The sequence below is a fragment of the Pteronotus mesoamericanus genome, unplaced genomic scaffold, assembly GCF_021234165.1.
Source record: "Pteronotus mesoamericanus isolate MK-2021 breed Mesoamerican mustached bat unplaced genomic scaffold, CSHL_Meso_final contig_347, whole genome shotgun sequence".
NCBI lineage: Eukaryota > Metazoa > Chordata > Mammalia > Chiroptera > Mormoopidae > Pteronotus > Pteronotus mesoamericanus.
In genome coordinates this window covers 10,309,491-10,431,213 of record NW_026555137.1, presented here as the reverse complement: position 1 = coordinate 10,431,213, position 121,723 = coordinate 10,309,491, and the positions used below count along the sequence as shown (strand labels likewise).

The following is a 121,723-nucleotide window of genomic DNA, read 5'->3' as shown; positions in this document are numbered from 1 at the left end:
GTTGACTTAAATAAACCCTGCTAGATGATGAACAAATGCAGACAAGGACCGTGTCTCCTTTGCCCTTATTTACCTCTACTGCTCTGTGGGCACAAAAAGCAGGGCACGGCCCACAGCTGGAAGGAGCTCAAAATCTAATAGAGCTGCACAGAGCCAACTACAACTTTGACACGAGCAACAAGAGAGGAGTGCAGATGTCATGGAGGCATCTAGCACGAGGCTTCTGACATCATGTATATTCAACAGACATATTTTTCCACTAAACTGAATCAGATGACAAGCTGGTTGGAAGCTTTGGTCTTACATTCCCACTTTCAAGCTGTGCTGGTGTTACGCAAGTAGCTTCACATCTCCATGTCCTGCAGGTGTGGAACGGCTCTGACGTGAAAACCAGGGCGCAGCAAATGCAGAAGCCACGTTTCCATCAGGGAGAGGGGCAAGGGGCATGGGGAGGGTCTCTAACTACAGAAGTGGTACTTTCGGGCAGTGCTTGGGTTAGGGAGGCAGAGTAAGGGGGCGCAGCCTCCTGCTTGTGCTCCTCACTTGTCTTAATGTCATCTTCCCACAAACGCTGGCTTCTGCGGAAATTAAGTGACTTACCTACTATTAACACCATTAAACTGGCACTGTAAACAGATTGCAAATAATGAGCCTTTGCTAGAAACATCCCTTTAGTTCTGGGCCCTGGTCCCTTCCACACCTGGAGATGTAGCCCCTATTTTCACAATGCTGTTAAAAGGCAGCTGTCCTGTCAGAGGAAGTCGTCTTCCTCAGAAACTGCTGAGCTTGCGGGGAGCTCGTGGTGCCTGCTGGAGGCCTGCAACGTCCACCGTCTCCAACTGCCGGCCTAAGGCCCAGCGTTGCAGTTTGGCCCTTTATTTTCCCAAAATATTGGTAGTAGGTGCTTCAATAGACAGGACTGGCATTATTAACAACATGAGAACTCTGCGATGCCATATTTTTTTCCTATTTGCTAATTCAGACAGGAAACCCGAGAGCCTAGGCTTTTCCATCGGATGTGAAACGCCATCCCGGGCTTCCGCGTGCTGGGAGCGGGTGCACCATTCTTAATAATGATGTCAGGCATCCTGGGGAAAGGCTGAGGCTATTAAGTTTAGCCCCACAACTAATGAGCCTGTAACTCCCAAGATTAATGTGGATCTAATTTTATGGAGTCTGAATATTAGCGCCGTGATCTCCTTTCCTCCCAGGTCCCTACTCCAGGATGCCTCTCCCCACTCTGCCCACTGCCCTCTGCTCTCCTGTCTCCTATCCCTCGGTGCCCCCCCAAGCACTTCAGTTTTTCAAAGCTGTGCCACTTAATTGTTCCATTTTCCTCAGTTCACATAAAGGATGTCTGAAACCATTATAAAGATCAGAGTGTCTGTACACACACATACAGAGCATCTGCACACATATTGTACATGCACAGAGTGCACATGCATGAACATACAGTGTCTGTACACATACATGCACAGTGTACACATGCATGCACACACCACAGTGTCTGCACACATTGTACATGTACATGTGTAGTGTACACATGTGTGCACACATGCACAGTGTCTGCACACATTGTGCATGCACACCTGCAGAGTGTACACTGCATGCACACAGCACTGTACACACATGCACACATGTTTACACAGAGTAAACATATGAATGTGCACATGCAGAGTGCACACATGTTGCGCATGTACACATGCAGTGTGCACATATGTGCGCACAGTGTACACATACATGCACAAAGTGTACACATGCATGCACTTGCAGAATTTCTGTACACATACACACACACACACACACACTTGGAATGAAAGAAGCTCTTTCACATTTGAACAAGAAGTTCTCGGAACTTCATCTGAGCACCAGATGTCATATGATGGGCCCACCAGACAATGGCAGCAAACGCCTGTGCTCTGTGAAAGCCGTTTGTCAACAGCGGCTATTAATAGTCCACGCTGACTGCCTCCTGGACACCAGACCCCGGCTGGCACTTGCCTGGCCCCAGCTCCTGTCGCTCTCACTCGGCAGTGGCGCGCAATCACCCGCACTGTGCCAGTGAGGAAACGGACTCAGGGGGGCCAGCCGCTTACCTGAGGCCACACGGTACACAGCAGGGTTTGTATCCAGATCCAACTCTAACACCTCAGCTCTAAGCACCCTTGCTGTGCCCCAGAGGTGGAGACCGAGGGACGCTGGCTTCCTGGCTAGAGACAGGGGGAACCCGGCAGCTCAGCCTCTGAGGGCAAAGATGGGTGTTTCACAGCTCAGTGTCCGGGGTCCATAAAACATAAGCTCTCCAGCTGGGGCCACACCAACCTTTGCGTCTTGGCATGCAGGGCGAGGAGTGGATGCCCAGGCACTTGGCCTGATTCATTCATGGTCTCTCTTGACTCTTTGAAATGGGCCTCCAAGAACCCCACCTCCCCTGTGACTCCAAGCTCCTCGAAGAAACCAATGGTAAGGCTCAGAGGTACAGGGAAGATGGGTGACTTTGCCAAAAACACACAGCTAGTACCTGGAAGGGCAGGATTCAAACCCAGACAATCTGACCACAGAGCTGGCTTCCAAACCCCACACTTCACTTTAAAGGGCTTGAACTAACTGCCCAGAGTGGTGCTGATCATACATGACTTCACAGTCCAGCAGAAACAGTGGCTGGGAGAGAGGAGAGCGTTGACAAAGGAGATGACCCTTCGACCACACCTGGACGAGCAGGTAGGGTTTAGGGAAGCAGGAGGGTGCAGGCTGCCAGCGTGCATGTCATTTCCCTGATCACTGAACAGATCTGTTTGGCTACAAGTTAACCCAGGAATGAAATGATCGTAAAAGGTCGGTTTGCGGGCCTTGAATGCCAACCTGAACTAAATCCAAGAGAAGTCCAGGTCTCCCTTTTCCAGTTGGCCTCCCACATCATGTTCCCGTGCACATCACTTTCGGGACAGAGCTGTTTCTGCAGCAAGATTCCTATAGATCTTACAGGGAAGTGTAATGCACACATGAAGCCCCGCAGTCCCACCAGGCATCCAGACCCAGCTGTCACAAGCATGTAGGGCCTGCCACCTGGGAGGAGAGGGCCAGGGCCAGAGGTAAGGAAGGGGGGCCTCTGGGGCAGCATGTGCCCCATGCTCCCCGGTGAGCTAGAGGGCAGTTGCAGAGAGAGGGCAGGACATCACAGGCTGAAAAGCCCAAAGCAACCAATAATCCAAAAATCTTTTACAAGGTCATGTGGTGGCATTGGGGTAATAGAGTCATTTATTCAGCAAACATTTACTCATGATGTACCACATGCCAAGTATTGTATTAGGATTGAAAAGCAAACATTCTAATATACTGGTAATGCTCAAACCTCCCAGCCAAACAAGCCCCCGCTTGGGAGGAGCTGGGCAGCCCTCCCCCCGCCAGGAGTCCCTTGCTGGGGTCGGGGCAGGTGTGTGTGTGTGCGCGCGCGCACGTGCACACGCGGGCGCGCACGCGTTTCCCAGGTTTAAAATTATTTCTCCTCCCAAAAACTTGAATTTGGAACAGAAATACCACTTTAACCTACAGCTTGGGCATCAGAAACAAAAGTGTCCAAATGTCGACAAACGATCCACGCCGAAAGCAGCCCAGGCCAAACTCTCCAAGAGTCAGCCTCCGGAAGAGATCGCAGCCTGCAGCTCGCCCAGGACAAAAGCACTTCCGCCTGCGCGCAGGCAAGCACGCCGCTTATGTTTCACTGAGCCCCACACACTCTATCTCACCTGCGGAGACTAACCCGTTATTTCGATTCAGAATGTAGAGGCATAATAATGATGATGTGTTATACCTTCAGGTGCCCTTGAATGGGACGTGGGCATGGACGTGCTGGGAACTCAGTGGCCTCTGGTGGCAGAGCCTGTGGAGAGCCAAGTCCTGAGCCTCGGCCCCTTAGAACCATTCCATTGCCGTAACTTCCAGGCAAAGGTGAGGCAAAAGCACATCCCAAACCTAGAAAAGGAAGTTTTGACAGGCGCATTTGGGGGTTTTCTGAGCAGCAGTAATTGTGCTTACTTAGCCACTTTCATCTCCAGAGCTCAGGTCTTTAATCAGTTCTCTCAGAGATCTGGAAAGTTGATCCCCTGTAAAATGGCTCAAAAAAAGTGGGTCAGGGAGAAACCAGTGGCTTGGCTCAAGGCTTAAATGCTACATCAGCCTCGGAATTGAGAACAGAAGTTTCTAGGGCCGGCCTTTACTCTCGCATTAGGTCCGATAGCCAGGGAAGCCTGCCACCAAAATCCAAGGTCTTTTTTTAACTCCTAGAATCAGCACCATCAAGTTGGAGCTAAGAAACAAGGAAGTATTGCGAGAGAGCTGCCAGCAAGATGAAACAAGTGCAAAGATCTAGTTAATTACTCAGGACATGTTGGCAGACAGCTCTGCTTGTCAAATTCCTCATTGTCTGAATGGTTATTTACATCTGAATTAATTTACACTGTGGGAATTTTAAATACTATTTTTTTTTTTAAAGTAGCAGCAAAGATCCTATCAGAAACTGTGCTGTTTCCGAAAAATTCCTCTCCTTCATCTCTGATTCAGTCACAGACACAGGAGAGCCTGACACAGGGCCATGGCGCGTGTGCCTGGAGAGATCCCGGCTGGGCACCCTCTCACTCAGACGTCACAACCAGCGCCGCCGCCACCCCAGCCCCTCGGGGCCCTGGGCCCGCTCCCCGGCCTCGTGCTCTGTGACGTGCGGGTCCAGGATAAAGGCCCTGGGAAACTCTGAAGCCTTCAGCTCTTGAAAACAAATGTGTGGAGGTGATCAGAAGGTACAAACTTCAAGTTGTAAGATACATAAGTTCTAGGGATTTACTGTGCAGCATGGTGACTGGCGATAACAACGCTGTGTTGTATACTTAAAAGTCGCTGGGGGGAGGGGTAAATCTTGAAAGTTCTCATCACAAGGAAAAAAAATTGTAACTATATGAGCTGGGTGATGTTATTGTGGTAACCATGTTGCAATATATACATATATCCAATCACTTTGTTCTATACCTTGGACTAATATAATAATGTTCTATGAAATTACATCTCAATAAAACTGGAAAAATAATGTTTAAAAACTTGAAAGATACTGAGTAAAAATAAAAGGAAACATGATTTACGCAAATTGGATTTTTTCATTCATTCAACAAATATTTAATGAGAACATACTATGTGTCATGATTGTCCCATCAGGTCTTGGGGACACAGATACTTGAAGATGTATGACATCGCCCTACCCATAAGGAGTTCACAGTCACTGGAAGAAACAAACAGAAAACGGTAAATGTTTAGGGGTTGAGTGGAATTGAGGTTGACATTTATATACTGAAACTCAAATAGGCAAAAAGTATAAAAATATTTTCTATAACTATTCTTATCTTATGCTTAATCCCCAATGACAACACACATACACAAATTTTCCAATACAAAAACTTGGACTCTTCTACATTAGAACCATTTCTTTCAGGTGAATATTCACTCACTTTCCAAGTTCAAATTCGCTTTCCAGAGGAGCTGGGACCACGCACCCACTGGCTGCTTGGGATGGGTTGGGGCACGGGGGGAACCTGGTACTGGTGGCATCCAGCATGGACCTGTGACCCACACGCTGTCCCCAGCCTCTCTGGAGGAATCCTGGTCTCATCTGGATGCTGATGTCCTCCCTCAGTAGTGAGGGACTCTACTCAACTCACTACTCAGGATGCTCTCAAAACGGTCAGGCCAAATCCAGACTTTCTCTCAGAGACTCACGGCCTCCCAGGGAAGCAGTACCTGCCCTAAAGTTTCCAGGGCCCCCAGGTCATCTGGGTATTACTAGATCCCCTTCAGAGGTTTCAGGTTCAGATCCCACAAAGAGAACTGGATCGTCCACATGTAAACTTCCCTCTCCGCCTGAAAGGAAAATTCTGCTTTTCCACTTACATTATGCGCAATACCCTGAATCCCGTTGGCTCTTCTGATCACCAAGTGCTCGGGGGAGGGAGAGTGGGGGGAGTGGTGGGGATGTCCACGCATCAAGCCGTTCCGTGGCACCAGCTGGGTACCCTAAATTTGACTCAGTTTGGACACTATCTACCCAGAGAGAGTGTCAGATCCAGCAGCAGTCCCCTACTTCAGACTCCAGTCACAAGTCCAGGTTGTTACCTGTGCTTCTGATCAGCTGACTATATAAAACTCGGGGGGTCCCTTTGATTAATTTGCTAGAGGAGCTCACAGAACTCAGGAAACCAGTTTCCTAGATGACTCACTAGATGACCGGTTTGTTATAAAGGATAATAAGGGAAGCAATGAACAGCCAGATGAAGAGCCACACAGGGCGCGCTTCTGTCCCCAGGGAGTTAGGGGTGTACCGCCCTCCTAGAACAGAGATGCGCTCCGGTCCACCAACCTGGAAGCCCTGCCAACCTCATTCTTTTGGATTTTTCTGGAGGCTTCATCATATAGGCATGATTGATGACATCATTGGCCGTTGATGGCTCAACTCAATCTCCAGCTCCTCTCCCATCACCAGAGGTAGGGAAGGGGGCATTGAAAATTCCAATGCACTAATCATGATGGGTTCCCCTGGCAACCAGCCCTCATCCTGAAGTTACCTAGGGACTTCCAAAAGTCACCTCATTAACCTAAACTCAAGTGTGGTTGAAAAGGGCTTGTTATGAACAACAAGACACCACTTCACCTTTATGGCTTAAAAGCTATTTCAGGAACTAAGGATGAAGGAAAAAAAGATGCTCCTACTGCTCTTATTGCTCAGGAAATGCCAAGGGTTTGGGGAGCTGTGAGCCAGGAACCGTGGACAGAGACCAAATGTGTATGTTCCTTATTATAAATCACAATATCACGTCACCCATTTCTCTGCCCTCCCTAGCCACTGATTCAGTGTGTGACAACTGGAAACTGGGGACTTCTAGGAATGGAAGAGCTGCACTTTTTTTTTTTTTTTTGCAATTTTGCCAGTATACTACCCGGTACATCTACTGTGTGGGCTACAGATGCACATATGTGGTCCCCTGAAGGGACTGTGTCTTTATCTGCCACATCAGCATCATGCCTGGCATATGGCACATGCTCATTATGTGTGTGTTGAATGACTGTGGGGGTCTGGAAGGCTTCATGACAGAGGTGACATTGAGTCAGGCCTCGAAAAACAAGTGAGTAGGATTTCAACTGAAGAAAATAGGCAAGAAAGGCATTATAAGCAAAGGACAAAAGAACAAATGCATGCCCCTGCCTGGTGGCTCAGCTGATTGGAGCATCATCCTGTACACCAAAAGACTGTGGGTTTGATTCCCTGTCACGGCACATACCTAGGTTGTGGTGTCGATCCCCAGTTGGGTCACGTACAGGAAGGAGGCAACCAATCGATGTTTCTCTCTCATGTCAATGTTTCTCTGTCTCCACAACCTCATCTCTCTAAAAAAAAAAAAAAAAAAAAAATCAGTAAACATATCCTTAGGTGAGGATTAAAACAAAACAAACAAAAGTAACAGAGGCATGGAGGCATGAAAGAGAGGAGAGGAAGCAGCAAGGTAAGCTGTGGCAAATTCTAAAGGGCTTGAGTGATAGGCCAGAGACTTGGGATTTTGATGAGAAGGAAGTGGAAAGAGGTGATTCACGCTGAAAACAGTATTGTTCGCACAAATTAACACTTCCTTGGTCTGTATCAGATCAGGGGGTGAGCCAGCCTGGCCGGGGGTCTCTTTTGAGACTGATGCCAGCAGATAGAGCTGTGTGGTTCCCATTCCTAAACATGCCCCTTGGTCCCAGCCTCATAGACGTCGTGCAGGGCCAGCCCAGATTGACATTTCTCAAGCCCCCATGTTCTTACCTTACACTAAGGCTAAGGAAACACCCAGTCAGTCAACTAGGCCACAAACCAGGAACATTCCAAAGAAAGAAATGTCATTACTAAGACATGCTCCCCCCTTCTTCCCCCCCCCCCAAAAATGGTCACTGCAAATCAGAAAGCTGAATCATGTAACAAAAAAAAAAAAAAAATCAAATGTAAGTGGGTCTGTTCATTAGATTCAGATTTTGTAATCCTGATGACTGCAATGTGAATATTTTTATCAGCTTTTGTTCCATGACAAAAAGAATCAGCTTCCCGAAAAGGAAGGGTCTGCATCAGCATTTTGTCTCGGCCATTTAATGAAACATTGTCTGTTCTGGCATAAAGGGTTTGTGATAGAACCAGTTACATTTTTCTTCCTAATCCCCAAAGACTTAGATCCAGTTTGTTCAAGATCAGGAAGTACCTTGCTATCGTCAATATCACCAGGCACAGGGCTCGCTCTCACTGAGTTTCCCACTGTTCTAAGGGTGTTCAAGGACAAACTAGATGTGCGGGGTTTACAGGGATCCAGCGCCTCTGTGCAATAGAAACTTGAAGATTTTTATCTAATGCTCTTGCCCTGTTTATTATAGCTCTCTTTTAAACGACAGAAATGAGGACACAAATGGAGCTGAAGATCATAATAAAATAGCTTTCAGAACGTTAATAATGATTTAAAAATTGTTCACTAAGATCTCTATTTTTTTTTTAAGATTTTATTTATTTTTAGAGGGAAGGGAAGAAGAGAGAAAAGGAAACATCACTGTGTGGCTGCCTCTCATGCGCCCCCTACTGGGGACCCAGCCCACAACCCAAGCATGTGCCCTGACTGGGAATCAAACCAGAGGCCCTTTGGTTCACAGGCGTGCGCTCAATCCACTGAGCCACACCAGCCACGGCATGTCCACTAAGACCTTAAAGAACGGTGGAGCCTGTGGGGTCACCTCCCAGGAGAGGGCTCTGAGTGAGGAGAAGGCAGCCGCGAGTGAGCTGGGGAGCCCAGCGCGCGCTCACCCAGAGGGTGCGTGGATAGGGGGCATGGTCTGGGGCAGCACAGGCGTTGGCACAGGGAGTGTCCAAAGGCCACATCGGTGCCTCCTTACTCTTCCCGAGTCTTTTCAAACTGCACCCTTCTCTTGCATTTCCATTTCCACTGCCCTGAATTGAAGTTGCCCAGCAGGAGAAGTCGGCTGTTGCAATCACCTCCATTTCAGGGTTTGGAACCAGGGAAGGCAACAAAATGGTTGAAGGGATTTTCCGAATAGGAATCTCCTGTCTCCTGGGCTGCACACCAGACCTCCTGTCTCAGGATCTCCGATGGTGGGGGTCCCACCCAGGCAGTTTAAAAGGCTCCCCAGGTGATTCCAAAGGGCATCTCTGAGTAGAGGTCACTAAACCAAACAACCCGGTCTCTCAATTCGCCTCCACCACGCCAGAGCCTCCCCCGCTTAACCTCCCTAAAGCATCTATCTCTTTGATGATACCAAAATCGTCAACAATTCCCAATAATGTGCAGGACAGCTGGTCGTTGGCTCTCGCCCACGGATCCCCGCGTACAGTTCAGACTGAGCCCTCACTCTCCTGTAGCTCAGCCACACCGGCCCACGGGCTGGCTGGCTGGCATTTCCACCCCGGGGCTGGGACTCATGCCATCCCCTCCTCTGGCACGTACCCACCCACCCCCAAGCCATCACCCCCTACTCCCTAAGAGATACCCCCGTGCTCCGAGACTCACCTCAAATTCAGCCCCCAGAAAGCCTCCTGTGGCTGCTCACGACTCTGTCCATGGCCAGAAAGTGTATCTCTGTCCTCAGAATTCTAACAGCACTCTGCGTGTACCGAGGGGAGGTAAGTACATGACCCAATGGAGGGGGGAATGTCTAAAAGCAGAGACTCGAGTGACCCAGAGCAATTTCTTTAAAATTTAATGTTTTTTTAAAAATGCATGTGTGGGAGTTTTGAATTGTCCACCATCTCTTTATGGAGACCGCCGATCCCCCAAGAAGATGTGCCATGTTTATTGCTGCCCCAGCTCATACTGAGCACCCCAGTGATGCATCAGTTGAAGTGATACGGCCGAGCAACACAAAGAGACTCAATAAAGATGTTTGAAATAATGAAGAGATATATGAAAGAATGAGGTCAAATTTTCCTCTCCTCCATTGTTAAGAGTGGCATAGGCACAGGGCCATTTCCCAACTGCCAAGCCAAGAGACCCGGCCACCTTGGTATTCAGAGAAACAGGGGCCCTGCTTGGCAGGATCACCCTCCAGAGACGTCCTCTAGAACACCTGCTGGCTCCTGAGCATGTGATTTGGGGTCCCCTACCTGGACCTCAACAGGCTTCTCAAAATATGCCTTCCAAACACACACTCCCCCTGTCCAAGAGGAATCGGGTAGATGGAGCTCCTTCTACTGCCTGACTTGTTTATGTAAGAAGGAAATTCAGCAGTGATTCATCCACATATTTGCACTGCAGATATTTCAGTGTCCATCAGCACTATCGTAGAGTAAAAACTAGCTGGTTGTTATATCCAGGTGAAAAAAGTATTATGTTTTGTTCTTTTCTAATTTTATGTAACAGGCTGTTGCAACCAAACCCTACAAGAGAAAGCCTGGCCATGCCTGTCTCTACCTGTATTTAAAAGGCAAATACAAAAGTTTGCCTCTAAAACTTTATGTCAATACACCAAAACCCTCCAAGGCCTGGCCATCTAAGGCTGTCACTCTAAAGACCAATTAAAAGAAATAATAAGCCCAGGAATGGCTGGCACGGGCACCAAGAGAGGGAATAAAGGAAACCCCAGCCCCTTAGCATATTTTAAAGCAGAAAAGCCAGACGGTGTATTAGCTTCAGGAATGGAAATTCACAGATCACCCAGAATTCCTGAATTCTCCCATGTCCCCTCTGCCCGATTACTGAGGCCAGTCTTCCTTCCTATGTGGTGCTCACCCGCCCCGTCATCTGCACTGATAAACGTTTAATGCTCCTGCCGGCACAGCCAGCCTGGTTCCAGAGATGTCAAGGGGCGCCCAGGACAGGCAGCTGCCACCGCCTCCGCTCCAGGCTTCCCAGGGCCCTTCTTCCACTGTAGTTTGGATATGAACAGCCCGTCCCTTAAATTCTAGGTTTATGAGTGACTCAAATGTCATCCCTAAAGACACGTAGCAAAGCAAATGAGCTGACTATGACATAAACAGATCATCTTCCAAGACAAGAAAAATGATGCCTGTCACCTATAAAAAGCCAACCAGTCAATAACAAAATTATGGGCTCATAAAAAGGACAATTCATTTTTCCCCATGATGCAAACCAGAGCAGTGTTTTCAAAAGAGCAGTACAATTTACTTCTCTTACCTCTTCATGTGAGGGGGTAATCATCATGCTTTGGGCTTTGCATAGTCTCAAGAGCAATAAGTATTTTGTTATGGGTCTGATTATTATTTGCACCAGTTAATTAGTCAAAATATATACTCAGATTAACTAGCAGATAGCAGAGACCTGTGAAATTTGGACACAAAAGCAACAGGCTTTTGTATAAGGGGTAGAAGAAACTAAGAAAACTGGAGCAATCTTTCCAGTCTTTTCCCTGTGAAGATGCCTTTTTTATTTCAAGAAATTTTAGGGCCGGGGTTAAAGATGGCAGAATAAACACAACTGTCAGCCTCTGCTCCCTCAAAAAAACAAAAAACAAACCACAAAAATGGGAAAGAGTCTCGAGGGAAGACTGCCTGCCTGGGGTCAAAGATCAGGAGAAAGATGGCAGCACAACCGTGGGAGCTGGGAAGTGGGCGCATGAGCAACGACGAGTTAGAAGACCACGGGAGGCTGGAGACTGACCCCTGTCCAGGCACCTTTGAGAACAGAGATGAAGTGGGGGCTGAACATGAGGAGCACCTGAAAGTCTGCGTCAGGTGCAGTTAGACTCCACCTCCTTTCTCCCCGTAGTGCCACTGGGCGGAAGACCAAAGGCTCCCTCTGCAGAAGGGGTAGAGAAGCAGGACGCCAGGCACCGCTGAGGCTAGGGATGGCGTATTGAAGATAAGGGGGGGGACGGGCTGAAGGTTCACAGGCTGAGTTCCGAGGCACCTCCACACCCCCACCCCCTTATGCCTACTTCCGCCTCAGTTCCTAGGTGCCATGGGCCAGACTTTTACCCCTGAGGAGCCTGGAGGACTCTGCCCTGCCTAGAGCCCAGGCAGTATGTAAAATTTATGAAGAATTCCTACACATCTCTAAGAAAAAGACATAGATTCCCACAGAAAAACGTTGGCCAAAGACTTGAACTGGCCCATCACAAAAGAAGAAATATAAATCGCTTCATATGCTCAGCTTCATTTGCCATCAGGGAAAAACAAAATTAAGACCACAATGGAATACTATTTCACACCTACCAGACTGGTAAAAGTTGAAAGGTGCGACAAAGTGAAGTGCTGGCTGTGATGCAGAACACTCAGAACACTGACGTGCTGCCGGGGGCAGGGAGGGGGGCGTGTAATTGGCACAGGCACTTGGGAAGCCGTTTGGAATGACCTGGTTGGGGCGAGGCGCATACACCCCGTGACCCGGCAGCCCCACAGCTAGCACTATCCCCTAGAATTCCTGAAGTGGGGCACCGGGGACGCACGCAGGAGCCATTAGAGAAATGGAAGCAACCTGAATGTCCACCCGTATTAGAGCAAATAGACACACTGCAGTGTAGTTCTACAATCTAACCCAGTACAATAGAGAAAAGGGACCAATTACAGGGACACAGAGCAACATGGATGGACGTCACCGGCAAACGGAGTGAAAAATGCAAGTTGCAGAAAATACATACTGTGTGAGTCCATTTCTGTAAACTCCAGAAAATGCACAAAACTACCCAATAAATTGTTTTGAGATATAACGAAGAGAAAAAAAAAATTTGAAAAGAAAGCAAATGATAAACAAAATTTTGGAGAATGGCTGTATCTGAGGAAGGCAGAGGATGGGCTATCAAAGGTAAAGCTGAACGCAGGTGTTCACTATTATAATTCTGTACACGTCATTTTACGAATATCCTTTTGCAGCTATTCAATATTTAATCAAAACAATGAAAGGAGATGACGCGTGAGTAAACAATGCAGCACAGTGCAGAGAACATGCTAGGTGTCCGTTCTCCTAATTCTTGTTTCACTATAAATATTTTAGAACACGTTTGAGCGAAACTAAACAGTGGCTTTCTCGCAACACACTTGTTGGTAGACTGAGGAATGCCGCAGGCCCAGGTCCCAAGGCTGCTCAAAGTCAAGAACTAACACGCCTCCCCCGCTTCCGGTTCCAAACCTTCCGCCACCCCACCCCTCATCCCCTGTGCCGACTTTATTAAAAATAAACATATAACGGGTTTTGCCCTTCTGCCCACACTGATTCCATTTTTTTAACTAGGAAATGTCTTTGGTGAAACCACTGTGAGTTACGCCACAGCCCGATGGTGGGAGAGCAGAAAGTGAGGCCCAGCGGCCGCCCGCGGCGGCGCACAACGCACTCGTCCAGCCTCGGTGCCCTGCATTGCTGTCCAGTCTCTCAGGCAGGAAAGGCGTGAAGATGAGGGCTTGCTCCATGCCTGCCTTGGATTATCTTCTGGCCCAAAGGTTATAAATCTCTAAATGAACTTGAAAACATCTGTCGCACAAAAGGGCCCCAAACCACAGAGAGCTGCAGGGGATGTTGACATTTCAGCAATGAAGGCCCTGAGGTGGGTGTCCTCTCTGCAGCTCTGCTTTGTCTTTCCACAGCCATCATGCAGTCTGGGGGGAAACAAACACACATGCAGGGTTTTATTATTTCATCCAAACAGCCTCAGAGAAGTGGCAAGCAGGTAGGCTATAGAGAGGAACAATGGAAATTTCTGAGTTAATTAAAATGAAGAGGAGAAAAACCAGGCCAGGCAAGGGCTATGTTTTCACTCGTGGCTGGAGAGGGAGGGGCAAATGACGGACAGGAGAAGAAGAAGGGAGCTGGCCAGACCTCAGCACCGTCCAGACAGCAGTGACCACCGAGAGGGTTCGTTTCTTCGCTCCATGCTTGAGCACCTACTGTATGCCAGGCTCTGGGCTGGGGAAAATCAACACAGTCCCTGCCTCGTGGAGAATACCACTTAGTAAGGGAAAGAAAGAAGCAAACGGGGGTGATAAGTGGTGTGATCAAATAAGCAGGGGCTGCCACACAGCCCCAGGCCTCAGGGCTCAGAAAAGCCTTTCAAGGGGGAGCAGCTACCTCTCCGACTCCAAAGAGGAGGCAGAGTTAGCCTGACACAGTGGGGTGTTGGGAGAAGGGGGCAGGAAGCCCCAGGTTGGAGAGCAGCAGGAACGGAGGCTCAGGGAGCAAGCGCAGCGTTCAGGGGAAGGCGGCTGGATGGGAAGGCCTAGAGCAAAGAATGCAAGCAGGCAGCGCAGGGTCACGCTCCCGTGCATTAAGCCCACTCATCAAACCCAGGAAGTGCTCGGCTTCAGCTCTAAGAGCAGAGCCTCATGATTCATACACCATGCCTATATTTTCCACCTTGCTTGCAGATATGAGGCAGGCGAGGAGGTATGGCTGTGACATGGCAGTGACTCACAGTGCACAGTTGGACAATAGAAACTGAAACCACAATTACAAGACTTGCTTAAAAGGCCTGCAGGAAAAAAACATGGGCACTGGCTTCTGTGCACTGACATACACACAATCGGGTCTACTGCTCCTAAAACACTCCCCTTAGACGTGAAGAGGAACCTCCAAGCATTGCAGAGTCGTTTGGGGGAATGGTTACCAGCGTTATAGCCTGCCCTGTTGTAATTGAGAAAACCTCTGATGAGTTAGACCAACTGGACTTTTCAGTTCCAAATCTGCTGGCACGCAGCCATAGGGGCATTTGTAACGTCAGACTTAAGAGGACCCGGAAGGGTGCACGATGTGTGCCCACCACTGGTCTAGCCCTAAATCACCCACCCTCCCCACCCGGCACCGCAGCTGCTGCAGGCTCTCTGAGCCAGAGACCTGTCAGGAGCCAACTGAGCCATATCCATCCAGGTAGTGTCCTGTGTTTTTTTTCCAGCTATAATTATTCCTCCTGTAGGCAGAGGCATCCTGGTGTGCTTCCCACCGAGGTGCATGGACCAGGCAGCAGGTGGAGTGCAGTGAGGCGTGCAGTGGTGGCTCTGCAGCTGGTGCTTAGAAGGACGGGCCTGAGGCACATGCATCCGCCCCCACCCCATTAACTCCAGACTTCCCAGAGCAAACCAACTCGTAAAATCTCCTTTTGATTCTATTCAGCAGCTCTGGTCACATGGGTCCATTTCGTCACTTCCTACCCTCTTCCAAAGAGCCCTTGATGTTCATTTTGGCCTGATCTCACAAGGAGGATAAAACAACGGGGTTGTCAAGGATGGGTTGAGAGTGGGAAGCAGAGGAAGTTTATACTATGATGTGTTCTGAGGTCTCTACGAGCCCTAGTTACAGCCTTCTGTCCGGGGCCAGTCCTGATCGAAATAATAATGGGTTATTTTCCTAAAGATAATTAATGTTATGGTTAAAGCTAAATCGTTCTCTTTTGTTGTCACCTTAGAATACCAGAGATGTGTTCCAAACTAATAATGACTTTGGGCCACCAGTGCCTTGCATGTAGCAGGCATTTATAAACCTTTTGGATGCTAGGTTATGGACAATGATTACCAGAGTCTGTGTGTATAGAAAAAGAAGTATCAAGCTAGAAAAGATGTAGAAGCACAGGCAACGTACTGCCCCATATACAGCACCCCACACGCTGGGACTTCTCAAGGGAGCCTGCTCTCTGAAATCAGACGTAAACAGGACTCACATCCCCCCAGCCCATTCCATGTGGGAACATACTTCTCTCTGGGATCCCACCTGGCAATCCCTCTGGGAAAAACCTATTCATCCTATAGGTTTTGTTTGAGATTCCATCCTTTCTGTGGGAAGACGTCATCCAGAAGTAGAGACTCAGGGAGACCAGATGGCTGGTAAGCAAGAGGCTATTCTCAATTCAAGGCCAACAGGAAAGCTGAAAGCCAGAGCCCAAATTTAGTTTGAAACCTGGTACCCAAGAGTATAAAGTTAGAAACTCCCTTGAACCATCTGGCTCTTTTAAATAAATACCTGTCCAATCCTAGAATGGAAAGAAACCTTAAGATCTATTTCCCTTTCCAGACACAACATCTATGCCGTCAGTAGTGCCTAGCAGCCACGGGATGCCTCACATGGGCTAGCTGGCTGAGCCCAGGTTAATGGCTGCATACTCTACGGATGTTAAAGTTCTTTGGAATATTTCTGATTCCACGTCTCTTTCGCTCTTCTTTTCCCTCCACCAAATTCTCTTTTAATTACCCTACCTGTGGCTAGAACGAACATATGAACACACACACACACACACACACACACACACACACACACAGAGTATGTATCCCTATCTAAAATGGTTCAGTGTATCATTGTCCTTCTGCCAACGCGCCCGTCATGGTCTACCCTTCTTGCTGACAAACATCTCTTCACTTTTTATCATCTCTCTCCTTTGACAGTGACACAATTTAACTATAACCCCTAAAAATCAACATTTCACCCGCTCTGTGAAGTCGCCATCCCTAAGTATTATGAAATATGCTGTCACCCAGACAGATCAACACATCACTCACCCCCCCCCCATTTCCAACCATCACGTGGCCCCCACACACAGGCTTCCCATGTGCTAACCGTACCTGGAGCTTTTCCCTTGACTAGAGATGGCCTGACCTGACCAATTTCTTCAGTTGAATCTTCTGCCCTTGGGAACAGAAGTGAAGGTGATAGTCTGGAGTGGGGTAGTGGTGGCAGTTAAACCCACAGGAAAGGAGGGAGACACAGGACCCCCCTTAATTTTTTCCCTTTTCTCTCCTATCCAAAAGCCTGCTAAAGATTAAATGGGATGATGTGCAAATACCTTCGGTAAACTTAACGCTCAATACAATGTAACTCAACAGAGCTCTGAATTTGTCACAAATGAAGTATTTCATTAGCACAGAACCAGTGTTAGCCACAGTTCCCTCAGATGAGCCCCACCTCCGTGCCACAAGGTTTGGACTCAATCCTAGAGCCACCTTCAGCCCCACCCCCCCAGCCCTCCACATTGCCAGGCACATTCTTCCTTCAGAAAGTCCTTCAGTCTGTTCTCCTTTTGCCCTGTGTCACCTTGACACTGAAGTATGACTCTCTTACTCTAGGATCTACCCACTCGATGCCAGTTCAGTTTGGGTCCTCCAAAAAGCAGGTGCCAAGACAGGATTTGACATGCCAGATGTTGACTGAGGGGCGGGGAATGCCTGTGAAGGCTAAAGAGGGAGGCGGCCGGGGAAGTCTGGGCAGGGAGAGCCTTGGACCACAAAGCAGGTCGGACACCTGTGGGAGGTGGAAGGAAGGCTGGGCAGGAGGAGCCTCAGACCACAGTGCACTGCTGAGAAAGCCCCAGCTGACAGGTGGGAGATGCCCAAGCAAACGTCTGCCCTGCGTGAGTCCCACATGGGGCAGCAGTGGTCCGGCTCTAGAACTCACGCCATGCTCTGTCACTGACTGGGGACAGCCCAGGGGAGGCGTGGCTGCACATGAATATCAGAGTAATGGTGTACACATGAGGAAGAAACTAAAACTTGACTTCCTCTCACACCAAAATCGGTTCCAGGTGGGCTGTAGAACTAAACATGAAAGACAAAATATATGAAAGACCAAAAAGTATAAAAGACAAAAACTTAAAACAAACAAAAAGCAGCTTTTAGGAAATCATACAGGAGAATGCATTTATGATCAAGCAAGAAAATCTGCAAAACTTAAAGGAAAAGAGGGATTTGTTGGAATAATTATAATGAAGAACTTCCATTTATCAAAATAAAAAACTTTGTTTTGACAAGTAGAAGAGAATAAAAATACAAACCAGAGTGAGAGAACATAGCTTTAACACATATAACCAGTAAGGGGGCTCATAACCAGACTATATGAAAAACTACTAAAAGTCAATTAAAAATAAAACAACAGAGAACCCAGTAGGAAAAAAAGCTTGAACAGGAGTTCCACAAAAGAGGACATCCAAATGGCCAATCAGCTTATGAAAAGGTGCTCAATGTCATTATATCACGGGAGAAAACCCATTAGAGCCACAATGAAATAGCACTAAACACCCGAATGGGTAAAATTAAACAGTTAGATAACACCAAGCCCTGGAAAGAATGTGGAGCAACAGGAGTCCCGTGTGTTACTGAAGGATGTGCAAACGGTTCAATCATTTGGAAAACTGTTTCCAGTATCAACTACCATGCTCACCCAGTGACTCAGCAATTCTACTCCTATGTATGGAAGCACCTGGAAGGGGCATTACATAATACATAATACACACAGCAAAAGACATGCACGGGAATGTTCACAGCAGCATTATTAGTATGAAGCAAATGCCCACCAAGAGTCAAGTGGGTGAATCAATCGTGGTATATTCATCCCACGGCATTGCCGTAGTGAAAGTTAATGCACCAAAACTACAACCTGACAATATGGATGAATTTCACAAATACAATGCTGAGTGGAATATACTCTAGGATTATATATGTAGTTCAAAACCAGGGGAAATTAAAATTCAGTGTTGAGAGATCCATATTTAAGCAATTAAGAAAAAAAAAAAAGCAAAGATGTGTTAACCATGGAAGCCAGAACAGCGGCTACCTTTAGGGAGCGGGAGGGTATATAATTAGGGAGGTGGGAGCAGGGGCGTAGCAATGCCAGCAACGGTCTATTTTTGACCAGAGTATTGGCTTTATAATAATTTGAAAAGCTTACTATCATTTTTATGCTTTTTTCTTCATTGTATCATATTTCACAACTTTTTTCAAAAATAGCTTTTTAACTTAAAAAAAGGAAGAAGAGAGGGCCCCTGTAGACAGACCTGGGACCTGCGCCTGAGAGCTTACACTTAATTGCCTGATGGGGAATGTTCAGAAACCCTAGAGAAATGTTGGAAAGAGAAGACCAATCACAAGTTAATTTCATAATATGATAAGCATTTTAATCTTTTTTTAAAAAACAAAAGAAGTAGAAAACAGAAGGTTCTATTCATAGACACGTCCTTTGCAGCAAAACTGTTTCCCTGGCACCCCAAATGCAGAGTCCAGCTGCCCCTATCTCTGCCTCCCTAGCTAAGGGCTCCCCTCTCTTCACCTGGCCGGCAGTTTGAACTGCAAGGAGAGATGGCACCGTGGCTCACATTAGCAACTGATGATGGATGGCTAATTTTCCCAAGGTACTTTTGGTGCCACCTTGCAAAGGGTGCTTTCAGTACTCTGGTAATTAATGGGTAAGCTGGCAGGCACTTTTTCACTCAGAGACATTTATTTCTTAATTAAAACGACATGCAAATGTTAACATTTATTAATTATTTCACTGGCTCACAGCAGTATAATTAACTGACTTTAAAAGCTGAAAATGATACCGCCACCTTTCAGAAGCGGCAGCACTGGGTCTACACGAAGGGGAAGCAGGAAAACTTCCTCCTTCAAAGACGCTGTTCCTTCAGTGTCCTCCCCACATCCCACCCCCGGGGCTGCTCACAGAGGGGGCTGCACTCGTCCCTCCCGACCCTCGCTCCCCAGAGAGGGAGGGGTGGCAGGAGGCTACTGGGTGGGAGGGAAAACCTTTTATGGCATGTTTACAATTGCCAGCACACAGTGATAAAAAGGAAGTTCATTGCTGTTTTTCAGTTGTCTACACAGATGCACCGTCTTACTGCCTGCTGGCACTGAAGGGACCGATGGAAAGGGCTAGCTGACACCGACTGGCCAGGTCATTCCACCTCCCTGGTCACCTGGTGCCTCTTCTCTCACTGATGCTGTGAGCCAGACATGGGCCAGGCCTACATTTATTACCTGGCTTCTCTTTGCTCCCTGAATCTTACAGTGAGCCCTGAAGATAACACTTTGGGTTCCAAAAACTCAATTTCAACTCCAACCCTGTATTATACTTTCCTGGAAATGCTAGAACATTTCCTTTTCCCTGGTGAACAGTTAGTTCCTCAGGTAAATGACAACAGGCCACTTTGGGAAGGGCTGAGAGGACCGTTACCACATGCCCTTGCCAAGGTGTTGCAGGGTCCTCCTAGGGCAGAGACCATGGAAACCCGGCTTCTTTTTCAGTCAGTTTTGAGTGTGAAAACCAGCTCGTATCTGGGAATTAGGCAAAAGATTGACCTTTTAAATTGGGACGGGGGCCATGGGCCTCCTGACCACCCATCCTCAATCGCCACAACTATGTACACGGGGCTGCCTCCACGGCTCCCATCTCTCTCGCCCCGAGAGGTGCCGTGTCCTGTTAACTATCTGCATGGGCCAGAGGGTCTGGTTCCCACGGCCCTCACTCTAACCTTGCCTCTCGTCACAGTCATAATGCTCCATCTTGCTCTGACAAATAAGTGCCACCTCCCAGCCTCCATTATTGTGGGAGCCTGCCTTCACCATTTCTGTAAGAGAGCTCAGCTCTGTGACAGCACCTCCCAGTGGGAGCCCTGGCCCGTGACGGAGAGTCACAGCTGAGCTTCTCAGTGATGCAGGCCTCCTCTCATGCTACGTTATTACTTCGGTAAACACTTCTCAGACCTGCCCACCAAATATAGGCATCGGTGAGTTTTCCAGCTCTAGACAGATTTCCACTGCAGCATGCCCACTCCTCTGAGCCCTTTGATCCCTTCTTCCACTGCTTGCCACAGCATTTCTGACATGTCTCCTTCAGCTAACTTCAACCATAAGCTTCTTCCAAGCTTCTGAGGACCATTCTAGCAGCGTATCAGCACTGTATCCCAGGATCCTTGCCAAGACATTAAGTCCTGTACCACGACAATGTAGTCCCACGTTGATAAACTTCCGTCACCAACTTTATGTCCTCCCTTGATCGAGAGCCCTGGGAAGCCTTCCCCATATATACTCCCAGCGCCTGCCAGCAAACCCTCTTGCAGCTCCTTTAGGGTGGCAGCCCCTAGTACCTCTCCAGCCAGGTCACATCATAACTCGTTTACTGGCCTGGAGGCATCATCCTGAAATAAAAGGAAGTAACCCCTGCCTCTCCATCATCCTTTGATGGAGAGGCAGGGGTTACTCCTGTGGGCGCAGAGGTGCAGAGCAATCTAGACATCCCAGATTTTCTCCGCGCAGATGCCCCCATTGCGTGTCTCCGGATTTCACTCTGCCCCGCTCTCAGCCCTGACCTTGGAGTAGCAGACTTGACAAAACTGAGAATTCAGCCTCCTCAGGGACACTGCTACTCTTATAATTAAGATCTGAGCCTGATCCCCAGATTTATTCTGCCATCTGGCTGTAGCTCTCACACTCAGCCTTTAAGTGGTGATTAATCCACGTAGCCTTCGTTGTCATTCTTCAATGCCCTGAGAGCTGCCGCCTACAGCCCTCCAATCCCATCCTGCCGTTTCCGCCTCCGTTGGCAAACGCCTGACATATGCCCCCGGCCAGTGCATTCATTTCCACTGGTATGCTCCAGGTTACCCAGGGAGAATTTCGAGAACTGCATCCCTACAAGCGTGCCAGGGGCAAGCCATGCGCCCCGCCACCAGTGACGGGGGTCTCGACGCCAGTCTGATGGAGGGTGATCAGTATAGGTTTTCAATACAGGTCCAGTGAATGGATGGTTCATAGAGTACATGGCTATTTGGATGGACAAATGGATGGATGGATGGAGGGATGGATGGATGGACGGACGGACGGATGGACAGGTGGGACTTCAACTAAATCCCACTTGGTTAGCTTGAGAAATAGCTGGAAACCACTGTCATTTCCTAACCAAGGATTTCCTTTAATAAGAGCACTACACAATCAACAAGGACAGAAGAAGCAATTTTGTAGGGATGTCTGAATTTTCAGTAATTAAAATAAATCAGTGAAATCATAGTTGAAATGGACAATCATTAACCAAATATATGATGAGAACCAAACACTGAACAAAATTCTAATAAACTTCGGTGGGAGTCCACGTTCGGTCAGAGAAGCCAGAGGAGGCCCGCTTTCCGGGCCGGGGTCTCCCTGCCCCTCCCTCTGGGCACCTGGACTCAGGTCCCTTTCAGCACTGCCTCCCTTAGGACATTTATGGTACAGTTACCAGGCAGACGCCAGGGAAGAGAAGGGAAAGGGAGCGTTTCTACACATCGGACACCTCTGGCATTGTCTTTGGGGTACTCCAGGATTACAGGGCCCTCTGTGTTCTCCCCCAGCCATCTGTCAAGTTGCCAGAGGAGCTGGGATATCTCCAGCTGTTAGGAAATCTTGCAGTTCTGGAGGTCGATACCCTTTTGTTCCTTTAGCCTGCAGCCTGGAGACAACCTGGAAGGTATGGGCGCAGGTGGGCCGTTGACCACCCATCCATCTTACGGCTGTCAGTTACTACTCCCAACGAAGTGGCAGTGTCTGTTTCTGGCTTATGAATGTCACAGACTTTGTGGCTAAAAACGTGTGCTTCCTCCAGACTCCTGCTGTGTCCCGGGTAAGCCTGCCCCATCACCACTGGGAAGGGAGTGGAAAGCAGCAGGAAGGGAGAAGCCATCTTTTTTTCCCCCAATTCTAGTGGCGGCAGCTGTGAGGAAAGCAGTCTTGGAGGCGGCGGCAGCAGCGGTGGGAGCGGGCGGGGGCTCCCGGGTCCCGACTCTGTCTGGCGGCCACTCCCAGCAGCACTGCAGCCGTGGGCCCTGGCGATGCCACGCCATCTGCGCATCCAGCTCTAGTGGTGGAGTGGCTCTAAAGCGACCCAGCTTTGAGGAACTTGATCCCCTTTTTGCTCCTCCACTGCTCCAAGACCTTTGTTACCAATTTCCTGTGGTTAATTCCCTCTGCTGAACAACCCTAGAGTGTTTTTTTGTTTCCCGACTAAACTAATAGGGGCTCAGCTCCTAAAATAGCCCCAGGAAACTGACTCAAAGGCCAAAAGTGGATTGGTTATCTGAGATGACCGCACTGGGATGCAGGGTTACCGCCTCACTGCTGTGGGGAATGGGATACTGGGAGTCCAGGGCATGCAGTGGCAAATGGTCACTTAAATGATCACTGCTGGCTGCCTGGGATGAAGTGCTTACAAAAGGCAAAGCTTGAGCAGACCAAAGGGACTCTGTCAATGACCACGATGATGGGGGTGATGACTAGAAAGGTTCTGTTCAGGATGGCTGCTTCTGCACACCTGGGGAGTTCACAGGAAAAAGCAAACACACAAACAAACTCAGGACTTTAACATCTCAGTAGATGTCAAAGTTAGAGAACCGCAAAGCTTCTGTAACAGTATAAAAGAACCGCTTGTCCCTTATAGCCACAGGGCCAATCTAGCTAAAAAGTCAGTTCTCACATTTGATCCTGTTGGTTGCAGAATTATCATGAACAGACTTAGTGGGTTTCTCATGTGACTTTCTTGTCTCCAGTCAATCGGCCAATCAAGTGACTGCTCTAGGTCTTGGGTATAAAGGTGAACAAGACCAAGAGCACTTCCACCCTCAGAGAAGTCCCTGCGGAGATGTGCAAGCAGATGGGACAGCAAGTGCCAGGCACTGACTATGTGCTTGGCTAGGAAGGGTGAGGCCATATCTATGGGGGCCCAGAACACTTGGCAGAAAAGTTCCAACCTGCAAAGAACAGAGGAAGCCACAGAAGTTTTCCTGGCTGGAGAAAGGCGACGAGTCTAAAGAGCGGCAGCAACTTGGCCTGCAGGTGATAGTGATGGAAAGTGAGAGGTAGATACAATTTTTTAAATAAGGAGACAGCAGTTTACTCTATGGGAAACAAAAAAGAAATAAATCCTAATAATATTTATAAAATTCAAGTTGCTAATGAGAAGAAACAGTAAGTCTCAAAGCTACAAATGACCAAGTTATGAACAACCCGTGAACAAGAAGTGTCAGGAGCACATGATGGTTGTCCTTTCTCTGCTTGCTCCTGGGGACGTAGCTGCCTTTTGGGGGGCCGCAGCATGGCTGTTACTGGCAGGGAAACTCTCAAACCTAATGAATAGCTTTTTCTTCTTTAAGGGGAAATCAGGCACTTTTGCTAACTCAGCTCAATTTTACCCATGTGACAAACTTATTTTTCATACGCGCATACACACTTCTCCCTCTTTCCTCTCATGTAACTTTTGCTCACTTACCCTGGCAAAATGTCCCTCCCTTTTGTCCCATTTTCCTTCTATTTGGGAGCCAAAGAAAAATGACCCTAATTTGAATGATAGGCTTAAAGTAGCGCCAGTGGTACATCCATATGAGGGAAAAGGAAGGTTCTACATTTGGAAATGAGATTTAATATCATAAAGAACCAATAGCATCAAATTAGAAAGCTTGGGAAAGAGCCCAAATTTCCCTTCAGACTCTCCACTACAGTACCAATCTATATTTTCATCTTCCTTTAATTAAATCTATTTTCCACAGGCATTATCATTTAGCAAAAATGAAAACCTTTCTTGATCAATTTCAGGATTAGAGATTGAATTACTTACATAAATGCTAATATTACAATGGAAATGTTTTTTTTACTAATTTTTCTTGCAAAGATACAATGTGACATCAATATTATGAGTTTAATGGCTTTAGTGGGCAGCCTGGATACCTTGTTGCATTTATAATGGCATTTTTTTAAATCAGAAAATGCATTATATCTCTAAACAAACAGCCTTTCACGCAGATTTCTGGGAATCTAGTTCTCGAAAGTTGAACACTGCTTAATTCAATAAAAGATTCTAATGAGAACTATGAAGTTATATAATTATTTTAAGTATTGTAATGCAAAACTTCAACATGCATGTTTAATGCATATGACTTCCTTTCCTCGCTATTTAATTGGTTTTGGTAAGCAGCCAGTTCTTTATTTGTTGTTCTTCAACTGTCATTATGAATTCTGCTGGCTCACAGAGGGACAAAAAGATGAGCTGAAGTTATGAGTTATGTATGGCACATGAGTTTTCTAAATATATTTATTAATATGCCCTAAATTATCCTCAAAAGCTGGGTGTCTCTCTCAATTTAGAGCATCTTCTCACTTGGCTTAGCACCACGATCTCACTTTTATTGTTCATATAGAGAGATGCAGCTGCATTTATTTACATTTTTTAAATGAATGAAATGCTTAACTTCTTGACATATTGGAGAGTCTAAAAATGTCCCATTTCAAGTCATCCTCACAACCACATCCGCATGGGTGGCGATTGAATTAGCCCCGTTTTGTAGCGACGTTGATTTTCAAGAGAAATGTTTGAGTGGAAATGAAGGGTTTTTAGAAAGCCTTATTACTGGGTGAAACAGAAGAAACTATTTCGGTTGCATTTCAAGTTTCCCACTGAAATGTCAAGTCAAGGCCACGAGACAAAACCCCTGGAGCCGGACGGAATGACGGTGCAGCCGCCCTTCCTTTTCAGACCTCCCGCCGGCCGCCTCCCAGTAACCAGAGTCCCATCTTTTGAGCTTCTGACTGTGGTGAAGGAAGCTCAGGGGTCTGAAGCCAGCCCCTCAATTATCCATATTGTATGGTTTGAATAGCATTCACTCACTCACATTTATCGAGAACCCATTATGTGCAAAGCTCTGCGTGATGGAGCCAAGGGATACGGAAGTGAATAAAATGCTGTGGCTGCCCTTGAGAAGCTCACGATCTGGAGGGAAGGCAGTTAGTGATCATATAAAGCAAAGTGACAAGATGTAACATAGTAGAGGAGTAAGCAAAATACTGTGGGAAGGTGAAGCAGGGGATCATTCATTCCAATGAGGCGGCCCGGGAAAGCAACGCGGAGAGGCGTATTTGAACGGAAATGAGGAAGATTTCATTGCAGACAGTACCAGTAATAACACAGGGGCCTGAAGTGCAAGTTCAGGGAAGGCTGAGGTGTGCAGTGTGACAAGCAGGAGCACAAACGCAGGCACAGTGGGTGATAAAGCCAGGATAGGCTAGGGCTAAATCTGGAGGATCTTGAAGCCACAACCAGGATTTGAACCAAATACCTTGGGCGAGAAGAAGCCACTGAAGACTTTGAGGGGGTAAAACTAACTGACCTGTGTTATAGGAAGACAACTCATGTGACAATGAAGAAAATGGCCTAGAAATATGTCAAAGCTATTGAAATAATTCAGAGGAGCATTAGTAAGTAGAGCAGAACCAAGGCATTGGAATGGGAAGGACGTTCAAAGGGAGAGACAGTGGGGGACTAGGCACTTGATTATTCGGATGCCAAAAGAATCTGGAGTCTAGAAAGAATGGAGAGCAAACAATGGAAGATGACAGGCTTCCAGCCAAAGTGACAACAAGGGTAGAAGCCCCTAGAGCCATGACAAGTAAATACAGTCAGAGAAGCAGTATGGTGTTGAATGAAATGTGATCAGTCTTAGCTAATGCTGAGAAATGCATGCAAAGATATCCAGGAGACCATAGGAAACCTGCGTTCCCCACTAGAAATTCAGCCATGGATATAGGTAAGACCTCTCTGAAAGGGAATCCGAGCAAGAGGAGAAAAGATAGGAAGACGAAACTTGGAGGGAAGCTACATTTGAAAAATAAGTAGAGACAGAACAAGAAAGAATCAGAGAGAAGAACTAGAGGAATGTTCTGCTTGGGAGCTCAAGAAAGGACGCATAGGGAGGTTTGGGATTCGAGCACCTTGAGGCTGCTACTTGTTGTCGCTATGGCCACACCACGTGAATTAAACAGGGTCTCTCCTTAGGAAAGGGACTGTGGTCCCTGGCTCCCCCACCCCGCCCCCAACGCATGTGCTCATAAGAGACTTAGAAGCATCTCCTCTTGTCCACATACTGATACTGAAAACGGCCACATTCATGAGACTCTTGTGAGGTGAATTAAACAGGGAACAAATCCAGGAGTTTGGCAAAGATGAAGTTGTGCGGCCTTTTTCCTCTCCACTAATGTGTCTGATTTCTGCTCTTAGGTCTGCCCTACTTTCATAACCTGGTCCTCTACCTTTAGTTGAGGAAGTAGAGCCCCTTTTGTTTATTGTTGGGGAACTGACAATGAGTGCCATACACCAGCCATCAGGTCAGCTGAAATTGTTTGGCACTTCCCCATCCCCCCAGCTGGAGGGCTGGTATTGTATTAACAATTGTGACATACTTAATGTGTACCCTGGATAGTGCTTGATGGCTAACGAGCACTTTTCCACGATGGACTCATTTGCTTTTCACCCAGCCCTGTAAGAAGATACTATTGTGCTCCCCTTGATTCTCACACTCAGAACTTCCTTGCAATGATTCCTCTCTTGGGACTCAGTCCAGATCATTTTCTCAGGTCTTCCTCTTGCTCGCTGTCCCCAATAACTGGAACCCACCTCGCATCCTTTTCCTCAGCACATGAGTCTTACTGCATCCCTAGCCAGTATTGTCCTTTTGGCGGTCTTTGCCTCTGCTCTAACAAGACCACTTCTGTCCTATGTGGGAAAGACCTAGGAGGCTCAGGTGGAAGGCGCTGTCTCTGGTGCTGATGGATCATCACGGAGGCTATATTTAGACTCTGTCATTGTGGGAAATGACAGCACATTCATGATGGTCTTGCCACTGGCTTTTTCCGTGTTTGCTTTCCTGCTACTTTCAAAGACTTTAACTCAAGAAAAATAATCTCTGTTTTGATACCACAGACTTGCTACTTGGGTGTTCCAAGCTGGCAAATGCTATTTTTAAATCATTTTTTAAAATAGAATCAAGGAACAAAAATCTGGTGACATCTTTAGAAAGATTAAAGATCTAAAATTCTTAAATCTGAAACTAGAAACTATAATTCTCCGGTGCTTGGCCTTATCCAATCAATTCAGCACTTACGTTAATGAGCTTTACCATGCCTAGTAAAGCACCATCGAAACTCCTCCATCTGGCATTTAAGGCCTCAGTTATCTCACTGAACCATGTGTACACCTTATATCCAACACATATATTTCATTTTATTTATTCATTCAACAAATAATAACTAATCATCTATTATTTTCTTAGTAGGTGCTATGGGTTGAACTGTGCTCCCCAAAATATGTTGAAGTTCCAATTGCACCAGTACCTGTAAGGTACCTGGTACCTGTGAATGTGATTGGGAAATAGGACCTTGGCAGATGGTTAAGACGAGCTCATACTGGATTAGGGTGGACTGCAAACCAACATGACTGGTGTCATTTTAAGAGGAGAAGGGACGTGGAGACAGACACAATAAGGACAACACCTGTGATTAAAAGAGGTAAAGATTGGAGGAATGCAACTGCACAGTGAGGAAAGCCCAGGATGGCTGGCAATGCCGAATGCTAAGAGAAAGGCATAGGACAGACTCCCCTCTGGAGCCTCCAGAAAGAGCATGGTCCTGTTGAAACCTTGACTCTGAAGTCCTAGCCCCCAGACTGTGAGAGAATAAATTCCTGTTGTTTTGCACCATGCAGTTTGCGGTAATTTGTTACAGCAGCCACGGGAAACTGCAGGTGAGCCTCTCGGTTTAGCCAGATCGGCCCCGGAGCCCTTTCTAATGCTCTCACCTCTACCCCAGCTCTGGGACTTTGCCAGAACATTTCCCTCTATTTGGAATGTCCTCTTTTCTCCTCTCCACCTCTACAAGGCAATGAAGTCTAACCTTTTCTCAAACAATTCAGGCGCTCAGCAATGCCAGCACACAGTAGGTGCTCAGTAGGGCCAAGCAGGCTCCCCTCTGGATATTCAGGTAAACTTTGGCCGAAAAAGTCTTGGTTTCCATGCCTACATCAGGATGTAGGAATGTAGGATTACATCTGTAACCTCTCCCTGTGCCCATCACACCTGGTAGGACAGGAAGGTAGAGTCCATTGTCAGAAAGAAGCTTTACTTTTAGCAGATTAGGCATAACTAGAGTTAAAGGGGTCTTTATTTTCCCCATGGAGTCCACCCAGGGAACTCCTCGGATGGGCCTTGGAAACTCACCTTCCCTCCCTGCCTCCTTATCTCCTCTGCCCCATGGTCCCCTCTATCCTGTCCCTCCAAACCTCCACCCCCGCAGAGTACGAGCTTCGCCTTGGAGGAGCAGCTCATCGAGGTTCTGCGTGAATCTGGAGGAGGCGCTAGGTCCTTCTGATCAATTGGAGTGGCACCTCTCCAAGACATTGCTTTCTCCTTGCCAGTATTGACCACTTGATAGCACTCTTGCCTCACATCAAAATCCCTGGCCTCATAAGACGGAATAAAATAATTGTGCATCCATCCACCACACATACCTGAATTCATTCCTTTTGCCACACTTTCTTTTGCATACATACTTTCGTGCAAATATGCTAATAAATAAATACACCAGCAGTTTGACATGGATGGATATATCGAAGTGGAAAGACTCAGTTTCTTTGTGCCAATAAGTGACTGGATCCCTGTGCAACACAAGCAAAGGAAGAACAAAGCTGAGCAGCTGCGCTGAACTAAAACAAGCTGGTGACCCATATTCATGAGGCCATGTGATGACTCAGACTCACCCAGCCCTCCCGTTTCAGGGGAGCAGCCTGGTGGAGGTGCTTCCCTGGAAGACGTCCCCCTGAAGGTCCCAGGGCCCCCTCTGAACCACACTCACACCATGAAACAGGAGACGTCCGCAGTCTGTCTTCCTTAGGCATGTGGGCAAGGGCTCTTGGGAACACAGCAAAGAACCTCAAAATTCTCCTCACGTAATTCTCAATCCACCATTAGCTTCCTGGGTGACCATGCCCAAGGTGGACAGTCTCTAAAATGTGGGATAGTTGTGTTATGACCCACATGTGACAATATCAAGTACATTATTATCATTTATAGGTTTCAGTTCATTCTTTTTTAAGAACATTTTTGTCTTCGTATTCCAATAATAAAATACATAATCATGTAGAAAAATAATCCATAATCATTGTAGAACATTTGTAAATACAGAAGAAGAAAACCCAAACCACATGTAATCCCACGGCCTAAAGGGAACCACTAATATAGGACACTTACCTATTGTGTGTGTGTGCAGATATATAGATATAGATATAGACATAGATATAAATAAATGTATTTGTGTTTATGTATACAGATATACACACATATAAGTTTTTACAAACTCTATGTACTATCACCTGTTTTTATTACCTAATAGTACATCAGGGTCACTTTTCTAGGAATTTAAAAGTCTTCTTAGAAAGGATGTTGTATGAAATGCCATACAACATCCATCAATCCATCATAGGCTTTCAGTAAATCATGTTGTGCTATAAATACAGTGAAGTTACTGGTAACAGAATTTTCATCAAACAGACCTTGCTACCAACACCTGTTTTATCAGTGCCAGCCATTATTGGACTCAGGATTTATCAGTATCGATCCCCATTTTAGAGTTTGTTGCCTTAGTGACAACCATCGGGCCAAGTTCACAATTTCATCCAATGGCCCTCTCACTGGTACTTTTGTGAGATGGGGGTCGAGCTTCCTGCAGTAAGAAAAGTACTTTGTCTCTTTCTGTCGGGATTAAAAAATTATCTTAGGGGCTGCCAGGAGTCCTTGAACAGGTGGGTGGTAAGTAAGAGCCATTGCCTCCTATGTCAATCAACACAGGGTGGACAGCAGGCTCCAGCCCCTCACGCACCTCTCCTCATCAGCACAAGTCCCCCTGAGCAGACCCGTGCCCTGGGCCCCTGCCCCGCACTCAGCGCGCACGCACTGATGTCACCTACTGATGCTCCAGCTCAGCAAGCTTCTCTGAGCACCGGCTTTTGGTCTACAGTGCCAGCGGCATCCAACCTTTTGGTGTCTCTGGACCACATTGAAGAAGAAGAGTTTTCTTGGGCTACACATTAAATACATTGCAACACATAATCACAAAAAAAGAATCTCATAATGTTTTAAGGAAATTTATGATTTTGTGTTGGGCCGCATTCACAGCCATCCTGGGCTGCACACGGCCTGCAGGCTGCAGGCTAAATACCCCCTGACTGTGCCAGATGCTGAGGAGGAGTTTAGACTTCAAATTTGGTGGGAAGACAAGATTCAAACATTCACAAAAGAAAAAGACAGGAGAGGTAACCAGCTAAGCGAATCTGCCGCTCCCCCACCTGGGTCTCCGACTTGGAGCACCATGTGATTTCCCACAGCCCCATCCACCCACTGAAGCGGAGGATGAGAGGGAGCCAGAGTGCTCCCCGGGCATCCTGTGATGCCTCAGAAGCGGCTTAGCACACCTTTCCAAATCGCCTCGAGCAGCACAAACTCCATGCCCTGGGCCTCCTCAGAGCATGCCTGTCTCCTCTGTCTGGCCAGTTCTGACTCCTATTCTGAACTTTCTGCCTTCTATTCTGATGCTTCTTCTACTCAGCCTTTGGCTCCGCCCACTTGTACTCCCAGGAACTGTCCTGCTCTCATCTCATTGTTTCACCTCCTTGTTCATCAGCCTGGATCCGAGACTCACGGGTCCCGGCTCCCAGCTCCCCTGGTGTTGCTGTCTCCCATGTGTCCTGAGGTCTAATGGTGAGGGCCAAGGATGCTCCTGCCTTCAGTCCTCTTCCATGAATGGAACCTGCTGCTGGCACGCATGTATGTGTACAGCAGACCATGGCGCCATCACGGTGACATGCATGTATCAGTGGACTGACTCAGCTGGCAATGCACAGTGACATACCCTGACCGTGGAAGGTCTGATGTCCTTCATTTGGGAGGGAAGATACTTAGTAGCAAGCAAAGTGTTAATCATGTGCTGTAGGACAAGTCCTCAAAGGCCGTGGACACCAAACCAAAGCAACAAAAGAACATATTCAACCAGGTCTTCCCTTCATTGTGTTAATTCCTGAAAGCTGGGCATTTCAGTAAAAGCTACTGTCCTCTCATTTGGTTGAGGAAAGCAGGGCACCAAATATACCCAAAGCATATGGAAGTGTTTATGCATCTCTCAAAGCTGACCGTGACTATGGGATTCTTTGTTGCAAGTGTCAGGCACCCAACTCCTGTGGTCTCAAGCAAAATATAAGATGCTTTTGGCTCATGCAACTAAAAGGTATGGGAGTGGAATTGTCATCAGAGCTTGGATGAATACATCCAGCTTGATCTGTCTCCATCTCCTGCCCCGTTTTGATCTTTATTAGCTGCATGTAGGTAGAGGCTTCACATGCAATGCTAAGACAGCCCCCAATGGCTCGGGGCTTATGTCCTGTCATTTTAACAACACCTGGGGAAAGGGCACTGCTCTCTCCCAAGAGAGCCTCAAAAGTTCAGAAATTAGATCTCATGGCTTAGGCCCTCAGGCCCTTGCCTGTCCCTGAATCCACCCCTGTGGCCAAGGGAAAGGAATAAGCCACATGGTCTTAGGGCTGGTTCTCCAAAAGAAAAGCAGGGTGCTATTGTCATAAGAAGAAGACATTGATATTTGAAGGCAAAAATAACAAATGTGCACTATGATCCACCCCTTATCCTCTTGTTATCTACACAGCCTTCCTTCCATTTGTACGATTCCAGTGATAACTCTACCTAACATAATGTAACTATGTCACAGACAGGCAAAAATTACATCACTCCCTCTCTGGTCATAGACAACCCCAAATTACATCCTGTTTTTGTATCTGGCTCCAAGACCAGGGTCTCTGGGTCATGTAGATTCCTCTCAGTGAAATCTAGGTAATGAACCTCATAATTTGATACCCGTCTGACTCACTGGAAGATGGAAGCGCTCCCAACATATACAACAGTGTTCTTGTAAACAAGAGTGAAAATAGGACAACACGCTAGAATCTCCCATTCAGCAATAAAAAGGGGAAAGAGCATATGATGTCTGGAGTCCTCTACCTCTTTCATATTCCACTGGAGAATAACAGCAAGGATTCAGGCACCGGCCATGAGTGAGGTCCCTAACCAGCCTATCTGACAACCCTGGCTCTGCTCTTCAAGAGGACCCTCTCCACTCATTGTCCTCCACCTCCGCATCAGAGGAAGGATGCCAGGGAGGATCCTGTAGTGACCTACTTCCAGGTGGTGCAGGTTTGGGAACTGGCTGAGCCATTGCAGGCCCTTGTTAGCCATGCTGAGATTCCCTGGCAAAATAACTGCCCCAGAAACTCAGTACTCATTACTCTTTTGGTTGATTTGCATTCGGTCATTTCATGGGATATTAACCAAAGCAACAGACATCATCCTAAATCTAGACTCTGGCCTGGGAGCTCTGTTTCTTAGCAGCAGCCTGAGGACTCTCTACCCTCTTTTTCAACTTAATGGCCTCTGCGGTTTCCTCTGCATCCAGAAAATTCAAAACTGTGGCCTGGAATGGAAAGGCTCAGCCAATCTGCCTGCTGCCCTACAGTCCAGGGGATGATCAGTATTTTAATAAATCAGTGATTCATGCTCTCATATCATGTCTCTTCTTTTACAGTCTATGATTAAAAGACTTTTTAGAAATGTTATTGACGCACAGAGAAGTGTAGACATTGGACATTTCCAGTCCAGTGAATTGTCACAAAGCACACATTGCAGTGAAGCCATTAGCAGGTCAAGGCACAGAACGCCACCAGGACCCTCAAGACGCCCAGTGTGCCACCTCCCAGTCACCGCCCCACTTCCCTCTCCCCAGCGTCTCCCTTCACCTGAGTCCTAACATGACACACGAGTTTGCCTCTTTCTGAAGCTTACATAAATGGAGCCCTGTCAGGGACGATGCAACGATGGCACAGGGAGGAAAACGTGCCAGAGTCAGTCAGCAGTCTGTCCCATCTGTTCGGCGCTGCTCTGTCCATGGCAGGCACCCAGCGGCCCATCAGCTCCTGCTGCGCCAGCTCAGGCAGGGGCCCGGGCGCCTGAAGAAGTCTGTGAAGATGGAGGGGACCAGGCTCCATTGTCTCGAGCGTGCAGATGGTTTGCTCAGGCCCAACGCAAAAGGCAGAAAGCCCACAACTCCTCATGGCAAGTGCCTTTGCTTTGGGATCTAAGAACCAGCCCCTGCTGCTCTGAGCCTCTGAAAATGCAAGGCTAAAGATGATGCTACAGCTACCTGTGAGGTTTGCAGATGTGGCCAAATGACAGGTTTCCTATAGTTGAACGTGACGTTAGAAAGGCAAACTAATGCTGGACTGTGAAAGGCTTCATGTGACAAGCCAACATGCTTGGAGCACATCTCTACATGTGTGGTATCTAGATTTTGTGGGTTGTAAAAGATAATCCATAGGGTAAAGGAAGGAAATAATAAAATTTCTATATATTTATTTTTATATGATTAAATACCAAATAAATTAAGCATTATGAATATTCACTATAAGCAATGACTTTCATGCCTTCGCTTAGTCCACTCATCAGTGATCGCAAGCTGGCAAGGGTCCTCAGGGATCCTGGGGCAAGAGGGAACATTGGCTGACAGTGGCAACTTTGCTTCTGGGCTTTCTCTTAGCATGTGGGACCTGCTTTAGACTAGGCAAGGTAAGTGGAATCATAGAATGGATCTAGTTTTTAAATAAACTAATCATCCCCAAAATGAGCAAAGGCTTACATTTTTTAGGGGGAAGACATGGATCGAAGCAATAATGGAAGGCAGTGACCAACAAGAAAAGGGCAGGCCCGACCAGCTCTGAGTCAGCCACACAATAAATGAAAACAACGACAGTATAATCAGATTCCCCAAGTCAGCCAAAAGGCTTTTGAATTACCGGGAAGATTATGAGAAATGTAGCTTTACAGTTACTGTTGGTAATGAGGAACAGAATCTTCGGTGTAAAGGGTGCCTGAGATATTAGCCAATGACCATTGCAATTAACAAGACATTTAAAAATACTGTTTACCTTCATTATATTCACCATGTCTTTTCTGAATTGTTATGCATACTTTATAACAAGCAGAATATACTGGTGGTACAGTAGTGTGTGCATAAAATGACAACTGCATGGGTACCTCTGTGGGGAGTGTGTTTCCTGCTCAACGCCTTTCCCTGCTAACACTGGGCAGCCAAGCGTCTCAGGGAGCCGCGGCTCAAAGCAATGTGACCCCCAGCTGGCCCACACCCCCATGCAGACCCCTGTACTTCCCAAGAACTTCTTTCCTCAGCAACAAGAGGGAGAATGTTTAAAAGGGAGGCTGGGCACTGCATCTTCATAGCTCTGTCAAAGACCAGCCCAGGGCGTAAGACTTGCCTACAGTTTAACCAGACTATTTCTTCCTGGCTGGGGCCACGTGCCAGAGAGGAGACATGCCAGCTAAACTCAGCTCCGCCACTCACGGAGATCTGGGGCGATTCCCATCAGCACCCCACATGCCAAGTGAAGGAGGTGTGCTACGTGCTTTTATTTTACTGTTAATTCTTCATCTTAGTATGTGTTTGAAGAATACTAATTTTCTACTGATGGTCATGGTTTTCTTTTAAAGTCAACTTCTGCGAGTTCTGTATGAGTGGATTTTAAAACATTAAGCAAACAATGTAGCTGGAGTGCAGATTTGTACGTCAAAATTGAACAGGTGAGATGTAAATGCTGTTGTTAGATGAACTTGATCCAGTGCCCACATCTGAGACCATAATTATTCTTATCTCAAACAGATATAAACTAAAATATTATAAAACCCTGATAGCAAATAACAGGCCTCAGACAAGCATGTTTCAGTTCAGGGTTTGCCCCATGTCCTTGTCCATTCAGGTCCCTGTCACAAAAACACCACAGGCTGAGTGGCTTCAACAGCAAAGATCTCTCTCACAGTCCTGGGGGCTGAAGGGTCCATGATCAAGGTGTCAGCAGATTCAGCGTCTAGCGAGGGCTCCCCTGCTCTTCACGCTGAGTCTGCAGGTGGCAGAAGGGGCAAGGAAGCCCTCACTGATGCCACTGATGGGAGCCCCTCCCTCATGACCTGGGCCCCTCCCGACGGCCCTGCCTCCCAACACGATCACCTTGCCAGCCCAGCACATGCTGGGGGACGCATGTGTTCAGTCCACAGCACTCGGTCTCTGGCTCCTGGCTTGAGATGAATGAATGCAAATCAGAGGATGACGAATAAGGGGGCTCTTCGGGGTGATACCTCTGCCGCTTGCGGGCAGGGCCCCTGACCTCGGAGCCCAAGGCCCTCCCAGGCCCGTCCTGGGGACTCCTCCCACCTCTGGGCAGCTTTGGTTTCTCTTTTTCAGAAGAGAACAGGGAGGAGGGGTGTGGGGAGGGGGGCACTGGCCCGTTTGTTGTTTTCACAAAGAACATTCTCTGCGGGGCCACTGTGGAGTCTAACTATAATGCGAAGAAATGACCAAATTCCAGGAAAAGAGAGTGATGAGCAAACACTAGTTAAAACGTGAGCGGAGAGCCTGCTGCTCACCCAGGCTCCACTCTGGGCAGAAGCGTGCGGGTTTGGTGCCCCCTGCTGTCCCCTTCCTGTCTGTGTCTGGGATCTGAATCCCGGTGTCCTCTGTCCTGGGTTCTCGATGCTCCCCTTGTCCTGTGTCCCCCGTGCTCTGCCGGAGACGGACCTCCCAACCGTGGTGGGCACAGAGGATCGCTGCAGAGCGAGTGTGTAACTGTGGACAGGGCACAGCATTTCAAAAATGCATCTGAAAGGTCGACGCTGTCAAAGCCACAACTGTTAAGGAAATCTAGCTCAGTGAGGTGACTGCATCCCGGCCCTGCCACTGCCACTGCACTAGTTTCTGTGTCACCTGAAAAGATGGCAGCAGAAGCTGGTCAGACTCCCAGCGAGACCACCCCAGAGTTACCCGGGCACATTGGGAACGCAGTTCCTTTTGTGCCAGCCCTTGCATGGACTGGGACTGAGGCTGAGAGCAGGGGGGTAAACAGGGAACGCAGGACAGCACTTCTTCCAGAAACAAGGACTAAGTGTCTACACTGAGTGAGGCGGCACTGTGACTAATGCAAAGGGTCCTGTGTTCCACGCAGGCAGGGAAGGGCAGGCCCTCTGCTTTCAAAGGGCAAAAAGGAGACAGAGAGATTAAAAACATAAATGGTTGAAGAATATTAGTTACCATTTATTGAGCCACCCATTTTGCCATCATCTTCAGCGTTAACAACAACATGTCAACTAATCTTTGCCAGGTTAATTACACATGGGGAAATCGAGGCTCAAAGAAGCCAAAGGATGCAGGCCAGAAGTGGTCAAGGCAGGTCTCAAACCCTGGCCCTCCTGACTCCAAACCCCATGTTCTGTGCATGCAAGTCCTTCTATGGTCTGGTGTTGTTCCATGCAGGGAGAAACTAGACCCACCCATGTGGGCACAACACAGGCACGCATTCATGGACAGGGGTGGGGCACACCCAGGACAGTGCCGTCCCTGGGGTTAGAGGAAGGCAAGTGGAAGGGACAGGGGATACGCATTTTATTTCTTTTGTGTTAAAAACATACAAGGTTGAAAACCACATATAACTCAAGGTGTGCTGTTAAATAAAACATTTTTACTTTTTTGTTTTTTTATTGAATTTATTGGGGTGACACTGGTAAACAAAATTATACAGATTTCAGGAGTATAATCCCATAACACATCACCTGTATACTATATTATGTGTTCACCTCCCCACGTCAAGTTTCCTTCCATCGCCATTTATCCCCCTCTTACCCTCCGCGACCTCCCTATTACAATATTTTTAAATGCTAATTAAAAACTTTTCATTGCAAAAAATGTATTTGTTTATTCTGATTGGTGGGTCCCTGGCTGCTATTTATATCGGTACAGCTGCATATTTTTAAAGAATTTTCCTAAAGAATATTTTGAAAGAAGAAGGAAAGAAACTGGAAGGAAATAAGTATCCTCCAAGAACCTGAATCTGCAATCATGAAAACCACTCTGCCCACTTAGCAACCACACGGGAGCTTGATGGCAAAACCACAGGTTCCATCCGCGCGGAGAGAATTCAGCCCTTCACCCAGCGGCTTCTGTCTGGGGACCTCTGAGCACCTCACAAACACAAATGAATTGCACCTCTGTCGCATTCTGAAAGATGGAGGAGTATCTTACAGATTGTTAAGTAGAGCCTGGGGAAAAGGAAGTGTCTCGTATAACATCGCGCTATGAGTTACAGACTGAACTGGAACTAGAGATTTAGGAACTTGACAAGCAGCCCTGTGGCCCAACCACAACTGTGATAGAGACTAAACCGAGGGCACCAGGCATCCCCCTCCAGGCCCTGAGCCACCGGGCAGCACGGCGCCTTTAAGGGGCAGCCCCCATGGAGGGGTCAGCCTCCCTTTCTGCGCAGTAAGCCTTGTCTGAGAATATCCTTCCACACATAAATAGGGATCTTTTTCAGGGACAACCCAAACCACATCCTCTGGCATTTACTGTACATGTCCAGCCAGGCTTTTTTAAGCACTGGACCTATGGTGGAGTGAAATGGTTCCTCTCCTCCCGCTTCCCCCCTTCTCTCTGCAGACGGGCTGGGGACAGGGGAACCTGTCAGCATCAGGCGTCCCCACGCACCAGGCAGGGCTGCCCTGCGGAGCCGGGGCAGAGACCGCTGGCTCCAGAGTCCCCTTGGAGCGGCAGGACACCCTCCAGGTGCCAAGCCTGAAACGTACTTCCTCTTACAGTTCTTCCTACCTTCCTAGCTGATTCCCATGGCACCGGGACACCAGGAAGGTTCCGGTCCTTGTCATCTCACACCTCAGTTCTTAGCCTCTAACTGTCCTCCGGGGCTCCCAGCTGCTGAAGGCAATGGTCCTGAAACACACATCTGACCCGTCTGACCCCCCTCTCAAACCCTCTGCCTCCCCACTGGCTGAGGGTGAAGTCTCCATGCCTTTGCATGGGCCGTGAGGCCATGCAGCTCCCACGGAGCCCTCCAGCCTCTCCCCTATCTGTTCACCCTCTCCGGAAGCTGAGCTCCCCACGGGGCAATTCCTCGTGGACCACGCGTAGACTTCCAAGCCAGCCAAAAGGGAGTGGTCCAGGGTTCAGTCATCAGGTTTAAACAAGGCCAAAGGGGAAGGGTGGGCAAGCAGCAAAGCCTAGCAGGGTGTCCAGCCTGCAGCCCAGAATGGCTATGAACACAGCCCAATGCAAAATCGTAGATTTCCTTAAAACATTATGAGATTTTTATGTGATTATGTGTCACAATGTATTTAATGTGTGGCCCAGAGACACCAAAAGGTTGGACACCCCTGGAGACTTCCAAACCACGGGCGTCATGAGAAGCAGACTCGGACAAGCAGAGCCCGAAGCTCAGAAGCTGGTGGCTAGATGGGCCTTCTCCATGCTCCCTGCGGCCCAATGCAGGGAAGCATTCAGGAGGAGACACTGCCACCTTCTCAGGGCCCCTTTCCAGGGCCGGGGAGCCTGGGTTTCCCTGGGTTTACCACCATAAGACACTGGCACCCTCCCTGAAGCACTAAGGACGGACGGAGGCCCAGAGGCTGCCCCCACAGCCAGGCCTGAGCCCCGCAATGACCCCGGCACTCGTAGGCTCCTGGGTGAGGGCGGCAGAGAAGTATCCAGAGCCTGCGCTTTGGGTCCATCCTGTGGCCAAGAGGGAGCCGTGGAGGCCCCGCCCTGGGGAAGAACACCATCACGTGGGGTTTGCAGGAAAGCCACTCTGGCAGCTGTTCGGGGATGGGAAGACGACTTGGGAGATGATGACAGGAGTCCTGGGGGAGATGACAAAGCCTGACTGTGGCCAGGAGCATGAGTGTGGGACGAGGGTTGTGTGCGATCCAGTGCCGGGTCTCTGGTGAGGGCTGATGATAGGTGAGGCGGAGCCAAGCGTTCAGCCAGCACAGATGGGAAGATGAGAGGACTACCCATAGCCCATTGGCCAGCAGTGACCAGATGGTTACTTAAACCAGGTTTGCCCAGGAGGAGACATTATGGGCTACTCTGCTCTTTGACACATATTACCCCTAGTTTTTGCCCAAATGTCTTGTTCTACTAGGAAACTGGAAGTTACTTTATGATAAAAATGTTTGTCTTTGAAACCCCAGGGTCTAACACTGTACCTTACGTGTCAGTGTTTAATAAATAAGGTCCATAAGCTCTCACGGGCTAGAGTACAGAAATATAGAGAATTATTGGGAGAAGCTGGAAGGTAGAATTCATGCTTTAAAGGATGTTGCATTAATGATACACAGCTATTTGTATATTTGATACTGTAAGTAATGGGGAGTCATTGAAGTAGTGTGAGAGGAAAGGAATTTGATTAGAGCTATGCTTAGCAGAACTAAACTAGCAAAGATGTGTTTAATGGATCAGAGCAGGGAGGGACTGGAAGTGAGATGACTCAGAGAGCTACAGCAATATCCTATCATAAAGCCTTCCTGCAGAGAGCGTCGCTAATGGTCCACGGCCCCATCCTACAGAGTGCGGCCTAAGTCACTAACCACTAAACTGAAAATCACATCTCAGGAGTTCCAATTAAGACAGACACAAATACGGTATAGGATCCAACCGGTTTGTTCAAATATTTCTGTCTTTGCTGGGAAAGGCTGCTCCTTCGAACGCCAAAAGCATTTACAACTCTCCCAAGTCTGAGCCTGTGCCATGTTGTAAGTTTGAACAGGCCCACATCTGGCTTTAATGTCCATCGTCTGAAAAAAAAGAAAACGTATCTGGAGAACTGGGAAGGAAGAAGCTCGTGTTTGGGGGGAAGTGGGGAAGAATATGTTTTATCTCAAACCATCCAGCTTCTATTTCATAAAACTCTCCATTGCCAAATGCATTTCAGGCCTGGATTCTCGCAGTGCTTCCATGTAACAGAAAATTAGGGCCTGGAGTGGAAATTGACCCATTGTTACCCTGTGTGGCAGATGGCTCTCTCTTGACATTCAGGGAAATGGACTTTGCTTTCAGAGAGAAAAGCCTATAACAACAGTGGAGAGTTGTCTGGGAATGCCTCACACACAGCCATCAAACAGATACAGCATGTCCTCGAATAGCATTTTGTTCAACGCATTTCGGTTATAACGTTGATAAGATGTCATAGGAACTTAACTCTTATTTATATCAATTAGCCTATGGTAACATTGATTTCATTATACATCATTTTACTTGGAATTGCAGAAATTACTGATGCCCTTAAGTAAGGACTTATGGTACATAAAATATATAGAGCATTCCTGAGTGGGGACAGGGCCTTGTTCATACAGCCACAGTGCACTGCACATAGCAACTCTCTCTAAATATGAATGCAAATATAACAGTTTAACGAGAAGTCTTAACTCTTAAGGTATAAGTATAAACTGGTCTCTCGTTCTGAGAAGCCTGTGAGGTTTCAGCAGTTTAGTAAAAATCCATATGGGAAGCCAGACGCCAGGAGCTCCCATCTTGTAGATGCCCTTGAAAACAGTGCAGGGCTGGGAAAGGGGGAGGTGCTTTTTTTAGGTTATACTTAAACCTTTGGTTTAACGATGGGCCCCAGCTGACAAATCAGGCTACAGCATCTAACATCATGGGGAGAAAAACGAGAGAAAGACCAAATACATAGGAATATTTGACAAACACGTATATGGAACTTATTATATGTCAGCCACTATTTTAATCACTTTTAAATTATTAATTCATTTGATTTAATGCACATAACAACCCCAGAAGACATGTACTATTATTACCCTCCTTTACAAATGAGAAAACTGAAACACAGAGTTTCATAAACTACGAGGTCTGTCCAGAAAGTATCCAGCCATGTAGTATGAAAAATAGAGACATTCACTGAAGATACAAGATATGAGAAACATTGTATACAGGCCAATGATGCTTCAGTCCCCTTCAAAGTAGGCACCTTGGGACCTCACACAGTTCTCTTAATCGCTATCTGCTCCCCTATCGTATTTTCCTGAATCTCATCGACAGTCTGAAATCTCTTCCCTTTCAAAGGTGACTTCAGTTTTGGGAAAAGCCAGAAGTCCCAGGGTGCCAAATCTGGGCTGTAGGGGGGCTGAGTCACCTGGGTGATTTGATGTTTTGCCAAAAGACTGCACAAGATGTGATGCATGGGCAGGTGTGTTGTTGTGATGAAGCTGCCAATTACCAGTTGCCCATAGCTGCGGCCTTCTGAATCATCTGCATAGTTTCTGTGGAGGAATGTTCAAGTTTAATGTAAAATTTGATGCAGATTCATTGCTCTACTTTCTCAGTCATTTTGAATGTGACAGCGACACAGTACACATGCTTACTCAATGGTGTCTACCGTCCCCAGTGACTAGTACAGTGAAGTCGTCATTGTTCACGCATGCACATTCCAGGCCACTCTCCTTGGCTGCCAGGTTACAATGATGTCACGCAAACTGTTCTCATTTATATTAACAATGGCTGGGCTTTTTCCAAACAGGCCTCATATACTTAACCTGCCAGGGTTACCCAATCTGTCTGGATGTAAATTCTGTGTCTTAATGGTAACACCTGGCCTCTAACATGCCTCTTCTCTGGGTTGCTACATCCACTCTACTTGACTTATTCTGTCTGGAGTGGGAAACACTTGATTTGTTTTGAGAATTGGTACATACCTTGTTTTAGGAATAAAAGCACTTGCTGAGAATTAAAATGTGATCATTTTCTCCCAGGTCCAACTCTAGGCACAGTGTGATTGCTTAATACGTGTAAAATTCCAGGATAGAAAACGGCGTGATGTCAAAACATTTCCCAAGGGTGGCTGCTACACATGGCAGCTTGCTGGCTTCCCCTCCGGACTTTGTACCGCTCTAGAAGGGCTAAGTCAAGTCCACATCATGAAAGTCCTTGGAAGAAGGGACAAAGCAATTCGCCCTTCCCCAGTGCAAACGCCCCAAGGAGTAACGCAGGCAAAAACTCCGTGCGCCCGGTCGCAGAGCCCCTGAGTGCCTGCAGATCCCCGCCACGGGGGCCCAGGGCAGGATGTTGCAGAGCAGAGTCCTCCTGCCTGGCAGAGCAGAGGCCAAGCCCGGGGGGAGGAGCAAAGACAGTGAAGACGCAATGTGCTGGCTTCAGACCTCTGCCCGAACGGTTCCCATCCCACTGTTCTCCGACAGAGGAGCGGCTGTGTGTGGAGGGAGCGCGTGTGTGTGCGATGAATGAGAATGTGGCCCTGTGCCGGTGACTCACACCAACAGCTGAGTTGTTAGTGGTGCTGGACACCCAGCCGCCTTTGTCACAAAGAAATTTCATTCCCAAGAGATTAGCGAGTCCCTAAAGATTCATTCCCAGAAGATCATGAGAGATCAAAATTCTGTAACCTGTACTCCTTAACATGAGGAAAACGCCCATGGACCTTGGGCACCAAAACCCTTCCAGCTGAGGGCAGGAGAGAGAGTGCAGTTTCAAAGTAGCAAACACAATGGAAGCCAATCATTTCAAGAGGAAACCAAACTTTTAGTGCCATGGGTCACAGGGACCAAAGTACTAATTTCGGTTAAAGCTTTGGCCTGTTCCAAGTACTGTGAACCTCCAGATTTTTTGTAACCAATTGACAGTTTACCAATTTTGTTGACTACTGGGAATTTGTATGGTGTCATTATAACCAGTAAAATAAAATTCAAGTTTGGAACCTGTTCTGCAGAGACGTGTGACTGAAAGGCACAAACAATATAAATAAAACGAAAAAAGACCTTAGAGTGAAACAGACCTGAGTTTGAGCCCCAACCCCGGCAGCTGTCATCTAGGTCAAGTTACTCAATCTCTTTCAACCCTGGTTTTCTCCCGGGTAAAGTGGGGATAATTATACCTGCCCCAGGGACTCAGTGCTCTTGTGGAAGTGAAATGAGACAACACATAAAAGTGCCCAGCCTGATGCACATGCATAGATGTTTCCCTTCCTTGTAAAAGTACAGAAAAACAATATGCCATCACTGCAAGGTGTCAACATTCTGCAAATGTACAGATGAGTTGACCAAAATAGAGAAAAAATGCATTCAAGTCCTTATTGAGTACCCCGTGCATGTACACCACCATTCGTGACATGGTGAGGAAACAGAGGACAGGACCTTCTCCAGAGGAACTTGCACACAAGTGAGGGGGAGGCGAAATGCTCACACTAGACTCCGTGCAGCACAAAAAATGCCACTGAGAACTTATACTGTGCCAGCGCTTCACAATGACCAGGAACAGGCTCTCATCTGGTCCTCTTAACAACCCAGTGAAGTAGTTTCCGTTATTCCCATTTTCCAGATGCGGAAGCTGAGGCTTAGCAAGGTCCGATTACTTGCCCAAGGCCACAGAGCTCACACACAGACTTTGAACTCAAGCAAGCTGAAACTATGAATACTGGCACGCGAGGGCTAGTTGCAACTGCACCTGGGCAGGGGAGGAAGAAGGTGAAGTTGGAATAGTGACACAGGTCCATTGGAGAATCGAGTTCTAAGGGAAACCTGGGGTCTGGGCTGGCAGAGGGAAGGAGAGAGGCAGCAGAGTGCGGAAACTGCAGGGGGAGCCTCCGGCCAGGCGGGGAGGAAACCCCACAAGGAAAGGGTCGACTTTCTTAGGGGGAAAGGAAACTGGAAGGGAACCCTTTACAAGCTGCTGCTTGGGACCCAGAATTCCAACCAGAATTTTCACCTGCATAAAAATAATGTCCCACATGCTAAAAGAACACACCGTAGTTTACAAAATGCTTACACATAATTTTCTCACTTGATGCCAAGAGGTAACATTTATTGAGCAATGTGTGATAAACCAGGCACTGAACTAAGCTCCATTCCAGCCTCAAATGACCCTAGAAGGTGGGCTCTAGTACTGCCCCTCCTAGGTTAGAAAACAAAGACCAAGGTCAGCTACCATGTGGCAACAGTAGGGCCCGAACCCAGCTCTAACTCTGGATGGCATCACTCAACTATATAGTCCTCAAAACAACTCGGGTGGTAAAGAGGCCAAGTATCAACACCCTTTTTCAGATGAAGAAACTCAGTCTCAAAGAGAGCAAGGAACTTGACTAAGTTCGCCTCCACCAACAGCCGAACTGGGCTTTGTGACAGCTTCTTCTCAACTCCCCTCTCCCCCACCTCAACTGGGACAGGCCTCCTCTCAAAGGAGGGCGCGTCTGCACGCCTTTCCAGGACTGAGGGGGTCCCCGGGGGCTCCTGGAGCCGCCGGCAGGGGCTGCAGCCTGGGCCGCGTGCCTGTGCCTGCGCCTGCCGGCCGGCCTGCTATTGCACAGTAGCTGGCACTGCCCCCGCGGCCCCTGCCAGAGGGCTGGGTCGGCCTTCCTGTCTATCTCCTCTGCAGCAGCTGTGCTTTCAATAGGGAGAGTCTCCTGCTCGCTGCTCCCCGTGGGAGGACCTGCTCCAACTCCCCTATTAAACACCAGGCTCCCGTGCAGCCAGTCAGGGCTGTGTGAGGATAAGATTAGGACGGTGGACCCGCCCCGGGGCAGTAAGTGGGCACTGAGGCGCTGCGCTGGGCCCTCCACTGGACAACCTGCCCCCTAGGCCTACGCGAGGCCGCAGCCCATGCCCCTTTGGGGAGCAGGAGGCCCGGGCTGTGAACCTCAGCACCGGGAGACTGTCTGGGGTTACCAGCCGCAACAGCCTTCCCACTGTGCGGCCCATGGGCTCTATCAGTGTGGGAGCCTGATGCTCTAGGAGGAGGAAAATGAAAAGGAGGAGGGAACAGAGACAAAGGGAATGAAGAAAGAAACATGGCGAGACAAAACAGAAAGGAATGGAGAGCCAAAGACCAACACAGGAGCAAGTGCTGCCAGTCCAGCTCTCAAACAAGTGTGAGGTCCAGGTCTCCAGCCCTGCTTAATGAGTGTTAATTGTATTTATACAAAACTGAGTACATTATGGACTAAATCACGTACTGGCTTTGTATACAAAATAAAACCGTCCTCTTTTATACCCTCCTCCCAAAAGGCTGGTGACTTCATCCCTGCTCAAGCCTCCCAGGTTTCCCACACCTGGACTCCCAGGACAGCTGCGCACGGGAGAGCAGATGCACATCCGCGCTCCCCTTCTGAGAGGGGCACCAGGCTGTCCTTCCTTCCTCTCCCCTCATCCCCCATGGTTCCACTCCTTCCCCTTGGCCCTCTCTCGACCTGTTACTCACAGACTTCATCCTCTGCCCCGCCCTCCCCTCCACCTTTTCTGCCTCTCTGGCTCAGTTCCTGGCCATGCACATGGTTTTTAAATCCACCCCTTCCTTTCAGCGGTTAGAGGAGGGATAAAAAGCTTTCCTTTATGTTTGCCAGTGTTTAAACTGCTTCTGAAAACACCCCAGGGTAGAGGCTATGAAAGGGGGACAGTCTCTTTCAACGGATTGTTTATGAAGAGTTTAGCAGGGGATACCAGCAGGGTGCTCGGCAAGCGCGGGTCCCATTCACCTGGCCCAGGGCCCAGCCCTCCCCTAACTCCTCAGGGTGGAACAGCGGCCACCTGCCCAGTGCTGGCCCTTCTCCTGCGCCAGGAGTCTAGGCAGCAGCGGGCAGAGGGAGGCCGGGCTCTGCAGAAAGGGGCCCTCAACCCCCACAGCACTGCTCAGCCCCAGGAGGCCCCTGCGTCCTCCCTCCCTGCCGCCCCTGCAGTGCCTCCGGCTCTGCGCTCACCCGTCATTTCTGGCCACTGTCTGCACCACACACGTTTCTGCGGCATGTGTCCGCTCAGGCCTCCAGTGGCCATTTTACCAGTAAAGTGGTCTGATCCCCTCGGGGTCGGAGGGCCGCGACGAGGCAAGGGCCTCAGTCTCTGGGTGCTGCACTCAGCAGCCCTGGATTCTGCCACAAATGGTTCCCTGAAGAAGACCCTTCTCAGGCAACCCACCCACCCTGAACAAGACCCCGAGGCTGCTCCGCTCACCTGGCCCCCTGACACCCCGACACCTCCCAGTCGTGGCCCTCCGCTCTCTCTAGCTCACCTGCCCCTCTGTAAAACCTTCCTCCGATCAGCCACCTCTCGCTGCGACTCGTCTTCCAGGAAAGTATCTCCTGGCAGGCACATTTCAGGATAAAATGTGGCAATGCTTAAGGATGTGAACTTTGGAGTAGAAAAAAATCTGGGTCCAAGTCTCTGTCGGCTGACTGTGCCGCTCTAACCCCAGTCCTCTTCTGTGAACTGGGAGCAATCACAGGGTCTTCCTCAGAGAGCCGCTGCCAAGTCTAACTGGGATCAAATGAAATTACGTGAGCAAAGCTCTTAACAAAGTGCCTTTCCCACAGTAAGCTCTCAATAATGGTATAATTATTAGTCATGATCGGTTATTCAACACTCTTAAGCCCCTACAATGACAAAGTATGAATCCTCCTACCTTAAGGGTCTTTCTGTTCAATGGAGGAATGAGACATTTAAACAATAGATGTAACACTGTAAAACAATAAGAAGGAAAGAGAGAGAGAGAGAGAGAGAGAGCGCGCCCTTTGCCCCCAGTCCCGCCCATCTTTGGTCTTTGACCCCAGTTCCTGACACTCGGCTCTGAAACCCCTGTGGTTTCCTGAGAGGAGTGTCTGGCACTGAGCTCCTCCACCACCTGGGTGGAAGGCGTGCCTTTTGTCCTCATGGGTGTGACTTGGGGTGGGCTCCTGCCTGGGGGCTGGTCACCAGAAAGAGGAAGCCATGATTAGAACCTAGGAACATTCAGCCCTACTCCCTTCCCTGGAGAGGGGGGAAGGGCTGGAAACTGAGTGAACAATTGATCACGCCTACGTGATGACACCTCCAGAAAAATTCCCGAAGAGTGAGGTTCTACAAGCCCCTGGCTTGGAGAACACATGCAGGTGCCAAGAGGGCGGTGCCTCCCCCTGCACAGGGACGGAAGCTCCTGTGCTCAGGACTCTTCCGGGCCTTGCTCTCTGTACCTCCGCACCTGGCTGTCCATCTCTATCCTTCATTATATCCTTGATAATAAACCAGTAAATATAAGTACGTGTTTCTGTGAACTCTGTGAGCCATTCTAGCAAATTATTGAACCCAAGGAGGGGGTCATGGGAACCCCCATTATAGCCAGTTGGTCAGAAGTCCAAGTGAGAATTTGGGACTTGTGATTGGCATTTGAAGTGGGGCAGTCTTGTGGGACTGAGCCCTTAACTTGTGGGATCTGATGCTAACTTGGGACAGATAGTGTCAAAACTGAATTGAATTGCAGGACACCCAGCTGGCGTCAGAGAATTGGTCTGTGTGGTATAAAAAGACAAAATAAAACCAAACCAAACCACACACATACACATCTTTGTCAGAAGTATTCTGAGTGTGAGAGTAAAGGAAAACACAGCATATTCTTCCTAGACAAATGCAAAGCAGAATAAATAAATGCAGTTACACGTGAGCTGGAAGCACGTCAGTATGCTCTGGAGACGAGGGGGAGAGAAGGGGTCATCTTACCAGGAGAACAAAAGAAACATAGCAGTAGAGGGGGCACTTGAGCAGGGCTTTGAAGCACTGAGTAGGACTGTGGTCAGTGCAAGCAGGTGGTACGTCCCAGGGAGCAGCAGGAGGGAAGCCTGGACCGGCAAAGGTGCAGGGCGTGCCGAGTGAACAGCGCTGGACGCTTGCTTAGGTTCCAGCCCGCCTTCCTCCGTCCCAACAGCCTCAATGTCTGTTCATGTATCTACTCAGTTCTGGGGAAGCTCTTGAGGCAAGGGGGAGTCTGGCATCAGGAAGCCAGCCGGCACGTCCCACAGGCCACAGGGACTGGTGCAGGGGCTGGCATGTGACATAAACAACTCTAGTCAGACTGAGGACGGGTTAGGAATCCTGGGGCAAGATGTTCTCTGCTTCTTTGGAGATGTGAACAAAGAAGCTCAAAGCCCGGGGGTTGCCGGCAACAATCTTGGGATCATTAGATAAAAATTATATCCTTGGGGAAATTGTTGAGCTGCTGGATCAAGCCTTGCCTGAAGCTCACACTGACAAGGAACATTTTTTTTGACCCAGAAGCAAATACATTTCTGTATTACATAAGCCAGTGTACACTAACCTTTTCAGTTTCTTGATGTTTGAGGAATGACCTAAGATCAAGGACAAAACAAAAATTGTGGGTACATGGAAGGTTATAAAAGATGTTGACACTAGAAAGGATCAGAGGGTTAAATCATAAGAGGTTTTGCTTGCCCCATGCTAAGGTGTTGCACTTTATGTAGGCAGTGGGGCAACCAGTGAAAATTGTTGAGGAGGGACAGTGACGTGATTGAATCTGTTTTAGAAAATTAATTCTGATGTCAGGGTTAATGACAGATGGGAGGGAAGAGAGATTAGAAGCAAAAAGTGTGATTAATAATGAGTATGGGAAAGGACATGTTATCAAATACCCCCAGAGGGCCACATTGCTGGGCGTAGAACAAGGCAGCAAGCAAACATGCTCCCTTTGACGACCTCTCTTCTTATCGGTGCCAAAGGCCTTGCCTGGGCCCCTGAGAACTTGAGGCTATCCAGTTGTCTTAGAAGTTTCAAAACAAAGGGACTATTTTTTAATCTAGAAGTTAATTTTAATTTACTTATATTTTTCAAACTAACGATGCTTTTAAAGGGTGGGGAAAAGAATACACCCCAAAACAACAAGCTATTGCAAAGTGTCTCCACCGCCAAAAGTTGGTGAATCACTGATCCAAGCCATGATGCTCCCAGCTCCCCTCCCTGGTGGGAGCACGGGTCCCAGCCTGGGTTCCCATCCCCTGGGCGGCTGCCAGGGCACCCGAGCCTTCTCGAGCCCTTGCACACGAGTGGGCTGGTGGAGTTCACGTGGCTCCATCCTTGTTTACATCCACGAGCAAATGTAAATCTCCTGGAACACCATGTAAGCATCTCATTTTCTTACACAACCAGAGAGAGAACTCCCTCCCTGCGCGCCGCCCCCCCCCCCCCCCCGCCCTCCCCAGCACTGCCTTAGGCCGATAATGCCAGGGCAGCAAGGTTCCCACACACCCACCGCCCCACCCCGCCCCTCACATCTCGCCTTGCCTCCCGGCTTCCTCCCCTCTCTGATAAACCTGGCTGTTCCCCTTCTGACTTGCTCCCCAGTCTCTCCCACAGGCAGACTGCCACCTGCATTCCAAGCTGACTGTTTAATTTACATAATTCCAATAGCGTTCATTGCCAGCTTCCTGTTTTTGTAAACTCCTGTACAATTTTCTCATTTCATAAGAAAGGAGAGCCCTGGCTCCCAATCACTCTCTACCAACCTAGTCCCTCTGCCTCAAAGGAGACAGGGAAGCAGCTACCCGATGATTTCCCTTCTTGTTTTAGAAACAAAAGCTTCAAAAACACCCAGTGTTTTCTGATTCTGAGGGTTTCATGCAAGCTTTTTACTTCGCTGGTTACTGGCTTCCTGTTAGCAGAAAGAAAGTTTCAAGCTGAGTCAGAGGACAGCCCGGGCCCAGCAGTGATTCATTAGTGTTGCTAATGACACCCCTGCCACCACCAACCACCAGGGTCAATGCTGCTTCTGCTGGAGCCTCCCTGGGAGCCTAACCCTAGGAGAGCAAGAAGCAGACCCCGTTCTCCTGCCTTTCTCTTCCAGATGGCGTGGCACTGGCAACAGCAAGCGCAGGCCACGCCAGGCTGGCCTTGAGATAAGGAGACCAGATGGGCCCTGACTGGGGTGATTTCGGGGATGTCCGGGAAGGCTCTGCTGCTTCAAAATAACTTCCCACTCTCTCTCCTCGCTCCCCCTCCCCACAGGGCCTGCAGACTCCTCCTTCTGAGCTCTTTTGGTCTTCCTGAAAGATACAAATATAGCTTAAACAGGCCACTCACACCCTAATATGATTAATGTGATGAGTTCACTTTGGAAAACACGAATCACTTTAGGGAAGCAGATGGCAGAGATGCGGACAGGATAACCCAAAGACAGCCAGGCCAGAGAGAGGGGCAGGGAAGGGACACCAATGTCAAGCACGTCTCAGTTTTGCCCAGGACCAGGCCAGGCCGCAGGGTCAGCAACGGGGAAATCCTTCACCCCTTCACCATGACTCTCTTTTGGGGATTTCTCCTGATTCCAGGATTCTCTTGAAGGGCCGCAATAAATAGCAACCCACACAGAAGCTGCTTTGTAAATGCATGGATACAATAAGGGGTTTCCAAACCTGCTGTAACCACGACAACAGAGAAAGCTTATAGGGCTTCATAGAGCTAAGCCTATTATCACATGCACTGTCTCATTTAATTTTCATAGCAACTTAGGAGATATAGCTTCTGATTCTAGATACGGAAGGTGAACTCCACAAGCAAATGTGACCCAGCTTTTCTAACTCAAAGTATCATAATATATCACAGAATAATTAATTCCTAGACTTATTAAAAATCAAGATGTAATTCACATAGCATAAAAGTCATCATTTTAAAGCATTCAAGTCAGTGGGTTTCAGTGGATTCACTGTACTGTGCGATCGCCATGACTACCTAATTCCATGTGCCAGCAGCCCTGAAGCGGGCAGATGAAAACGACCTCCCCATGAGCCCCATCCCATGGCTGAGAGGGCCCGTCAGGTCCTCCTCTGGTAGATGGCAGAGGACCCCAGAGAGGAGGCCATAAGCAGAAGCCTGGGGATGCAGAAGACCTGAGGTGCCGGGAAGAAGGGAGGGTAGTCGCTTGGTGACCACTGGGGTGGGGCAGGAGTTCGGAGATCAACAAACACCTGCGGCTGGACGACAAGGGCCGAGGGGCTGGAAGCACACAGGATTGCGAATAACTCTGCCCTTCCCGGACCAAGCTCCATGCCACACGACAAGAGCATAGCCTCCTGCTCACATGGTATCTCTCCCTCATGGGTATCTCAACCTGGACTAACTGCAAACTACAATTCTCCATTTTTCTCCTCTGTGCTATCTTCCTTTGCCCCTTCCCGCTCCACCTACGTCCTCCAAACTCACTGGCGTTCTTTCATTTCCTCTAACCCACTCTGCTCCTCCGGTGTAAGAGACTGTGTGCACGCTGAGGAACGCTGTGTCCCCGGGCTCCTCCCTCCCCAGCTCCCCCAGGGACCTCAGCTCAGCAGCACCACCCTGGGGAGGCCCTCCTGGCACAGCAGTGCCTCTCTGCTGTGCTCTCGTGGCTGCTCAGGCACAGCGTCTTTGTAACACTTACTGCTGCTGCGACTGGACACATACAGTGTGATCACTTCATTAGTGTCTACAGAGACCCTGTCTCAGTTGGCTGGGGAGCACCTAGCACAGAGCCCGACACCAGGTAGGGCAATAAATAGAGGATGAACGAATGAATTCAATTTTGTTTTTTGTTTTGTTTGGTGTAGTGATTAATTGAACTACAATTGACATGTAACACTTGATTACTTTCAGGTGTACAAATAACGATGTGCTATTTTACATGTACTGCGAAACGATCACTGTCGGTTTACATATCACCACACAGAGATACCTCCATTTTTTTTTTCTTGTGATGATTGAGACAGACAGAATTCCTAAGAGCTCTCTAGGATACAGTGGCTACAAAAAGAACCTTTAAAGAACCACAAGAGTTAAACTACAGAAACTAGTGTTCAGTACCATCAAGCTGGTTACCACATTGCTTTAGCCACAAGCAAAGGTTTGGCAAGAATGCGGATTCAAAAATAGGGATTGTCAGGCAGTGGACTTGACAAACCAGTTACTACTTTTGGTCTACTCTCTCACCCTCCCCTTCTGCCTTCAAAATGTAACTGAAGGAGGATCTAACTACATGACAGTGACTACTGTCAGACACATTCTCCCAGAGGCCTGAGAGCACTGAAGGACACAGGGGCAAGCTGGGAGGGCACGCCAAAGCAAAGAGATGTGAGCGGCATTAGTTCATCCTAATCGCTTAAACTAGACAGCACTTCAAGAGGCCTGTGATTTTTTTTTTTAATCCTGAATAAAGTCTAGTTTTTCAAGGTCCTTGAGTCAATTTTATCAATAAGGGATGTGAAATACCAACATTGCTGATAACATATTCAGAAATTCTATTACCACTGCTTTAGACCCAACATCTGTGATAAGACATATTTAGAAATCGACCCTGATAGCTTCTAAGACTAAAAGACTGAAAGGCATTATTACTGACTTTGCAGTTCATTTTAAGAACCTCATCTGATTCTATAGTGTCCTTCCTCATCAGATCAATACATTCAAGCATATTGTCTGATAAAATGCTGCAACGCTGTAGCTAACTTACATAGCATTTTGGGTCTGTGCCCATAATAAGCACAATGTGGTGTTAATGAAGGGACTGACCTGTGCAGACTGGAGAGGAAGGTATGACGTCTCCTCCAGGTGCGAGAGCGGGAGGAATCTCACTCTCTCCTGCCCAGTCCCCTCACCTCCCACTTCCACATGCACACAGCTTTAGTCCCGCCTGTGTGACTGGGCTCCCTGAAGCACTCCCAAGTGCCAGGGAATGGGATTGGCCTGAGTTACCTCCCATACATGATAAAAAACCAATCATCCCCCCACGTACAACATTTTACTATAATGGAAACAAATCATTTGTGCTGCACTTTGCAACTCATTTGGACATCTGGCTGAAAAACTAACAAGCTGACTGCTTTCCTGGAGGAAGGATTCACGGGTTTCCCAGCCCATGTTTCCACACAACCACTCCCTGCTAACCAAGGGGATAATTTGGCTTCCATACAACCTCTCTGTGGTTCTATCTCACTTAACACAATAGCCGTGTTCCTGAAAACCCATGTGCATTTTGGGTTTTGTAAACAGTACAGATTTGAAGGGCACAAAGAGAGCTTCCTATCTAAAGGAATTCTGCATTAAGCAAAGAGGAAAACTATGGCTACAAAGACTTGTGGCAACATGAAAAATGCGTATGACTTGGTGTTCAGGGGAAAAAGCCATAATCAAAATGGTGTATATCCCACAGTTAAAGTTTTTAAACAGCATAGATATATATGATAACATTTTGGAACAGAATGTATAACAGTGTGATACAGCAGGGTAGGGTGATGGAATGGTTCTCATCCTCCTTTACAAACTTTCCGGAGTGATCCTTCCAAAACAAAAAAGGTAAATTAAAACAATTCTGTGACAAGTCTTATTTAAAAGGCTGAACAATTATTCAATTATTCTATCAGTCTGGATCTTTCCATGATGATCTTCATTTAAATTGGAATAAAACTACATTACAAAGGTTTTAAAACCATTAATATTTCCAATTAAAATAAATTTTGAGTTTAACAATGAGAACAACCCTAAAAATCAATAAAAATTAAGATAGAAAGAAGAAAAATGCTAGTAAATGAGGAAAGGGCTCTATTTCTCTTCATGCGACTCCCGATGCAGTTTTTGTGCCAGCAGGACAAGCTGAAACAGGAGTCTCTCTCACCTTTGTGTTTTGTTCTGCACTGGAAACCATCCCTCCCCTCTCCGCCCCTCTCCCAGTTGTTTACTTTTCATTATTTTTGTGAACAGCAATCATACCCCTTCCTGGAGCCTTGGGGCGCACATACACACATATACACACGTGGGAAAATCTTTCACTTTTCAGAGCCCCAGGTGTATTTCCCTGACCTTTTCATTTCCTAAGGATAACTTCAAAGGCCAAAAAAATGGCTTGTAAACTTCCTTTTTGCTCACCAAATATAAAATTGCTGCATGTCTATTACACAAATTGGCCACCTACCCAACAATCTCTTTCATTGCCCACCATATCAAGTTTGTATACCAAGACTCACCAAATAGCTTTCAACAAACTCATTCCTATAAAAAAATAAAAAGAGGAAAGATTTTATGTCTAGGCTTTAACTACCCTTGTCCACTGGTGACAAATAAAACACCACCTTGTGGGACGAACGCAAGGCCTCGGGTCAGCGCCTTCACTGTGCGGGGAAGTCATTGAATTAGCCCTTCCGAGCAGACTGGTCAGCTCGCTCTCCTCTACTCTCACATTGTTGGACATCATGATAAAATGGTCAAAGTCAGTCAGCGTCACCATCAACAGACTATGTCCAGTTTTCCCTTATACTTGCCTGAAATCCTCTGCCATAAACTCAGAAATAAAAGCAAGGCTTTTGGAAGTAGCCTCACAAAAAGAGATGCAGTAATACTGAGCAGACTCTCCCATTGCCGTTGCAGTTAACTGTGCTCGGGAGTTTCGGCCTCCCAGTCGGAACTGACGTCACCTCCACAGACACCTGTCCTGTCTGTATCAAGGGACTTAGTCGGGATTTCCAGAACTCCTAGCACAAAAACAGATGACTTCATGAGAGTAGACTGCTTAACCCAAAACTGGCAAAATAAAAATTAATTTCCTGGGATTAAGTGAACTGATTTAACTGTGATTAACATTCTATTTTCAGTAAGTATATAAGGAAACATCCTTTTCTTTCTCCTTTATCCATAACCATCAGTTTAACAGAGCATACATTTATAAACTGGAATAAAACATTCTTTAAGAGGTATGTTATTCCAATATCCCTCCTTAGAATTCAGGGGAAAAAACTTATAAAAATTCTTAGTATATATTTTAAGCTAGGAAGTTGAAAGAAAAACTTAAAAATAGTGATTCTTTAGAATATATTAACAGACTGTATCTACAAATTACCCAAGACAATGGTAACAATGATTAAATATTATTCAAAATGCTTTTACTAAGTTCCTTTACTTTTCATGATCCTATAGTTGTTTACTTAGGCTCGATAAAAATCCACCTCTTTCCTGTAACATTAAACTGGATAAAAACTTGATACAATAAACAAGACACAATCCATTAGCTATGACAAGCTACTACTAGGACCAAGGACTATGCTTTATAATATAAAGAGAAATGCCTACAAATAATAATGTGTTGTTAAGCGTTTAACCAGCTCTCCAAAGACAAAAGAAGCACTGCTTTGTAACATTTGCCAATTTCTGTGGTGTAAATACTCCCATCAGAGCCAATGTCAACATGGCATCACTGAGCATGGGGCTGGGAAGAGACACACAACAGCACACCATTATATAGTATTTCTACCACAGACACGATAGAGGTAAATAATCTCAAGAGCATATATAAGAGTAAAATTCCATGCAATAATTAAGGGATAGGTTTTACCACCAATTCAAATATAACTTATTTAACTGTAAGTTATAAAGTTTAATTTTTAGGAATGGCCACGTTTAACAAGCAGCTTGTTAATTTACAGCAAAATGCCTGTAAATTTAACAAGCAGCTCTTGGGGGCCAGCATGAGCCAGTACCAGTGTACCACTCCCAGAAAACTGTCCTGGAACCTATTCCATGGCTCACAGAACATCAGCGGGAAATAAAGAATTTCCGAGCAGGTCAGGAAATGACAAACTTGAGGGTCTCGCACAAAGGATACTCTTATGAGCTACCGCAAGCAAACCTCATAGAAGCAAATTAGATGGTTCTTGATCCTTAGCTCAGTAGATGAGCTGATAACAGGCAATAAAATAATTCTGATACATAAAAGTAAATTACAACTGTAGAGGATTTACAACTTAATTCTTAAACCAGGCTGCTCTGGTTTTATTAGTACAGAGCAAGGATGTCTTTGCATATTAACATCTCTTATATACTATGTAAATAAAGCAAAACATCAGGTGAGTTAGGTTGAATCAGAGAACCTCAAAACAATGCAATGTCAAACCCGCACATCGGAGCAGGACTTGACCAGAAGGACAGACTGTGAAAGTGCAGCTAACACCCTGCTGAGCCACCACTAAGGGACAACGTTGATGTCTGAAGGTAGTTCTCAAGCCTTTGTAAAAAATACTAACATCATACAGGAAAACTGCTGTCTTTCCATCATAAACACACTGACAGTGAACTCAGTGACTTGGTAATTCTTTTACTTTAAACACTTGTTGCGTTTTTGGGGGTTTTGGTTGTTGGGTTGTTTTTTTTTTAATTATAAGAGAAAGTTGATTTAGAAAAATCGCAGAGGTAGAAGAAGGGAGCCATAGAAGAAACGGGCTCAGGAAACAAGTTGCAGCAAAAAAAAGGGCCCTTACAGTTTAGCGGGTAGGGAAAAGCGGAGAAGGGGGAGGAATTTCCCATTTTTTATGGCTTTTTTCCTGAGGAAAGAGCTCAAATTGCACTATATAAGGTAGCGAAAAGTCAGAAGGAAAACCCAAAGTCTTAGTGGCTTGAAGAACCAGAGGACCGAGTCTGAGGGAAACACAACTGCTGGAAAGGAGAGGGTGAAGTCCAAATGAGGAGAGAGCCAGAAAGGAGGAGCCCAAACTGTCTGTGTAAATTGTGCCCAAATCTCTGGCTGATGCCAGCGCACACATGTGTTAGGCAGACGTCAAGCAGTCCAGCTAAGACTAACAGAACTGAGCAGAAGTTTGAGCTATCATTCACAGCAGGGAGGGCAAAGTTTAAAGTTTGAATTCAGCCAAGTTAACTGCCTACTATTAGAAAAATAAAACATACTTTCCAGGGAAACATAGCAGAATTGAAAATCACTGCAACATATCATCTGCAATGTCCAAGATACAGTTCAAAATTATGTAACATTCAACAAAGCAGGAAGACATTAGGTATACTCAATAAAAAAATCAAATCAATGAATATCAACCCTGAAATAATTAATATATTGGAATTAGCAGACAAGGTCATAAAGCAATGATTATACTTAAGCTCTACAACATAAAGGAAAATATGTTTGTAATGAATGAAACAATAGAAAGTATCAGCAGATAACTAGAAACTATAAAAAAGAACTAAATAGAAATTCTAGAACTGAAAAAGATATATCTGAAATGTTAAAAAAAAAATCATGGGATAGGCTTAACAATAGAATAAATATGACAGAAGAGTCAATGAATTTAAGACAGATTAAAAGATTATTTATCTAATCTGAGGAGCAGAGAAAAAAAAAGATTTAAAAATTAGCAGAGCTTCAGGAACCTGGGGGACAAAAAGAAAGATTTAACATATGTACAATTGGAGTCCCAGGAAAATAAGAGGAATAAAATAAAGCAGACAAAATATTTGCAGCAATAATGGCCAAATATTTCTCAAAATTGCTATGCCCTTTCTGGATTGCAAGATCAATGAAAGCAAGAGACCCTGAGCTACAACTCATTAGTAGTCCACACAGCAACCAACCAAGATAGACTGCATTGTAGATTCTCATATAATACATATTTATACATTCAGCATCCGGCATATTTATTTACTGAGTGTCCACTGCGTGTAAAGCTCAATGAAAGGCTTGAGACAGAAAGATGCCTTAGTTACAGCCGCAGTTCTTAAAGAAGGGACAAGAGCTTGAAAAAGAGATGAGGATGAAGCCCCACTGCTTCTTTCTGAGGAAAGAAAGGGCTTCCCATGGCTTCTGTTTTTCATTCTCTGTGAGGCGATCCCTCATGACTTGATTTCACTTGCTTGTCATGACCCCTGCTAAAAGGAGAATGTAACGGTGTGAATCCAGAGTGAGAAGGGGTCTCCTGTCCCAGGCCGCGGTTCCAAGTCTGTCTTTTTAGAGCCCCTTCAGTCATTTCCTCCCCTCACTCTGTTCATTTTAGGACAAAAGGGAGAGCCTCTTCTATACAGTTTTCAGTATTTTTGCTTGAAGCTGCCTTTAGCTTTTAGGCAGAACTTCTGTCCTCTAGACACGTACAGAGGGTTAACCATGACGTATTTTGATATTTCAGTAAAATATGGGGCAAAACATCTGAGAAAGGCCATTTCTCCACTTTGGGGCTAACACACAGAAATAGGCACACCTCTCCGGAACCTAGAAAATACAAGATCAAAAGGCTTGCGTGTGTGCAAGAGAGACAAGGAGGCAGAGAGAGTCAGAAAGACAGAAGCACAGAGAGAGAGAGACAAGAGACACACAGAGACAGGGAGAGACAGGGAGAGACAGGGAGAGACAGGGAGATCCCAAACATTCCCTCCTTGTGTGAAGCCTGAAGTGCTGCCTCAGTTTGTCTTACAAACTGCCCACTAACAGTTGATGATCCTGAGGAATCAGCCCATCCACAAATAAACTCAGCCAAACACCCCAACAGAGATGTGCCGGCCGGACATACACATTTCCCATTGCTGTGGATGCAAGGACATGGCTTTAGGCACAAAGCCCAAACTGGATGCCTGGAATCATAAACTTAGTAAATCCCCGTGAAATGAGCTGCTGGAAATATCTTGTTTCCGTTACGAAATAGAATTCCTCCATAAAGATATAAGCAGAAATTAGATTTTAGAATGTTTGCAAGAGCCCTGAGTCCAGAAAGTGGCTTTTATGAGTTTTGTTATGGATCTGTCACTGGCCCTCCAAGTGACATTAGTCAGTATTTTAGTCTCTCTGGTGCCTGTTTCCTCAGTTAGCCAGGGACAATACTCTTTGCTCTCCCTTTTACAGATGCATGGCATCTGTCATAATCCTAAGAGCTGTCATTTATTGAGTTACTACTACACATCAGGCACTGGGATGAGCACTCCAGCTGCATTATTTCTAACCCTAAATGTCATCCTGGAGGTGGGTGCTATTCAATTCACAGACGGAGACACTGAACCTCAAAGAGGTTTAGTGATTTTGAAAAAGCCTCACCAACCCGTGGGAGGGCCGGGATTCTACCAGATGCCTCTCACTCCATTATGCCAGTTTGTTTTTGTTGATTAAGCAGAGTTGACATCTAAGGAACACTCTAGGTAGGCATATATTCTGGAAAAAGAAAAGAAGAGAAGACATCTTAGGAACTGCATTGACGGAGTGTAAACCTAGGTGAAAGACAAGAAAGGGCCTCAATCGACTAGAGACTAGAAACGAAGCTCAGCGTAAGTCTCAGGCTCCACTGAGGACTATGCATACAACACAGAGGGAAAGAGTATCTGGGATCCTTGGAGTATCCCCTGGAAATCACAGGAGACTCTCAGTTTTCATGCTGTATGAATCCTGGAAAATAAACCGAGTCCTACACACATGCAGCCCACAGGACAAAAATGCTTGTGCATTCCCTACCACGTGATCTTTGATGTAACCTGAAAAATAAGCCTCTAATGTTTGCAAATTAGAAACATTAGGAAAATGCAGTTTCACAAGTTGATGATTGTTGATGGGTACATGGGAGTTCACTGTATCAGTCTCTATATTTTTCCAGGCTTAACATTTTCCATAATTAATGTTTTAAAAGGAAGAAAGGGGAAGTGAGAAAGGAAAAGAGAAGTGGCCGCCTGCCTGGGACTGCCGCCTGGAAACAAAGAAGAAACTCTGATACAATCAATGAATTACGAGGGTGTGTCTTTCCCCTGGAGACCAGCAGTTGTAGGATTTCTAGAGCAGAAAACTCAGGGGAAAAAGAGAAAGATCCTCCTGTTAAAATCTTAGAGTGTTCGTACAAAAAAGGAAGGGTTTCCGAATGACCAAGAAAGCTAGTGTCTTGGAGGACACACCACAGTGACCCAGCACAGAGGAGCCAAGGGGGATCATGAACGAAGGTCGGGCTTATAACAGAGAGCTGTTTCCAATGGACGTACCTGCATCTGCAAACAAGAAAAGGAGCTACTGACCAATATCCATCACGGACACAGAAGGTTAGCAAATGGGATCCAACAATTCTTAAAAGGACAGTACATCATGACCAAGAGCGGTTTTGTCCCGGGAATGCAGCATAGGTTTAATGCTCGAAAATCAGTGTAAGTGATAATGTTACCAAACTTGAAAGGAAAACTATGTGATCATCTCAATAAATGCAGAAAAAGCAATGGAAAAAATATCCAACACCTTTTCATGATAAAAAACACTCAACAAACTAGGAATAAAAGGGAACTTCCTCAACCTGATAAAGGGCATCTATGAAAAACCTGCAGCTAACATCATACTTGACTGTCAGAGACTGAGTACCCCACACTGCGACCAGGAGCAACACAGGCATGTTCACGTGCTACTTCTGTTAACATCGGGTGAGAGGCCCTAGGCACGCAAGACAAAGAGATGCAAGGCATCCCGATGGGAGAGGAAGTTGTCTGTATTCACAGACAATATGAAGATCTATGCAGAAAATGCAATGGAACCCACTAAAAAGCTGCTAGAGTAAGTGAGAACACTGGGTGAATATAAAAAATCAATTGCATTTCTGTATATTAGCAACACAAAACCAGAAATTAAATTTTTTAAAAACAATGATATATACAATTTTAAAAATAAAACAATAGGAATAAATCTGATGAAAGATATAAAAAACAGATACACTCTAAACCTCAAAATATTGCTGAAAGAAATTAAAGAAGACAAAAAAGGGGGAAGACATACATGTTCTCGGGTCAGAAAACTCTCCATGGCTAAAAAGTCCATTGTCCTCCCCAAACTTCTGTAGACTCAGATCAATGCCGGTGAAAATCCCGGCGGAGTTTTCTGTAGGAATTAATAAGCTGATTTTTAAATTTACATGAGAACACAAAGAACCTAGAATACCTAAAACAACTCTGAAAAAGAACAAAGTTGGAGAACTCACACCCAACTTCAAGATTTATTTAAAGGCTACAGGAATCAAAACAGTGTGGTCAGGTGTAAATAAGGCAAATAGATAAACGCAACCGAACAGAGAACCCAGGAATATATCCATCCATACATAGACAACTAATTTTTAACAAAGGTGCAAGGCAAGCCAATTGTCTTTTGAACAAATAGGACTAGAACAAGTGGCCATCCCGAGGGTGGCACCGTCCTCTGGGGCAGAGGGACCAACAACCGAGCGTGGTGCTGAGGTTTCCATTTCCTGAAGAGCCGTGTGAAAGGGCCCCCCCTGCATGTGCAGGCCTCGCCCTTCGGGACCCGGATACAAGTGCAGGCAGGACCTCCCCTCCCCGGGGCCAAACCCAGCACGTCTTCCTGGGAGGCCACCCAGCCACCCAGTGTTCCTGGGACACTGGTGGTGAGTGGGTGAACGGGCGCAGTCAAGCAAGAGGAGTGTTTGCTGTTCCTGAGCACGTACGTGGAGAGTGGTTGTGCTCAACAAATTCATGAAAGTAAGTATGTTATCCTGAGGGGGAGTCACAGGGGTGCAGGGGGGAGGCCTGCTCAGGAGTGGATCCGACAGTGAGAGGGGCACAGAGGAGGCAGTCAGAAGGTGGCCGCTGGCGTGGGACCGGGCTCTCCTGCCAGCCGACCGGGGCCACATCCACCCTCAGCCCTGCTCTCTGGTGTTAGAACCTGGGGGGCATGGGCCCTGCGCCCTGAGTGGCCTCATCCTGCCTTGTGAAACCTGTGAGGCATCAGAAACTTGAACGAGTGGTTGGGTCTCCCCCTGGAGCCCCTCCATTGAGCGTGCCCTTGGGAAGGGGGCAGCCTGCCCCCCACAGGAGGGCAGCCGCCTTCATGACCAGGACCACCAAGGGAGCTGGGAATTTTTCTGGCTTCCTTGACACATTCCCCAGAACCAGCTTCCACGCAGCTTCTGGCTCCTCCACCACGGCCACCACCGTCAACTGCCAGTGAACAAGATCAAAGGGAGACCAACGTACTCCACTCCCTCTAAACACACAGAAGCCCCAGAGGTCCCTGCGCACAAACCCAGAAAGGGGTCGGAGCCCTGCCGAGGGGTAGCTTGGGCTCCGGGCCTCCTGCCCGAGTCAGGTACTTCAGCTATAGTTACAAAAGTAATACATCATTTTTGTTTATAACAGATTCCAGAGAGAGCTAAGGAATAAAGTAAAATAAGTTCCTTCTTCCCCACATCCAGCTGCACTCCCTAAGCATCCCAGCATACAGTTTCTAATATAGCGCCATAGAAATGTCCTACCCGTGTGTTCTGTTGAATGCATTTGCAAGAACTTTACTTATACTTATTTTACTTATTTATTTATAATACTTATTTACTTGCAAGAATATTTACTTATAAATAGTTAACTTACTAATAATAACTAATGTACAGAGCACATCTTACTTACATTGAAATTAGAAGTGGGAAAACTAAAGCAACTAATAATGATCCAAGCGGACGCTTAATCCTCCCAGCGTGCAGCTTTGGATATGACCACCAGGTGGCAGAGTTACCAATAGTATTCCCCAAATTACAACTGGAAAGTTACAGGAAGGGAAAAGTACCCGGCTGGAAATGGGATGGCGAGATGCCTCCCTAAACAGGCTTGTTTGGACCTCTGGCCCAATATTTTGTCTACTTAGAGTGGAGGGGAGGCAAGAAGGGGAGCTAGAGAGAAAAATACTATCTTCAGACGATAGATTCCCATTCAGTTGGGTCCCCTCTGATCTGCAGAGCAGCTCTGTTGAGTGCTGCTAGAGTTCACATGGGAAATTGTAAAAATGGCTGGGTGGCCAGGCCTCCCGTAGCTGCGAGGCTCCTTCTGGAAGCCAGCCACCTCTCCTGCCCGCAGTCGCAGACCAGACGGAGGGGTGAGCCCAAGAGGAGGACACGCGCAAGAGGGTCCGGCCGTGGCCATCCTTGTTTATAAAAGGAGGAGCTCTTCTAATTAACCTTTAACTTAAGAGTCTTGGAGTCACTTCCCGTTGTAGTTCCTCGCACACACTTCCCCTCCCAGGCTGGGCCTGACTGCTGCCGAGAGCTGCTGACCTAGAAAACATTCGCCCTCCACGCTCGGGAGCAGGGGGCGGGGCAGGCTGTGGTCCAGGGGCGGTCACACGGCTCTCCCCCGGGGCCGCACGCACAGGCGGCCTTGCTGGCACCACGCGCGGGTCTCTCCTGAGGCTGACACACCGCCTGGGACTCCAGAAGACGCCCATGGCAAGCCTTGTCCTAAGTCTACTTGGATCACCAACGTAGGTCCAGGCAGAAAAGGGTGTTGAAGCAGTTACAACACAACCTTGTGCAAGGAGAGGACAATGACCTTGGCTCCAGAGTGAGCAAACCTCTTCCCTGGGAGGGCACAGCAGAAGAGTGTCAGAAAGGAAGGAGGACCCTTGCTGCAAGTCCCAGTTGGCATTTGTTGAGGCCAGCGACTTTTTTTTTTTTTAATCCTCACCCAAGGGCATTTTTTCATTGCTTTTAGAGAGACAGGAAGGGGGAGAGAGAAACATCAATGAGAGAAGGAAGCATCGATTGGCTGCCTCCTGTCCGCCTGGACCTGGGGATCAAATCCATGACCCAGGTATGTGCCCTGACTGGGAAATGAACCCACAAACTTTTGGCTATGGAATCACCGTCCAATCAGCTGAGCCACCTGGTCAGGGCTGGGCCAGTGATCTTCAACCGCTGTGCTGTGTTGGCACACTGGTGTGCTGTGAGAATTTTTAAAACATGCAATACCTGACTGTTTAGTCAGGGGCAATGACCTCTTTTCCCTTTGATTGTCAAATAAACAAATGACAACAGCCAACACAAAAATAGCCATCCGGTGTGAATGAATCCAAATTATACCTATTTTTTTTATCAGCAAAAAGTATATATTTTTGGTGTGCCACAGAATTTTAGTAATTAATTCTATGTGCCATGAGATGAGAAAGGTTGAAAATTGCTGGCCTAGACTGTTCTTGAGACCACATCCCATTTCTGGCCACGGGTCCAGTAACGGGTTCCAGACCCACCACATCCTGGGGCTTTTCATTGCTGGAACGTGACCATACATAACGATGCTGAGCCTGCGGAAGGCCCTGGGAGGCGGTGTAAGGAAAGGGGGGGAGGTAGGAAACGAGTTCCATATTTCATGCGCAGTGTTACTGATATTTCATACTAGTTGAGCCTTGCGGTTTCCATGAATTCTTACAGGCAGATTAAGGTGACCTTTTTATGTGATTTGAATGGCCTCATCTGCTAAATTGGTACATCCTACATAGGCCATGTGAAGCAACAGTAATTATTTAAGTCACTGTACACCTTGTGTGCTATATACCTAATGTAAAATGACACACCTGTGGTGCCATACACATAACAAAAATGCCAGTTACTATTAAAACATAGGTAATGTTCATATTCCAATATGACCATGTATTATATTTGATGTTTCAAACAATATACAAGCCAAATGCTCCATTTAAAAATAAAGAGGAATAAAACAATATTTACATGGGGACCTACATTAATTTACCATGACGGCTATAATAACTGTTGCCTTGATGTGGCCAGCATGGGCATGGCAACTGAGATTTTTTGTCCCCATTATCCTATTACATATGATATAAGAGGTATGGAACACAAAGAAACTCTCGTAATGCTGACCACACGCTACCCCTAATTGTTTCCAAGGGAATGCTGGCCCTGAGGAGGGTCGGGCTGAGCCCGGGGGAGAAGCCGCCGAGCTCCACCCTTCCCTGCTGTGGTTTAGCCATCTCAGGGAGGCCAGGTTAATGATGGGTCTCCCTCCAGGGCACTGAAGTCACTGTTGGGTGACTCTCTAAAATCCTGGACTTACTAGGTTCCAAAGAAGTCAGAGAGCTTCCCAAACCCCTGAAAAGTCTTGCTGTCTACCACAAGTTCCAGTTCACTGGACCACTCAGGTGACAACCGTTTCCCAAGTCCAAAACACAGTTCACAGGTCAAGCTGTATCTTGAGGTCCCCTGGCTTCTAGGTCCTCCAGAGAAGGAACAACCAATGAGGTCGCAGGGACTAGAAGGAAGAGGACTCAGCCCTCCCTCAACTACGCCCCCTACACTCCAAATCTAATACCTACTTGCCACCTGCCCTCTCATGCTTTAATCACTCTTTGGGTAGGTGAGTCAGAGAGGAGGTGGGTGGTTATGTTTGGTTTTGCCATGTGTCTGGTATCCTAATGATGGTGACTCCTCCCTCTACTTAACCCTTCTTCTAGAGACTCTACCTTCAAAGCCCTCCTTCCTCAGCAGTCCCCGAGGTTGTTGCCCTTCCAAAAAGCCAGTAAGGAAATCACTGATGGGGACTCACAAACATAAAAGACTTCCTGAATCAGATGGGAGTCTGTGCACAGAGTAAGGCCATGCTGAAACCCAGAGGTCACCGACCACAATTACCCCTCCCATAGAGGCAGCTTCCTCGCCCGTAGCCAAGCAGCTTCTGAAGCAGTGACAAATCCCTGTACCTGTCGAAACTCCGGAGAAAACATTCCTCACCAGGTCTCCAGCCCGGGCTTCAGCGACAGGCACCAGGAAGATAAACAGACTAAAATAAACCAATAGAAAGGAGAGGACCGGTTCTCCTAATCTCTAGATGATGCCTGACACTTGAATTATGTTCAACACGATATCGCCGAATTACTGTTTAACCTTTACAGAGCCTCTGGCTTCACCAAAGAAGTATTAGTTGGCAGAGTTGAAATATTAGCAATGTTAGTTGGGTAGCTAGAAGCAGAGACCAGGAAAAAACACACAAATAGAAATGAGCCTATAAGTAGTACTATTCACAATATTGGGTAGATAAGCGTGGCATCTTTTACTCAAGGAGCCACGAATGTGGTATATTTGGGGTGTTGCTTATTTGCAACTTATTTCCTAGAATAATAGTGCATTTCCTTTAGGCAGTTTCACTGTGAGTTCAGCAAATGGCCGAGGAACCTCAGCTCTGCTCTGCTGTGGTGACAACAACCGGATCGCAATAAATCGGCTCCAGATAATCCTGCCGAACGTCAATACGAAGACTTCTTAATGCACAATCTTTGGGACAACCCGACTCAGTATCTAAGCAAACGGATTTCACTTTCAATAGCCCTATAGGGGGCAAAGGGAGAGAAGGGTCCCCTATCCCCTTTGGTCTACTTTTCTTCTCAGCTCCACGCTCTGACAATCTATAACACAACCTCACCATGAAAAGATGTATCCTAAATTCTTCTGATTACGGTATCAGAGTTTACAACAAGAGCTGCAACTTCCAATGCCTTTCGGCTACCAAATAGATTTGGTACCTAGTATCTTGAGCTGTATTTTTTTTTTTTTGGCCCTGAAACACTTGCTTTTTAGCTTTCTTTACTCTTAATTCTACTATTAGGAATATAATAGCACAAGTTTGAGCATAAATGGCAAGCTGACTGTCAACCTCAATGTTTGGGAGGCAATAGGGAATAGTGGAGACTGTGGTGAACTGGAGAGCACATAACCTGTATAAAAAGTAGAAGCTACTTTGAGTGCCAACAGTTAATCTCAGAGAAGTGTGGACTCAAGTCTTTCTGCAGAAACCAGAGATCCAGATTCTTTTGTATAATTTCCAACTATATATGAACTATTTATTAGCTTTAAAAAAAAAGGTCATCAGGTCGCCACTTCGCTCCCTCCCTTCAATGGCTAATGGTGGTATGACTAGGCATAGGAGAACTAACCTAGAAGTCCGGAGGCCAAGACTATTAGACCCAGTTCCAACACCAACCCACTCTGTCACTGGGCCTCAGTTACCCTGTCTGAGAAGTTTGGACATCCAAAATTCCTTTTAATCCTTAATTATTATATTGCATAGTTAAATAAGTTTTTTATATGATCAATTCCCACAAGCATAACCAGAAACAATAAAAGGAAAAAGAACAAAAAGTACATCGTTGTGACATAGCAGGGTTTATTATGTTGTCTAGACATGGCTTTGGTGTGGCCAAGCCAGTTGGTTGATACGACCTCAAGAACAGAATACGACCTCAAGGCCAGAGCTCCTGTGTAATAGCCACCCACCCACTGGAGAAAATAAAAATCGTGTATCTCCCGTATATCTAGACTGTGGTAGGAACCACCTCTCTAGGAAACAGAATGCTCTTGGGTGTTTTGAACCCAAACCTAAGGATTCAAGGGAACATTTGGAGTTAGAATACAAAGCTGGCCAACAGGCTGCCCTGAGCCATGACTCTTGCTTTGCGAGTTCAGGCTCGGCCTCCCTGCAATGAGACCTGCAGTTGCCACATCGTGGCCTTCTGCGTGAGCCAACTGTACTCAGAACGGCTCTCGTTACATAACCCGGCCGTGGCCCATGTGAGTACACGAGCACACGGCTCGCCCTGAGCAAAGGCACACGCAGCGTTTCAGATGTAGCACACTTTCCCCCGGGGGGCCCAGGAAGGGCATAAAAAATATTAAGTGGGAAAATAACGAAAGATGAGTAAATGAAAGGCTTTTTCCCACTGTAAAGGTTAAAAATAGGCACATTTCAGGGCAAGTAAAAGTATTCACATTCTTGTGGTTATAACTGTGTGGCTTGGGCAAACCGAAGGCATGAAGAACAGAAAGCCAAGTGAGCTATAACTGGGCAGCTTCCTCACGCAGCCCGTCCTGACACAGAGAGCTTGGCTCCAAGTGAAGTGGGGAGGGGTATTCGGCACCTACATTCCTAAGTGCTTTTGTGCATCAGTTGTGAACAACAGGGCCTTTTTATTTTGCCATTGGCAGCTGCCAGTAAGTATCCAGTATGTTTTAAAGAATGAATTACCTTTGACTCCAAAACCAGCTATGATCTGTCTCTTTGGTTCTGTCTCTCTTAGAGGCATTTTCTTCACTGTGCCCTGGCTTTAGGTAACCCATGTTTGTTCTAAATCAGCTGGTTCTTACCCTAAGGCTTTTGTAATCTCTTCCTTCTTTTGTATTTATTGACTTACTGATTTTAGAGAGAGACAGAGGAAGGGAGGGGGGAGAGAGAGGGAGAAACCCTGATTTGTTGTTCCACTTACTTACGCATTCATTGGTTGATTCTTGTATGTGCCCTGGCCAGGAATCAAGCCGGCAACCATTGTCCCGTACTGGGACAATGCTCTAACCAAGTAAGCTACCCGGCCAGGGTCTGTAACCTCGTCCTTCTGCCTGGAACACTCTTTGTTCTGATCTTCACCAGGGTAGCTCATCCCAATCTCAGGCCCTCACTGCGGCCCTCTCTAGCCATCTAACAAAAGTTACCCATGCATCCTTTGTCACCAGACCCGACTTCAGTTTTTTGGCCTAGCATTCACACTGCCTAATAGCATTCCTGTTTCTTTCTTTCTTTACTGCCTGTCTTCTCTCACTAGTATATAAGCTCAGTGGAGATAAGAATTTTGTATCTTGTTTGCTGCATATTTCCAGCAAATAACAGTGCCTTGAATATGGCAAATATTCACATTAGTTGAAAGAATGAATGGACAGTTGGATGAATGGAAGGACCCATTCAGCAAATGCTGTGAAGTGCCCATGGGGCCCTCGGAAAACCATAAGGAATGAGAACCTCCTTCAAGGACTCCACAGTCTACCAAGGAAGACAAACATTTCAATGGCACAATATGGTAGGAGAAAGGCTTCAGAGAAGTAAGTACACCAAGCCCTCTGCCCATGATGAGTTTGGGGATGTTCTCTAAGGACAGGTAAGAGCTGGCCAAGAGGGCAAACGTAAGAATTGGGGTGGCAGGGAAGGCACGTTGTTGAGAAGCATCACAATAAACACGCCAAGTTCGAGAGCGGACCATGGGTCCAGGAGCCACAGGTGAAGGAGTTAGGGAGTTGAGGACTCAAAAGAGGCATGGGCCAGCTCTTAAGGAACCTTGCGGACCAGCCTCTGGACATTAGATTTTAGTCCCCTAAGCGATGGGAGCTATTGACATCATTTTAAGTAGGAAAGTGACATGATGACTTCATGTTTGATAAACATAATTTTGACATCAGCCAAGGCAACTAACTAGAGAAAATAACAAACCACTCAGAAGGCTGTTGTCCAATCCAAGTGAACAACACGTTGAGGATCCCAACTATTAGTGGTAATGGAGAAAGAAAAGACAGGTTTGATAGCTAATAAAAAGGGTAGAATCTATAAAGCCTAGTGACACAAAAATGTGGGAGGCGAGAGAAAGGATAGGGTTAAAGACAATCCCAGCTTGTGGTTTGTGTTATCAGAACTGATGGTTCTTCTGTTTTAGGCCTGCGAAGCCCTAAATCCATTTTGTCTGAGTCTGCTTGCTTCCATGAGCTCGTGGACACTTGCCCAAGTGGCTGTCTACCATCCTAGCACTAATGTTGGTTTATCTGCTTAGTAAGTACATTTGTGTAGAAGTCCCTCTGATATGCGTGCATCAAATCTACAATGTGGGGAGACTTCTCTGTTCATAAAGATACGGGTGTTATTATTTCAATGCACAGCCATTTTTGGAGGCATACACTGATCCATCGCCACAGAAGCATGACTATTGGTCTAAATATAGATGTGCCTGTCACCTCAGAAAAAGAACAGACCAGAAGTCATGATTCCACTTACTCCAAGGAAATTTTAAGGTGTTAAAACTGAAAAACAAATTGATGTAACAGTTCCTCAGTCTGTAAATCTGATCGAAAGATCAAATTCTGGTCACCTTCCCTATGCGTCTCTTCTCTTGACCTTAACTGCTCATTCAGACCCCAGCCCCCTCTAAAGCAGCTTCCACTCCGACCCCGAGATATTTCTCAAGGTGTATCTCATAGGTGCTCAAAAACAAGTGCATAGCTCGTCCTCTGGCCAGACGCCCCGCAGGGTTCCCCAGTTTCTTTCTTTGTCTCCTACTCTAGCCCCCATCTTCTGCTACCACTTAAGAGGCTATAGAATGATAAAGCATGGGCTCTGGTGCCAGCCAGCTTGGGTTTGAATCCCGGATGTGCCATCTGTAAGCTGTGTGACCTGGAGCAAGTTATGCAGCCTCTCTGTGCCTTAGTTTCTGCCCCTGTTAAACAAGGATATTATCTAACCTACCTCGTACAGTAGCTGTGATGATTAAGTAAGCTAATATTTATCAAGAACTTAGAATAGTGCCCAGCACACAGCAAGCACCCCATAAATGTACGCTCTGATTCCTCCTACTGCTGCCCCTGGGACACTGGGAAAGCGTCTGCAGTCCAAAGGGAGAGTGTAAATCTGATCCTTTGACAGAATGAAGGGCCAGCTGTAGTGTTAAGTTACGTGTAAGTGGGAAGCAAGTATAAACTGTAAAAACATGCTAAATTCAAGACTAAAGGATAACTTGAATATGAACTTTTAATTTCTTTGATGATGAAGTACCTGTCACATCTTAACCTTAGGACAGAGAGAAGAAAATAAAATTTTAAAACATAATACCATTCATGTTAGCATCAAAAACTCCCAATACATATAATCTACAAAGGATGTGCAAGACCTACCCAGAAAAATCAACAAACATTACCAAGAAAAGTGAAAGAAGGCCTAAATAAATGGAGAAATACACCACATTCCTAGACACAAAGATTCACTATTATAAAGCTACTTGTTCTCCCCCAGATCTACAGACTGTATTCAATCCCAGTCAAAATCTCAGCACTTTTTTGTGGAAATTGACAAGATGATTCTATTTTTTTCTATAAAATGCAAAGGGACAAGAATAGTCAAGATGATTTTGAAGAAGAAAAACAGAGTTGAAAGACTTACACTACCAGATGGCAAAACTTATAAAACTACAGCAACTAAGCCAGTATGGTATTAGCACAAACTTTTGCCAACTGAAGCATAAAGGAACACAAGTGGAAGAAAGCATTTAGAAATAGATTCACACATGTCTAGTCCTCTAATGTCTGATAATGATACCACTGCAGGTCTTTTCAAAGTGGTGCTGGGTTATCTGGACAGCCACATGGCAAAAAACGACCCTTAGCCCCTCTCTCACAGCTGTCACCAAAAAACCCTAAATTCTAGAAGGAGTGTAGATATCATTTGGAAAGGCAAAACCTTGAAAATTCCAGAGACTGACTAAGGAGAATATCTTCATGCCCTTGAGGACAGGCAATGACTTATAAAGTAGGCCACAAAAAGCACAAACCATAAAGGGAACAATTGATGAAGTGGATTTCATTAAGAACTTCTGCTCATCAAGACACCATTAAGAGAGTGAAAGCAAACCACACAGTGGGAGAAGAAATTTGCAGTGGATCTATCCAACACAGGACTCATATCCAGAATGTATGATGAAGTCCACAAATCAATAGGAAAAAGGAAACATGATTTCAAAAGGGGGAGGAGCAAAAGACTTGAAAAGGCACTTCATTAAAAAGAATATCCAAATGGCTCCCAAAATATATTTGAAAAGGGCTTGACATCGTTAGTCATCAGAGAAATGCAAATTAAAACTACAGTAAGGGCCCTGGCTGGGGAGGCTCAGTGGACTGAGTGCCAGCCTTTGAAGCAAGGGGTCACTGGTTCAATTCCCAGTCAGGGCACATGCATGGGTTGTGGGCCAGATCCCCAGTAGGGGAGGTATGAGAAGCAACCACACATTGATGTTTCTCTCCCTTTCTTTCTCCCTCCCTTCCTCTCTCTAAAAATAAACAAATACAACCTTTTTTTTTTTTAAATCCTACAATAAGGTACTACTGGGGTCCAGGTAATATTCTAGTTCATGACATGGGAGGCAGTTTCACAGGAAAAAATCCACTGCTTCATACACTTAAGGATGTGTGCACTCCTCTCTATATAATATACTTTAATAAATTGTTTCCTAAAAAAGAGAGACTTTAGAAATACATCAACCACATGTAATGTGTGGACCTTGTTTGGATCTTGCTGTACACAAGCTAGCTGTTAAAAAACATTGTGAGACACTTGGAGGAATTTGAACACTAACTGCATATTTGATGATAATTAAGAGATTATTAGATTTTTAGGTAGCACAGTGATACTATGGCAATATTTTCAAAAAGAGGTCTTAATCTTGCCCTGACTGGTGTGGTTCAGTGGGTTGGGCATTGTCCCGCCAACTGAAAGTTTGCTGGTTCAATCCCTCGGGCACATTGATGTTTCTCTCCCTCTCTTTCTCACTTCCTTTCCCTCTCTCTAAAAATAAATAAATATTTTTTTAAAAAGACATTTTATCTTTTAGAGCTACATACTGATGTGTAAATAGATATTATAAGTAATATCTTGAATTTGCTTGAAAATAAGCAGAAGCAGAAGGATGGCTAAAACAAGACTAGATGAGCTGACGGCTGCTGTAGCTGGGTGATGGGCGCCTGGGAGAACGGGCATTCTCCTCTCTACCCTCTGGGTGTGTTTAAAAAGTTGCATAATAAAACCTTTTTAAAACCATAGCAAATCCCAGTTGTATGTTTTTTTTGGCAGGGGGGCAATTTACGATCCCTCTCTTCTTCCCCCACAACCTAACCAAACAATATTATGCCGTGATGACGGAAACCATAAACATTGAACCCTTAGGCTAAAGGGACCTCAAGAAGTCATCGTGGCTTTTTCTCCCCTATCAAGCGGAGGATCTGAGGCAGAGGAGAACCACAGCACACGTGCACACTGCCCAGCACAGGAGACAAAGTGTGCCTCTTCGGAGAGCCATTAAAAGAGAAACATTTCCTAGGGACCTGGATGAGGCAGGGTACCATTTACCCATAGTCTTTGGGGTACATGCCAATGTGAGGTATCTACACAGCTTGGGTGCCCTCCCTAAAAGAGTAGACTCATAACAGATGCTCCTGTGGACTCCCTGAACTGCCCGTTTCTTGCCTTATCCCTGTCTAGCATCGTCACAGTTACCTGTGGCTCTCCTGGCCAGCTGACCCGACTGCAGCTCCTACTGGAATCTTCAAGTATGAATTCCTAAATAAATCAAGCCTGCCTCTTTCTTATTCCAGGGTCCTGCACTAGTGCAGGCTTACACCGTCTAGAAACTCTCATGAGACAGATACAAGGGGTTGTAAAAATAACCTGGCTGGGGCCTCCTGACTTAACATGTCACCCAAGAAGCCCTCTAGGTCTGGAGCTTTCCTAGCTCACAGGGAAAGAAAAGTCGGTCATTCCTTCTGGCCCTCGCTCACCATTTCAAGATGTAACCTGTAATCTCCAGGCCACATCTCGCTTACTGTGCTATCCCTTTTAGGCAAAATGCTGCATTTCAGCAAGGACTCCGTGGAGAAATGAACTGTATCTTTGATAAGGAGTTTTTGGGCACTCCTTGGGGTAGCTTTTAGAGGAAGAAAAGCCGTTTACTATCCCTTATGGGCTCACTTATCTGTTCCTACTTAGGCTGATGAAACGATGAGGGCCTCAAAGGTGAGGCCCCAGGTGTCATATACACAAAAAGGGCAAAGTTCAAAAATTAATTTATAGGGCTTGCTTCTCTTCCTTCTTTGACCCCTAGCAATTGAAGCAATAGGTACTTCTCAGACTAATACTAGCCATCTCTGAAAAGCAGTATAGTGTAGGGGTGAGCACATGGCCCTCCCACGTGCGAGCTATGGGACCTCAAGTTTTCTGTGCTTCAGTTTATTACCTGTAAAAAGGGGGTCATAACAGCATGTACCTCAGCAGGTTGATCAGAAAGTAAAATAGTCCTGTATACGTAAAGTACTTAAAGCAATGCCTGGTTGGCGTTAGCTCGTCGTGTTATTTCATTATTACCAAAGACCTGCCTGTGCTGTCGTCACTGGAAAGAAAGGATAAGAATGGAAGGGGTGGACGCTTGGAAACAAGATGAAAAGTGTTGAAACTCTGTGGCCAAAGCTTAGGAACACATCTATTTCTATCTATGTCCACTGTGTTTGTCAATGATTTAGAAATAGAGACCAAGATATCCTGAGATATGGATCAGAGGTAGAGCAGGACACTAGACATCCTTCTACTGCAGAAACACACACAGAAAGGCCGCTTGTGTGTGACGATGGAAACCCCACGGGCATTAAAGGAAACAGCAAGTCTCTGTCAGCCCTGCTAGCCAAACGCAGCTCCACAAGCCACAGAAAAAAGCCAAGAGCCGCTGTTTCGTTCTTTCACTGTTAATAACTGGCACTCATAAAATTTCGGCTCTTATAATGTTTTATATTTGCCTAGACGTTTTGTATTATTTAGTAAAGAGCACAATTTTAGAATAAAAATAATTAACTGAAGAAGTCCAGAGAGCCCTTTCAACAGCCTTTTTAAACTTTATGAATAATTACCTACCACACTCTTTCAAATTTTTAGTTTTTAGAGGTCTAGCCATGAGGCCATTTCTTCTATATGAGCTGTGCATACATATTTAGAAAACTTACTGTCTCATAATAATTAGAACATGTTTGTTGTTAACAATCAGCGTTGCGTCTTACCCTCCTTAGTGATGGCTACCACAATGCCGGGAGAGCGCACAGCGTGGATGAGCCCGAGAACGAGGGAGACCGCCCAAAGGGCCTGTTGTCTGCTCTGCCGGGACCCTGGGGGCTATTAATTATTTATCGACTTTTCAAAGTTAATAAATAGGAATGTCTTTTGCCCTTTATTCCCAGATGAATTTAACTAAATGAGAGGTGGGGGTGTGTGTCTGCAGAGTTAGCCATCTGAGAACATGGGAGGTGCAGGTAATGGAAAGGAGACTTTTAAAAAATCAGATGTATTTAATGCCTATTAAATATGCACATCACTGCTTTATCTGGCATGTTTTTCTTATGATTAAATTCTTATGAATATTTTGATGGTTTTAGAGTGTACTTTTAAAAATATGAGTGCTTTAAAAATATAACATTTATTAATACAAAAGAAAGCAAAATTCAAATAACAAGTCGTCACACACACACACACACACACACCCCTTATATATAGTTAGGAAATGTGAACACTGAAGAAGAAGATCAAATGTAAAAAATAAGAACCTCCCTCCTCACCACCCCAGTCCTTCCAGCCAAAGGTTAATCACTGTTTATGCTTTTCTTTCCTATAAGGAAAAAAATGTATGCACATATATTCATTTATTTAACAAAATGAATCACATTATACACATGTTCTGTTACATGCTTTTTTACTTAATAACACGACTTGATACTATTTCCGTATCAGCACATGTGACTACCACATTCTGTTTGCTCTTACAATTCTTCAGTTCATCTTTGCACACACAGCTTAGTGTTAACATGTGTTTGGGTTTTGTTTTCTCAGTGTGACCTACCACGAAAGTTGGTGCAGCAAGTACAAGCTACTCCAAGCAGTCCTATCTCAGCTGCGTGGGGAGGGAAGAACAATCTAGTTACCTTGGTTTATTTGAGCTCCTTCAGAAAATTTCCTGAGAGCCTGTGAGTTCCACCACATGGGTCTCAGGAACAGCTTGAGGGGACTCCTGAGAAAAGGACCTTTTTCAGGTGAGTGAGGTGACTCTTTCTACCTGTTCACTTCCGGGTGTAAAGGCTCCTGTGACCACGCAAGAGTCCTGTCTCTGCACTCAGATCCACCTGGTGGCCGCCCGCACCCCACTTGCGGAGTGTACCGAATGTTCGTGGCATGAATGGAATGCTTGTAGAAGGGGGGACAGACCCAAGTGCTGGAGAGCCGGGCGTGGAACAGTAGGCAAAATGGCCAGATGACCATGCCCTGCACTCTCTTAGGCAGCTTTGGGAGCTCCCTGCTTATGGAAGAGCAATATTCACAGGTGTCGGCCTAGAGGTGCACAGGAACTCAGGTGTCGGAGTGGGGTCAAAAAGTGACTGCGGAGTTCACAGCTCAGAAATAGCAATAATAATAAAACCATCTCCTATCTTTGCTCTCAGTGGCTTCAAATCCTTCTGGAAATGAGGGAGGGTTTAAATTATATTTCAAAACCTTTCAGTGTAGTATTTTTCCAAATATTTGTTATTTCAGTTGACTCACACATCAATTCTATGAGGCAAGTAGGCCAGTGTCACTCACTGTCTCCACTTCAAAGATGAAATGACTGTGGAGCTGCAAAGTTAAATGACCTGCCGAAGGCCAATCGGCTGTGTTCTAGCTCCGAGAACTGGGCTCTTTCCTGCATTCTCCCCAGCCCACCCAAGTCCAACGCGTCCAGCACGCCCGGTTCAGAACTCCAAACAAAGCAAAGCTAAGGATGAAGCGAGAGAAGTAAATATAAATATATCCCTTCCCACGGATGCCTGAAATCCTGAAACCTACCTCTTCCTGACAGAACTTTAATAAATTGAATAAAATCAATGTTGTTAAGTACCAGGTTGAGATACCAAACTTAAACCTTGGCAGAAGAATAACAGTCTCTATTAGTTTTACAGAGGCATCTGTGAAAATTTGGTTTTATATTTTATTATAAACACCATACTATCTCAGCTTTTTAAAAAATTTAGTGGCTCTTAATTTTTATAGTTAAGACACTGCTTTGCACAGTACTAGTGATTTGTTATTTATATGCCTAACACCTATTTCTTGAGTTTCAGTCAGTCAGGAATGTCCTAGGTGAGTGTTTTTCAAACTTTGTTGAAAATGACCTAAATATACATTCCATCTCTTTTTTCTCAAAGACAACCTCAACCTTTCCCCCTAAATCCATCTCAGGCTTTTCCAGGAAGAGGGTGGAAAGGGGAAGGTAAATCAAGGGGACTAAGGCCTCGAATAGGCTCCCCTCTGATGACCTGACGAAGAGGTCTTAGCAAGTTTAAAAAAAAAAGAAAGAAAGAAAGAAAGAAAAGGAAAAAAGACATCACAAGCAGCCTTCAGAACTGGAGGCCTGCGCAGACCATACTCACGAGGAGGGACGGGAGGCTGGCAGTCAGGCAGGGCTCCCCTGAGGAGGTCCCAAGCGAGCGGGGCCTGGAAAGGCCGACTGCAATCAGAAGGGTGGAGAGAGAGCGCAGGCTGCGATCAGAGTGCATGTGGACTTCATAAATTCAGACACCTAGCAAGATCAGTCTGGATCGCACAAAACACAGAAGAGCTGGGCTCCCCACAGGGAGCCTAGACAGCCATTCTGTCCAGTTTCTCTTTCCTTCTATCCTTGTATTGTCCTTACGTGAAGTGGGAGCCTTGCCTGCAGCTACCACGGATTCCTTCCTTGATAAAAGCTGTGGACTTTACTCAGAAGCTTGTCCTCAATCCTGCTATGGGCCCACAAAATTATTATGAACGATTTTTTTTTTTTTTTGGTTTTTTGGCCAAAGTTAAATTTTGTATAAAGAATAACAATAAAATGAATAATAAGGGTGTCTCGAGTTAATGTATAAGCAGGATCTCGGACGGTGTGAACTAATAATCCCAGCTCTGCTGCACACAGGGACGGTGCCCTATGAACCCGAGCGAGGACTCAGGTCCCTCCCGGGTGAGCCCGAGCATGAACGTGTCACCTGGCCATTGCACAGCCCCCTGGCCGCGGGGTTCAGAGCTGAGGACCACGGGGCTCAATCTCTGCGGGGCCTGCCCTGGTCTTCCTGCCCCTCCTTCCGGTCTGAGAATCCACAGAGCCCCGATTCTTGCCTAATGTCTCACAAGCATCATTTTTTTATTCTTTTTCTATTCAAAAGGGCTGTCTCCCTTTTTGAGGGAGTTACTCTGCACTATTAATACCATAAAACTCAGGGGTCTAAGATGCGTTAGGCGAGTCTCTAGCTTTCGGACAGGGAAACTACTGGAAAGATTTTTTTTTTTCCCGATTTCCAAGAAAATGTGCGCACGTATCAGGCGTGTATACTCCCGACCACATACATGGAAGTAATTGTCTGGGGTCATGTCGAGCTGACGGCCATTCACCTATGGTCACGATTCAGCGCAGTTTCATGTCCACAGGACCAGGTTAAGCCACGGTGACTCAGAAGTCTCACAGTTCACCCCAAAATTCGAGCCTGGATCTGGTGTGGAGCCTGAACTCTCCGTAGGAAGCCTGTCTGGGAGGCAACTGCCCGCCCTGCGTTCCTGCCACCGAGCCTGGGCGGTGACTCAGGAGGCCGCGGGACGCGAGACCGGGTTCTGGGCCGGCCGAGAACGCGCGCAGCCCGCAGCGCCGGCCCTCCCCGCCCTACACACCCACAGCCCGTCGGCGACTCGTGGTCCCCGCCAGGTGCTGCTCTGACAGGTTCTCTCTGCTTCCGGGGTCGGGCCCGGGTCCTCCCGTCCGCTCCTGTCAAACCTCCCGGGACGGCCCCGGGCCGACCGCGCCTGCGGCACCTGGCTGTGGAAACGGGAGTTTGTCCGCACTGCACGGCGGGGCGGGGGTCCCGGTGTGAGTCCCGGTCACCACGGAGCCAGCGACAGCGCCTGCCCTCCTCAGGCGCCCTGAGGCGCTGGCGACACCTCGCGCCCCGCTCGCCCCCCGCCCCTCGCCCCCGGCCGGGGATGGAGAACGCGCCGCCGTCCCTCCGCGCGTCTGACACTTGTAGGTCACACGGGGTCCTCACGCACACACTCGCGCACACGAACACAGCCCTCCGGCGCGCCGCCGGCCTCCGAAAGCCGGGACAGACTTACTCCTGGCCGAGGCGGCCCCGCCAGGCGCCGGGAGAGGCCGGGCCCCGTTCCCGGTCGGGCCGGGGTCGGGTCGGGCTCCGCCGGCCCGTGGGCACCCCGCCCCTCACGGTCCGGCCGGCCCCCGGCGCACGTGCCGGGTGACAGGCCCCCTATAGGTTCCATACCTGCCACCGGAAGTGAGTGAGGAGGGCAGTATAGGCATTTCCTGTGACGCGAGCGCCTGGACTCCATTAGGCAGCAGCTGGGGGAAGAATCAACACACCAGGGAGCGGAGCGGAGCGGACCCGAGCACAGAGGCGGCAGCTGCCTCCGCTGCCGCCCGTCGCCGCCGCCGCCACCGCCGGGGCTCAGCCCAGCGGCGGGCCCCGCGCCCCCGCAGCCGCCCCGCCGCGACCCCCGGGCCGCGCACCCCGAGCTGCCTCCGGGAGGGGGGGGGGAAAGGGCCCGGATCCTCCTTCTCCCCCTCCTCCTCTCCCTCCTCCGCCCCTCCTCCCCCCCCGACCCTGACCCCCGCCCCGGCCCCCCTCACCCCGACCCCCGCCCCGGCCCCCGCCTCCCCTCCCCCGTCTCGCCCCCCCCCGGCTTCCCACCACGGCCTCTCTCGGCGAGGAAACTCTGGCCTCCGCTTCCTCCTCCTCCGACTCGGACACCGGCGGAGCCTCCCCGCCCCCGCGGAAGAAACCCCGAGCCTCGGCGGCGGAGGGAGCAGGAGAGCCCGGGGCTTCGGCAGGCAGAGCAGGCCTCTCCCCTCCGTCCTCGTCGTCCTCGTCCTCGTCGTCCTCGTCGTCCACCTCCTCCTCCTCCTCCGTGGTGGTAGTGGTGGGACTCCCCCCGGCTGCTGCCCCTTCCGCCGCCGCCGCCGTCCCCCACCGAGGTAGCGGCCACAGCCTGGTCAGCGGCGGCATCATGCAGGCCAACGGGGCAGGAGGAGGAGGAGGAGGTGGCGGCGGCGGCGGAGGAGGGGGCGGCGGGGGCCAGGGACAGACCCAGGAACTCGCCTGCCTGTCGGCCCAGAACGGGGAGTCGTCCCCCTCGTCGTCGTCGGCCGCGGGGGACCTGGCCCACGCCAACGGGCTCCTGCCTTCCGCCCCCTCCGCCGCCAGCAACAATAGCAACAGCCTGAATGTCAATAACGGGGTCCCCGGCGGGGCCGCCGCCGCCGCCGCCACCGTCGCAGCTGCCTCCGCCACCACGGCCGCCTCCTCTTCCTTGGCCACCCCAGAACTGGGCAGCAGCCTCAAGAAGAAGAAACGGCTCTCCCAGTCGGACGAGGACGTCATTAGGCTAATAGGACAGCACTTGAATGGCTTAGGGCTCAAGTAAGTATCCTTTACAGGCAGCTGCTGGGGACCGACCGAGGGACGGAGGCTGCGGGGGAGGGGGCCGCGAGGGGATGTCTGCGGGGCACGCAGGGCCCGGGACGCGGGAGGACGCAGCCCAGACTGGCCGACCCGGGAGGAGGAACTGACCGAAAGGGAAATAAGGGGAAATCAATCCGTCTGACAGATGGGGAGACGGGACAGGCGGGTGGGGGTTTGGGGCCGGGGTGGTAGGAACCAAAAGATCCCCCCTCCCTACACACCTTCAGAGCCTAATTGTCTGTCAATAAAGACATGTCGAGTGTGTCTCTGTGTGTGTTGGGGGAGGGGTGGATGAGAGCTGGTGGAAATAATGAACCTTGGAGGATTTGTTTTTCAAGTATATCTCAGAGGCATCTTTGTGGGACACCTCCCCACCCCCAGCCGTGACAGACAGCCCAGGCCAACTACCAATCAGGAAAGACAATCACCTACAAGTGTTTATGGGAACGGAGGGGCTGGGATCCTTCGGCAGGAGGTGGTTGAATAAATCTGATGGGGATAATGAAGTGAGGCACCGTGTTGATGCCATTTGAAGGCCCTTGTGTGTGAACCAGAGGCCCACCCGTAACCCGGCTGAAATCCCGGTGTAATGCCGAGGGGATGGTTGCCTTTGAAACAGGGACATCTGATCTGGTGAATCATTTATTGTCCAACACCATTTAGTAGGTGGCCTTGCGTACCTAAAATAGGGTGGAGGTAGACGGCGACCTTGGCCCCAAATCGCCGTTTTGTGTACACACAAAGAGAAACGGACGGGCTGGAAGGGGGGATTGGTGGGAGCCCCAGAATCAGACTAAGGGGGAAAACGTGCAACAGTCAGTTCCCTAGCCTCACAGCGCAGATTAAAATGAGCTCTTCTGTCAGCCCCTGCTGTCGTTTCAGGATTTACAGATTTGGTCTGGGGACGGGGGAAAAGAGCACTTTTGAAAAGTGGCCTAAGTATTTTGATTCTCAGGCAGATTGAGTGATTGCACTGTTGAGCTGAAAAACAAATAGGGCTGAATAAGAAAGCCTTGAAACATAAACAGATATGTAAGGCTGATAAAGGAAGGTTTTTAGGTATCACAATGTCTGGTGGAAGAAACTACCTTTGATGAGTCTTTTACACTCTCCGAGAGAAATATAGGAAGATTTGACTTTTGTTTACAGGAAGAAAAAAGAATTAGTATGAAAACAGGTTTTGTAAATGCTAACTGTATCACTGAGACAAGAAGCAAGCTGACAGCAGCAGGAGGAAATAACCCGTGACTGTTTGGAACCTACACCATAGTAAATTTGCTATTTTTAGTATAGAGAGAAAGGGAATGATTTTTGATGCTGGATTTATTTTAATTTTAAAGACTGACCTACTAGAATTTCTATGCAAACCTGCCATCTGGATGTAAGGCTCTTCCCTAACACAGGGCATCTCTGTCACCTTGTATAGAGCTGACAATTTTTTTAGCTTTCAAAAATGTAACAGTGTTAGTATGTAGATCCTGGTTTTTCCAGTTATTTAACCATTTGGTTACAAAATGTTTTTAGAAATTTTATACTTCATTTAGACTTCTGAGGCATTAAATGGCAAAAATAGGAAGAACTTTACTTTGATTTTAGTTTCAGGAAGGTTTTTACTTGATTAGACAGAAATGGAAGTAGCAGTTTAAAAATCAAGTTGGTTTAGCCAAGCAAATTAAAGCTATTTATTTCTTTTTTCTTCGTTAGATTAGCTTAAAAACTTTGGCAACTGTTTTCATAGACGTTAGTTTATTTGGAAGAGTAAACCCTGAAGTTGGTCAGGTCTTTTTTACACTGTATCTCTCCTGCAGCCAGACTGTTGATCTCCTCATGCAAGAGTCAGGATGTCGTTTAGAACATCCTTCTGCTACCAAATTCCGAAATCATGTCATGGAAGGAGACTGGGATAAGGTAAAGTAGGGCCTATAGAGCTGTGTGACTGCTGCTAAAATTATATATTTGACGTGCATGTTGTGACATTTCTGTTTTTCTCTTATACCAATTTTTGCAGGCAGAAAATGACCTGAATGAACTAAAGCCTTTAGTGCATTCTCCTCATGCTATTGTGGTAAGAGGCGCACTTGAAATCTCTCAAACGTTGTTGGGAATAATTGTGGTAAATACACTTTTGTTCTTAGTTTCACATTTATGCTTATTTTAGTAGGTTATTGATAACTTTAGGCTTCTGCTTCTTATAAAAGATAAGGCCTAAAAAGAGTGGAACTTCATGTAATTAAGTTTGTAAACTAGGATGAGTGTTGATGATGTTTTAAAGTTTGAGTTTTGTATTTTTAAAATCATGTAGTAAGTGTGATTTGAACCACATTTATAAATTAAGCTTCTATAAATTTGAAAGGTCATGCTTTTTAGTGCTATTAGTAGGAGTTTTGTACTTCTAAAATCATGGTTAAATTATACTTTATATTATTTAAACTACTGAATGTGCTGGTAAAGAATGTGTTTGGGTGTGTGTATATATAGCCTTAAGTAGCTGATACTTTAATTTATTTAAATCTTTGGAAATTATAGTTCATTCAAACCAATTCCATTGGTGTGCTCACCATTTTCCATTCTTGCATTCCAGTTGTGTGAATTGACAGTGTCAAAGTTTGTGTAATATTTATGACTCTTGTGGGGGGTTTGTATGTAAATTTGACCATTGGGCTCTGCTTACTGGCCTTATTTCCCCAACAAGATCAGTTTAGTAGTTTGCCTGTTAGCCTCTTCCATAAATCTTAATGAGTCTTTTATACTGATAGGCTTTAATTCTTCAGTAGATGTTGGTGAGAGAGGAGGGGATAAGATCTTTTCATAAGTGCTTGTGATTGGAAACCGTGAAGAATCAGCTGCTCGCCTCTGCCTACTGGCTTTTTAACTTCTAGCTGATTGATTTGTTGTCAGAAGCAGTTTCCTGTATGATGGGGGAGGGAAAGAGGGTGAAGTGAAGTAGGGAAACCAGCTGTTTGTTAAATATTAGTAATGAGTGTTACTTTTGATTTTTTAAAATTGGGTCAGACGTTAATCTTTCTGCCTTTGTCTATTAACCTGATAGAGTCTCCTGTTTTTGTTCTTGGGGTTTTAAACAATCCTAATTACACAAGAGTTTTCGAATTCTTAATGTAATTTTATACATTAATATCCTAGAGAATGACCTTCAGGTGAACTAAGGTGCAAACAAATAATGAACAGATAAGGGTTAATTTAAATCGATGATCTTCGTATTATCTTTTTCCTTTAGTAAATATTTAAAATACTAAAATTTCTAACTTACTATTACTGAATCAGATGATAATTGATTAACTCATGGAATAATCAATTCCATGGTAAATTTTAAAAATGAAAACACAGAAGTTAAAATAAATAAGCATCTACATTCAAACGGATTATAAATTTCCCAGTGGCTAAATTTTCCCCAATTAGTGTGTTTGGAGTGTTAAAAAGAAAAATATCTAAGTATATTTTAATTGGTCAGTTTTTCATTAATTGTTAGCTCTGACAGAATGAAAGGTGACCCTTAAAATAAAGGCAATTAAATGGCCAAAATAAGAATTGCACAAGTTAGCACCAGTTGTGTGGTGACAGTCAAGGACTTGCCCAGGGACTATTTTAAATAAGGGTGTGATTTCTTGGAGGACTGTTTTCCTTTTTTTAAGCTTCACCCAAATTATATCTATAATTTAGTGGTAAAAATTTGCATAGGCTCACTTCCTATTTTTTTATGGTTTTATAGTAAATTGAGACTTCTGTATTGGATTAGAGTATGATTATATCTCATTAGAAACCTTCATTAGAAGCAACATGTAAACTGAAGAAAGGTAGTTGTAGATAATAAGGAGGAATCCTTTCTTTTTACAGCCTGTTCAGTCTATAGAACATTCTAGGATCTAATAAGAGATGAAGATTAAATCTCTGGCTGAGCCTCCCACCATCAAACTGTTTAGGTATTTATACAAAGAAAGGGGTTCCAGTTTTATCTCACTTTAAGCATTGACGAATCAATTGCTTTTAAAGATTCAGTTCAGCATTTTTTTCACCTTTCTAATTATGTTTAGATATACTTCTCTCCCCGCCTCCATCTCCAGAAGATAATCTAATGTAAGCATGAATTTGTAGTAACACCTTAGAAAACAACTATTTAGTTTTGTTTTTATTTTTACATAATTATTTTGACTATATACTCAGACACACTTGATGACTTAGTCTAGACTAAAATTGTATTTTATTTTTAAACCTAAATGTCTTTATTGACCTAATCCACTCTCCATTCTTCCCTGTGCACCTCCTCCCAACCCCCCACCCCCATATTTTTAAATGGCCTCCAGTTAACTGATACTGGAAATGGCAGGATTTGCTCTGAATTTTCTGAAAGCTGTGCTCATGAATCAATATTTTTTTAGTGTGGGTTCAAATATGCTTAGCCATGTCTGAGAAATTGGGATGGGTATTTGAGGTCAATAACATAAAACTTTTGTATGTCTAAAAATGTTGGATCCTTTATTTTTCAATATGAAGAAATATACTAGTTCTTTATTTTTCAATATAAAGAAATATACTAGTTCTTTATTTTTCAACATAATAGAAATATACTTAACAAAAGTGTTCAAATATTAGTGTAAAAAAAGAACTAGTATATTTTAAAGTATAGGGAGGTGTTTTGAGAGCCATAGTTTAAATATAATTCATTTCCCCTTTCCTCTGACTCACTTAGTTGATATAACTTGCTTATAACCTTATTCCAGAGTTAGTCAGAACTACTGCTAAGTTGGCTAAGAGGCTGTCCTTGATAAACAGACTTCCTGTGTATCGTAACTTCTGAGTTTTTCTTTCACGTTGAGTTCAATGTAATTATGTGGGAGGAAAGGATGAAACGGTGCAAATACTGGGTAGGATCGGAGAGCAACAGCCAGATTGACCATGCGAAACTGTCTTTCAAGCTCTCCTAATCACTTTTCAATTTCAAGTTTCTGTGAGATAGGAAAAGAAAGAAACACTGCTGGGCCCAAAGATGCTGCAAAATTACCAGAAACCAGAAACAATCTAAAAAATTAAGAGTTAGGGAAAGATAGAAAGGAGAGTTTATTTTCTTTTTTTTTCTTCATTTAAGAAGCTCATGATCTTATAAGAAGCCATTAGTAAAGCTTTGAGCCCGCCTCAGCAAACTTCAATTTTGCTTATTTTTAAAAACTTTTTTAGTAAGTAATTAACATCATTTTTTAAAGATGTTTATTTTCTTGAAACTGTATTTGCACTTTTGTGCCTTAAATTTTGGGAAGTAAACTACAGTTTTACTCTCCATTCTAACCATGTGTATCAAATACTTGAATTTAACTGATTTTAAGGAGAAGAAACATTTTCTCTCTCAACCAAAATCTCTTTCTGTGCTTGGCCAGCAACATGTGTGGTGCCATGTAGACCACAAAGATTTGATATCTGATGATACTCTTTGTCTTAATCTGGATAAAATGACTCATAGAAAAATGTTCTTGCAGTGCTTTTATAGCATTCCCTGTATACAGAAAAACGTGTTTATATTGGCTTCTCTCAAAGTTTTACCCTGCCTTCCTCTTCTCCCCTGCCCTGCCTCTGCCCCACAGAAAGAGAATAGCATGTTCTAGCAGGATCTTGGTGGGAAAATAAGGGGGAAGTGGCACTTGGGACACTGTCCCTACACACATTGGAATGGGGGAGGGGTGTGCATAGGACTTAATGACTGATACCCAATAAATAAATAAATGATAAATAATGAGCCCTAAATAAAAAAATTCCCCCAAATTCCTAACTGCTAAGAAAATTTAGTGAAGAAATTGAATACACATGCTGGCCAGCTCCATGTGGCATTAAAATGAAAAAAAAAATGCTGCAACTAAATATGATTTTCAAGTTGGAATCAAAAACACTGTGGGATATGAAACTTCTATCAGTATGTTGATAAATGGAGATGTGTGACCTCTTCATTTCTAAAGGGTTGAAGTTTTTTTAAGATAAAATGGAATATCCAGAATTAACTTCAAATAGAAAATCCTTTGAATTTTTTTGGGGTTGTTTTATTTATTCTGTTTTTTGTCATCTGATGGACTTTAAAGTATTTTTTAATTTTATACATTGAAGTAAATTTAAGGTTGCACGCACAGCAACACTTCTTAGGACATCTTGGAAGCTAATTTATTTCTGAAACACTCATTTAGTCTATCTAACTTTATGTGTAAAATTTGGTAAGTGTAATTTTTCTAGAGTTATAGGAACTTATCTTAGAGTTTGAAATTTTTTCTATTCTTTTGCTATAGATTTAAGATTACACTATTACCAAACATAAGCAATGTATCATATAAAAGATGAATTTAAATTATGCCTAATTTACATGAGAGCGTTTTTTATTTATTACCTCTAGAAACCATTTTGATAAGTTGGTAGGTGACGCCTTTCTTCTAAATGCTCCCTCATAGAAAAAATCTGACAGAGCAATTATATGATACTCTTAATTCCGTAAATAAGTGATAATTTCTTTAAACCATTTTTTGAGAGCAGTACATATTAATTTGTTGAAGCAGTGAATTTTTTTAATTAAGTGGATTGGAGATTTTCACTGCTATGTTTCTTGGAGCCTCTAAGCACCACTAGTACTTCGTGCCTCCCAACCGTCCTCCCGCCTCCGGCGGCTCGCAGACGATGCACCGCAAGCAGGTGGCCGTGGGGAAGGCCCTCCACCCGCAGGACCCTGGGTTAGACTGAGGGTTTAGAAGGGATTCCAACCCTGACAGTCACAGACATCTCTTTTCTGGAGCAAAAAGCTGCTAAGATTGTGGCAATCACTTTCAAGTAAAAAATAAAATAATACAGTAAAAGAAATAAACTATTAAAACGAAACACCTTCCAGAAAAAAAATCTAAATTTTAAGGTACTTCGTAAGTTGGAAATGGCTTATCCTTTGGAGGGGAAAGAGCTGATAATTGTGCTTCAGGGTTTTAAACACACCAGTGATCAGCGTGTTACAAATTCACAAATGCAAATATTGATACTTTAAATACCTTTAAAAAGTTGATCCTTTATTGCCTCCTATAGGAGTTCATCAAGCTTATGCTTGTCCAGTTGAATCATAGGAAACTCAGTACTTTGCACACCAACCTTTCAGTCCATTTGCTGGGCAGCTCTTCTTATTTTTGATAAGCCAGAATTTGCCACTTTGCAGTTTACACCCCATGGCTCTAGTTCTGCTTTTTGGTCTACTTAGTCATTCCTTCACGTTGTGGGATTTAAATAATCTTCCCATTCACTGAATTTTCTGCAGTCTTTTCAAAACCTGTTGCATAAAATTCCCCCATTGCCCTATTATTATAAAAGTCACACTTTTTTACCCTGGCTGGTGTGGCTCAGTGGATTGAGCACAGGCCTGCCAACTGAAGAAGCGTTGCCAGTTCAATTCCCAGTCAGGGCACATGCCTGGGTTGTGGGGCAGGTCCCCAGTTGGGGGTGTGCAAGAGGCACCTGATAGATGTATATTTTCACAAATTGATGTTTCTCTCTCTTCTCTCTTTCTCCCTCCCTTCCCCTCCCTGTAAAAGTAAATAAATAAAATCTTTTTTTAAAAAAAGACTTTATAAAAAAAGCAAATATAGAATACTTTGAATAGTTCTAAATTTTTATAGAAGAAACAAAATGTTTTGAGGGCAGAATTCATTCTTTCCTGTTTTGATGTCATTAATGATTGTATCTGACTTGAGGTTATTTGTTCGAAATCATTTTATTATTAAGACATGGAATTGAGCACAGTCACATTTAATAGTGACTCTATTAAAATATTTTGAGTCATATTAAAGCTTTATAAAAGTTATTGTCAAAGGGCGTAGTAGAATGGTTTCTACTGTTCTGTTTAGGCACAAACATTTTCTGAACCTTCCATCAACTTTTTTCCCCTGACTGCTGCTTTCTGTCATGTCAGAGGATGAAGTTTTTGCTGCTGCAGCAGAAGTACCTGGAATACCTGGAGGACGGCAAGGTCCTGGAGGCCCTTCAGGTTCTGCGCTGTGAATTGACGCCACTGAAATACAATACAGAGCGCATTCATGTTCTCAGTGGGTAAGGAAGCTTGGTTCTTAGACTCCAGGTCAAGGGAGGGGCTCGCTCTTTTATCAGGGTCACCGTCCAGAGTTCTGTCTCTCTAACATTTTTCCAAGATCTGAATAGTGGTAAAAGCTTAGATAATATTTATCTGGGTAGGTTCACTTGTATGTGTACTATTTTTTGTCATCCTGGGAAGCTTTCCTTGTTAGAATAGAGAGAGATTTAAGTGGGTAAAAGGAAGAAGAAATAGCTATTGCCAGTGAATGGCCATTTCCAAATCTTCTATAGAAATACCTGTGGCAGAATCTTCCATAAAACTAATAAGCAATGAAGTCTCTAGTATTGATGCATATATTCTTTTAATGTATACTTACCAGGTACCAGGTTCTTGCTAAGCATTTCATATGCACAATCTCACTTTATTTTTATGTCAGTACTTTAAAAGTTAAGAGTGCCCAAAGGTTTGGTCTGGACCTCCTTTCTATTCTATCTACATACTCTTCCCAGTAACCTGATTCTGCACCAGGTCTCCCCATACCATCTCTATGTCAGTGGCTCTAAAATTGACCCTCTCACCTAAATTCCCAATGTATGTATCTAATAGCCTGCTTGACAGTCCTTGTTTGACCGAAATGCTCAAAACAAAATTCTTGATTCCAATTGTCCCTTTACCCACTGGTTTAGAGAAAAAAACTTGAGACTCATCTTTGCATTTTTAAAAATCAACTTTGACATGTATTGGCCTAAATCCAAAACGTCCCAGATTTGTCCGTCTTCACAATTTCTACCCTAGTTAAGCCATAAACATCTCCCTCCCTTAACAATACATGTTTCACAGAGCAGCCACAGAAATGCAGAAGCAAAACCATGTATTAACTCATTTCTCTCCGTTCCTTAAAACTTTCCACTGGCTTTCCAGCTCACTTAACATGAAAAATCTCTGCTCAAGCCTACAAGGTCCCTGCTCCTTTCCCTGCCATCCTTACCTTGTTCACTACTGTAGCGACACTAATGCTCAGGCACTTATATTGCCTGTTGCCTTTATCTTAGATGTTCTTCCCCTAATCTCTGCACAGCTGGCTCAGGTCCTCGCCCAAATGCCCTCTTCTGAGACCACCCACCAGGCATTTTCTTGTCACATCACTCTTGTTTTTTTCCTTTAAAGCATTTTTTACTACATGATATGGCCCCAGTATCTAAAGTAATATCTGACACATGATGAGTCTTTAAATAAAAAAGGATAGGCCCAGGGAGGGATAGAGTTCATTTTAGGGTCTTTGCTGATAAGGAAACTGAGCCTCAGAGAAGTGAAGTAACCAGCCCAAGATGTAGCTAATAAATCAGCCAAGATATAAAGCCTGGTTTGACTGATTCTAAGATCGTTGGTCTTTACCTAATAGTACATCATGAGATAGTAAATTCTGCTGGATATTTTCATATTGAGGCTGACAGATTACTTTATTCCAATTACCTTTTTCATAGGTTTCTGATGTCTATATCACCTGAATGACATTCACATGGTGGATTTTTTTTTCTGGTCTAGCAGTAGTACATACAATTTAATCATACAGTTTTTATTCTGACATGAACTTCATCAAGCTTATCCCTGAGTATTCCACATAGGAAAAAGGTCCAGAGATGACAAGATGTGGAATTGGCATCAGAACCCAGTCTAGTGATTTCAATTATAACATGTGACACATTCCAATAAGCACATTCATTTGAAACCTTAAGGTGCAATATTTTCAGAAGGGCACAGAAGCAGTTGTAGGTCACTTTTGTAAAATTTCAAAAGTAAACTATTGTTTCATAAAATTATTGGTAATCAGTTTTACTTCCAAAAAGTTATTTTTGAAACCAAATTTTTATAATATCCAGCTTATAATAGAGTAGCTTAAATCTAACTACTCATGCCTTTTTTTCTTTTTTTTTTTTTTTAAGTTCTCATCAGCTAAGACACTATGTGCTAAATAGCAAGAGAGCAAGTAGTTCGGCTATTGGGTAAAAGGCTATTAAATTATTTAGATGCTAAATGCAGTGTGCTTTATGCATTGGAGAAAAGGAGGAGGTGACACTCAGAGTAACTGAGAGGGTTCTGGTACTTACCCTATATTAAGCTCTACGTGCATACCAGTTAATGGACCAAGTACTTCATGTACTGCGTCTTATTTAATCCTTACTACCCTGTTTCATACCCTTTTACAAGTAAGAAGAACAGATTTGTCTGAGAACAGAGTACCAGGCAAATAGCAGGAGAGTTACTTGCCAGGTCTAATCTCCGTGTTTGAATAATGCCTTCACTTCTTTTACTTTTAAAGCCTGTTCTTCTGAGAAGAGCCAGAAGCAGGTCAGGGTCAGACTTCCAGCAGGGGGCCCTCATGTATTCTCCAGAATCCATGAACTTTAGCGTTTATGCCTCCTTCGGCACACATAGTGAGTAAGAAAACAGTGCCCAAATTTTCTGCTTTGGGATCTCAGTACCTCTCACAGGATGACACAAGGATGGTTGTCCAATTATACCATTACTTGAGTGACGTTTATGATAAACTCTTAAAGGTATGTTGTTTTGTTTAATTAACTTAGTATATCTTTTAAGGTTTTCTTGAATTTTGTTGTCTTACTATTGAGAAGTGGTTAAGTTAGCATAGTGGTTAAGAGCAGGTTCTGCAGCTAGAACACTTGTGTTCATGTGCTTGCGTGGCCTCTTAACCCTAAGCCAGTGACTTAAACTTTCTGTGCCTTTGTCTCCTCATACATGAAGCAAAACTAATAGTGCATACTCATACAGGATTGTTAGGAGCATTAATCGAAGTAATAATAGATGCTGAGTGCTTAGAACAGAGCCTGGCACACATTAAGAGCTATTTATAGATAACAAAAACAATATATAAATAGATAATATAGACTAAAATAATATATTTAGCTATTTCTGTTATATTCCATTTTTGTAATTATATCCAGGTACTAGGTTGTGTTAATGAATGGAGTCCCCTCTAGAAGTTTCTTCCTGATAAACGTTTTTTAGTAAGAACTAGGATAGCCCAAGTATAATCAGTATTTTTGAGTTATGTTTAATCTAGAGAAAAAAGCTTGATACTTGGTTCTTTCTCTGTCGTATTTTTAGGTATCTGATGTGTAGCCATGCAGAAGACCTACGTGCAAAAGCAGAGTGGGAAGGCAAAGGAACAGCTTCCCGATCCAAACTGTTGGACAAACTTCAGAGTAAGTCTTGTTTTTGGTGTTTCTCTGTTTGCTCTTATATTAGAAATAGATATTATGAATCATTGAGGAAGACTTGTGTCTAGACCTACTTGTAGGGAGTGGTTAGTTAGGGAGAGGTGGCAGGGAGTCCAGTAAGAGTCCCTTTAACCAGAGGTTTTCACACTCCGCCCTGGAGTCTGAGGAGCTCACCTTGGGAGCCAGGGAGGGGGCTCGTCCCTGGGCAGCTCCCCTTTCAACTGGTGTCTGCAGTGAGGCTTCCGTGAGATATTGTTTGGGGGAAAAGCATTGTGGTTAGAGAACAAGTATGTAAATCTCAGCTTTAAACCATGAGTGTTTGAAATATCTTGTTATTTTCATGTTGAGCTAGGAACAGAGACCCTGAGAATCGGAAAACTGTGTGCTTGGAGAGGTGTAAGGCATTAAAGGATTGGAATAGATTGGTATCAGTATCAAAACACCAGTGATTCCCTGAATTTTCATTAGGCATTAGAAGCAATTGGGGGGGGCCTAGAGTTTGATTTGTTCTTTGTTAACTTGAGATTGTTTTTTATACTTTCAGTGATGTGTAGTCTCCCTCTTTTACATAGTCATCTTTAAAATGTTTTTTATTGTTTGTTGATTTGTTTTTTGGTTTGTTTCTTAAAAAATCCACATACGAATGAAAGCCCTCCTGTTCATGTGTCTTCCATTCTAGTGGCAACACATCTGTAGCTGCAGAGAAGTAAATATTCGTAGAGCTCACGTGTTACTTTGCCCAGAACTGCTCTACGTAAGGTGCATTAGTATTAGGGGTGGACAAGTGCAGCAGAAGATAAGCAAATGTCTTGGGTAAAAGTTTATCCTATTTTGTTTTTTTAATTTAATTTTTATTTCTCTTTTCAAACCTGTCTTCTATTAAAGCCTATTTACCACCATCGGTGATGCTTCCCCCACGGCGTTTACAGACTCTCCTGCGGCAGGCGGTGGAACTGCAGAGGGATCGGTGCCTATACCACAACACCAAACTTGATAGCAACCTAGATTCTGTGTCTCTGCTTATAGATCATGTTTGTAGTAGGTAAGAGGAAAACTTAAGTTCTCAAGTAAGGCTAGCGTTTTACAGGCTCAGCTTGAACTTTATTAAAATGTTTTGGGTTGTTGTTGTTTTTTTAGTTTTATCCTGGAGCTATAAAACAGTTCATGTCATGTTTAGCGTTTGATCATAAGTAAAGCTAGAACTACTGAAGTTGAAAATTAAGAGAAATATGTGTATGTTCATATGTAGTGTGACCACCCTTGAGAACTAGAGCTGGAAAACCAATTTTTCTTTTTTTTCTCTATGGGTGTCATTGCTCACTTTCTGGCCCTTCTATTAGGACACATAAGGGACCTTAGGTGGGAACGCCAGGGGTCTAAGTGTGTGCTGCACTTGGATAGCAGAGGTGACTTGGTGACTCTCCTCTGGACGCTATGGCTATTTTAACTATGGCCCAAATTATTTTCTACCCGTAAAGTTCATGAAAATACTTTTTCCTAATGGAAGTTCTGTGTTTTAGCAGAAGATGGCCTCTAAGCTAAAATGGTTAGAATAACAGGTATTAACTTTCTGGTTTGGGTTTTGTCTTTATACCTACCAGTGTGCATAGTTTCACTTGTAAGAATTCAGGCTTCACTTTTGATGTTAGGAGTATTTTGAGTAAAAACGCCCCTACTATTTTAATAATCTCCAAAATGGTAGGGCAGCTTTAATTTTTAAGACATTGAAAAGACCGACTCTGAAATCTTCCAAACTCCAATAAATTGATTTGGGTCCGGGGGACCAAATAGGAACAGCTACAGGACGTTGGGTCAGTCTGTTGCCAGACATCATCCAAGAGCTACGGAAAGGAGCATGACTAGGAAGGACAAAGGTACCTAAGTGTGAGGGCTTTGGAAAAATGAGGAACTTCCGAGTGACCATCAGAATTACACTGTGAGTTAAAATTATTCTTTAGGTGTGCTTAAACTACTTCACAGGTAGTTGGGTTCTAACCTCACTCTCCCTAGATGCAATAAAAAATAATTATTTGAGCTGTTGGCCTTAAATTTCAAGTGTTATTTATCTTAAAGTACTGGGTAATTACTTGGTGCCTGTCTGAAATATTCTAAAAGAAAGTGATTAGAGATACTTTTTCTTTATCCCCTTTTACTCTTGAACATTGTTCTTTGACTTCCTAAGTCTTTTCATTTAAATTGAATAGAGGTAGGAGAAGATAATAAATTAAAAGACTATATGGTTTCATATTTCATAGCTGCTTTAGGGAATTTGAGACCAGTGTGACAATTAAGGCAGTTGCAAACCCAAATCTTTCTTTGGTTCTTCAATTTATTGTTGGTAGAATACACTCAAAGGTATTTACGGCAGCCTTGGTGGTTCAAAGGTGTCAGTAGGTTAAGAGCTTGCCTTCCTGTTGGGAAATTGAAATCTACGAGAATGTGACCTACATTTTCCTAAGCTGTAACTTCTATACTGATAACATTTGAGAGTAAAGAATAGAAAATACTTGGTTTAACTTTTTCAATCCTCAGATCAGGGACCAGTCTCCTTATAACCTGTGTATAAAAACACTCTGAAGATCTGTGTAGGAACGAAACGGTTCTTGCTCTTCAGATAAGCATTGATTGAAAGGTCTTCTATGTAATATTTTTAAAACAAAACAGAACTTGGACTCTGCTCCTCATAGTTGCCACCCTCTCGCCCACTGTGCTCTAGAGCCGACTCCTTAAAATAGTTGCCTACTGGACTCCACTCTGCATTCAGTGTCCGCGTCCTCCTGCCTCCTTCGGGTTCCGGGAGTATCGGGGCTTGTGCAGCCAGCAGGACACCAGAGCTGTTGCTGGCGTGGGTGAGGGGCAGCGTCCCTCCGAAATCCAGTGGCTGCTTTCCACTCTCTTTCCTGACCTTCCTATGCCATTTGACTACTTGACCCTAAAACTTTTCCGTGGACTTCTAACACATTCCAGACTCTTGGCTTTACTGCTGGCTACTTTTTAGGCTCCTCCTCTTTACCCATCCCTTTCATAAGCATGTGTTCCAAGATTACATTTCTTTTCTCATCCTGCTCCCCTCCTTTAGGTTATACTTCCACGGTTCTAACAACTCCAGAGTCTGGGCTAGGACTACAGAATTCATCTCCTAAGCCTTATTAGACCTTTACTGCAACAATGTGGGTGTTGCTCAGGTACCTTAAATTGCAGCGTCAGAAACGGAAGCTAGCTGTCCCTGGCTGTCCCTGCAAAGCCTGCTTTTCCCCTTGAACTTCTCTCTCAGTGAAGGCTGCCCTCTCCCCAGTTCCTTCAAGCCAGAAAAGCAGGAGTTAGCCTTGGCTTCTCACTGTTGGAGTGGATTTTAAAGACATTAAGAGGGAAGATGTCAGGCATTATTAAGTCAGTATATGCAGTCTTTGTAGTGAGCTGTGCCCTTCCTTGCTGAACTGGAAAAATAGAACCAGAATTTGATATAATTCTACACGCACCTAAAGGTCTTCAGAAGAAAAGCTGATGTTTCTTATTATCTGCTTTAGTCCCTTTTAAAAACTAGATTTTAGCACTCAAACTAGAAAACTAATATTTTCAGAAGTTAAATCTTAGCATTGAAATTAAATACCAGCTCTTCTTCTTGGAGAAGAGAAAATTGATTATGATTAAGCAAACTACAACTTTTTTAAAAATCGTGATCAGCAGTGAAGAGTTTTTATTAGATTGTATGTTATTTATATTTTTCACAGTTAATGTATACATATTTTGGTTAAATTTGACGAGTAATGGAAAGGAAATTTTTTCATGACTTTGTGATTTTTTTTTTCCCCCACAAGCAACCAATGGAAGGATGTCTCCACAAATTGCTTTATAAATATTAATCTTAAGTAAAGGGTTATAAAATATTTATAGAAACTTAAAATGTTATGGCTCAGTTTGATTAAAATGCTACAATTTATTCAGTTTTATCTGGGAAAGTACTGATATTTTTAACACCATCTTAAACTTTAAATTTATTTGAAAACAAAAGGAAACTATCACTTGTATACACCTAAAATTAAGCTTTTAATAAACAAGGGGCTATTTGTCTTTTTAAAAGATTATTTAAGTAACAAAGTAATGGCAATTTACCATTCCAGTGACATGCAGACACAACTGTCAATAGACTACATGATTTGTGCCCGATAATTTTGATTATGAATCTCCTTTGTTAAGGACATTTTGCTACTCTAATTTTAGATATCTCTGTTCATTCATGGTCAAGTTGAGCTTTTTGAATTTTCATGTATTTTATGCCTAGATATAAAGTGTTTCTCACTGAATAAATGACATCACTATTGATTGATAGTCATAGGAAGGGGGAAAATAATTTTTAACATTGAAAATACTTATTTGATTGGAATATTATCCAGCTATGTCTTAAAACATGATTTAGTAATGACACTTGGAAAGAAAACTGGCCTTGGAGTCAGCCACTGGTTCAAACCCTAGCTCAGTCATTTCTCAGTCTCTAATTCCTGGTCAGTTCCTTGCCTTCTTTGAGTTTCATGAAAATGAGGATGTTACTTCCCTTGCAGGTGGTTCTGAGAATTAGCAGTACTGGATACAAACATGCAACATAGCGTTTGGCATCTAGTAGGTTGTATTGATTATGTTTCAGTTCAGATACAGAATAACAGTTTAATATTAAAGTAGTTTATAATTAGACAATCTGAAAATTTAAAGTAGCCTCCAGAGAGCCAGCCGCTAATGTAGATTGCCATGGGCACCAGATAAAGAGGGTTAATTTATTTTTAAACATCTACTATCTATAAGGGCAGTGAATTGACAAAATAGATTTTTAAGTTACAGATTGGTTAGGGGGAAAATAAGGAAGACCAATAACTTTTGTTATGTAATATAGAGAATGTATAATATTCTGCTGTACTGTCCAAACAGTAGCCACTAATTGCATATGACCATTTAAGTTTATATGTAAAGTAATTCAAAGGAAAGTTAAATTTAAAAACCAACTTCCTCAAGTGCACTAGCCATGTTTCAGATGTTGAAATAACACTGTGGTTAGGACTACCAGGTAGGACAGCACAGCCGCATGACATCTTCACTATCACAGAAAACTCTATTAGATGGTGCTGATGTAGAAATCGGAAAAGGATAGAATGGTTGTTTTTTTTTTAAAGTGAGTGTTTAATGAGAATAGTCATTCTTATGATAACTTTTTCTCTTATTCTTGGCAAAGTTAATGATAGAATTCTTTGCCCTTAATATATAGCTACAGCTTACAAAGTACTAGCGAAATGTCAGACTCAATCTAAACGCTTATACTCATTCTCTCATGCTTTTATTTCATCCTCGTATAAGGAGTGCTGTAACTACTCTAAAGCTCAGAGGAGTTAAATGGCTTGCCAGGCCATGAAATCTGTGACCCACACTTGTCTGACCTCAGTGTCTATTTTTTTTGTGAAACCAAGTTGCTTTGGTATGAATGAATATGTACATTATTCCTTCTAAAACAACCCGATGCCAGCCAACTTATACAAGCCCTGATTATTACTTTCTATTTATATAAGTTGACTCAATTAAGTGAAAAAATCTGTGATAACGTACTTTCTCTTTAAAAAAGAATAAATTGAAGTAGAATTTAGTTAACTGATTTTCTCTAAGATTGCCTTGACTAATGTTATTTTCTTTTTTTGACATACCAGTATAAACTTGATTGTTTAGATTTACAAATGCATTCATACCTTATTTTTAAAGTTTTTGATCTCCAGAGAAACTCATCAGTTGTTTAACCTTTGTCATTATGATTAATCTCTGTTGAAAGAATAATTATTTGTGGGCTTCTTTGTTTTAGGAGGCAGTTCCCATGTTACACACAGCAGATACTTACGGAGCATTGTAATGAAGTATGGTTCTGTAAATTCTCTAATGATGGCACTAAACTAGCAACAGGATCAAAAGATACAACAGTTATCATATGGCAAGTGGATCCGGTATGTACTTCAGTATGAGTGTTTAGGTTGCAAAAGGGGTCATTTTTAATCTAGTTGAATACACATTTTTAAAGTATGCACATATAAATAGTATTTTCCAAAAACATTTTCTGTGGTCTCCGTTGTGTCTTACCTGTTTCTGTGTTGTCTAGCTCAGGGATATAGAAATTATCAAAGTTGTTGAGTGTTATGTGCTAATGATGGTACTAAGTATGTGTGTGCATTATTTAATTTACTCCTCTGAATAATTCCCTGAGATACTAACATTTCCCTTCTTAAAGTGAGAAAACTGATAAAGAGGTTAAATGCCCAGGCTGTCACAGCTAGTAAGTGAAGAGTTAGGCTCAAATCCAGGGACATTTTTGTCCCAAATCTACTGCTCTTAATGTCTCTGCTAATTTTTATCTTTGTTAATACTCAGTTTAGGGATTAATACAATGTCCTTCTGTCACAAGTCAGAAAAGACTAAATACCATTTGCCTTCCGAAACCTTTCCTTCTTTTGTGTAATTTGTGAAACTTCTGTTAAACTTTCTCTGCCTTTTTGTCCACTATGATACATATGAAAAGTATTGTATACTGGATTTAAAATTCTGAGTTCTTTCTAAAATCATATCTGTCTTTGTTTATAACCATGTGACCTACAGATCTGTAGAAATAAGTATTTCTATTTTTTTAGCCAGTTGGACATTTATCAAGCAGTTGAAGAAGTACACAACTCCAGACAGGTTAAGCAGATGTATTTGCTTTAGCAGTCCTCACCTAAAGTCATAAAGTGAATACTCTTATTTTAAAATTAGAATTAGAATATGATGTTAGCCCAAAATAATGTTTTGGCTCTCTGTTGAAAAATAGAGAAAAGGATCCATAGAAGGAGATATTTTAAAAATAAGAGAATCAAATTTGAAGGTATACATCAGTTTTTCTGTATCTGCAGTAGACTACAAATGATGAAAGCTATTCTTGGCCTTAAAGCAGCCAGTCTTAACTACTTTTTGTGTCATGTGCTCCCGTCAGTCAGATGACCTTAGGGTCCCCTCCTCGGAGCATGGTTTTTAAATACATAAACCAAAACACATAGGAAGCCCAAGTGTATATTATATATCAATTACTAAGGAAATCCAATTATATTGAAATATAGTTATCAAAATAGTACAAAAACAGATACAGCAGAGTAAAATATTGCTTTTTTTAATTAACATTGAATAACTAATGTGGCAGCAGATAGAACTACCAGAATTCTGAAGTAGTGATGGGTATAAATAGTATTTTGAGATTTCTGCAACAACTGTAATATGATGAGAAAATGTTAGAGATTTTTATTAACACCTAATACTACTTAACGTAATATCTAACATAGTATGCTAATGTGCCTAATATATCATCTAATATTACCTAATATAATACCTAACACTACCTTGTTAATTACCTGCATTCAAGATTGAAAGAAATACTGACTTTTAGTGCATAGTTTATAAAAATAAAGATGTGTGTCTTTCCTCTCACTTAAGTTCAAGGATCCCTGCCTTTTTCCCTGAAGACTCTTTGGAGACCTGAGGTTAGGAACCACTGGAAAAGCAGCCTAGAGTTTAGAGCAGGAAATCAGACACACTGAAATAAGTATCATACAATATATACAAAGTATTACGACAGCACAAAGGAGCTTTGCAGATAGAGCACCTCCTATAAGCCTTGCTCTGCATAACATGGGGAGACAGGAACAGGACATCCTAACAGGAGGGGTTTTCAAGCATTACGCTAAGTGAAAGAAGCCAGTTACAAAAGACCACATGTTGTATGATCCATTTATATCAAGTGTTCAGAATAGGCAAATCTACAGAGATGGTGTGCTTGCCATGGGGGGAGGGGGAATGGTGAATAACTGCAGGTGAGTATGGGTTCCTTTTGGGGGTGATGAAAACGTCAAATTAGGTAGTAGCAGTGGTTACACAACCTTGTGAATCTACTGAAAGCCACTGAATTGTATACTTTGAAAGAGTGAATTGTAGATATATAAGTCTCAATGAAGCCGTTTAAGAAAATAACTAAGAGGTAGCTCTTACTACACCTACATGTTTCCAGTTTCGTTGAAAGTCTCCCAAGGAGACTTTCATAGTTGTGTCATCTTTGTATTTCCATCTAGCACACAATGCCTTGCATAGAGACTTGTTCATAAATAAAAGCATGAACAAGTCTTTATGAAGCAAGCTGTTAGGGCTTCAGTTGGGGGGAAAAATTGGTGAAATTGTAAAAAATTCCCCAGATTATAATATCAAGGTACATCTTTGCAGCTATTTACGTTCTTGTGCCCAAGAAACAGTGACTTTAGGGATGGGAGTTAACTGAGTTGTCTGTTTTTCCTCCTAGGATACACACCTGCTAAAACTACTTAAAACATTAGAAGGACATGCTTATGGAGTTTCGTATATTGCATGGAGTCCAGATGACAACTATCTTGTTGCTTGTGGCCCAGACGACTGCTCTGAACTTTGGCTTTGGAATGTACAAGTAAGCAAGTTCCATGTTTGGTGTAGCCTTTAAGTAAAGCATAGTCATACTGCACATTTTCATTATATAGAACAGGGCCATTCAGCAAAAATTACCATAATAAGTCTCATAAAAGGAAGTTCTTCAAATGGAATCCAAGTGTCCAGATGTTTTATAAATTTAAATATGCTAAGTATAGGAGAGTTTTTGGAAGAATGATCAATAAGTATTTTCAGGAGTGGTGTACTGTAGAATTTGTACTATTTACTGTAGTACTCTGTACCTCCAGAAAGATTTTGTATTTCATAGGTTTCATAATTGTGCACAAGACTTACCTTTCAAGTGTGAAAACATCAGCATTAACCCACATTTCCTATTCTAATGACAATTGCACCATCTCCTGACCTATATTTAAATTTTGATTTAGTTTAGTAAATTTAAACAATGTTGTTGGTTCTAACTTTTAAGGGCTTTATTACTGTTTCTAAATGGAAACTTGAACTTATCCAGGGTTTCATTTTAGATAAACTCAGCATTAAGTTCACTCCATTATCTACAAATCCCATTTCCAAATGTGACTTGGAAATCTTCTAGTTATGATTTTTAAATGTTTTTAAAGCTTCCTTCTCTACACTGACTGGTTAGGTGATCTTTTTTTGTTTTGTTAACCCCTAGGCAAGGGAAGGGTCCAGGCTCTGATTTGGGTGTAAAAGTATAAGTTGATAGGATATGATTTGTGAGTCTCGGGAACTCACGAATCGGTAAGTTGGCTTTTCCCAGGAGAGTGAAGATGAGACTGCATGGAAAGGACTCCAATAGAGAGGATGTAGAGGACAGAATGGGTGCTGAGACGGACCGGAAGGTGATAGGCCTCCGTCCTCGTTCGTCATTGTAGCAGTAAGGCTTTCTTACTGCTCAGCCACTTATTTATAGTTCCTCCATAGCTTTTTATTAAGCAAATTTCCAAATATTAAGAAAAATTGAAGAGTTTGACAATAACCCATATGCCCACCATTCGAGAGTCAACAATTACTTAGGCCCTGGCCGGCCAGCTCATCTGGTTCGTGTCGCCCCAGCATGCCCAAGGCCGTGGGTCTGACCCCATCAGGACGCGTGCAAGGGGTCAGCCAGTGAATGCATAAATAAGTAGAACAGCAAATCGATGTCTGTCTGTCTCTCTCTGTCTTTCTCAAAACAATTCAAAAATGTATATTATATATGTAAACAGTTGTTATAAACATTTGTGTGTACATAAATGCATACAAATATGCATATGTGCACGTTACACATATGTCCATATTCAAAACATACCAAGAGAAATTACAGATGCATTTTACGCCTAAAGTACTTAAGCACGTATCTCAAAAAAAAAAAAACCAAAACCCAGAACATTCTCCTATATAACCAAATGCCATTATCTTATCTGAGAACATGAACTATAATTCTCTACTAATACTCATTTTATAATGACCATATTTTGCCATATACAGTGTGTTCCCATGTATAATGTAACCCATGTTTTTGGCCCAAACTTCCAGGAATAACTTTCGTTTCAACATTTTAATTCAATTTTTAATTTATTTATATTTAGAAACAAAACTGATTATCGTATTGCAGGGTATTATTTCGCATACAGATACCGTAACTGCTTTCTAGAGTTACACTTTTAACACACAAGCATAAATTAAAAAATTAAAAACATTTGTATAAATACGGAATTAGTACTACCCATGTCTAATGTACATCCTTATTTTTCCCTCAAAACTTTGTGCAAAAAGTGCACATTATACACGGCAAAATACAGTAAAATTCCCCAGTCGTTCCCAAAGTGTCTTTATACCATTTTTTTCAAACCAGTATTGTATTTGGGATTGAGTTGAAGGGGGTGGCAAAGCACAGAATAGAATAGATGGCTGTCTCATTAAAATAGGTTTAAAGGGAATCTGACCTAAAAGACAAAATTTTTTTCCATTGAAGCTTTTTTCCCCTCTCACGGGGAGGAGGTATGTGGTCACAACCCTATAATAGAGACTGACTTTATAGTGCCTTTGTAGTCTCTTCCTTTGAGTCAGTTTTGAATTTCTGGACTGTGAAACTATGTTCTAGCTTAACTGTTTTCCTATGCATTACTTCATATACTTGTTTTAAAAGGGTGGCTTTTTTTAGTCAGTTTTCATATGTTTCTAGGTCGGTTCCAAATTAATAACCTTATATACTCACTGCCCTGAACATAGCAGAAGAAAAGGCCATTTCAGAACTTAGTGTATTGACATATTCCTGAATAGGAAATGGCGAGAGTTTAGCTGTTGGGTGTGCATTTGTGCTTCTAGACTTTGACTTTAACCGTTTATATCAAGCAACCAAAACTGGTAAATGAGTGAGAGCAGTTAAAAATGTGGGGGAAGGATTTAAGGTTGCTGAATATTTTTTTCAGTGTAAGTGAGACATCTGGTTTTCTATTTTTGTGCCCTCTTTGTTTTTATTACTTGGCCCCATTTCCTGATCATACACTTTGTTTTCACTCTTTTTTTTTTTCTTTTTTTTTTTTTTTTTTACTTTTGATTACCCATTTCTCACAGGAAGATTATGCCCATGTACTTTTTATTATATCAAGGGCAGCTATTATCTCTCAGATCCTGTTTCTAATCCATGAACAAAATGGAATCAAGACTAGATTAAATGGTATGTGTCTACCTTCTAAGTTGAATAACTTAGAAAAATAACAGGAGGATATCTGAAGGTTATAACACTGAATAGTCTTGCATAGTTGGGAATGCTTTAGAGTGGCTATGCTAAATAGTACAGAAATTCCTCTTTCTTTTCTGTTACTTTTAATGGGGAAAAAAGTTGCATATCAGAAAAATTATTTTCGTTTCTCTCCATCTTCCCTACTACATTTTGAGCATCTTGAATATGAAATTTAACATAATTCAGACTGTGTACACCCTTGCCTAATTTAAGAGCATATTTTTTCTGCCCATTAATTGTGTTTTTGAGGAATGTTTAAAATAAAATGTATAAAGAATCATGGACTGAGAAGTAATAGAAACTCAGAAGGAATAGCAATATTGCGTTAGACTTTTCATCTTACCTGGGAAAAATTACATGTTTTAATTTATGAATGTAATCAGTTTAAGATGAGAGCTTTATGGGAGTTGTCACATCATACCCGTTCGGGGTCACCTGTGCCAGGCGGTGCTCAACTCCTAGATTTTTCTTCAAGGCTTTAATTTTCCTTCTGAGTGCTATAAGACTTTTTTTTATAGGGCCTGTTTAAAGTAGTTTTCTCTAATTAAAAAAACTAACCAGTTAGTTTTTGTTTTTTTTTTTCTTTTCTTTACACATTCCCTTTACAGGGGTATCTTGAAGGTCTTATTCACAGTTTTATTTCTTCGTAGACGGGAGAGCTAAGGACAAAAATGAGCCAGTCTCATGAAGACAGTTTAACAAGCGTGGCTTGGAATCCAGACGGGAAGCGCTTTGTCACTGGAGGTCAGCGTGGGCAGTTCTATCAGTGTGTGAGTATTTAGCTCCCCCTTTCGAATGTCTGCTTGTTTCAGAGCCAGCGTAGTTTTATTTAAAGAATTCACTTAACTTTTATAAAATACACTATAGGAAGATCTCCTTTACCATTTTTCTAGATAAGCACTGTCCAGTACAACTTTCTGTGGGGTTTTTTTGTTTGTTGTTGTTTTTTTTTTTTTTTTTTTTTTTTTAACAATCTCAAGTATAGACTTTGAGTTTAGTTAAATATTTAAAATTGTTTTACTAAATTCTTTCTTATAAACAAGCTTCTAATGTATAGGAATGAAGATTTGGTATTTAATTATTTTTTGACGTTCCTGTCCTTTGAATTTTTTGAATTAAAAAGGAGATGCTGAGTTTCATAAATAGACTGTCTTAAATATTTGAGGAGTAAGTGGTGGTGGCTGCCACCAGAGAACTTTTCCATCTTTAGCAGAGGCATCTCTTAACCAGTGCCTGCCCTGTCAATCTTGGATTGTTGGAATGATAAAAATATGTACTAGGTAAAAAGTCTTATGACAAGGTAGGCTGTGACACACACACAGTGTCATTACTCTCTGCCTGGATTCTGTCTCATATCACTGCCTAACATGGTTCCAGTAGTAACTTTTAGATGTATTTTTAAGATTAAAATTAAAGAAGATAATAAATTCCATCAGATCAGTCACTGTTACTAAAGATCACTTACCATAAAGACTTATGAAGCCATTGCAAATTACCAGTCTCTTTCATTAAGATGGATGTGAGATGCTTGGAATCTGGTGCCATGTTATCTCAGCATGGTTATAAGCCATTAGTTCTTAGGTCCTTGGGTGCAAAATGACCGTGTACGTTTCTGCTGACTTTGCCATCACATACAGTGTCTCAACCTTCAGGATACAGGACTTGGTAGTTCCCAAATCAGTACAGTGCCTCTTAGCACTTGGAATACTCAGTAAGCTGATGACCCTAGAACTTTGATCTTTAGAGCATGTTACAAATTTGGAGAAGTTTTAAAAAATGACATAACAGATTCCTAACTTCCATAACTGTAATCTTTTTTCCGTATCACAGCTTCTGAATATTATAGGACAAATCCCAGCATAGTGAATTTTAAAGGAATGTTTGGATTATTTTCTAATAGTAGTGAGGCCTTTCTTTGGAGTTTAGGAATGATTTACAGAGCTTCTCTCCCTCTCCACTTTGGTGGTGGTGTAAAGAAATTTGACCTGTATTCAAATTTGCCTGATTGACAACACTTAATGGAACTGGATCAGGTTGAGATTAGTCTCAGGAAAAGCCAGTCTTACTACAGAAAGACAGTGCTAAGGAATTGTGTTGTTCCTGAGTTTGCTTTCTGAGTGAGGAAGCTCACTGTGACGTCTCCTGCAGGATTTAGATGGCAATCTCCTGGACTCCTGGGAGGGTGTGAGAGTGCAATGCCTTTGGTGCTTGAGTGACGGGAAGACTGTCCTGGCGTCGGACACACACCAGCGCATTCGAGGATACAACTTCGAGGACCTTACAGATAGGAACATGTAACTATTCTTTGTATCTATCAAACAACTATCTGATTTATATTAAAATGTGTAGTTGAACTTGCTCATTCAGAAGAAGAGTTTTTGTTATGTTTTTGGTTTTGGTTTGATTTTTTGGTCATTTGGATTGATGGTCAGGTGATACTTAGTGATTGTTAACTTAGATTCTGTTACTTGATTGAAATACAGTGGAAAATAGGGACTACAGACAAAACTGTAAGCTAGAAAATTTTGCATCTTAATAATTGAATGTCTTGATTCCTAGTATGTTGCTTTGACAAATTATTTTCTGGTTACAGAGTACAAGAAGATCATCCCATTATGTCTTTCACTATTTCAAAGAATGGCCGATTAGCTTTGTTAAATGTAGCAACTCAGGTAAGTCTATTAATACAATATAATTTTCAGGAAAATTTATCTTAGTTCTAATTTTAATTGTGATTTTTATTATATATAAACAAAAATATTTATACTAAATATTAAATTTTACTGCATGTGTTTGATCTGTAAGTGTGTAGAATCAACTCTGAATTTGTCAGAACATTGCTGTTGTGCATAAATTGAAAATGTTCCATCGAGAAAGGGATATTCACAGATTACTTTTTAAAATTCTTTTGAGGTGAGGTAGAATAAATAACTATATTCTTTTTTGCCTACAGGGAGTTCATTTATGGGACTTGCAAGACAGAGTTTTAGTAAGAAAGTATCAAGGTGTTACGCAAGGGTTTTATACAATTCATTCATGTTTTGGAGGCCATAATGAAGACTTCATCGCTAGTGGCAGTGAAGGTAAATTGTGTCACTGTCAGTCCACATGTGTTGATGGGTTTAAAGTGCTCTGGTTTTCTCAGTTTTGAAGGTGGTCATGTCTCCAAGCAAGTTCAGATGTTAAATTTAAAATTGCAGGAGATATTCACCCAGGACTGTTAATTTCCCCTCTTTTGGAATGACTTGTGTCCTTGTTGTCAGAAATCAGCAGTGCCTGTCCCGACCCTGTGGGACTGTGTCTGGTGCATCTATCAAATCAAGATTTAGTTAAACCTTTTATATGTTGTTTTTTTATAGGACTAATGTTTTTCAGAGGTTAGTAGTATCTAAATAGTCAAGGTTAATTATGGTGTTTTACCTGAACTTGAACAGAATTGACTATAGTTAGATCTTTGACATTTCTTTAATGGCCAGAGAGTAGTTTGATAATTCATTTGGTCTTGGAAATACTGAAATTACAGCATTGTCTCTTTTTGAATAAGTTTATTCTCCAGTCTAACAACATTAGGCAGTCTCACTTAAAAATATAAATTGTTTGCCCTGGCCGGATGGCTTATTATAACAGCGGGACTGTTGTCCTGTGCACCAAAAGGTTGCGGGTTCAATTCCCAGTCAGGGCACATATCTAGGTTGCAGGTTTGATCCCCAGTATAGGAGGCAACCAATCCAATAGCTGTTTCTTTCTCTCTCTCTCTCCCCTCTCTCTAAAATCAATAGAAACGAATCCTAAGGTGAGGATTTTTTTTTTTAAATTACAAAAAATACGCATATATAAATTGTTTAAAACATGTAAGCACAGATAAGTAAGGCAGTGTTAAAAGTTAGTGCACTTTTTAAGGTGATAGAAACAGATAATAGCAAATTACTGCAATTTTTCATTTAACACACTTCCTTTTTGAGTACTTACTATACTGTTATAAGTACTACAACAGCAAATTATTTGTCACTTCTTAAAATACTGAATCTATTTTTACAAGATAGGACTGGATCATGCTGGTAAATGCTTTTGGTAACGTTCCACTTTTTGTATAAGATCTTCAGTGTCCTGTCTTGCCAGAAAGCTGACCCTGTCAGTAGATAAGAGGATCACAGGTGGCACATGAGGATTCCCTCTGTACAGAAGCTGTACGTAAGGATTAGGACAAAGAGACATTTAGGAATCTAGGCTTTAACAGAAAGCATATGAATTTAATCTTTTCCCCCTCCCCCCCCCCAAAAAAAATCAGTGACAGGTAAGAGATAGAGGAGAGTGTTTGTTAGGTAACAATTGAGAGTTTACTTCTTTCCAGTTAAAAAATCTTTTTTACCTGTTCAGTATTGTTCTCCCAGATTCTCTGCTAATTGGGTCTAAAGATGACCTGCTTGCTTTGTAGCTCCTCCTACTCTTTCCTAGTGCTCTGTTCAGTCCTGCTTCTGGTGGGCTTCCCCCTCTTAGATATGCCTCACAACCCCCTGTGGTTCTAAATACGTACATTAGAAGTTCTTAAAAATATGTATGGCTAGTGTTATCCCTAGTAATGCTAATTTTTTTTTTCTAAGCCCAAATTAACTTAGAACTAAACCTGGGGTACAGTGTGATTATACCACATTATGTTCTGTTTAGGGCTAAACATGAAACATTTATTTTGAACAGCATATGGATATAATGAGCATATTGTCTCCCAAGAGGACCACAGTAATTCATTTGTCACTTATTTGTAAGGAATATGTGCCAGGGACCTTCCAAATCCACAAGTATGTGATTGCCATTATTAAACTGAGCACTTAGGAAACCTTTTCCCCAAAAGTTACGCATTACTCAGGCTTTGTCATTATGCGGCCATATGTGGAAGGACAGCGCATTTTGTACCTTGGCACACGCACCGGACTCCCCAGACCGATCCAGTGAGCAGGGCTGATCATAAGCTTGTCGCTCCAACCGGGACGGCCTCAGACCTGTTGTTGCTGCCTCTTCAGGGGATACCCTTCCTGGATATGTCATCACAGAAGCACTGTCCCCCAGATAGAGCGGATTTCCATCGCCCTCACGCTTTTCAAGCCTGCATCTTGCTCTTTTGTCGACTTCTTCAGTTCAAGAAGAAGCATAACTAATTATTCTCTTTCTCTTTTCCTTTTTTTGTTTTTTTTTTTTTCTTTGTTTTTTTTTTTTTTTTGCTATTTACATTTTATACAAGGGAAAATATTTTCAAAAATTATTTAACAACAAATTCTTTCTAGGAAAGATAAATTCAGTTCTTCCGTGGCCATCTTAGCTTTTGCCTCACATACACACAAAAAAAGATGTTCAGATTCAGCCCCAGCTTTTTATCTTTACATGAGAAGTTTTGAAACCAGAACATACTCTTTTACAAGTTAATTATCTGTTCACAACTCAGAAGTTTGCTCAGTTGGCAGCACATCCACTGGGAGTTCCCACCTCGACCACACAGATCTTCACATTGAACACTTTTCTGATTTACCCAGGGATTCCGCCTCCTGTTTTTAAGAATCACCACCTAACTTATTAACTCTTTATGGTAATACATGGTGTTTACTGTCTGCTAGACTCTGTTCATAACACCTTTTCATATACAAACTTATCCTCCAAACATGATGAGAAAATAGGAATCCCCATATACAGAGGAGGAGTTGCAAAGAGTGGACACTGCCCATGACACATGGTCAGTGAGGGGGGCAGCTATGCATAGGGCTGTCTGATTCCCAGGCCCGTATTCTGAACCGCTGTTCTGCACTGTTTGGTTGGGTTTGTGTGGTTTTGTTTTTGGTTTTGTTTCGTTTTTTTAGAGAGAGGGAGAAAGAGGGAGAGAAACATCAAGGTGTGGTTGCCTCTCATGCGCCCCACACCGGGGACCCGGCCCACAACCCAGGCATGTGCTCCAACTGGGAATCGAACCGGCGGCACTCAATCCACTGAGCCACACCAGCCAGGGCTTGGTGGTTTTTTTTTTTAAGATTAGTTTTATCATAAAGTAACAAAGTTGTTGGGCAGGTTGTGTTCTCTGGCCACTTCATGAGATTGTAAATAGCCTACTGCAGATCCATGCGCCGATGCAGACGTGGGCCAGTTGTCCAGACTCGCCGTGAGCTCTTCAGCGGGGCTTCCCGGGCTCCAGTCCCAGCTTCACCCTTTACCAGCTGTTAACATGAGCAGGTGCTTAGCCTCTTGTCTGTGACGGGGTGAGCATCGTGCGCACTTTGCGGTGGTGGTGAAGACTGAGTAATGTACGCCAAGTATTTAGTGTCTAGTTCAGTGTAAGCACTCAGTACAGACCTAGCTGTCATTATTATTGCTATTTTTGAGTTCGGATACATTGCTTTTCTGTCGCCTCCTATTTCCATAAAATTTATCATCTCTTTTTGACATTTGTTTACATTCAAAGACCTTGGCTGTGATTAGATGTTACTCATGTATTACAGAATATTGCAAATAGATTTTGTGGTGACTTGAGAGCTAATCACCTTTTAACGGGAAAAAAACGTATATTTTTTTTAAATGGTTTTTTGTATAATTTGTTAAATTCTCATATTTGTTTTTTTTTAAGTTCTAAAAATCAAGTCATACGTTCTGTGTATGATGAATGGTAATTTAAAGTCAGTTGGCTTTGTTCATGTATAACCACTTCATAACTTTTCTCTGAATTACTGTTTATTCAGATCACAAGGTTTACATCTGGCACAAACGTAGTGAACTGCCAATTGCGGAGCTGACAGGGCACACACGTACAGTCAACTGTGTGAGCTGGAACCCACAGGTGCCATCCATGATGGCCAGCGCCTCCGACGACGGCACTGTTAGAATATGGGGACCAGCGCCTTTTATAGACCACCAGAATATTGAAGGTAAGGCCGCTGCCCGGCGTCCCCGTTTCCCGGATGAAACAGTGCCCTGCTTATTGTAAAGTTGCAGCATTTTTAAGTGGTGCTTTTTTAAAGTGTGGGATATAATTTATTGTCTCCCTTTTTTAGAGGTTGTACACTGTCTTATTCCACAGAGGAGTCTAATCTAAGATGCGGTGGTGTTTTTTGTTTCATTGGTGGCAGCAGGGAGGATAAGCTGAAATGTGCTGCCTCATTCACATCCTGCTAGTGTTGTTGCGTTGAAAAGCTTAGGGAAATCCTGCTGCTTTGTACAAGCAGCATTTCATGCTTTAGAGCAGTGAGAACTAGCTGAGTACACAAAATTTGAGTGACTTTAGAATGATCTTGATTATGGATTTTATTCTTAAAAATAAACATCCGTTAACATCACGTAGCATACTAGCATGAGCTGTGCATGACGGACAGAGAAAGAGAAGGGAGCCAAAAGTCATCATGTGCCTGGGTGCCCAGCGCCACACTAGGCTTGTACGCACCGTCCTGCGTGAAACCCACATGGCCCTGCAGGAGGGGTGGCTTTCCTCCTCGTGTCTGTGGGCAAGAAGGCGGAAGGCTGGCAAGACTGCTGAGCCTGTCGGGTGCTGGCAGGTCTTCGAACCTGGGTCTGAAAGGTGCTTCCACTGCTTCCAGATGCCAGGAGGTGAAGAGAGCCCCAGGCCAGAGGCTGACACTTAAGGGCAGAGCTCAGCTGAGCCAAGTTATTAGTACTAGAGGGGGGAGAGAGTGAGAAATTTTATGTAAATGACGTATCCCTCTTTTTCCAAACAGAGCAGGTAAAATACTTCCTTTGCTTAGAACGAAGTAATTTTCCTAGAAACATTGTGTTGCTCCTAGTGTGTCCCACTTAAGTGTTTTAGTAAAAGATGACCAGCTGCTCTCAGTTCAGTTAGTCCCAGTGGAGGAGGGTTGTCATAGCGCCTGCGGTCTGAAAGGCATATTCTCTGTGCCTTCTTTTTTTAATCTTTGTGTTACAATCTGCAAAAGACTTGACCAGATCTTACCACAGACGAGGATTATGGCCACATACAAAGGTAGAGAGGGCATATGGGTCAAAGAGTTTGAGAACTACTGCTGGTGCTTCAGAGCCTTGAAGGGCCTTTTTCTATTTGTAGATGCGTAACGTTCTAACGTTCCTTATGGGAAATTGACTAGGACCAAAATTTTACCTTTCTCTGTTGTCCTGTTTAGATGTCAAGATCCACTCTATAAGATGTATTGTCAATCTGTAACTGGCACTGTATGTGCTTTTCTAATTTTATTAGTCATTTGAAAGTTATTTCTTCAAATAAGCATATTTGATTAAAGAAGTAGGAAAATAGGTATATAGTAACAGACTTACTGTAAGCGGGTTTATTTTAGACCTACCCTTGAGGACACGTGTATACTTCCACTGCGGTGGAATAAGAGTTCAGTGCCGTGCGGTGAATTTGCTTGTGGATGCTTACAACAGTGGGTCAGCCCAGTTGTAGCTCACTGGTAAGGTCTGGGTCTGATTCAGCAGCTGTCCCTTGTGCTTTGGCAACATAGGCATAGCTGTAAAAAGGTTTTCAATTACACCTAAAATAGGAAAACAGCCCCTATATAATTAGGTATTTGGTTACATGCCTTTTGGGCAGGTATCTTCTGGGTTCTTTTTCCCTTACTTGAAAATGTGTTTTTTTTTCCTAAAGTAACACCTGTTTGGAATAAAATTTTTGAAAAATATAGATGAGGCTAAGGAAGATGACATTCAAAAATCATAACTAAGATATATAAGTCATTTAAATTAAAATATTTCACTTAATTGCTTCTTGGCCTTTTGGCTAAGATCAAGTGTAAAACATTTCACTTACTCCATTTCAAAATAGAGAATTTGCTGACCTTTTATCATAATAGTAGCATTCCATACTGTGTGTACTTTTTTTTTTTTTTTTTTTTTTAAGGAATATATTAAATGGAATAGTCTCAAGTACTAACATATGCTACAGCTTGGATGAACCTTGAAAATAGTATGCTAAGTGAATGAAGCCAGATACAAAATAGCACATATTGTGATTCCATTTATATGAAATGGTCTGGAATAGGCAAATCCACAGAGACAAAAAGCAGACTAGTGGTTGCTTAGGGTTGGGGGTGGAGGTTTGTATATGCTAATGAATGATGAAAATGTTCTGAAATTGATTGTAGTGGGGGTTGTACAATCCTGTGATATACTAACTACTGAATTGTATACTTTAAGTGGGTACATTGTATATAGCATGTGAATTATATCAACAAAGTCATTGACACATCATTCCTCCCCCCCCCTCCCCCAAGTAAGAGTAGGATGATTTTTGCAGAACTTCAGACTGAGCTGCTGAAAGGAGGATTGAGTATGTAGCTATAATGCAGAGTTATACTTTGGACTGCCAGATATTTCTTAATGTTGTAAACTCTCATAAAGATTTTTCTATTCTGCATAACTATTTCAAGGTTCATTTAAAAAGTATGAGATTCCAATATGATTATTCACTTGGGTTCTCCAATATTCAAAATAATCATGAGTTTAGATTCTAATAATACAGTCTAAGACATGATGCAGGCACCTTGGTTTAATGATTATGATGAAGATATAGAGTCTGCCTTGAGCTGTTTGTCTTTTTAATGTTAATATATATTGTCATGTCATGATGCTGATTTTAAAACTTTCTAACTGGTAACTTTTTTCTTCCCCTCCCCTCTTTTTCCTCTCCCCCTCTCTCCCTCTCCCCCATACGTGTCATCTTGTCTTCAGAGGAATGCAGTAGCATGGATAGTTGATGGCGAATTTGGAGCAGACGACTTCTGTTTAACTTAAATTAGTCGTATTTTAATGGCTTGGGATTTGGTGCAAACAAACATGATTGATAGCTGGACAGACATGCTCGTCATGAAAAAAGAACCATTTCTGAAGCCCGGTTGGGGCCAAACATTTACACCTTGCTTCATAGTAACCAGTTGAGATGAAGCACGTCGTTAGAACGTTGTTGGACACCATGTTGAATTATCCCCCCATCGGTTGTGAAGAACTGTGCTACATTCAGGCTTACCCATTGAACTCAGTATATATATTTTTTTCCCTCCTGCCTTTTGTCTGGTGGGATACCATTCTTGTTGCTCTTCTGTGTAATGAAGTTTAAATGCTTGTTTGGAAAACTTTATTTAACAGTTTAGAAGGCTTGATAGAAAGAGTGCATTAGTCTGAAGAGTATACATTGGATAGGAAAGAATTTCCTCCTTTTGTTTCTCCAAATCTTTCCGCCTTATTTAGCTTGAGATCTTTGCAGCTTGGTTCATGGATTCTAGCCTTGCCCGTTGCGCAGTATATACAGATCCAGATGATAAACCAGTGAACTATGTCAAAAGCACTCTCAATACTACATTTGACAAAAAGTTTTGTACTTTTCACATAGCTTGTTGCCCCGTAAAAGGGTTAACAGCACAATTTTTTAAAAAATAAATTAAGAAGTATTTATAGGATCAAAGTGACTTCATTTGTATACATTTGGAATCTAAACCAGCTTAAAAACAATTTCCTCTATAACTTAGATACGCAGTATAACTGATGCTCTTCGGGAATACCACATGAGACATGGTCAGAAACAGTGCTTGGAAAGACGTTACACAGGAAATTCAGAGTAATACTTTGAAGGTGTTCCCCCTTTTGTTTTATTCCTGAAGTAACATCAGTACCTGATCTTGAAGAAATTCAAGATTCAAAAAGAATTTTAAATATATACCAACGTAAGAGATCCCAGTAGTCAGTTCAGGTTTTCAAACAAAGCTTATTCCAAGTTGTTCTCAATTTGGGGAATCGTTTTTGGTGTGATATCTAGCAAGAGAGTAGAAATCAGCAGATGTAACCACTTTGGAAGATGATAGTATAATTGAACTTGTTAGAAGAATTCAGCAGATTACAAACATGCTTAACCTGGGTTTAAAACCTCCTAGTCATTTCTTTTAATTGCCCTTAATATTTTGACATGTAGGGACACATACATTTGAAGAATATTCCATCTCAGTCTTTCAGATATTGCCATACTGAACCTCATTCTAAACTGGTGCTGTGGGTAGTCTCTCCCTCTCCCCTCCCCTTTTAGTTAAGGAAAGGTTTCCTCTATGGAAAAGCACTTTTAATTTTGAGAATTTTGCATTTAAAATAAGCCAAAAGCCTGGTGTTCACAGTGTGCTTTTAAATCCCATAACAGCTGAATGCAACAATCTTAGACTCCTTTGAAATTCCCTCCCTTTCTCGGTAGAGGGTAAATTCAGGGACCACAGCTGTTATGTCGGGGAGAGGAGTGGGAATGCCCCCCAGAGAAGGTTCTGGTGAGGAAGTCTGGAACTCAGGTCCCTGTGAGGCCCAGCCAAGTCTGCAGTGTAGTTGTTAACTGTGAGCAGATGCCTGAAGGTCCCCAAAACGAGAGAGGCTTGGTGTCAGGAGTCCTTCCTTGGGGGCGGGGTAGGGGACGGCGGCAGCAGGGAGGAACGGAGCAGTCAGGGACGGGGAGAAGAAAGGGAAACACAATTGGCCTTAAAATAGCACGGAGTCTCCCAAAAGCTCTCAGAGAAAGTGACAGATCGTGTTCAGCAGATTATTTTATCAAATTGGTATGTAAAAAGATTTCTTTACGCCATTTTGCAGAGATCACCACTTAGAGAATCAAGAATTCCTGTTTTGATACTTCTCAGTTAACTATATGTTACAGTTTATCTGGTACTTCATTTTTCTTAACTAAAATTACTTTTTACTTTAAGCTTGAATAAAAATCTTCATTGGTAACTGTATATAATTAAGTGGCAACTTCTCTTTACCTCAGTACAGTTAAATCCATGTTTTAAGTGATTTCCTGTATATACCTGGAAGCCGTTAATACACCCCAGTCTCTACAGTAACATCACGGACAAAATGTGGGCATAGAAACTCCACGGCTGTTTACAAGTTTGGTTACAGTGTGCTCGGGTGTATCTGTAACATTTGCTGAGATTTGTGCCCACGCAGGGGCAGTTCGGCACTCAGATTCTCCTAGACTTCACCCAGCCACCCCGAGGTCTGAGCTTTCCGAGCGCTTCTGAAGCACAGTTAAAAACACTTTTTAAAAGTGCGGAGTAAAAGCGAGGCACCTCTTCCAAGAACACCACTCCCATTAAAGCGGAGTCACAACTATGCAGAGGTTCCCACAGCAGCTAGGTGAGTGCGTCCCAGGCCTCCCAACCGGCAGCTTCCTGTGCGTGCTGGTGCTTCGCTGTGCCAACTTGCTGTCTGTAAACGTCTCCTTCGTGCATTTGCCGTGCTGTGGCTGCGGGAAAGGTGGAGTAAATGATGAAGAAACCCAGGGTCTCGTGGTACAGAGAACCTGAGAGCAGGTGGTCCGACCCGCAGATGTAACTGAAAACATCTAGCGCTAGAGTCTGCGTAGGGTTAAGAGGGAGACTGAGAGAAAACTATCAAGCCAGTGGCAAGATAACAAATGTATAAATTGAAAAGTACCAATACTTTTTGCACATAGATCAAAATAAGAGTGGAGAATTTTGGCTCCAAAAATCAGGTTAGTAGGCTCATTTCCATGTGCTTAAAAATGTTTTTGTTGTTACTCATTGATTAAGGGCTAGAGCAAGTATGAAATGAAATGTCTTTCCTCCAACTAATTGGTTACGAACAGTGCCCTGTTGGATTTGGGGGTTACTAAGATTGGCGTGGGGGGTGATGAAGAGTTCAAGTGGGGAGTGAGTTGGGAGGGACGATGAGGCTTCAGTTTTGGTTTCTGTAGTTTGTTAGTGGTCATGCCAGCTGCCTTTCTGTTACTCTCACTGGCCAGATAAATGTGTTGCGTTAAACCAGGTAAGTAGCTCAAACAGAGGAAAGTTTACTTGTAAATGTCCCTACAAACTGGCCCATTTTCGTGGGTGGGAGAACAAAAGGGGATTACCAAACTTTAAATACAAACTTTAAATAAGTAGTTAACGTGCTCGTTGAAAGGGGAAAAAAAGTCCAATTTTTGTCCATACTTTCTGAGTCTGAAATGGCACTAGCAGCGACCTGGTGATTGTTACTATTGGGAGTGCTCTCCCTCTCGAGTGACATTCCGTGGCATTAATAGAAAACCCTTCTTCCCCACCCCTCCCCATCCTGACATTCTCTTTTTTAGGACGTTGTTCCTGCACCCGAGACCCCCGCTCACAGTGGTAACTATATGGTACCGCTCTTGAAAGGGACAGGCCCAGGTCAGTTTCTTTCCCAGCAGAAGATGGCTGCTTTTGAATGGGGAGGAAAGAAGACATTTGTCTTAATATCCTTTTTGTCCCACCTCTGCAATGTATAAATATCTTGATTTAGTTTTACTGTAGTTTCTTATTTAGACACGAGCAGCTCTCTTTTGGGATTGCTCTCCAAAATAGTACTTCCACTCAAAAACCATGTCTGATTTAATACAGACTGCCTATTTAAAAGAAGAGGTGAATTTCATTTACACTTAGACACTTTCTAAAAACAGGGTGAACTTAATGGAAATTTTTCAGTGTTAAGCTATTGTTATAGTAGCTGCCCTACAGTGTAAAAACAAAAGCTGTAAAAACTTACCCCCTATCTACTTAATCCAGATGGCCTGGATTTAATGAAATTAATAGTATAAAAATGTGTGTGTGTGCGCGTGTGTGTTGCGTGTGTGTGGGTGTTGCGTGTCTGTGTGGAAGAGAGAGAGTACTTAATTCTAAAAAGGCCTGGAAACAGCTGTTCTAGGTTCTTGTCAATTTTACTGAGAGTCTTGTGCACACATGAAGTGCCCTCTCTGAATTTAAGGTTTGGTCAATGCTGGTATATTTTTATAAGATTGAAAGTGTGTCCCCATCTTTAACTTAAACATTTTCTTTATCAGGGTCAATGTGCTAAAACCGAAGCATAACATTTTTAGGCACAGATGGAAAAATGTTATTGGTTCCTTGAAAATGTGTGTGTGTGGCGAGGGGAACAGATCCACAAAAGCATGCGTGTCCTTACAAACCAAGCTGTAGAGATCAAGACAAGGACTTAAGTGTCGATCTCAAGATTTCTAAATTGTCAAGATTTACATGGCATTGTGGTGGAACTAGTTAACATTAGAGCTTTTGGTATGTAATAACTATTTGCTATGGACTGATTAAATGTTTCAAAGGATTGTGTTCTTAAATTTTGGGGGATTTTTTTTTAACTGCCTCTCAAATTATATTTAGTAGTTTAAATTTCTTTGCTTTATTATTTCATTAAAGCCTAAATATCTTCAGGTCTCTGATATTTATTTTCATTTGTTCTACTAATTATTTACAGAACACTCTTTGTTAACTTTTATTTTATAAATGTGTAGTATATTAAACGTCTTTAAAATTTTGTTCAGTTGAAGCTATATTAAATTTGATTTGCTTTACTGGGATTTTTTTTTAACACACCTTTCCATGTCCGTGCGTAGCACTTAACCGTTTGTATTCCCTTTCAACCCAATAAACCGAATGGATAAGTCCTTGTGGCTGTGTTAAATCTTGAAATATCCATTAATCTGCATGATTAAGTAGGTTTCTTTTTTTTTTTCACCTGACAAAACCAATGTGCTGAATTTGACTTTCGAGAATTTACCTGGAGTTTTTAAGTGGTGCCTAAGGAAGTGCTTGATTTATCTGTTGGGATATCTTTTTAAAGAGCTATTACATGAAATGATGGATTACTTTAGAAAAATTTACATTTCAAAGGAATCACATGCCCCATTTTGTTAAAAAATAATACTGCACCTGAAATTATGCATTTATTTAGGCATCAGATACTTTGAAGAGTAGAGAAAATATATTTCCAGTTTGAAATTTAAATTTATATCATAATTGTAAAGTTCTGTGAAGATCTCCTTGGAGAAAAACATTCATTGTGTACAAACCTATAGTACATTTGTACTTGTGGAAAAAAATAATTGCCCCAGTGGGGTGAATTATTACAGAAATGGGCTTTAAGATTTTTACTAAGAGTGGAGTTCTGTTCAGTGAGAGGAGGTTCAAATGTGAAAAATGAGTGTGGCTGGCAGGCGCACGGAGGAGGCAGAGCTCGCGCTTCCATGTGACTGGCTGGCGCTGCTCTGGGCCCCGGGCGCCACTTCCCCTGGTCAACAGGCGAGGGAAGGGAGCTCTTCTGCTCGGTGGCTTTAAATAGAGCTGTGCCTTGCAGATGGAGCTAGCTTAGACTCTTCGTCTGCGTTGGACGTTTCATGCCGGATTCAGCACCAGGAATAGAAATTTCCCAGCCTTAACAAATCTAAGAGTAGAGTGTAGTATTTTAAAACAGTTTTCTTCCACTTATGGGAAAGAAAAGGTGACGGTTTGGGTTACATCATTTAATGACTTCTACTTGATTTTTTCCCCAGAAAAACAAAACTGTTAAGGACATTTCAACAAATGATCCCACCGTTCTAACACTACTTCAAAGCATCTTAAGAGTCGCCGTTGACTGGTGGCAGTGGGCTCTTCTTCAAGCTTGAGTGGCACACTTCATGTGAGCCTGGGTGGGTAGGGGACAGTATTCCAATCATGGGGTTAACAAAGCACTCAAATCAGCATGTAATTATAGCGAGTGCAGGAACAGGGAAGGACAGATTGTTTTCATTTCCTTTTTGATGTGAGGATATAGTTCCTTCTTTGGTCATATTGATGCAACTGGGGTCCCTCATAAAATTTAAAACTTTTTTCTTGTATAGCCTCAGGAAAAAGATCTTATTTAAGGCATAATTAGCCATGATGATAGACCATATCAGCATTCGAATTAATGAATATGTTAAGTGTTTTTCATTTAACTTTTGAGATTTTTAAGCCACCTTAACACCCCAGTCCTGGCTGGTGTGGCTCAGCGGATTGAGCGCCAGTCTGCGAACCACAGGGTCACCAGTTCGATTCCTAGGCAGGGCACATGCCTGGGTTGCCAGTGAGGGCCCAGTAAGAGGCGCTCAGGCACACATTGATGTTTCCCTCTCCCCCTCCCTCCCTCCCTCCCTCCCTCCCACCTCTAAAAATAAAATCTTTAAAAAATTTTTTTTAAAAAGACAGTTTCATAGAGGGAAATCACAATAAATTTGAGTATCTTTAAATTGCTTTATAAATGTAGAGTAGTGGTTAAAAACCCACTGCTTGGATTTGGGAGTCCTGAGACCTGAATATAAACCCCATCACTTGAGATGTCACTTCAGACAAGCACTTAACCCTTTCGAAGCTTAGCAGCTAACAGTGTCTTACCAAACAGCACTGCACTGGGTAAGCACATAGTAAAATCACGAACAATTTTTTAGGAGTGATTTAAAAGTTAATATAGAGGATGCAGAGTAAAATCCAAAATATTGGAGGTTCTACAAAACAAGCGATCACTACGTCAAATGACCCAGTTTCTTCAAATTGCAAGAAGAAAGAGGAAACCTAGATTTAAGAGACATTAATCAAATGAAATGTACAGATCTTGTTTGGACCCTAATGTGAACGAACCAACTGTAAAATTTGAGTCAATGGGGTAAATTTGAGCACCAACTGGATAGTTAGCACTAAGGAATTAAGTTTATGTACGACGTTGGTTCTGTGGTCGTCTGTGTGTTTTAAGAACCCTCATCTTACAGAGGTGTGGAAATTCCTACACAATGTGGGGGGGAGAGAAGGTAGGCGGTTCCGGATAAAACAAGGACGCCCAAGAGTCTGGTTACTCTAGCAAGTAAAATAGAATGCCTTTCTGCTGGAGTAGATACAGTGGCAGCCAAACTTGCGGCTTTTAATTGCACCATCGGGTTCAACTCTCACCCGGCTTGCACCCAATCTGTGAAGTAAGACTGCTGATGAAATCAGCAGTGATAAGCTGAGGCTCTAGAACTTGATTCCATCTTACAGCCTCTCAGATCATCAATTTGAGTGCATTGAGCTGGAACAATAGACAAATGACTTAGACTCCTTCCTTGTTCACGTGCCAGACTGCTGCCCCAAGAGCAGGAGGCCCCTGGACCGGCGGAGAGGGGCTTCCGGGCCAGGCCGGGGCCCCGGGAAGCAGCAGCAGGAGTCACTGGGGCGGGCGCGGGTCAAACGCCTGCTCTCAGTGCCCTCAGGGGCTGACGCAGGAGGCGCTGCACCCCAGCGCGGGGGTAAAGTGTGTGTGAAACTGATTCACTTTGTCACTAGGTTCTAGTGTGGAATGGGAACGGACACAGATGAAACCAAGATTGCTCCATAACGGATGTAGCAAACCAAAGCAGCAGCAGAGGAAGCCGTGGTCAAGCCTCTGAGCTCTCGGCTCACTTATCTGATCCGCGCCCACCCCCCCCCACCCCACGCCCCCGCACCCCCCGCACCCAGCTTCAAAAGGAAACAGCTGAAAATATGTCTATCAAGAAAGGTCGTCTTCCACAGCGACTTGCGCTCAGTAGCAAGCCAGCTCAGTGAACAGTCCACTAACCCTGAAGTTCCGCGGGGATCCTTCCTGCGACTGCTGCAGGTCCCAACGCCACCCCCATCGCTTTGACAGACTGCATTTGTTTAACTGAAGCAAAACAAATGGCTGCTGTCCTTTACAGTGTTCACAGAGTGTGGCTTAAAGCCAAAAGGCTTCACTGACAGACTTCAGCCAAAATAGCCCACTCTTTGGAGACCCTTGTTAGGGGAGTTGCACTACAGTAAGAATATTCCAATCTTTGTTACACTACAGAGCAAAAAAAGTGTATTTGGTTTAAAGTACATAAACTCAGCTGGCAGAAATCTAGATGATAAGCACAGAATTTCAAATTTACCTTCTTTATCTTGCTGCGTGTTTCTATGTATTAGAACAAGGTAATTACACTTTGGGGTCAATTAATTACACCTTAGTACATACACTTTTCACCAAAATTCCTTTTGACAAAGTGTTACTTGTGAGCAAAGCTGATTTCACGTCTTAAGTGCACCAAATCCAGCAGTCTCCTTTGCTAGGCTAGCACGACTTGGGACACCACGTGAGCACCTTGAACACGGACGGTGGGCCGGGACCGGGCTGCCCCGTGGCTTCTCTGACCAAGAGGCCACCGCGTGTTTCTGCATGCAAGGCACTGTGTCAAGGGCCAGGAGCACCTGGAGGAGGAGGGTGAACTCTGCCCTCCAGGAGCGCACAGTGCAGTGGGAGAGGTTAACTGCCAGTATTGTAACTCTCCTACCAATGAAAAGCACAGAAAATAAATCTTTTAACACCTTAACCCCAGCTTTTAAAGTCAGTGCTCTTTTTTCCCCTTTACGTCACTTGTAGAGAAGCGCCTAAAAATAAAACCACAAAGACTAGAGTTATCCCCCCTTTCCTGGCTTTGCTACAGGCAAGCAGTACAAGAACGGTGGTTTTCTCTGTTTTTAAGCGCAGTTCATGTTTCTGAAGTGAAGTGCTCCGGTCCTTTCATTGTAAACAAGGCACCTTTCCGGAGGGTTCAGGCTCAGCAGCACCCGCCCGACAGTGTGTAAACCGAGAGCCATGGTTTGATTTTGTTATTTGGAACGCTTGAATAAGAAGGTAAAACATTTTGGTTAACAGTCCTCCCCCACCTTTGAGCTTCTTCAAGTAGTTTGTCTCCGTTCTAAAGGTTGCAATTCTCCAGGTTGCTACTACTTTAATAGCTTGAGCAGGACACTAAGAGATGCTGGAAGAGGGAGAAAGGTAGAGTGAGAGACTGTTTGGTTTTTGGGGTTTTTTTTAATGAATAAACAAACAAAAGTGCCCCTGAAGGAAAAGGTAACTTAGAGATGCAAGCAAAGTAACTTCTGTTACAGCTGCTTGGCTCTTTGCCTGGCAGAAATACAAGGTAACCACAAGGAGCAGGTTCTGAGGCCCCCAGGAGGCCAACAGAACCCAGTTCCCGGCACCCACCGTCTCTCGGGCAGGACCAGAGCAGACCTCCGCCCTTGCGACGCAGGCCCATCTGTGCACAGAGCTGGGCTGGCTCCCTGACTCCTGCCAAGGCCGGGCCCAGTCCGGGGCCGAAAGAACATGCGACATTTGATCTTCTGGTAACCACACGCCTCGTTTAGCCAACCAATTCTGCCTCAACAGAGCGAATAATCCCTTCGGACGCTGCCATCAAACACAATCATCTTTTGCCTAATGCCAGCACTTAAGAGAGCAACATTAAATCACAAATGAGGACTGAGAAGAAACCGCCAGGTCCACTTTACCGGGTAGCGAGGGCCAAAGAGCTGAACTGTTCCCATCGGCTGCGCGTTTACAACGGGAGCGCCAAGGAACCGAGTCGGGGCATGTCACTGCGACTGAGATGGCGCGTGCTCAGCCTGCCCCTTCCGAGCGCTCAGCGCAGCAGGGCAGCATACGGTTACCCCGGCCCCCAGCAGGGCGCCGGCACTGAATGACGGGCCATTCCTGCTCCCTGCTTATAATC

The 121,723-nt window shown here is 44.3% G+C and overlaps 1 protein-coding gene and 1 long non-coding RNA gene across 5 annotated transcripts; one reads left to right on the top strand and one right to left on the bottom strand.

Annotated features, from left to right (window-relative positions):
• Positions 1-7,237: 7,237 nt before the first annotated feature.
• On the bottom strand, positions 7,238-78,838 carry LOC129073001 (uncharacterized). 3 transcript variants are annotated; one of them, XR_008529403.1, is made up of 3 exons: positions 78,538-78,679; positions 76,827-76,903; positions 7,238-7,422 (listed from the first exon to the last, which is right to left on the bottom strand). It is a non-coding gene; the product is annotated as an uncharacterized LOC129073001 (long non-coding RNA). The 3 variants fall into 3 exon arrangements; XR_008529402.1 differs by lacking the exons at positions 7,238-7,422; positions 78,538-78,679 and adding exons at positions 13,175-13,612; positions 78,702-78,838; XR_008529401.1 differs by lacking the exon at positions 7,238-7,422 and adding an exon at positions 13,175-13,612.
• Positions 78,839-79,122: 284 nt separating this feature from the next.
• On the top strand, positions 79,123-114,127 carry WDR26 (WD repeat domain 26). Of its 2 annotated transcripts, none has more exons than XM_054576644.1 (14): positions 79,123-79,856; positions 81,707-81,806; positions 81,907-82,011; positions 87,832-87,968; positions 91,078-91,175; positions 92,076-92,232; positions 97,027-97,165; positions 99,532-99,672; positions 103,050-103,169; positions 104,548-104,693; positions 104,993-105,071; positions 105,353-105,482; positions 109,116-109,301; positions 112,090-114,127. In XM_054576644.1, the coding sequence occupies exons 1-14, from the start codon at positions 79,444-79,446 to the stop codon at positions 112,113-112,115; spliced, it is 1,977 nt and encodes a 658-aa protein (XP_054432619.1). In that variant the 5' UTR covers positions 79,123-79,443; the 3' UTR covers positions 112,116-114,127. The 2 variants fall into 2 exon arrangements, with proteins under 2 accessions (XP_054432619.1, XP_054432618.1); XM_054576643.1 differs by having other exon boundaries at positions 79,324-79,856; positions 81,907-81,963.
• Positions 114,128-121,723: the final 7,596 nt, after the last annotated feature.

What these genes read in the sequence shown, in the direction of transcription:
- WDR26 (XM_054576644.1), top strand. Translation starts at nt 79,444, where the DNA reads ATGCAGGCCAACGGGGCAGGAGGAGGAGGAGGAGGTGGCGGCGGCGGC. An exon ending in TTGAATGGCTTAGGGCTCAA is followed by an intron (nt 79,857 to 81,706) that starts GTAAGTATCCTT and finishes TCTCTCCTGCAG; the next exon opens with CCAGACTGTTGATCTCCTCA. An exon ending in CATCGCTAGTGGCAGTGAAG is followed by an intron (nt 105,483 to 109,115) that starts GTAAATTGTGTC and finishes CTGTTTATTCAG; the next exon opens with ATCACAAGGTTTACATCTGG.